The sequence below is a fragment of the Anopheles moucheti genome, chromosome 2, assembly GCF_943734755.1.
Source record: "Anopheles moucheti chromosome 2, idAnoMoucSN_F20_07, whole genome shotgun sequence".
In the NCBI taxonomy this organism is placed as follows: Eukaryota; Metazoa; Arthropoda; class Insecta; order Diptera; family Culicidae; genus Anopheles; species Anopheles moucheti.
The window spans coordinates 59330956-59475134 of record NC_069140.1 but is presented as its reverse complement, the minus strand read 5'-3'; the positions used below and the strand labels follow the sequence as shown (position 1 = coordinate 59475134).

Sequence of the window (144179 nt, the reverse complement as noted above, 5' to 3'; positions counted from 1 at the left end):
GTTGTGATAACCATGTGTTAACGGTTAACGATAATCAATTATCAATTTGATTTTGTACAAAAGTATTGTACATCAGCGAGTATTCAAACTACGATCATTGTTACGTGTCATCAGATTTTAGTGTTATTAGTGTGATAGTTTTTCTCATTGTGTACTAGTCGTGCATGAGCATCGTCAAGTGTGCTCTGACTACAATGTTCTGATAACAGAAAACGATTGTTTCTAGGAAAACCTTTGAAGCGGTAAAATGTTGGTTTCAGTACCATTATGTATCATTTCCTTCACCAGTGATCTGCAAACTTAGCTTCAACAAATAATGAGTTTGTATCTACGAATCTTCTCGAATCCAAGCTATGAAATTTAATGTTCAGTGTTTCGTCTATGCTGGTCAGAAAGCTACAAAGTGTTTACGTATCACAAACATCCAATATTTGATCACATGCTGGGAGTATAGTTTTCAGGTTGTGCCAATTTTTCCCAATCTCACTGCTGGAATCGAATGAGCGATGAAGATGCTAGATATAATTGATAACAAATCTATTTGACAAGGCCACAAATTCTGCGACATAGTGTCATATCGTGCTTGAAAGTGAGTTCGTTGGTGTGTGCATATGTGAATTACTTCCTCGTAAAAGCTTCAATCTATTGTGCTTAAAAATGAGTTCTTTCTTGATGGGCTATCCGCATCATCACATTCAATCCATGGGGATTAATATTGAACCTAAGTTTCCTCCCAGCGAGGATTATCCAAGCTTCCATAACGGATATGGTGCAGTCAATGGTATAACCCAATCTGGAAATCAGGATTACTTGCACCATGTTCAGTCCGATTCACTACATCTTTCTGGGGCGGTGGGTGCAGCCGAAAACGTATCTACCGGCGGAAATGCCCACGTTACCGGTAGCGGGAGTAATGGTGGAGGTGGAGCCTCTTCGGGATATAACGATTACTCATCTTCGATGGTGGGCCATTATTATCACCACCCGCATCATCATCACCATCATCACCACCATCATCCACATGCTCATCATACACATAATGGATATGTGTCGCCAGTGCAGATGCAGCCAACACCAACCACACCCATCGCCCCACCCATCCCTACGCTTGCACCTACTGTTCCGACTACGGCATCAAACAGCTCTGTTGCCAGTCACAATTCTTTCCCTACGAATGTGGCTCCCGGGTACTACAACGGATACTATGCAGCCACAAATCAAGGTCATCCGTCTATGATGGATACGCCACTGCAATGTGTTGGTACCGAAGTAAGCAACACCGCATTGGGACTTCAGGAACTTGGTAAGTACAAACTAGCTAAGCAACATTACTCAAAACAAATGTCACTTCATTCAACAATCTATCGTTAACACGTACTTTAATTTGCCGGATTGAATCATTAAATCCGTTAATATGGTAATAGCGTTCCTGCCACAAAAACAAAATAACAACGTTATCTTATAAAATATGATATATAATAAACAGGGCAAGATAACTCCAATCTTCCAATTAATGATTCATTTAGTTTTGTCAATGTTGGGTATTAATAAATGTACATAAAAAAAACTCTTGCACTGTGCTGCAATATAATCTATATATTGCTTCTCCTACACTTTCGATTATTTTTTATCAGATGAACCAAACGGTGGTCCGGTGGTGTATTAGTAGCGGTGCCATTATTCACACAACAAGAGCGGTTCAAAAGTCCATCCATACCAATCCCCCGTACGCAAGACTGATAAAACAATCCTGAAATGATAGTTTCTGGAAACAACCTCTTGTGGTTGTTGTGCCGATAAAGAAGAAGAACCATACTGTAATATTGGAGCAGATCGTACCTTAGTTAGAAAGCTGAAGCTTTCAATCGACATCTGTCCATAAATCGCGGTTACATCATTCCAAAGAAAATTCGTAAAGGACATAGATTTTGACATAAAATATCATTTTTAAAAACCACAATTTCAGAAATACTATTCAAATTTAAAATCATTACTTTCATTTTTATTTAAACATTATGCAAATGATTTATTCAACCCCAAATTAATAATGTAACAATTTAATTGTAAAAAACATGTTTTTAAACATCATGAGCATATGATTCTAGGGAGTGTATAAAAAAATCAACAGATTATTTGAAGCTTGTTGCATTTTTTTCTTCCTAATCCTAAAAATAGATTTGAAAATTAAGTGCTAGACAACCTCATCACGAAGCGATTGTAGCTAAAACTGATTACTTTATTAATGATGAATAATTTTCGAGTAAGTAACCAAGTAAATCATTGACAAACGCCTACCCAATAATTTGACTAGATGTTTTAAAAATGTTACATAAGACGTAAGCAATCAAAACAAATTTTGATAGACTGCGATCAAAGCAAAATGAAATAGATAATAATTTGTTGCATATTTAATTGCCATTGCAAAGTTTTTTTTAATAACAAAATATTATGCCTGTAATTGTTTAGTTTTCAATATTTATTTATACATATTTTCAACATACGAGTGATATGGCCTAACCTGGTTCAGACTTGTTAGAGAAATGCTTTATTTTAATATTTGTCAAGCATGTGACCGAAACCTTCTTTTCCTAGGCTAATTTTATTTGCCAATTTGCGTGTAGAGCTGAGCATGGATAAACGTCCTGGCATCATCGTTACGCATTCAAAACAACTAACTTAATGTTCAAGCCCATTGCATTGCATGATTATTATTAATTCTTAACACAACCAGGGATCCGGCGCTGCCTTTTTTACCCAGCTTATACGTCCCGGTGAGATCGCTCCTTGCTAGATCGTTACTTGACCCAGAGAAGCGTAATAATTGTTTTGGTTCCTTTGCTCCATTTTAAATAATCTGTTGCAATTTGTACACAATTTGTGGTCGTTATGAACCTGACATGTCAGGTTTTGTGTTCTTAAAGTGAATTCATGCTGTGCCCATTTTATAAAATCTTATTTATTTTCAATAATTCAATATAAAAAAATAACAAAAATGCTTTAATGCCACATGAGATTCGTTAAATACAACAACAAAATAACCAATATTCAACATCTATTGATGATGATTGAATTTTCGCAAAGTCAAAATTGGATCGATTGAATGACAATAAGAATTTTAATTTATAGTTGTTACTGCTGGTGAATGAAATAAGTTTTCTTATTACTATTCCATTCTTTTATGATAAAACTCATATGAGAATCTTTTTTATTTTTGTTTGTTCTTCTCATGTTTGCAATAAGGAAATAGCTCATTGAGCTTTTCGTAGCGTTTAAACCCAAGTAAACATTGTACACCATGATCGCTTCGGGTTGAAAGTGTACTTCAAACATGAAGTCAGTGGTACGCTGCATGTCGTTCGTTGTATTGGGTACGATCATTGCTAACTTTACAATAACCCATATTACCATTCCTCACATCCCGAGTCCCTAACGAGTGTCTAAGAAGATGATTGAACTCCTTAAAAAAACTCTCCTCATGCCTTTAAAGTTACCTACAGTCCATCGGCCTACTTTCGAAGCTACTGATTTCACGACAGTAGTTCCAATTCATGTTCTCTCGGATAGTGCAAATAAAATTGTATTTATATTTCGAAATTTTTATTCCGATATGAAACATAACCGTTCATATTATCCAATAATTTAATATATTTTGCTACATAAAATGTAAGACACAGCTTTAGTTTATTAATGAGACGATACGTTGCCCAAACAGAGGTTGTTATGGTCAAAATTCACCTTATGCAGTGTGTTTGGAGTGTATAAAATCGTGTTGGAACATGTAAACATTTGAAAAATTTCTAGTTCTACTTTTATAATAAACCAGAATTATGCAAATCTAACACAAACCTAGCTATTCCTTTACTTGATTGCATTTTCTTTAAATTCATCTAAAGTTGATGTTGTGAATTGTACAGTAAAATCATTTATATATTCTGTAGACCTATTTGTGTCTTTAACCGAAAATACGCTGATATGATAGGAGCTTAGTCAAATCTCAAACGGACGAGACGTACAAAGCATTGACTATTTTAAAGGAAAAAACTGGGTGAATACAACGTAGTTGTAATTGTACTTTCAAAATGGGAAACCGGTCCTTTAAAATTGCTTATACATTTTTCATGAAACAAAAGTTTCCGCCCTTTGTGAGGTGAGATCCACCTCTTAGTTGAACGACACTTTTATCTACATTATAATCGTTAGAGCATCGATCTATTGTTTCCATTAGCAGAATCGACTAATCATCCGAATATTATTTCTTTAAATGATATAATCACAAGTATTAGGTCAAGATAAAAAGGATAAGAGCCTAATAAGGAGATCAAACTTGAAAAAATAAGTAGTTATTCAAAATAAACAATAAATAAAGCGATTTTATTAAAGAAGAATAAAGTTATTTGCAAAATCTGCAATGTTTTCAATACTGACTATAAATTATAAATGGCACGTATGAACTGGCATAAATATTTCAATTTTCCCTATGAATGTTTTATATATTGTTTGGCATTATCACTATCCAAATGCAAAAAATATCGAAATTTGTTGAACTATACACTTTTTATAAATGATTCTTGCCAGTTCAACGTTCAAAAGGTTTGTTAATATTGTTATTTTCTTTCGTATAACTTTCGTGCGCTTTTCATTTTTTATCATGATTTATTTGATTGAAATTCAAGCGATTATCAAATTTATTCATTTTATGTACTATATAAATGTTTTATTTCAATTGCTTCTAATAAATCGATTAACACCACAACCGATTCGTCTGGTAATAACTCTTATCTCACCGTAAATGATGAATGTATAGTAGCGATGGGAATTTCGTTCCGAACCTACTAACTTTGTTCCGTGCCTTCTGTAAAACAATCAAATCTGGGTGCGTAAACTTTCATAATTCATCTAGGTTTTTTGCATCTACCTGTTTTGTTCGTCTTGCGAAGATTATAACGTTAATGTTTACTTATGTTACGAAACTTCGTTTGAGGCTGTAGTGAAATGTAAGCAACTCTCATAGCAACAGGAATCAATCAGTTCAATGATCGTTTGCAAAATTGATACCTTTTTGTTAATGAATCATTCCAATATCCAATAATGTTGTATTCCATTCTCATGGATGACAACTGTCCGTGTATGTTGTTATGCACGCTTCCTGTAATTAATTATGTTTTCAGAGCTTTGATAACAAATTATAGTCGATAGAAGCGAAGAATCCATAGTAACAAATTTACATTCAAAACTGATCAACTAAACAAAAAACTGTTTTACGACGTGTACTAAAATGTCTAATAATGGTAACGAATATGTAAAAATCATATCACACAGGATTAGTTTGATTGTATCGTGAAAGTAGGTTCAACGATAGGTTCGTTGACGATTCGTTGAACGATAGGTTCCTTAAGTTTCGTTCCTTTAAGAAACCTGGTTCCATTCGGTTCTGAAAAAAATGGAAATTCAAGATCCCTCATGTATACAAGCGTATCATAAGATTTGCTCCTATAATCAAATCGATAAACACAATGCTATATAAAGTTCATGTTTCATTCACTAATTCTATTTTTCTTTTATTTCTCTATTCGTTGAACTTCTTCTCTGTTCGTTCAATATTACATCCTTTTACTAAAGGAATGAAATTGGATAGGCGAATAGAAGAAGCGGCTCCTACAGGGCAGCAGCTGCAAGAGCTAGGTATGCGGTTACGTTGCGATGATGCCAGCTCCGATCAGGTAAGTTCCCATATTACTCTTTCATTTAAATCGGACACAAACGGTGTTATCAACTACATGCTACTTTTTTCTCGCCTTCGGAATCTGCAGGACGAGTTTCTAGATGAAGAACGCCTGATGCTCGATCGTTCTCCCGACGAGCTGGACTCCAACGATGGTGATATGGAAGACCTGGACTCCGATAATGATCTTGGCGACGATTTGATGCACGCAACTAGTGATGGCGAACGTATCATTTATCCTTGGATGAAGAAAATCCACGTCGCTGGCGTCGGTGAGTACAAAGTCCCTGTTGAGCAGATCCGTTCGAAATCTATTAGTTGCTAATAATGCGGACAAGATCACCATCAGGTACCGGGGTACAAAAAGTCTTTTCAAACGCTCTTTCTTCCAATGATGTTAAACTCTACTTGTTCTGTGAGGTTTGATAAATTGGTTACCTCCTTATCATATCGGTAGATCAATGGGCATTGCAACCGATCAAACTACCGCAGTGTTACTCTATACGCACCTTCAAATAATACCCAAAGCGTTTACAATTTCCCGATGCTTCAAAGACACTGCATTGAGCAATATAAATTGCTTCCAATTTATCATTATTTTACCAGCGTTGTTCCACCTTGAGCGTTGTTCCACCGAAGCCGAGCCAAGGTCAAATAAATTTAAACATTTCAACCCAAAAAGAGATGAGGGAACGAGTACATCATGAAAACCCTTCAAAACTTACAATGACAACATTTGACTGGCAGGTTTTCCAAACAGTAGTGACGAATGGCTTCAAGCAGTTAGCTCATTTTTTTGTAATTTATTTACTACTTTGAAGGATACTTCTCTACTTTTGCTCTGTTCTGCTGAATGGGCCGTTGAATGTCCTGCAGAGATGTTACGATAAACAGAATGGATCTGGTTCGATCATTTAAGGATCATTAGGCATGTGGTCTGAAGCTAAAAAGGTCCATAAAAGGGTCATTCAAACAGATATTTGTTATGGTCACTTACAATAACAATACCTGAGTTAACAACACTACATTAGATTGATGCATATAACACATCAACAATGTGTCAATAAATCATGTGTTTTGTCATACATTTCCGCACTTTTTAAATGTATAACTGTTTTCCATTTTTCAACAAATCTTTTGAAACAAGTATTGAGATTCAAATGTTACAAAAACGTTTAGGCATTCAGATGGCAATGTTCAGATGTAAAAAAAACTTCAACCCTTCACCGTGCACAACTCGTTAAAGTGCATATTACTTAGATATTAATTATCATCCGTGAAGTGCGACCAGTATGTCGCTTAGCCTAGAAAAGATGTATTTACTTGATGAAGCTGATGAGGCGATAATTCGATAAACCGTTCCTTCCAAACGGCCAACCTCTCTTTCACAAACACGTTCTCATGCCAAACAAGCTAAAGATTAAGTGAAAGTAAAACTTCTACGGCATTCGGCCCGTGCTAAATGTGCTTCGTAACCCCTACCTCTCATTGAGCGTCAACACCTCTGCCGGGTAGCAGAAGCATCCACAGTAAACGTCGCCCGACAGCTCCCGAATAATTGATAACAACTAATTTATCTTCTCTGTCGCTTTGCCATGTTGTGAGAGGAACGTAAGACTTCGATACGACATTCGACAATGTCACGATTGTTTCTATTCCTGTGGGTGTATGGAGTGATTTGGCTTTTCATTTAAGGTTGTTACCTTGTTTGGAAAATAGCATGTTAATAGCAATTCATTTCATTTACGGCATTGTAAACTTGTTCCCAAATAATGTTTTCAAATTGATTAGCAAAAAACACTGCGAATGGTAACAGTTTTACTAGCAAATAAAATATCGATCCATCATATTCTTGTAAAGTTGCACTTATTCTTATTCTTACGTTACACCCGTTCAAGATGTTTAAACATCAGAATTGAACCACCACATTTGTTTTCATAGTTGAAGTTTTTTATGCCATTACTTGACTGTGATATCAATGATGAAAAAAGTTCGTGATAACCCACGGGTAGGGGTGTATCGTTTTACTCAATGCTCGTCAAACTTTTCGAACTCCAACCACTCTTAATGAGCCCATCGTTTCCCAAGGTCCATTTAGCACTTCTTGATATGCGGATGTGGGGATGCGATACTTTAATCAAACTCTTCCGCAACTGCGAAGGGGAACATTACGAACGAAAAGTTAGAATAACAAGACGCCGGATCACTGCTGTCAGAAAGTTCTCTTCTTCGAGTGACTTCGACGAGTTGAAGAATATAAATTGAAGTTGTTACTTTGTTTTCGTGACAAGCTACGTATCGGTAAATCATTTCACCCAGATGAAAATTATAAACTCAATAAAGCTGGTGCAGCTGTAGGCCTGAAAACTTCAAGTCCATAGTTATGGCAAATTGTTCAATGGAATTCTTTTACATTCGTTAACCGTCGTTTGATAACCGTCGTATTTTTTTTTATTCAAAAAGGCCTGGCCGTATTGCTTACAGATATTAGTAACTTAATATATGCTACAATTCACATTCATTTAGAGATATTTTCTTATCCGAACACATGTGTATCTCGAGTACACTCGACCGATAGGAAAACCTTATTTTCTACCTGGCCAATGGAAGATTTGCATACAGCATGTTGTATTTGAAAATCTGTTTTATTGTTATGTCGTGGGCATTATTATTAGTATTATGTTGGAGTTCTGTTTCTTATTTTCTATTGAGTAATATTTAATAATTTACCTTAAACATTATTTTGTATTACAAAGTGTTTGTTCATATAAAACATAATTTCAACGAATACTGAATCATGGCAGTTCATGCTACCATGCTTTTCATTCTATAAAATAAGACTAATGTTCACCAGCAACTGTGTGTATTTTAATAAACTATGTAAGACAGAACAGCAAAACGAAATCAACGATTAAAACAACGTTTAAAAGAGACAGGACTTCTTTCATGGGGGCAGCGAATGACAAACAAAAATAGAATCCACCAAAACAAGTAGCTATCAGCTGTGTAGTTATCGATCGTTGGGGATCTATTACATGGTTGTGTTATTTCAACCATTCATTTTTTTTTCTTCTCTTCCTCCCTCTTGTGCGTCCAGGGCAGCAGAGAAGCTTTAACGAAAACCATCCATAAACGGATAAAAACATTCAAGTTGCTGTGGAACAAGATACCAATACGTCAAAACCGGACTGCTTGTCGGTCTGTCATCACCCACCCAAATGTTGAATGACGACAAGGTTGATTATAAGAGGCTTCGAACCTAACCCGGTTCTGGGGGTTGTTTGGTTGGACTCATCATTCCACCTGGTGACGATGCGTTGTTTGCTGCTCCGTCGGCACACTCATTCAAGCGATACCGGGGACTAGTCATGCTTTTCACATTACCCTTCTGCACCGTCCTCTCAATGTCACTGAATTGCGCCTACTACCATAACCGGTATCGTTGTTTGCATCTGCTAAACAAAAGTGTGATGTGGCGTATTTATGAATAGTAGGATCGTGGCATTCGAACATGGATTTTTCATCACGTACTAAAATGCTCACGATAGCCAGCTGGTAGAAAGGAATAAACGAATACCGAATTTTATCAAAGATAGTTGATAAACATTCTTCATAGTAAAATAAGTACATAAATTAAATCACAGCAATGTATAACACATTTATTTTAATGCTAGTGATTGCTGTTTTTTTATATTATATGAAGCTCTTGTGCGTTTCAAATATTTGAAATAAAGTAAAGAAGATCAAAAATTACTCTTGATATCATTTAAATTATCATACTATTTATGTATAATAACACTTTTGCATTAGCTGATACGAAAAGAAAGTAAACTTGTTCAATTATTCTATATTTTCAGCAAACGGATAGATAATTCGAGACCCGTATAAAAGTTCTAAAGTTTTAGGTCTTAAACGGATTTTGAGTAATTGGAATACTTTGATACTACTTTGTTGTTAAAACATATGAGACCTAACTTTTGTGATTATCAATTTTCTATCGTCAAAATTGAGATTTGAGATACTTACCTTATACCTCATATGACAGTTACATCATATGCATTCAAAGCACAAGCTTTCATGAAGGCCTAACAATTTCAAAAAGTGCCAAGAGTGCTTCTCGACCCGCGGATTCCATTTGTGAACAATTAACCTTGATACATGTATGACCACCACATTTACTTCCAGCCAGCCGTTCAGTTCCAGCCTTTTTATGCAAGCAAACCTACCTGCCAAAATGCATAGATTCAAATTGCACCCCTGCACACAAATAGGAAATGTTGCTTTATACAAAGGGTAAAGGTGTAGTGCGATCGCATTGGAATTGTACGTGACATTCTTAGAGACTTGGCAGACCAGTCACTTGCACACGAAGGTACGAAAGGGCTGCGTTTGAAAATATTTTGCAAATCATGCTGCTGTGTCCGGCGCAATTGGCTAAGCTCGTTTTTTTTTCTCTCGTGTCTATACTTGTTTTACCACTGTAAATGCATTACGCCCTGATATGGCCAACACAAGTGAACAAAAAGGAACGTTCTTTCCAACACCTTCTGGCTTTGTCGATGTTCTCATTATTCTTTGTTTTATTCAATGAAATTCTTCGCGGGTGGTACATGTAAAATTAACGAAGAAAAATCAATGAAAGTACAATAAAATTATTACCAGCCTTTTCCACACTGATTGCTGATTGATGATATAAAGGACCGTTGTTGCGATGTTTCGTTGCGTTGCTACGAACAGCTCTAAAGAACGCGTACACTCGGTACACCGGCTTGGCTGGTTGGATCGAGATTTTCTTGAAGATCGCGTTTTATAATGAACGTGTCCGTAACAGCTTTTCAATCACGATTCCGCTTCACAACCGCAGTCAGATTCTTGACATTACTGCACCGGCCCTGATGCAGAAAAGCGCAGCCACTGTAAAATAGCAAGTCATTTGCCTCAATATACGGCTGCAAACCTGCCTTCGTTGGCTCACCATGCTCAGCGTGTCTGTGCTATTCCTAAGCTTAATAGCATCAATAATAATTGCCTCAGTACTGAGTACCGCGGTTTTGCAAACATTTATAATCGTGCAGGTCGGTGTGACCTGAACCTTGATGTAATGTAGATAACTGTGCCAAGGTACTTTCGTTGGAATCAAACCTTCTGCCATGCAAGCGGCATTTTATCTCCGTTTACATCGTCATCACACGTGTTAGGCACTTCAAGCGTAAATAAGTTTTGATCACTTTCTCCGTCGATCAGCCTGTGAGTAGCATAGTACGTTTTCTGGTGGTCATCGCGCTCTTCGCAGGTTTCGATCGCGCTTCTGTTTTATTTCGGCAATTGTGTACTGCTAAAAATTCGAGCGATACATCATCCAGCTTGCTTCGTATCAAAAAGCGTCAAAGAATTATTCGTATTTCGTCTGCCAACGAACTTCTCTATGTCACTGTTTCTTGGGCACAGGGCGACCAGGGAGTTACTTTCAGGCGACTATAGCAATGCGAAAGATTAATGATCCATCTGACGCGGCCTTTGGACACTTCACCAGTCCAAAACGAAACGTTCATCAGCACCCGACACGGGCAGCGGTAGTATCGGTTCCTTCATCATCCAGCAATGACCACCCAAGAGAAACATCGGATCGGTGTGCAACGGGGGCGTAATCTACACACGCTGGGACTTACGGTACTACAACAACAAAAAAATCTCTATCGAAACATCGACCTGTCCAGCCAAAGCCCTTTACTTCTCAGCGGTGTGAGTTTACGGTGGTTATGTTAATGTTTCCGTTACCGATCGTGGGCTATTTCTTTGACGTTGAGGTGTCATGCAAACCTTATCCGTTTGTCCTTTGGCTCCCAAAATGGGTGTCCTGATACTTGTAGTAGCTCGAAATAATTGCTAGTAGCACAATTTCGTGATCTCAAGCACATTAATTACAACACCGGACGCTCGAAGTATGCCGAACAAAGCAAAACAGATCGCATTGATAAGGATCGACAGCACCAACGGAATAGATTCTATGAAGCAGCGTACAAATCCGTAATAAAGCTTGGGAATTGCTTTTCGTTGGAAGCAAAGAAAAATAAAATCGAAAACAAAAAAAAACCATTCATTTACACTTTTCTGTTCTTTTCAAAACAGTTAAACTTCGTTACACTCCAGCCAAAGTTTCAGCCGTTCAGAAACTCAAAACAAAATCGTCACAAAGCAGACACGGACGTCCTAGTGTGTTAATGATTAATTATTGTTTCTTCAAATGCGTAAAGTTCCGCTGTGGCGATGAAGCTCTCGCCAAGATATGCTTGATGGAAGGTAGACAGAAGAAACTGTAATTTATAATTTATCAGTCCAACCGAGTTCATGTTGTTAGGCAAGTGAAACTAATTTTTAACCATCCTATACCTGCGTATCTTTAAACTGTGCCGCGGCAACTGGAATTTTCGATTCTCAGCGATAACTAACACAGCTAATTTTGTATGTTAAAAAAGAATATTGACCGGTTTCATAAACATGTAAAATATCCAAGAAATATAAATCATGAAGTAAAGAAAAATACAGGCTTCGATCGAGAAACTCACTGCTAGAGCGCTTGCTATCGTGATCGTGATCATATGGTCAACCGATCCATTTGTGATGAATTTCTGGTCGACCTAAACCTCAAGTATAGGGCAATTCAAAAGGTTTTTGCTTTTACCTTATTTTTCTACCATACCTTACGATCTCACGGCGGCTTCTAGTATTTTCTCCCACCAACTAGTAAGTTACCCCCCCCCCCCCCCCCCCCCTTTTCCTCCTTCCCCACAATGAGGGATTCAAAGAAACACAGTGGTTCATTTGGTATTTGCAATGCCATGTGTTCGGTGATGTCAGTAAAACATTTTCTCAGAGAACAGCAGGACTGCAGACAGCATGAACAGCGACCGAACCAAGCCAGCACGACGATGGGGAATGTCAGATACTTTTCATGTCAATCAAGGGAAGCTTTGTATGTCTTTCAATGGCAACTTGAATAGACAGGCAGAGTGATGGGTTTCAGCGGCTTCGGAGGTTGATAATCCATTGTTCAAAGCGCTTTATCCCTGCATGTTTCATTACCATCACCCAGAAGTTAGCCACAAAATATTTCCTTCCTTCTGGTTGAGTTCTTTCTCAGTTTCCTCTCGATGTATTCCAATCAATACATGGAGAAGTACAGAACATCTACCAACCAATTCATCTGCGCTAGCGCAATCATACTTTCAAAAGAAATAAATATGATTATCGTATGAGTTCCTGAGTTTAGCTCGTGCCATTATGGTTGTATGATGGCGATCACTGGCTGGTATGATTTTGTATTAAACTGAAGATAATAGTTGGAACAGCTCTTCGAAATTCGTTCTACACCTGCACCGTGCTGCCATACATGGTATGGGCGTGGGTGACACACATTTTCATATTTCTTATTTTATCATTTTTTATTTGTTACAACATACTCAATATTTACCTATCTATTTGTGTTTATTTTATCGGTAGCTAATGGATCCTTTCAGCCAGGCATGGAGCCAAAGCGACAACGAACCGCTTATACCCGTCATCAGATACTAGAGCTGGAGAAAGAGTTTCACTACAATCGTTACCTTACACGACGTCGACGGATAGAAATAGCCCATACGTTGGTTCTTTCGGAGCGTCAGATCAAAATCTGGTTCCAAAACCGACGAATGAAATGGAAGAAAGACAATAAACTACCTAATACGAAAAATGTGCGGAAGAAAACTGGCGACCAAAGCAAATCGAACGCTAGTAACGCTTCTGGTCAGCCCGGAAGTGCAAACAACCAAAAAAAAGGTCGAAAATCCAATAGCTCCGTGTTAAGCACAAAATCAAAACTTCAACAACAAAATCACCAAAGCGAAGTAAGTACCTTAAATTGGTTAATGGGCGCAAAGAATTAAACTAATCGCTTTAGAATAACATAAACATCCTAATTATAGCTAGTTATTACAGTTATTTCTTCTATTCACTTTAAAGCCGTCTAAAAGGAGTTTTGTTTTTCTAATGATTACTTCTAATTTTACATTCATTTTCACAACAGTGCCTTCGGACAGACAGTCTTGAAAGCATGACTGATATCCACGGTACAATGGCGAATGGCAACACCGGATCCTCGCAGTATATCTCATCTTCTGATGTCAACGGTATACTACCATTGGCAAACGGAACTAGCGGGACCAACAGCTCTGGTAACGCCATTCACAATGACCATCTTTCACAGCATCAACAACTACAACAGCATCAGCAGCTTCAACATCAGCAACATCAATCTCAATTGAACACCCAATCATCAAACAATAATAACAACAACACCAGCGCCGCCAGCAACATGAACAGCGTCCAACAACATTCCGTCGCTATAAAAAATGACTACGATCTTACTGCGCTGTAGAACCGACATTTGCCACCAGGGTCATATGATCTTGCCAACATCCAGCGACCATTTCTTGTGGCTTGTCAGACTATTGTTTCAAATGATACCACATATAACAATAAGGTACATATTTTTCCTTTTGACTTCTACGGTTTCAAAGAGCTTACCGACATCAATTGCGCTACTAGTTTTAAAAAATGACTTAAACTGATACCGAAACCAAGCCAGCCAAGCAGTAACTCATTTTTTGCGTTCAAGCAGGATTTAAACATCAACTTCGTTCGTACAATCATCCCACACAAATGCAAAATATTGAAACTGGCAGCAGTACTGGAACCTACAATGTGACACCTGCACCGCAATTTGTACAGCCATGGTGTGTTTAGAAAGTAATTGTAGGTTGTAGACACGATATCGAATATTTGCTCACGAACAAAACCACATTTTATTCGACTGGTGTGACATTTGTATTTATGTTTCCCTTCTATAAGTATGTGCCGTGTGGCACATGCATCGTTTGCCAGCTGCACACACAATGGATGTATAGGAAAATGGGAGTAGGATTAACAATGCAAACAAACTCGGATGTAGATATAAGTAGTTAACATTAGGAGTTGATAACAGAACGGAGATTATCGAGCGATCCTATATGGAGCGAGATTCAATAAAGAGTTGATTTTTTTACACGTTTTGAGACTCACCGATGTTGGTTGGATTGGCATACACGAAGCTGTAGTTGCAAATAGTTCACTGCTTTGAACCATCATGCGCACCATCCAAGCGTCATGTGTGTCAATCATTTTTGTCAAATCCAACCGGCACCAACAAACATACAAATTCGGATCAAACAGTGATTTAGTTGTGTAAGTGAATTGCTAAGCTAAAACCTTTATGTACATAGCCGTTTGTAAAATTGGTGGAGAAAAATAGCATTCATGTCTGAAAACTGCAGTAAGCTCCTTAACTCATTAGGACATTTGCTTTTATTCTGCTAAATATGGCCCTCCCTCCCTACGACAACAAAATGTAACCTTAAAGCTCCAATCTATAACATTCTGTACGGGGAATTCTATCGACAAGCATTATGTTGATTTGCGTTGCCTGCGTCCAATTGAGTTTTTTATCAATTCAAATTTATGTTTCCATTGTCTATTCTTCTTCTGGGTGTAACGCTGCCTGCCATTTCTGGCTTACTGGACCACGAAGCCGGATAGTCAGTCCTTGCTACGGGAGATTGGTCCGGATGGGATTTTAGACCGGTCCTGTCGTGTGAAGACCGGAGTCGCTACCAATACACCACCTTTCGCCCTTAATCCATTAACGCTATTGTCTATTATATTAGACGAAAGTAAATATATCTAGAACTCGTTATTTGATTGTGAGCAGTGCCGTAAGAGAATGAATCAAGTTATAAGCCAAATAAGCAAACTTGGCTCAATGCTTGGTGTTAAGCAATCGCAGCGTTCAAAGCTTTAAATAATTGTTTATTTGTTCCATTTCAAGTTCTCGTGTTAGCAGATCCCGTCTGGGTGATAGCATCGTTCACTTCGGCTTCCGTTTGCTTTCCAAACTCATAATCTTTCTGTTGTCCATCAATGGCTTGGATAGGGTTAAATTTCCAACACTTTAAGTAGCTATTGTGCTGGTATTTACATTCCCTGCGTTAGTCAAACTATTCTTTTAAGTTACAACTCACCATACAACAAATGGCATTAAATTGGAGTAGGAATGTGTAGGCGCATAATTTGAAAGAAGACATTAAATACTGCAACCATTTTGTAAACTTGGACTGAAAGAATGACTTTAATGTAGAAATAAGGTTACACTGGGAGTCAAGCTGGGCTTTTCTTTATCAAATTTTCGTTCAAAGTATTTAAGCAGCTGCTCGCGATTATTTCATTGTGACAATGTGACAACAGCCATAGCTCTAAGATCAGCCATTGAGTACTTCCGTACGGGATGTACAAATATAGAATTAAGTAAGTGCAAAAACTAGCGAAAACGAATAAAGTAAACCATCATAATTTAATAACCATTTTCTTTCATTTTTGTTATCGCAGTTGTAAATGTAATGCTCTTCCTGTATTGGTCGTATTTTCTTTAAGCTTCTTCAAATGCAACTAAATACCGTGAATACGCGGTACCGAGTTGGATGTCTGAGAAAACGTTGTTCATTCACATCTAACAACTACAGCTGATGCTTTTTTCCTTCTACTCCTCTTTCAGGTCTGGGTCGGAATGAATAAATGGGACGGTAGCAATAAAAGCCCGTCCGGAAAACAAACAGTAGTTCTAATCCTTTACTGACCAGTGTCCTGTTGCTCTTTCAACCCTTTTTAAAAGGATTTGCACATTCTAAGAATTCCGTAAGCCTTTGACTTTTAGTGCCAATGGACAATCATAAATAAATAGGGGATAATACCGTTGGCGGAACTGATTCCTAACAGAATTCCTGTTGCGAGTTGTTAGAACCTAGCCAAGGAGTAGAAACTTGTCGCACGGCACACTTCAATGCGATTAAAATCCCTTTTTTCCGTTTCCAGGTCAGTATCGAATGTATTGTTTTACAGGTAGTACTGGCGAGAAGTTGCAAATTTTGTCCCTTCGCTTAATTACAAACGAACAATATCAGCGTTACCGGTCAGCCATATCGCATAGCGTTTATCTCCGTCCGCTCGGCAGGGGGACATTTGGTATTTTGTTTAGCAACCCTTTCCCATACGGGTTCTATTTTCCATGGAAAATGAAGCGCGAGCCAAAGAAGTGAGTTACAGTTTGCCTACCGTGCCACTTTGACGCCGCCGTCGATCGGTTTGTCTTTCTGTCTCAGCTCACCGAAATGGCATCTTAAAACCATATTGAAATGCTGTTAAAATCTGTCATCCTCAGGTATCGATGTAATGCTCAGAGACAAGAGACTTTACAGACACATGGACCGATAGAATAAAAAAAAACATAAACTTGTCAAATGTACGTCACATTTCATCCAGATGGAATTCATTCCAATCCCGCGCAATATTAACATTCTACCGTAAGAAGGGATCGCTTTGTGATGCGGTCGTGGTTCCATTACCTTTTTGGTGTAGGAAATATGAACATCCATCAAAACATCATGAAAAGACACGCATGGAAATACACACAAGCCGTCTAAGGTCGCATAACTTTCGACGTAATCCATACAGTATGGAAGCGGGAACCAAGCGAGCTGCATTCTGAGTAGTAGTCCTTTAGATTTGGATGGTTTCAACCCTCAACTCAACGTTCAACTGCCACGTTCCGAGGAAACCCCTCTAATCTTGCACACTTTACTGCGCACGGTTTCCATTTTATAGGGGTTGCTAAAGCAAACATTTGTCCATGTTTCACATTTCTCAAACTACATATTAAATTGGCTGAATGTGAAAAACGTTTCCCTTCCATCTTCCATTGCTTTAGTTCTCACTTTTGAAGGAGATTGGACGCCATTTTGTAGCGCTACGAGGAAAATCTTGGAAACCACACCCCTGGTGACAGATCGAAAGCTGTTATTTTTACGTTGTTTGAAATTCAAGCAATATATCATTTAAACAAAACTCCACAACCAGAATATTCCCTACCAGAATATTGAGAAGTAGTTACTAGAACACAACAAAAATCCTCGTAGTTGCCCTCTGGAAACCTTTTAATATTCGCCTCCTATAACTAAATTTCACATTTGTATCGCTTTCTGTGTTGTTGTCATTCGTGAAAAGCTAGGTCAGGTAAGAGAATTGAACTTCGGGAAATGTGTTCTTAAATAAATTGTTCGAATATATCCATCACCGACTAAATCCTTGCGTGTTCCGCTAAGCGCAACATCATTTAAACTGCCCCATAAACATAGTTAAGTTGTACTCCCAGCCTAACACAACAAATTATGTGTGCGTTTAATTCAGTCACATTGGCTTGCTGCCAATGCAAAACTCTACCCACGAGACTAGGCTATCACGAAGAGAAGATATTTTATGATGAAATTATACCTTCGAGTGCATTTGCCTTAATCATTCACTACCTGTATATCTGTCGGTGCGTGTTGGTCCGTCCGTCTGTCTGTCTGTCTGTCTGTCGGTCTGTTTGTATATTCTATTAATCGCAGTGAACGAAACTGCTCTCTAAACAAACAGTCTGACAAGCTACAAAAGCAGTGCATGCCAGTGGATCAAAGACGTGTCATTAACGAATTAAAACATTATAAATGTATTATCACTGTGTCATGCAATCGTCAGTTTTTCGGCTCAGCGGATCAGAGCACGCATCAGATGGATAATTTGCTTGGCGAATAGCACAAACCACTATAGCCTCTCATCGAAAAGAAACTTATCAACACCAGCATCAACCAAACGGTCATCTACCGTGCTACTGGGCAAGGTTGCGGAAGAGCTGGTGGATCCTCTTGGGAGAAGACATTGCTCTCCACGAGCAACGAACCGATGGTCAGGATGTGAAAGAAAAAGGCTCGCAGTTTTGACCGTGGGTGAGATAAGATTAATGTTTTTGCCTCAATTTCATATAACACGTATGCGAGGAACCGGTGTCAATGAAGATTTTCTCACCTTCATCGAAACAAATGGATTGCCCGAGTTCTGCAGTACACTTCGGTTGAAAGTAGTCATCACGGTTGTCCTACGTTTTAAATGCGTTAAGCTCACTCTATCAATCTATTCGCAAATGTCGCACTGCACTGATACTGTAAGGATTCGCCGTTCCGAAAAGCTAAAAATCAATACAACAATGCTTCTACTTTGTAGCCACACAGGGTCGCTTCATGGTAGGGCATCCAAAACCAATCAGCAGCAAACGAATACTTTGAACGGTCGAAATTATGCGGAACCGTTCGGACCAATCTGGCTAGTTCTCACCGTCGGTTGCTTCTTTCTAGTCTATTCGCTAAACCCAGCATCGTGTGCTCTTCCCCACGTCAGCCAAGGGAACACGGAGCACAATTTCGAATAGGACGCAAGAACAGAAATCTATTTGTGTTTACTTGCTTTCTTGCAATTTGATTAATGATCACACTTCACATCACATTCTTCAGCTTGCGCGCTCGTCGTCCTCGCTGCAGACATATGCCTCCCTCTCATGCAGCGCTTTCTTTTTTTTGCGTTTCAAGAAAGGTCCTCTCGGGAAAGGTGCCTTTTCCACGATCCAGAATGCTAGCTGAAGCGGAGAAAACTCGATATAATAACAACAAAATATAGACCCATGAAAAAAAACGTATCCTTTCAGCTCAGGCAACGGTGCCAACAACAAAATGGAGTAGACGACGGACGCAAGAAATACAACAGGAAGTGGACATAACTAAGAACATTACACAAAAAAACTACCCATGTCTGTCAAAGACAGCGTTTCTGTTAATATAAAATGCAGACTGGCAGATGAATGCACTGTAATAAGACCAAATACTTAGCTAGTGCAGGTTGTATATAGAATATATTGTATATTAGCTTTCAATTACATAAAATATTCAATCGTTTATCAAATTCCTACACTGCCGTCTTCAAGGATAACGCTGACAATGCATATTTTTATATTTTCAAATTGCCGAAACCATTGATATGCATCGCTGCAAGCAAACTATCTAACAAATCTTCAATCAAACCAAATTTTAAACAATGTTTTGAAGTACGTTTAAGCTAAACCATGTATCTTTTGTTTTCGAAAGATTTAATTTCTGTTTTAGGTTCATTCAAGCTGTCCGTGTTTTTGTTGTTGTTGTTGGTCTGATACCAAAAAACATATGCAGAAACATAGCTTTCCACGAATCATGATAACTTTATTTGAGGTTAATGCTAGAACATTCTTTCATCATTTCATTTTTTCCTGAAGGTTTCTACCGAATCCTTTGTTTACTAGCCAGTGAGTTTTGAGAATCGGTAAACCTCTGATCATGTAAAACAATAAGTTTTACCATAGCAGGAATAAATAAAGCATTAATTACTGTGTTTAAATGTTATAAAATATTTAAGCAGATGCATATGATCGTACGTATTCCGAAAACATTTGTTGCAAAATAGCATCATTCCAAATTGCTTGAAGCTACTAAACTAACTCCAAACTGCTAGTACTATCATGTGACACATATTTCATAACGGTTTAGTCATTTCATGTCTTGAACAATAATAGCGTTCTTTTCAAAACGTTGTATTTGTTTTACTTTCCAGTGTCAAATTCTTCAAAAGAACATCTTAACTTTTAACAAAAAAATAATAATAAAAATAAGTTTAAAGATATAATCTTTTCCCGAGTTACGCGAATAATGCATTCCAGAGATATTTAGTATTCAGTGATAGATTCCTTCTTTTCACGATACAGTGCGCAATATTAATTGATGCTGTTACGTTTATTTCGACAATAAGGTAAAATTTAAAAAATTTAATAACTTGATAAATTTGAAAAAAATATGTTCATAATATGGAAATGTTACATTTTTTTGGGAACAATTGAAATTTGACAAATTGAAAAATCAATTATTCATACAAAATTACACGAATTGTTAAAAAAATAGATTTGCGTATCTGTCGAATTCGAATTCGCGTGACTGTCGCGTAACTCGTGAAATGACTGTATTGTAATTTTTCCATAACCGTCATTTCAAATACTCCCTTCAGGAACGAAACGATTGACGAAACGATAACGAAAGCTCAACGAAATTTGCTGCTCCTATTTTAACGAAAACAGCAATTTCAACGAGATTTGAACGAATGTTGAGTTTAACGATTATTCAACGAACGTGCATAAAACAGTGCTTCCCAAATACCCAAACACACGAAAATCTAAATTTTAGACCTTGGTCTAGCCAATTTTTGGACATCTAACCCAAACGTACCAAAGTCTTAATTTTAGACCTTGCTTTAGACAATTTTAGACGTCTAGAAAACGTCTAAAAGATTTCCAATTTTCAGAGGCTTCGACCAAGCAGTTCTAAAAAATAACGCGTTTTTAGACGAATCCAGACGTAACGGTCCAAAAATAAAATCACCACGGTTTGTGCCCGCGGTTGTGGTTTGTGCCCGCGGGTTGTGTGTAGGTGGTGGTACCTTTCTCTTCCGTACTGTTTTGTCTTGTCTTGGAGAAGGTCGTGTGCATCAATTCTATTCTATATGAGTGTTAATACGGTGTTGGATTGTTCGTGTACGAATTGGATTGTTCGTGTACCGAAGTGGAGCAGAGTGAAGAGGAGTGTGCTAGACATTTTTCCATTCGTATGATTGCACGGATCAGCTGTAGAAAGAATGAGAACAGAACTTTGCATTATACCATATGATTACAATTTACCTTGACGGCGTATCGGGTTTTGTTTTATGATCAACGCGTCGATCGATACGTCGATATGGAACAATGAGTGGAATGCATTTCGGACTTTCGATAGGCAGTTGCACTAAAAGAACAAAGCTATCAGTATTTAGTTTAACAGGCCAACGGAAAAATACAAGTCCCATGCATATTGAAGATGTTCATTTTTGTAACATTTTTAAAGGGACGTTTTTGCATTAATCAAACCAAAAAGAGAAAATGGGTGTAGCTAAAAACGAGGGATCTAGATGGTTCTAGAACCATTATCTCTGATGTGGTCAAATGTTGGGAGTTCACGGGGTTGTGCTGTATTATGCATTCAAGTTGCAGTTGACATTAACGATCAGCGGAGTGAAGCTTGTTCTAGATCGCGGTTTGGGAAGACGTTATCAAAAGTAATGCCATGCACGATTTGGACATGGTGTTGAATGTGTTAATTTACATTTAAATAAGTACCTGAAATGTGAGCATTATTTTGTTTTGCAGCCTTCTCATTCCTTATTGTTTATAATATGTCGAACTAATAAACATTAGTGAAGGCAGAATTAGATGCAGATGAGTCATCACGCAGTAAAAACATCATTCGGGAAAAAGAGAATGCTGTAGTTTTAGCGGGCAATTTTGATCCAAACGATTCTCGACGACTGACCAGGTTGAGAATGTCATGTTTATTCAACGTAATGCCACAAAAATGAAAAAAGATACTCTTAGCCACTTTCGTACCGTACTAGTCAATCCAGTACCGTACACAATGTTAAAGATGTCGCATAGTGTTCAGTAATACGTTCAGTAATACGATCATCCAAGTATTTATCATGTGCTGTTCACAAGGCATTGTGAAGCATGGTGAGACACAATGCTGAGTTTTTTCTATCTTGATAACAAAACAGGACATGATTTCAGATTTGTCCAGGTACTTTTACACTATTTTTTCGGATTACTTCAACCACATAGAGGAACGAAAAGATCATTTTTATCTTGCTTTTCAACCTTAAATTTTACTGCACTTTTTTACACGGTATCTGGTATGACGGCCACAGTTCCAACATACTTAGAAAGCAGTTGCCGGACTGTTCACATGCACACACTCTGAGTGTTAACAATAAGATAACTACAAACGACCAAACAAAGCTAGAATCATAAGCAAGGAATGTAGCAAGGAATCCGTATGAAAAATAAAATTGACTAAAATTGGTCAACTATTTTAATGCTGCCTGTTAAGACCGATCCTGTTGCCTCTACGTTTAAACAAGTTCAACGTAGTATCACCCACATTTGGGCCCTTTAAAGTCCTGTGTAAGGATCATTCTCATCACATTGTGTCCCACCAGAGCAAACTGTCGGTTGAACACTGGCCAGATATTGCAGTGGTGATCTATTGCAACATCTATCCTCAACGGAGACTGAAAGCTGAATGCTTATGGCCTGTAGGGCTAGACTCGTAGGGATACATATCCATATGCTGTTCCATGCTTCATCTATTGACTTTTGAAAACGTGCGGGTCGCAAAGTGCTTTACGCAGTGTATCTAACTATACGTGCGTGCCTTAAGTGCAATCTCTTTCATATGGTTTTATAAGCGATGTATCAGTGCGAAGTGATTTCACGATCAAAAAGATAGGCAAATCGTGAAGAGCAAATGTATTATCACGTAGGATTACACACTAATTCTCAGTTACAAAACGATCAGCTGGACGATTCGCCCATGGGTGACGAATTAGAAAGACGTGTGCGAGGAGTAAGTCTAATGTAAGTGCAGGACAACGCTTTTCGATGATATGAACTTATCATCGCATTTCATCGAATAGCATTGCGAAATTTCGCACTGAGAAAAATCGCTGCATGTCTATTTGCACGGTAACGCATCAGAAACGATCCGTAGCTAGTACACTGTTATTAAGCATTCATACTGTATTCAATATTGAAAAATGTAAATCCTGTATGAGTTCCATCTAAAAGGTCTCCTGTTTCTTCTTCTTCGTCTTGGTGTAACGACCTTTTAGATCATATCCGTTTTTTATGATTTACTACATTTGTGTTACCACGTAGCCGGATCGTCAATTCATTCTACGAGAGAATGGTTTGGATGAGATTTTGTACCGGTCCCATCGAGCGGCACCGTCGCCCCTTCTAACACCTTCTTCGGGTTGTATAAAGAGGTATGATTAATAAAAATTTCCTTGCAATCTGTTTCACAACTGTCATCAACACGAGCCGAACCCCTTGTTGGTAGAATGACAGTTTGATACGACTATGCAACCTTTGAACAGTATCGTTTTTGTGCTGACGGCTGAAAAAACATCGCCTTCCACAAAGAAAGATAAAACCGTGCCGTACTGTTATGCGCATTGCATACCATGTAGGCTGTTAGATACATCGAACTGCATACCAGTTGACCAAACAAGCTTCACGTCCGTAATATCATAAATATAAAACATGAAAAATTCTAAACAACGATTAAGTAAAATGAATCAAATCAAAGTAGGTCCATCAAAGTAGGTCATCCAAATAAAACGATGTTTAGTTCCCAAATATGTCATCTACTTAGCAAAATTACACGGACCACTCACAAAGCTTTTCTATCACCTCCAATAAGCATCTCTAGATACGTATGTACGAAGAGTATGAGATTTGTTTGCATGTATGCATATTTTTTTAAAATCAACGGAAAATTCATAAAAGTTTAACATATAGAACATACACAATTAGACACTCTTTTTAATGTTAGCGGTCCGGTGGCGTGTTTGGTAGCGGTGTCGGTCTTCACACGACAGGACCCGAAAATCCCATCCGGATCAATTCCAAATAGGCAGGACTTGCAATCCAGCATCCAGCAGGGTAAAGCAAAGCGATAAGACATTCTGGAATGGCAGACCTCTGAACCCTTTGTGATTGTTGTGCCGGTTCAATCAATTATGTATACGTATGTAGTTTCTAGATTTTTTTAAATTTTCATGTCATCATGTCAAATCATGTGTTATCTTCCCATTAACTTACCTTGAAAAACTCTTGACATTGTTCATTCCATCTTACAAATCAGTAACTGTTTCATGGTTTATAATCCCAAGAAATGCCTTTAAACAGGCGAATAATCAAATTAACTAACATGACTAACTAACTAACTAACTAACTGACTAGTTACGAAGAATAACATAATTAAATATGCCTATGTAATTCTAATAAAAACATTGTCTAAGTCTTTGACACTGTTAAACTGAATGTTCTGTTCTATTTTAGTTTAGAGTAACATTTATGTTGGAACCGGACGCACGCAGCAAGTGTTGCTTGGCGCTAAGGATGACTGTTGGCAATTCAGCCAGCATCAGTGACGCAAAGAGATACAAAAGAGGATCACGCGATGTCTTTTCAATTAAATTGAGTCTCTTCTAAGAACTTTAAGATCGACTTATTCAACGGGGAACATTTTTTAACAAGTAATGGGTATGCGTATGTAAGCAAGTATAAGTAAGCAAACCGATATGCAATTATCGCTTGACGGAGTTAACCATTGCGCGCTCAATTCAATTAAGTCTGCGCGTAGCAGAATTTATACAACCTAAATGTTGTATTCGTTAATTTATTATTTAGGAATGTACATTCCTTGGCGTGGTGTATTGGTTCACACAACAGGACCGAGCCAAAATCGTATCCGGACCAAACCCCATTGGCAAGGACTGACTATCCGGTTACGAGGTAAATTAAGTCGATACGGCCAGGCCTGGTTCTAACTGCCAGAAATTCAAAATGAATGTAATTGAAATATCTCTTTACAATAATACTGCATATTAGTTATAATGAAGCAATATCATTTGAATTTTCTTTATTTATTTGACGCACCACTCGAATGTATTATTTCTTATTTACACTTTATTGAAAGAAGTTACCTGGGGAACGTTTCTACACGCAAACCACTTTCATTCATTCCTCAGTCCTTATCTCATATGGCAAAAGCTGTTTATGTGGAGCAAGGTAACAAGGGCTTCCAGTAAGTCCAGTATGGTTAGTTCGATCGTAGCGCAAACTAAACCATTGTTTCCTTCAAGACCTAAAAACAAATAATTTCATTTGTAGTCATTATTCTCATGGATAACAAAATGTTGGTTAAATTTGCAGGTATTTAAATTACACAGATCGCCTTTACGGCATACATAACTCACGATATTGTTTCTATGTTTGAAGATTGTTCACTCCGTGAGATACCTCTATAGAAACGAGCTTCTGATAATTGTATATGAATCTATAGTATAGTATAGTATTTCAACCCACAAAAGCCCGGAACTACAGGGTAGGTCACGGAGGAGCGCTTATTCAACAGTCATTGTCATTACGAATGATTTTAGGACGAAATATGCACAGTAATGCTGTTACATTTCAATCCCTGTTATGTATTCATAAATTTCACATTCCGCTGTACACATTATTGGCACTTTCATTGCAATGGTCAATTGAATAATATTAAATATTATTATCTATTCAATTATATTATTGAATATTAATAGACGTATCATCATAGTTGTGAGCCTATCACTTCTAATTTGAATCTAATCCTTACTTTCAACGCATCCCTGGTGCTTGAACAATTGGCCGCGTCAGCGCGTTACACTCCTTTTTTGTCTTTGCTTTTCATAAATCTCACATCAAAAATTTGCAACATTGCATTGTTTCGGAACGTCTTTTTCAATGCCACTGAGTCTAAGAACGGCAACAAATGCCATATGCATACTCTTCATTCATCTTTACGATTCGAATCACACTGTTGTACATTAATAAATAATGAAAGAATCTGTTTCCCAACGCCGAGATAAACACGGCGGGCATTTCGTAGACAATCCCCTCGTCTGAACTCATATAATCACTTTGGGAATACTGTCCTTTTTACATCTCACACATACAATACGTTTATTTTATGTTAACCACTAGCTAGTTATTCTGACCAAGCACTGGAAGAATGGCTCAACAAAACAGTTTGTAATTCTACTTTTGATGCACAGAATATTGGTACGCGTTTGCCCGAGGACGCCGCCATGATGTCGGATTTGATGCTGTGTAAAAAGAAGCTCTGCCACAAAAGCGACCAGCAGCAATCTCTTCTTAAAGAGAAGTACGCAATTCGTATCCTCGAACCCTCGCACACATTTACACAGATTTGCGAACGAACACATACAAAGATTATTTCACCCCGTCGTTTTCAGCGCTACCGTTCACTTCATGTTCTCTGCGCCCGACAGCACGAATGTGTATTTCCCTCCCAATAATTTGGGGTGCGGTTCGCTTTTCATTATAATTCTGCTCCGGTGTGTAAAATTTTCATCTCATCCACAACGACAACGACCGCACACACTGGCAAACCGTACCATAAGTGCGTACGAACACATCTGCACACACGCGCATACGAACTTTTAATATATAAACGATTCTATGTGGATGCATATCCTCTATTCAGAAGCGATAAAATTCTTCACGCAGCAGCTAGACGATATTTTCGCTGTTTTACCCTTCAGACAGGGAAAGACTTAACTGCCTTTCGTGCACCTTGGAATGAGAACGACGAATGGAAAAGTATTGCTATTTTTTGGGAACCTAACAAAGAAATTACTGATCCACCGAAGTTATCTTAGCCAAAGTGTTTTACGCAATTTTAAATGGTGATTCACTATGCATATGTCCTTGATTGACCATTACACCTTTATAAACCTTTTTAAAACTATCTTTTTAATAATTGTAACTTTGCTTGTATCAAGAAATCACCTCTAACTTTCGAACACAAAACTATCACAAACACAATGGTGAAATAGTATGGACCGCTCAACTGCCAAATGTGTGACAAAGTATGAATAGAGACATCTCACGTGTCTTTAGATATTCTATTGCACTAAAAAAATTGTTAATCGAATCATCAGCACGGCATCATCGGTCTTTACTGCGGGAAACCAACGACTGTGCGGAAAGCGTATCGGCGAAGGCGATGAAAGGACATCACACTCAAAATGAATGATACAATCGTCACTCTCATGTTGTAAAACGTTATTCCCCTAGTTATCTTTTCCAGCAAATACTTGCCTTCTCATTCTTATCTACAAACATCGTTCGTGCCATCCTGCTAACAACACAACCCTACTAACAAGACATCTTCCGTTCGTCCGTAAGGATTTTGTGATGCTGGGAGCCTGTGTCAACTGTGCGCACGCGCTCAACCTTTCACAGCCTCCGATTTTTACCCGAGCTCTAATGGCTTCTTACCTCCACCCTCTACGGTAAAAGCGACGGTTGTCACCCACAAAAAGCTACAGCAACAAAAAAATTAGCTGACATCCTTAAAACTCCCCAAACGATCTATATTCCCATGGTTTCCATGGTATCTACACAACTCTCTCGGTTACATTATTCTCTATCTGGGGCCGAATTGACTGCATATTTCAGAGCAGAAGGAAATCCGGTCACGAAAGCGCATGCTTCTTCACTTATTCGTTTCCTCCTTCCAATAGCTTGGTCAGACAAAGGATTCTCGAAATTGGTCCAATTCATTGACAACATTCACCAAGCTGTTCAATTTTTATGAAGAGTGGCCAAGTTTTCATTCAAAAGTTTTGATCCGTTCTGAACTAAACAAAGTTTCAACTGACCTCCGAAAAAAATACGCTTTGTTTCCAAATCATATGTCAAATATGAACAGAAAATTTATGTTACTTGTAGCACAATTTATAGCAGAAGTGTCTAGCATCATCGTCATCTGGCCAAAAACCCCTAATTTTAATCATGACTACAAAACTTTTCACAACATCCTCCAGCCAAGTATTGATTTACAACAAAACTTTACATTGCTCTTCACCAACATTTGCTTTCACTTCTTAATTGCTAACACTACAACACAAGTACAGCAAAATTCACAGGAACTATTACACACTATTACAACACACTATAGGACTGTTTTTACTTTTACTAACTCAAACATATATCTAGTTGATCTTTTATATCATCTTCTGAATCAGTAAGAAATATGTAACAAATGAGCAAATATGCCACCAAAATGTATGCTTCCATGTTCTCTACTACGCAAAATCACACGTGATGATGCATCTTCTTCCGCTCGGCAAACAGTACTAACTCTATCTGGCTTACCTTAGGGTCAACGTAGTGCAGGAAAAGCATGAAAAAGAAACCAAAATGATTGATTGCATACACCGTAACAAACACTCGCAAAAACTCCCTTGCGTCGTATCCTCTTTAACGACCTCGACCCATCAGAGCAACCTATACCATTCTAAGAATGCATCGTAAATGATGCATGATGCTGCTGCTTCTCTCATTGTGTATATATAGGTATGTGGCCTGCAACATATGATTTTGTCGATGTTTGTAGCACATCATGAATGAAGTGCAGAAATACCCATGGCATTTTATAACACCAGCGTTGAAGCGAAAGCGAAAGTTTAGTTTTATCCTGCCTGTGATAGTATTTAAACCATTTAAAATTAACAGGTACAGTATCGTTTGGATACATCACTGTATTGAGGTTATTGTTCTTAAACTGTCCACGTACTTTTTACATGCATGCTATTTTTGTTGATTCACATATTTCAAAGCATGTTTTCTATTTTTAAATCTTAAATCAGCAAGCTACTGTTAAGCAATACCTAAACTATGAAGCAATATCAATAATTTTATGGAAATCAATTATATTATGGATTCTAACAACTCTGCTGGGCCTCTGCCTACACAAGAATAATGTCGCAATTTTTTGTATCATGATTAAACCAGCCGCATGATACGAAATAGTCAAAGACACAAAAAGATGTCTGCAAAGGTACAGTCTCAAAACCACAAAACTACGATCTGCCAGTTTTTACAAAGTTTGCATAAAATTAAGCTATTATTCACTGTTGCTCTTCGTAACAAAAACTTCAAAAAAAAACAGCAAGATATTTATTATTTTATAACCACCAACCCAATCGTAAAATTACGTTGGAGAAATCGGCTCTGTTCTTTAACAAACTACAGTTGACCTTATACTCTTTCTATCCTAGAGTAGTAAAGAAGGTGAATTACTTTACCTACCATTCCTTATGGTTAATTACGTCTGTGAAGAATAGAATGTGCCGTCTTTTTCTAAACAATTGGGATTTCGGTCCCCTGTCCCTCAGTAACAAATCATATAAATTGAAAATGACTCGTAATCAAATTGTTCGCACTGTTTTTACGAGAGTTATTTTGTATGAATGAGCGTTTTTCAGATCAGAAAAGAACAATAGAAAAAATAGGTTGTTTCACTTCAGTACATTGACTTCCAATGCGTTTTGCTGGGAATATCGTTTGGTAATTCATTATCATAGAGGATGTTCATATTTTAATGTACAAATATGAAACGCAGAGCATTGCATTATTTATCAAATGAAATTCTGAATACCGTTTTACGATTTTTATACAAAAGGCTCTCAAAATCTCACTCACAAATTAGTTTGATTATCCCTGATTTTAAGCCTTGAGAAAGTTCTGTTTCAGAGCTTTCAAGCACAAAAGCGACATCTCGCGGATAATGTAAAAAGCTTGTGCATGATCCATACAAACATCAATTTCGTTTAACAACATGCAAATGCAATGTTTCGATCTTATTTTTTATTAATACTGTCCATATTCGAACATAAGTTCGTCGTCCGTTATCAACGTAATCAAACGTATTTTAACGATTTACCAAGAAAATCTCAGCTCAACATCATATACAATTATTATTGCATGTCAAAATTCGTTCAATTATAAGACGGTCCTGTGTCGACTAAAATGCTTGGTAGAGCCGTTCAAAGCCATTCTATTATTTAATGTTTGCCAACAGTTTTGCAACGATCTCGGCAAAATTCAACTTGTACCACAGCTTTATACATATTACAGCTATTTAAAAAACATTCATGCAGTATTGAATCTACCACAGTTTTCCTACGAATTTAATCATTTCCAAAAATATTTTAGAGAAGCGTTTATTAAAAAGTATTACAATTACTTGTACAATATTACAAACATCAAAAGCGTAGAAAACCTGCAGGGAAAATCAATCACTGTCGTGTCGTAACATTAACATTTTAAAAGTTCAATAACTTGTAAGAACGAACAATTGGCGCGATCTGGTTGTGTATTGGTAGCGGCGCCGGTATTCACACGACATTACCGAGACAAAATCTCATCCGGATCAAACCCTCGTAGAAAGGACTTACTATTCGGTCTGGACAAACTGGCCAGTTTGATTTAAACGATAAGAGCAAAAATTTTGGAGTATCATTAGTGCCAGTTATACTTCGCGAGTCACTTTTGGTCAATTATGTTGTGTTTTTCTATGTGCAAAGGTTAGGAAAAATTAGGCCGATAAAATTTTATTAAAAATCTTATTATAATTCTAAAGAATTCCATTTTGTTTTAATTTTCAAAAATATGATAATAGACAACCGTAAGAATACGTTATGGCACAAAATTCGTAAAAGTAACGAAACGCAAGCACCTTGTGTTGAAAAATATTTTTTAAATTATTCAGATATCTTTATTTCTGGAGTTTTTTTGTTTGGAGACTCTTTGATTATCTTCAATCCATCTAAATTAAGATATCATACTCCCGGATATATTGGGTTATAGAATAACACAATATTTTTATCCTGCCGGTACAGTAAGCGTCACTGATTACTGGCTGAAAAAATAATTAAAGATTGTAAGTGGTAATGTAACCAAAAAATGTTTTAGATAAAACGCTGAACAAAACAAGTAAATGCAGAATATTTATATTATTGTAGAAAGATAATGAATCTCTATTACAAATTTACACATGAAAAGAAACTAATAAGCAAGAAGTCGCATCGCGGCAAAGACTAATAAAACCGCATAGAGTGAAATTTGTTCTAAACATAGTAAAACGGAACAAAAGTCATATGCAATTGTTTTATCCTACACGCCCATCTGATATAGTTGAAAATCTAATTCAGTGAATACCTCAATCTGTATTTTTGTTACTTTATATTCTGTTTTATTCCAATTAAACAATTGCACAATTAAACACATCCACAAAATAGTACATTCAGAGCTATCATTCGCAACCTTATTTCGCATGTTTCGCATAAACATAAAATTGCACATACACGAGAACAAAACTTTATCCTCTTTTACAGTAAAACAAACGATGAAACAATGCAGAATGTAAATTTTTACAGTTCATGACAAAATTGTGTCTTCTACACGAGAACTGAAGCACTGTTTAGAATTATTTTGTTTGTCATTACCTAACATTCCTACACTCCAAAACCCCCAGCGTTGACTTTAAATCACTCAACTCTTCACATAATCTTATATGACACAACTTAGACTTGGTTTTGGATACCCTGAAAACCCTTTCAGTAACGGATATACACACATGCGATGAAAATCCTCGCATAAAAGTGTTAAAAAAGTATTCCACATCCACAGGCAAAGGTCCAGGAAATTCATAAATCATACACAACGGAATCCTTCAGTCATCCTCACTCAACTGCATGCGTACCCCTTCTGTTCTTGATGACACAAGATTAAGGTCTGCGGCATTCGTCAAACCACCGTAACAACCCATATGAGACACCAAAGATCGTCCTGTTGTCGGTTATGAGGCCGCAACAGCCTCATGGAGTTCTGTTAACATGTGTGGCTTGTGTGAATATATTTGATGTGTAACCAAAGCGTGTCGTCGGTGGCTAAGCTCATAATGGCTGTGTGATATATTGAAATCTGTTTGCCATCGGATTTACACACGAAAATTACCAACAACCTGAACCTTTCTTTCTACCAAAAGAACCATACTGCTGTTTCCGAAAACAGCCCACTCTCCCATTGCCCATGGGCTTCAGACGTAACGGAATCTCATTTCATTCCATTACCAGCATCGTGTGACTACTTACTGTTTAAAGAATCATTCTTTTACGGACTATTATGGAACGCTTTGTTACAGCTGTTGACATCTTACATTTAAACGACAGCCTTCAATCGTAGAACTTAGACAACTGCTTTTCATGGACAGCGAAGCGCTCCTTTAACCATCGGAGAAGCTACCATCGGCATCCTGTTTTAAATCCCAAGCCTATCAGTTCCCCTAAGGACATTTCAGTCGGCGCGTATCGTCGTAGGTGGTGAAAATATGGCACAACCGTACCACTGTCTTCGAACCATCCTAGACGCTGTTGACCATAAACGCAAGTAGGTAAGGAATTACGATAGCAGAAAAAATCTGCACAACATCATCGGCCAATGGTGCTCAGTTTGTCCCGTTAGCTCCGCAACAAAGCGACAATGAATATCCTAGCAGGGAAGGCGGGCTGGCTGACACGGGCTGCGCGAACTTTACTGGGGTTAGCGGCCTGGGGTTTCGGAGCATAAAAATATACTTGTAATTCAAATGCGTAAATTTGCATAAAGTTGTCATTAATCATCGGTATGATTTGAAATTAGAATATTTCCTTTCGGATTTTCCTCGGAGTGTCCTGGTTCGGGGCGATTGCTGGAGTAGCGGGATGAGGTTTTCTCCAATGTTATTTTAAGTCGCGATCGTGATTTCTCTTTTTTGCGCTCTTCACTACACGTTGCTAAATATTCAATTTCTCATATGCCACTAAGCGTGTGCAATCCATTTTCCCTATTTTTGCAGATTTTCAACGGGGAGGCTTTGTGTAGGGTATTTTCATACTTTTCTCTCACTGTCAATCGGAACCATCTGGTTCGTGAATCACGGGCACAGATTTTGGCAATGACCTGGCGTTTTTTTTACCACCACTTTTTCATGCTGTTCGTGTGCTTTGGCTGCATTCAAGTATTATGCGCGTGTAGGTGCTGACAAAGAAAAGCGCGAGTTATAAGTCCATAAAACGCATTACTTTTTTCGACAGACATACCTGCACAACTTTAGGAACTACCATAGACAACGCAAAGCTTTAGCTGGGTGGTGGCAAGGCTCGTCGGCGACGAATTTTCCCATAAATTTGTAACGATTTAATTATTTTATCACTACAGCCCCGTTGCGAATACCTTTAATCTCTTCTGAATTATTGCAGTTAAATAACTTCCGTGGGTGATTTGTTTTATTCCCCTTTGCGAAAATTGTGGGAAAGGACCCAGTAACCTCAATGATGATAATGTTGGAAGATTTTGGCTGTCTTTGCCGTTTTTTTACCAGCAGATGTTTGTTTGCATGAGACGATATCATAGATTCATTACTTTTTGTCCAGGAAACTTATCATAAACCCTGTTTTTTGCAAACGTCTGAAATTCTGAATTGTTTAAATTATTAAATAATGTATTACCCATTATTAAAATATTATTACTACTACTAATTTTACTAATTAAAATTATTTGGTTTGTGTTTTTTTACACAGCTGCATAAATAAGTGAAACATTTATAGATCCGAATTGTTGTTTTTAGTTCGACTTACTCCTGAACTAAGCCAAAGTTAAGTAGCCACGGTTCTAAACCACCCCGGGTGCACATCTTTTAACAGTCGTCTAATTAAGATAAACCAAAGGCACTCCTCTCAATCCTCTCAAGGTATATTTCTAAGCTTCATGGAAGTAGTCGTTAAGTTTACTGCCGAAAGAAAGTATTGTTCAAAATAAGGGACATCTACTGCAACTGTTACCACCTAGAAAACCCCCTCATACAACGCTAAGAGGAACAACAGTAGCATCCTGGAGGGTTAACAACCAACCTGAAACATTCCACCATTTTTGATAGACCATCTTTTGATATAAAGTGAATCCTTTTAACGACAGTTGAGGAATCTTAGTCTCAAAAATAATCTACATGTTCTACTTATCGCTAATTAATGTTCTTCTCTACCACAACATGGTAATTGATTGATTAGCGTAAAAGTATGAAAATCCATTATGAATTAGAGCGACCCTTTTAAAGACTGCTGTAGCGATTCAATCTCAGCTTTAAAGGCACAATATTTGTCAAACGCTAAGAGATATTCGTAATGAGCATTTCCGATAACGTTATCTTTTTGCAGGAATAATTCAACTTTTCCATCGCATAATGCCACAACCCATTTTAAATGTCAAGCACCGCTAGTGCGCCTGTTGTATTTTGCATCAACTACTGTTCAACCTGCTGAAGAAGTGGAATACATCAAAAAGTCACCCTTACACCTATGTCCAGTGACCATAAATACCTTTTCTTCCAAAGGGAACAATGAATGAAAATGAAAACCCATGGAACTCTCTTACAACTCGCCTAGAAACGACAAAAAATCTATTTGTCAACCCTTATTTTCTATTGTGGCTGATCATTTGTGAGTAACTACCACAACTCCCTTTCAACATACCATCTAGACCGACATATAAACTGTCTTTCTAAAGCCAAGCTTACGTGCCTGCATTTAAGACGCTTGTGATTTCCTGTGGAATTTGGGCAGTACCGAAAGGGCAAAAATGTGTCAAAAGAGAACCTACTCAGCTGTTAAATCGTACCTTTCGTTTAGCAGTAAATGTCAACCAGAAAAAGTGGTCGCTTTAAGTAGTGGGAACCTCCTCTAAACGGGAGATTTATTATTATTCTCTTTGCATAGCATCAATATCTCCTTGTTCTCTGGTGGGAACGGGAAACTGCTGCTCAGAACTATTCGGTGAACACTGTTATCATATCGGGTACAAGTGTGGTATTGGAAGGCTACTTCTTCTTCTTGGCGTAACGACCTAGTAGGTCATGCCTGCCCTTTCTAGCCTACTGGACCTATTCTATCACGTAGCTGAATAGTCAGCTCTTGCTAATATTGGTCTGGATGGGATTTAGGGACGGTTCTGTTGTGTGAAGACTGCCGCCGCACACCACCGGACTGGGCCACCGAATTTGAATATGTTCATATTTTAAACTAACCAACAGTTAAAAGCTAACCAATAGAGACATTCCTACATTTCTATTGAAGGAGTGATTTGAAAATCAACCACCAACAAAAAAAAACACCAAACCACAACGTCATAGCGGTGTGTTCGTTCCACGCTATCATCGCGCTCACATTTTCTTTGGATGAGGACTGTCTCACTGTCCCATGCTTACAGTATCTTTTTAGCCAAGATTATCTTGGACGTGTTAAAATAAACACAACGTAAACACCCAAACTTCCAATAGGTTTCTGATCCAATTTGTTATATTTTGTAGGAGCAAGGGAGTAGTGCCTTTACGAATCATTTGCCTTTTGTCTGTTCTTTACTTGCTAAGAAAACGGCAAACATATCTCATTTTGGTTCGCTGGTTACGCTCCCTATTGATGTTTCAGTTCACATTCTCAAGTAAGCGCTGACTGCTATTGCCTGTAGGCTTCTTTATCAGATGAATGGAAGACCGGAATGAAAATAAAATAAACGACTGTAAAATACCGGCCCTCCCACAACCGATCCAAACATTTTACTGCAATCTCATACACATTCGATTTTCTCGCGGGACTCGAGAAAAACCATTTCCATCGTGCCGGTTAGTTGTGTTTCAAGCCTCTTCAGATTCGTAGCATCGTTTAAGCGAGTTTCTTTAAACGTGCTCCAGCATTTCGCAATGAAACCTGATGCTAGGAGCTTTAATAGAAAAAAAAACCCTTAAAAATATTCCCTTACATAGAATGGAAAAAAACTAAAAAATGTAAAACAGCCTTCGTAATGAACCGCAAGATTCGCTTTTAAATTAAAGATATTTATCCGATCAGACATAATTCAGCACCTCCCCTTCGCGCTAGTCATCGTTTTCGGTTGATATTTCCGGTATTTTTATACCAGTGCACCGGGAATGGCCCGTAAAGCCGGCACTCCCAGTTACGCGGATATTTAAAACCGCCAGTCGCTAACAAGGCCACGCCAAGGAATTTTCGATAGTAGGGAGAGTTATCGATTATCGGAAGAATTATTCCACCGTCAAGGATGGATAATCTCTGTGGGTGATGAAAAATGCCTACTTTTTGCACGTATTTTCCACAACAATGTTTCCATGCCTGTAAATCTTGCAATGGTTTGTGGGTTTTTCGTCTTAAATCTATCTTCTTGGATCTTCAGGAAATATTTATTACCGTATTGCAAGTCCCGTACGCAGGACTGGCTATCTAGTTACGAGTAAATAAAGTCACAGAAAGCCAGAAATGGCTTGAGGATGTTGTGCCGATACAGAAGAAGAAGTATTGCAAATTATTTACACAAACTCAATGGAAAAAATATCCACCGAACTATAGAACTCCACAATATTAACAACACTCTCAGTACTATTTACGCCATTTCGTTTTGTGCAATGAAAAATATAAGATTGCACTTGTTAAATTTACTTTTTTTAAACGTTTAAAAGTTATCATTAAATTCTCATCACTTGCACGAAACTCGATCTCGCAATGCTGGCCACCCGAAACGTTCCAGCTGTGTTGAATTTTCCTACATTCGCCAATGCAGCGCTCGTCCCTAAATTTGATTGTTTTTGTGATGCTACTACCAACCGAAAATAATGTTCGCAGAACTACCAACAAAGGAACTACCTTTCCCTAGCGACCTTAACTGTTTGTCGGTTCGCTTAATCCATGTTTAGGGCTCTTTTTCTACTATTTTCTTGGTTCATTAGTCAAACTCATGGACGAACGCACGGACCACCTGGACACAAACTTCCGAGGCGCTACCGACATGATTCAGCACCATTCTGCTGCTAGCACGAGGACTTACTCCACCGCGGTCACCTAGCGTAATCATAACTGCTACTATGACTTCATTCACTTGCACGTAGGTCAGCTTCAGCTTGGACGTTTTGTTGGTTGTTTTTCCACCACAGCGACCCATCTTAACCCGACGGTCGTTTTTTGGATGCTGCCATGTCCAATCGGCTTCACACACACACATTCACACATCTATACACCCGGAGCCACATTTGTATGATCCTCATTCGTACCAGTGGCGGCGTCATGAAGATCATTAATTATCATCACACCGCGCGCATCAACCAAATCAAAGCGTCCCGTTTTGACGGGCAATTCGGATCAGTTCGATCCATTGACCGGTGGAGAAAAGAGGACAAAAAAACTACGACACATCACGGACGCTGGACGGACGCTGATACAGGACGGTGGGGAAAAAATAAATGCTTAGAGCCACACTGAAAAGAACATTCATACAAAATCCTTCACACGCACTCACCTCACCGAAAACAGGCGGCTAACGCAAAAGAACCTTTCGGTTCGTCTCTTCCTTACATGCATTACGGTTCATTTTATCCAAACGGCCAATACCAGTCGCGCGCATTGCCAGTCATCAACGAAAGAGTTCAACAAGGTCGTTCTTCATCGTAGGTTCTTTACCTACCGAACAGCCTAGATACCACCAACCACCAACATTTTTCTTCCTGTTATGTTTCCAACGTCAAACTTCAACGGTCCAGTCTTTAGCGGAGCTTATCTTCAACCCTTGCCGTGAAAAAGTACATTCGCCTTGCTATAATTGGTACTGAATCGCCGATACCGTGATTGCGTCGCTGCTTTAATTATGGTAATGAATATAAATTGTTTTTATTAATTTGTACTCTCCACCATCAACGATCTTCTGTCGTATCACAAGCTACCAGTTCTAGCTAAATAGATAATCGAAATAGAAGAACAGGCAGTCCCCGAGATGCGCTATTATAGCGGACCGCTATAGCCCGGCAACAATCTGCGTATCTCAAATTTCCGCATAAGTTGAATCCTGGCTCAATTTAGTTTGTACACTTTAGTGTACAGTTTGTCAATTTAGATGTGTATTTAGTTTGTTCAAAGCCTCAAAGTCGACTTCCTTCTCTGCACTTAATTTATTCAGCGAATCAGGCGACTTTTAAAAACAATACATTAAAATAAGTTAAAAACGAATGTTTAATATGACAAAGGAAGGTCGACCAATTTTTAACCTTTTTGCTATAAACAAACTCAGCTGTCGAATTTTCAAAAACCGCGTATCTCGGGAACTGCTTGTAGCCGTGTTTCCCTTGTTGTTCATAGTTTAATCTGCATACTATTGTTCATTTTAATATTTCACTTCTGTTTTGGTTTTTATAAATATAGCAAAGTGTTTAACTATCTTTTTCTATTTCAATAGAAATACGAAAACATTCATATTTTACTGCTTCGTCATCAGGTCATCGACATCTGTATATAAAATCTAACTAGTTTAAAGTTAAAATGAAAATGAATGAAGAGTCTGTTCTTTCCTTGCATGTCTGCGCGAGTCCTTTGCTAAATACACAATTGGTTAATTGAGTTCCGTTCAATAATTCCTACAATATTTACTCCATTACCTTAATTACCGTGATTATCATGTTAGTATTATTCCTACTAGACCAATGATGCCCGACGCTCCAAATCGGAAGCAAAGCATGCCGATCCTTTCCGTTTACGAAAGGCTAATTAAATCCCGCACCCGTGCCTAACAACAAGTGTGATGGCAAACCTTGCCCTTCTCACGAACCCGCCCAGCCGACTGATTGGCAAGCTGGTTCCGTTGCACCGTGGTCGAAACACGTCACGTGACCATTTAAAATGCAACGCACAAAACTTGCCCTCCAACTCACCAATAATTAAAAACAACTTACGCACATACCGTTGATTTGAATACATGCAGTACCTAATTCCAGCACGAACATCCAAGCCTTTTAGGATACACCGCGCATGGACGCCAGGCGACGTATTTCTTCGTCGCACACCTTTTGTCCGAACGGTAACATCGGCAAGTCTGGTTATGTCCATCTGGCCACGTTCTAATCATGTGGAACGGTGCAGGACGGTGTCCATAATGAGGATCACAATACGATCATCTTTACGGTTGCCCTGCAATATTTCTTTTCCCGCCAGTCCAAACGACAAACCGCCAGACAGCGTCATCTTACACTAGCCCCGATTGGGTAAACTAATTAAAGCAGGGCTGCGGTCCTTTCCGTACTGCTGATCGTAATGAAACAATGTCACGTCACTCCAAAGGTAGTAATGCTTTTACACAATATGAATTTGCTACTGTCTTATCTGAAGGAAAATCACATCAGGATTTCCGAAACTGGTTTACTTGCTGTTAACTCAAGTGTTGTCTACAAGTGCTTTGTTTCTTCTTGATCGCTTAATTATTTTTAAAACAGTGTACACCTATCACAAATTTTCCCTTGCTAGAAAAAAAACAACTTTTAATGAAATCTCATTTTGATTATCTTTCCTAGCATTTATACTACAGGCAAACTCTTCATACACTTCTCTCTTCATAAACTTCTCTCATAGCCGCTCTTTTTGTTAACTAGTTTAGAATTTTCAAAAATAATCAGCAGGACAGCTCTAGTTCATGAATTTATTTCTTCTTTTTTGCTTGATATCCCATTCTTTCCCGAAACGGCATACACGCCTTTGCCACTTAACACCACACATGCCTGCGAATTCGAAAACTTCAATATCCCTCATCCCCAAAGATACAAGGCGGAGACTTCGACCAACGTAGAAGTTGCGGGTAGTTTGATCGAAGTTTGTTTTTTTTTTGCAATTCCCTACCCAGTACGACATCTCATAAACCCGTGTCTGTCTACTGTAGTACCTGTTTCTTATTTTGGCCCATCAAAAAACAAATCTTAAACTCTTTAGTGAGAGAGAGAGTTAGGTGCAGGGTATGTTGTTATTTATAATGCTTTGTGATACGATTCTGGTACATCATGAATAGCAGATATCTGTATTCTATTAAAACAACTCTCTATATATTGTCGTTCCCCTTAAACCAAATATTTACTTTCCTAATCTTATTATCCAGCATACAGGCTTAAAAACACGCAGGCCCTGCAATCATCACCTGCAAACGTTTTATCCAGCTCAATGGCTAGACTTATGACCACTGGTCAAGCTGACGGGACGTGGGTCAGACAATAAAATGCCGACATAATTCGATTCGGATACGGCTGAATTTTGCATCCCTCATCCGCCAGTGCAGTTTCCTTACAGAGGTACTCGTTGCTTTCACCTTTTCTCCTGAATCTACACCAAAAGATGCGGACAACAGAGCTGACTGACTTTCTTTATTAAATGTAAATAAACCATTTGACGCCCGGCACCGTGGCTAGACTTCTGCTGGTGTCCTTCGGTTGCCCTTTCAGCTAAAGCTATGGGCGTTAAGAATATCATCTATTGGGTCATCGATCTGCATAACATCAACGACCACTCCAAGACAGATTGTAAAAGAGCAACGGTCATAACTCGTCGAGCCATGCCACAAATGCCGCCCGGCTGACTAGCTGCTGTTGCCACCGTGACCTGTGATGATGAACAAATCTCATTTTGTATGCCTGCTCTGCGTTCGGTGCTCCAGTGTATTGTGTTGCCTACCAATGTTTGGCGACAGGCACAGAAAAGAAATCGCCAATTTTCTGGTAGCTGACAAGCCGCCGGGCACACTTTCCAGACACAGGTACAACCCGGTTATCTACTGCCATACCTTTTACCCCTGGTGACACTTGACTTTATCCTTTTTTGAACTTCACTTTCCTTTCGACTCTTTTTCGCTCTCTTGTTTCTTTGCTTAGGTATCAAGCCTACATTCATATCCTCCCTCCCATTTCCACACACTAATGCCATTAAGGATTCACTCTCCATATTCTTACCCTTTTCTCTGAAACTTTGCATTGGAATACAACACATATTCAAAATAGACGCCAGCGAACAGGTGCTAAGGCAAAGAAACGAGATGGAAGGTCTTTATGCCTTTAACGTATAAAACAACCTCACCCACCCAGGCTTCTCGTCATTTCAGTGAAAAACTTTAGCTAAACAACACGTGCGCAATTTTTTTCTTTATTTCACACGGAAAATTTGCAACGAAGCGATTTTTAAACGTCGTACTATCAAGTTTTAAACGCGTTAGTGATACGAAGTGAATTCATACTCCGAGTTGGAACGCCACACGAACAATACTAGCCAACATGTTATCATCCATTGGTGAACTCTTCGGTGATCATGAAATGAACGATTTCATTGAATATAAAACACACGTTAGTGATAGCAAGTTTTGGTCCACGGAGCTGGACCACGTACCGTTCCTTGATCGTAGTACGGTAGGCTCGTTGCTTGATCTGGAAGATTCTCCACCAACGTATGATGAATTCTACACATCCAAGTTTACGATGCCATCCTCGATGCAGCCCACAGAATTGACCGGCTTCTCCAGCATTCCTTCGACAACTGTAACCCAAGGTGAGTTTCTAGTCTACGGTAGGCTAACCCTACCGTACGGTGTGATGTGTGTAAGATGAGAAAAAAAATAACGGTATTCCCTGTGGTCAATTATTCGAGTAATTGATATAAATATCTTCCGACTATTTATCACCGAAGCAGGAAGCGGGGTATCGGGCGCGAAGGCGAAACTAATGCTAGCGCCATAAGAACGCCACTTCCCCTCTCAATGAGCCTGTTGCACATTCAGGATATGAGACCATTTACGGCACCAATCTGCAGAAAAGGGATTCTTGGCCCTTCCGGTGAAGAATGGATTGGTATTAAGATTCTGTCCTTTTATTCTCCAAAAGGCATGAAAGGGAGTGATGAAAAAATCAAGTTCAACGTTGCCTAAAATTATCCGTCCGAACCGAACAGACCATTCTCGAAGGGATACACCAGACATACTTGTGCAAAGAGCCGCTTTCCGGTGATGGTCAAATTTATCATCATCACTTCTCATCACTCTTCCGTCAGATGCTTACACGTTGGAGTGCTCCCGTTCGTTGCTATTTTTAAGTACCGTTGTTATCTGCACATTTATACAACCTTCATTACGAAGTACTGTGAAATGTGGTTGATTACGAAGTATTTCGTAAACGAGTGAATATTTCCATACATTTTTATTATGCTCTTTAAAAAAAGCGCTCCTGCACTAGAACACGCTTCAATGCACGCTCCACAACAACAATATTGTGTTTAGTTATACTCATTTAATTATCTTTTGAATTGCTGCTTGTTGCTACGTTTGCCTTAAAATATTATCCATTTTTGCATTCATATGATATGATATGAGATATGATTAGCCAAAAAACATTTTGAAGATTTTACATTATTTGCATTAGTTTTTTCCTTGTTCATATTTTATAGCTCCTGGTTCGACTATTATTCATTTACTGAGCACCTCTTGCCATTTAACACACCCTTAAGCGCATCTTTTTTAGCGCAAACCCCTAGAAATCTACCGACATACTTATTTCATTCCCTGAAAACTCCTTTGGCAAAACATTTGGCTCCTCATAATGCCGAAATCCGCGAACTTCTTCGCAGCAGCACGTTCCGTTAGTTAGACTGTCGCTTATTCAACTTCTTGCCAACCAGATGTGGCAAATGGTGTGTTGGTGTATGAAATTTCCTATTCATACATATATAACATAAATTTTTCTTCGTCCCTCACATTTGACCTCGACTTCCGAACTGCTACCTTTCGTGTGTTTACTGATTTCCGGAGCGGAAAATCTGCCGTTACTGCACCTTATGGCACCGTATCGGGCGCCATAGTTTGATAGGTTCTTCTACCACGCGCGCACATACACACACACACACACAGACATCTGACATTCCGTGGGAGTCGGATTTGGTATTCGAGCGTGCATCCTGCACTGCTCCCACGTTGGTCATGTGCCGTGCCATGTGGTATAAATCATACGGAAAACGCTAAACAGAGAAAATCAAATGAATATAGGGTTACTTTACGAATGGAGCAAACTTTTGAACTCCCTCTTTATTTTCTCCCTTCCGAAAAGCGCCGTACAATCAAGTTAGCAAAGAAAAAGTACTGCAAGGGTTTTCTTATGGTTTTCTCCTTCATTAGTTTGTTAAACGTCTTCGATTCAAGCATTCTATGAAACATTCATGCTTAAAGGAAATGCTTAGGAAGGTCGTTTTCCGTCCAAACGATTTTATGATATTGATTTTTCCTTCGATTCAATTTCTTCACACGATCATTATTTCTCTCGTATCTCATCATTACTATTTTCTTCTTTCTTTTTTACAGATCTCCAACCAATTGAAACAGCATGGCCTACAGCCACGAGAATGGATATTTCACCGTCTCACTGCAAACAAGCATTGTCAAACGGTGGAGATGGAATGAACTCCGGTAGCGTGAATGTTATCACTGGCTATGGTACAACAGCCAAACGATCCCGAACAGCATTTACTAGCTCTCAGTTAGTGGAACTGGAAAAGGAATTTCACTCCAACCGTTATCTGTGCCGACCCCGGCGTATTGAACTAACACGAAAGCTGACTTTGACGGAGCGGCAAATTAAAATTTGGTTCCAAAACCGGCGTATGAAGCATAAGAAGGAAAGCTCCAACGTGAAGGACATAAACAAGCTGAAGAGCTCGTGTCATTGCATAGACGGGGAAAGCTCGCAGTCACCCAAAATGTCCTCGCCATCCTCGCCTCATAGCGTACATGTTATCATGGATGAGGAACGCAATGGACACCAAAGCATCGTCAACCGGTTAATGGCACATTCCACGTACGCACCTCGATCGACAAGCTACATGAACAACTCCGTTAATCTCTACAACAATGATCAGAGCGGAAATATTGCACAGCCACCTAACGCTTCCACCACAGCCAATCATCTCGAGTCATCGTACACTTCCTTTACAGCAAGTGCTAATGCGAATGAAACATTCGGCCAATCGATTTTGTGTGCCAACGAGCCCGGTCACTCCAATCTAATCCTATCGCCAAACAACGAGATTAACGCAGAACAGAAAGAGTTTGAACATTGCGCGATATTTCCCTCCATCATTCAGGCCTTTGATTCGCACTTTCTCCCTCATCCGCTGACACCGAAAGCGGCGACATCGATTGATGAATCACTCAAGGAACCTTCACAGATGCCTATGATCTTAATGCCATCGGTGTCCACTTCCTCTACCGATGATCTCAGCAATGCCAATCCTTTGGTTGACAGTTCGTACCGTTCTCTTGATAGTTTTAATCAGCCTACCGCGCCTGCTTCCGCCACATCTACGGATGGCGACATCATTGGTGTCAGTTCGCCATCTGTCACTATTCAGTGGGGCAATAAGAACCACCAAAAACAGCACCATAATCATCTTCTTCGGCCGGCTTCTGCAATCGAAGATACCAACAACAACAAAAGCAACAATTTTGGCTCTCCTTGCAACGGTTCGCCTTTGGGCCATCAACACCACACCGTACAGTTACAACACATTCCATCATCAATTAAACAACAACATGCCATTGGGGTGGGAGTCAACGTTTCCCTGCACGCACCCACCGTAACAACGACTGGCACGACAAATTCCATGCTTTCTTCATCTAGTGATGGCGGCAACGTATTTCTAGATCTTTAGAGATTATAAAACCACAGTTCCAATATCTCTCACGCTACGCTCATCAACTAACAATTGCTGTGAAATGGAAACTACAAAAACAAGGCGGCGCGGAAATGGAAACGAAAGTAATTAGAATTTAAGATACACCCAAATCACCACCACTCCAAACGATGCAGTCCCTTGGCAAGATGCTGCCAAGATGTATTTCTCTCTTGGCACACTAGATATCTGCAAACGCTAAGGGAGTTCTAGATTCTACCGCTACGGAATAAATATAAAAACTCGAACTGGACCGGTTTGATTAGGATTAGGGTAATAGAAAACATAGGCTTAAGCAAATTATCACGAAGACGACAACTTATTATCCCTTCCCGAGTTCTAGTAAGAGCCCATTTTTGTAACACTTTTAGAAATTGCTGGAATTTCCACCGCAGATAAGTTAATTTAATAAATCATAATCATTCGTTTTTCTGTATCAAAGTTCATTATTGTCAAATTCTTCTCGGTGTGGTTGCAATTTTCAACCAACTTCATTAACATTTTAAATTTCGTTTGTTTCCTCTAGCGATTGTTATAAGTTTTTTTTATTGCATATCTAATTATTTTTCCATAAGAGCTTCCACTTGGACACTTTGTTGCCTTACAGATTAATAAAAGAAATTTCAACAAAAAACTCTTTTTCAACTTCTTAAAATTTCTAAATTTTGTAATAATTTCAATATCATTGAAGTAGCGTCTTTTATAGAATACCTACCACAATGATTTACAAGACGATATGGCGAAAAACCGTCGTAAAAGAATATATAAATTATTTGAGCTGTTTTTGTGACGTTGGCCTTACGTTCCAGCCATACATCGTTCATATTTCACACCAGCTTCGTGATACAATCATGTGAAGTTGCTTACTCAACCCTACTTTTCCACACAGCTTATGTTATGCTCAGCGGTTTTTCTCGAATCTACGTTTATTTCCTACCACAAACATTTAAGCTATTATGATCCACATGCTTTGACCAGATTATCTTTAAAAAGTACTGTTTCCTGTTTTCCCAATTTTATAGCTGTTTCAGTTTTTTTCTCGTTTTTCTGTGTTTCATTCTTAAAAAGTCGAAACGTTCAATGTTGCTGACAAATAGCAATAGCTCGGCCGATTGGTGACCGCAAGAGGTTGACAGCAATTAGGCCATTTAACATTTTTGAACTTCACCTCAATGGAAATATTTTGTTCATCAATTTTAACCCGCTATGGAAGCCGATGGTTCTTCTTGAAGCATTTCATAAGTTTCAGTGTTTTTCTTTACATATGTATATTTTGTTCATTGTTATTAAAATATTGTGAAATTTAGTTTATACTTTGTTGTTTGTTAAAATTATATCATAATTATTATTTATATTGTGTTCTGTACTTCTCATTTGCTCATGTCCATTAAAAGAATGTGTTCTATGCGACCTATTTCTAACTAAAAGTCTGCACAAAACCTTTTATGTATTTGCATACCTTCTCTTACTTACCATTGTAAAATACTTTTCTGCAAGCTTAGGATATTTTCTTATATTTTATAGGTTTTAGGATATTTTCTCTCATATTATTCGATCTAGTTCATTCATATACATTCTAGCATTTTTCAATTTTCGTTCTTGCGATCAGGATATGGTGATTTTGAACAATTATATATAGCGTTATGAATCGTTAGACAGCAAGTCGGTTTCCGGCTGCTGTCCTTTAATTTGTTCATAGTGCTTTTCGTTTTGATTATGAACTCAACTTCATAAAGAAAAAGAAAGCTATATTCAAGATGGAAAAGCACAAAAACTACAATCCACGCCGTACACTTTCCCTCGACAGGGTATGATTTCCCTTCAAGTTTTCTGGAAACTTTCACAAACTTTGTTCACATTGCCCCATTTGTCGCTAGTCCGATCCGATTTGATCGCACTGTCCAGCATTTACAACAAAAAAAAGCCCCGGTAACGATGGAAACCAACAAAAACCCCACAATTTCCATCATAGCACGATTCATTGCGTGCACTTCAATGAAAGCCATCAAAATATCGAAATGGCAGTGGATTAACTCTACCTTCCTGTGCTACCTCAAACATGTACAAACCCACACACGTAAAACAACAACAGCATTACAGACAGGGCTCGATCGAGCAAAACGTGAACGAGTGGTTGAGGAAGAGCGCGCCAACGAGACAGAAAACAAAATATAAAATTGCATGTGCTCTGTCATTAAGCATCATTACATTTTATAGCCTATAATTGGCATTCGGTTTCCATATTTGCTAGCCGAGTCTTTCATGTTCCTATTACCTTATCCATTCCTCTAGATACCGCGCGCTTCCATTCTCCAATCACCCATAATCGGTCAAGACATAGGAAAACCACAATCCTTCTATAAGTTATCCTTCGTCTCTTTTCGTGCTCTTCGTTCCAGCCGAAGATGAAATAAACAGAATGCCTTCTAGGTGTGCCTGCTGTATGACTGACTAATCATATACTCAGGACTGGTGTTGGGTATGCTTGCTTTCAAGTTTGTGCGGCTATCATGGGCCTACTAGCTGTTTTCCGCCATGATCGTTGCTTGAAGGACGAATTAAATAACGAACTGAATTGAGGTGGATTGACACGTAATGGTGTTATTATTCCTGTGTAAAGTATAGATTCCAGTTTTGTATTTCGTGCTGTCGTTTTCGTTCTTCCCCACATTCGTTGCATACCTTCTAAGGCCAAACTCAACGAGTGACGGTCATACCGGTCACCCGTAAGCCAATGGGGAAGCTCGGAAAAATTGTACCCAAGCACGAAAACACCGCAAAGGAAGAATCGAAATAATAACAGCTTACACGAAAACCAAACATTTTTTAAAAACGAATGTTTGGTTGCAGCCGAATGCTACTCGATGCCGACAAAACCCCTTCCGTTGTTTCATTTCTCTGGCTACCAAACGAAATGGCCCTTGAGCTATTATTTTCATGCAAGCATAGCATAATATCGCTTTTCCCACTTTCGGGCAATAATGCTACCAAGCCCTGTACTAAATAATCCGCTATTCCCGAGTTCTTACGTACTGCTATGAACAATATATTCTCTAATTACCAAACCTCCGCAGTGCACTGGAGGTTTTGCGGTTTCAAGAAGTACTGCTATGGCGCTCAACTCGTTGGGCACCGTTTGTATCTGTAAAAGCTGTGCAGTATGTGATAGTATTCCGACCCAACAAAACCTTTTCACAATATATTTCTCCGCACTGGTCTATCCATAATGTTCATGCTTAATCTTATTGTTTTTGCGCTGCTTATCTCGTTAATTGTAACGAACAAATTAAACTTGAAAATAACCTGTTCAATTAGTTACTGTTTGATACAAATACCACAAAGCTAAGTAGTACTTGTATCGAATAATCGAAATGATGTCAACAATATATTGCATTCTGTAAAGTTACGCTGATAATGTGTGCCAGAAAAATTCGCGTAAAACTATTTTTCTTGTGACACATTGTTTATAAATCGTATTAAGGGATCGAATACTTACTTTAACGGCATAAATTAGTACTTCTCCGTTTATTCTTATAACTTTGTTTTGTATTACCGAATCAGAACGTGATTTTAGAAGCATTTGAAATTTGATAAATTAGATATTGATATTCACTTATAAAAAACTCCATGAGGTGACCAATTTGAAGAAAATCGCGTTTTTTGAAATCTCGTAACGGGAAAATAAAAGAAACGATCAGGGTATTAGGTGTTCTTATAGCATATACTAGTGAATTTATTTGGAATGTTTTTGTGTATTTAGTAGAGGTGTCGATCTTCACACGATAGAACCGGTTCAAAATCCCATCCGAACCAATCCCGTGCAAGCAGGACTACCTACCTACGGGGAAATAAAGCCAATGAAAGCGAAAAATGACAGGACTTGATCTCCTGAGGTTGTTGGGCCAAAAATAAAATAAAATATTTATAAACGGGAGTTCATACTGAAATTGATTGAAGACTTGAAGATTGAAGATTGAGACTGAATTTGAAAACGAGTTAGGCCATCATATGGTTTAGGTATTTCAAATGAAGTGGTACTGTTTATTGGGCATTTGTTTTCCATCGCCATATTCAATATTGACTATTGCTATCGACGCGTCCTATCAATTGCCAAAAATTGCTCAACGGTCTATAAGAAAATTAAATGCAAATTTATTCTTAACATGCCATGGGAGACATATTTAACGTTAACGGGCCAACGGGCCAGGTTGTCAAAGATGTTATATAAAATTTTGACACCAAAAAATGAATCTCCACGATGGTATAATCCAAAATTCAATATAATGGCAATGCTATATTAGGTATAATCTAACCACAATACTTCGTTCTAAATGCGCTTTGGGTCAGCATAATAGAGACTGGTTTTGAAAAAGTTTTCAATAAATTTCAACATAATGTAGAGGTTGTTGAAATTTTCAGGGTTTCGAATTCTAAGATGGTTCTAACCCTTACACATTTTGAACGCTAAGATATTTAAATAGTTGCTATATCCGTGCGTAGCCGATAAACATATCCTGATAGATGATAGATAGATAATTATTAAACCAACGTATGGCTTTCGTCATTCAGAAAATAAAAAATAAGTCAGTACCATAACGCCTGCGCAATACAAACATGACATGGTCAATTCACTCAAACCAATGCTTGCTTTTGCCTACGGGCGTGTGAAAAACATGCATTCGAATCAACCACTTGGAAACGTTTACACATAATTTGATTTGCACATCAACAAATCAAAACGTTCTCAAACTGAACGACGTGTGTTCACGCATCGTACATCACAACCGGCAATATGTAGCACCATCAGCACGTCCTTCAATGGTACTAGAATTTCAACTATTACATGCGAATACGCACCGCTAGGGAGCATGATTTAAATTTCTCTAATGCGGAAAACTGCTCCTTCTTGACTGTTCTTTTAAAATTTTACCCTAATCCCCCCCCCCCCCTCGAATACCCGCCCGGCACCAGATCCAGGTTCGATCCCTCCCGACCGAGGGGTTGCGGTGAATGATATCGTAACCCACCCTTCAATTATTTCGTGCGCTGCGGTACGCTCTGTGCTTTCGCCGTATTGACTACCTTTCTGTCTGCCAGGCTGGCATATGCTGGGCCATGTTTACGCTCACTCAATGTACGTCGAGTCTTCTCCGGGTTTGTCCCTTTGTTTTTGTGTGTATTTTTTTCACTCGGCTCAGTGATACACCGCCGTTCTCTTCTGTGTCTGCAGGCATCGGAAACCGGAAGGGAAATCGACCGCCCGAGCGACAGCCGTCGTCAGCGGCGAAGTACCAATTGCACCAACAAAAACAGCATCAACAAACTACGACTACGTCGACAACGGCGATTACGTAGGAATGGTAGGTTGAAAAAGCGGAAAAAAGGAAAAAGGGAATTCATGGCGGTCATCAATCTTCTTCTATCTTTGACTGACAGCTCTGGGTTGTAGCCACCCCGTGTACGGTTTGAAGCGCGGTTAGTGATTCTATTTTCATCTTTTGTACGAAAGTTCTTTATTTATTCGTACGGCTGGTTTTCAAAAGTGAACTCTCCAGATACAACCCTGTCCGACGAAATGCCGTGGACTATCCGGCTTCACTACACTCGTGTGTTCGAAAATTTTCCCATTTTCATTTTCTTCCTTCTCAACATGCACCCAACTGCACCAACAGGGCATACAAAAACTCGACCGAAACGCAGGTTCTACACCATGCGAACTGACATTGCTACACCAAGTGTTATAAAAACGCTGGGAAATGTCCGAATCACACGAAGAACTGCGATGCTCGGCGTTCGTCATTTCCATCGCTTTTTTTTTGTTCGTCTTCCCGCAACTGACCAATCTGACAACCAGATAGTAATTTCGCTAGCAAATCTGCTTCTCGGAGGGTTTGACCAAGGAGGTCATTTTCCTGCCAGCTATCAGTGACCTTTGTACGTACACCATTTGCCTGTTGGAATGTTGAACTGATGGGCTGATGGTTGGTAACACTCGCCCAAAGCTGTTTTCGATCCTTAAGAGCATGAAGTGGTTGTTTGATGCAAAATTTTTAACAACGGTAAACAAACTGTTAATAAAACTTGCTAGAATACCGATACAATTCATAATCAGATCTTTCTCTGAAGTACGGAACTAGTTTTGTCAACTATACGACAGTTGGCACATGTAAAACATCAAAAATTCTCATCCATATCAACAGTTTTCTTAGTACTTAACTTAGTACTTATACTTATACTTAGTAATACATTCAAAATATTTCATTAAATATATTGTGTATGTATAGACAAAGCCTAACAACTCCTCTATATCCAAATTGAAAAAGCCATAGCTATTTAAAATTTTCACCGTGTTTTTGATTCTCAACACATTTAATATAACTCTTTGTTAATAAATGACTTCTATCCATGCTACTCATGTACCTCAGCTGCATATTCGTCCTCAAAACTTCTTCTTTGGCTTTCAACGTTCAGTAGACGAATTCAGGCGCAATTCCATCATTTTTTTATCAAAGATATCATGGTGCTTTTTTCGGCTTCATTACGATGCGCTACCAGAAACGGAAACGATAGGATGTAGTACCAAAAATACTACAGCGCAGATGACACATACAAAAAAATCAAATCGAGAACCTAAGTGGAACATGCTCTGAACAGGCATGTTTACGTTGCGTGTTACAACAACTTTAAGATGCCTTTGGAAAGAACGACTAGCGCTTTGTATACTACCACACGCACAAATATCAGCATCCATTTTCTTTGGTGTACACTTTTTTCAACAGGATACCTTTTCCTATCTGCCCCCGGAAGCAGAGATTCTCATGTTCGCAATATCATCACTTTTACCCAACAAACTTATCTTTTTCACGTTTCGATTCACCATTCATCGTCAACACTGCTCCGTTAGGTGAATCGTTGTGTGAAGAAAAAAAAAACACACTCCGACCCGTAACGAATGAAACCGAGAAACTTTCTGGGGAATGAAATACTACTGTGACCACTAAACACCGATAAATTTCAAACTACATAATTTTCAGGAAATTTAATTCCAGTCACATTATCTACTACGTCCGGTAGAGACCACAAATATTCCACTGATCGGAGCGGTCAGTTTCTTCTAACTTTCGCTAACCCGCTTCTGCCTGTGTACGTTGTACACCATAAATTGTAAAAACCCGTACCCGTTCCCAGTATTCCCCCCGTCCACTCCAACCCAATTCTACAAGTATAACCATAATTCATGGCAGTAGTGGAAACACTTTCAAACATCTTTACGTCATAGGCAACATGTGTTCTTATGTCTTCCGTTCAAAAATTGGGATAAAAACCCTTCTCATTCCTACGAACTAACAGCTCAAAACTCACCGTTCCCACAATGATATGCTGGATGATACGTACAAACAGCCACTTTTCCGGGAACTCACACCTCTGCACCTTGGTTACTGCATACTTATCTTCCACGTGTTAGTCAAGGGTAATTTTTTGTACGGCCTGTAGACTGCCTTTATTTTTGGGATTAGTAAACGACCTCCACGGCTGAATGTATGAATTTGAACTTACCGTTCGATACGCTTTTTGGCAAAGGTGGCAATGAAAAGCTAGAATAGGGAGGTGTTGAAATTTTACTACGAATGAGAAAAACAGCAAAACATTTTTATGGACACAGTCCACCGTAATTCAAAACATGTGGTTACTCGAGCAATGTTGCCTGCTGCACGATACCCTCGCACACACACACGACGTGAAACCATAAAATCGCTCGTAATGTGAAAAATGAGGCATGGATTCATTTGCACTTTTTAGCAACTCGTTAGAGCTCTTTTCTAACAGATAATACTCGGTCCCGCAGCATCATTCCATGAACTACAGTAGCTTTATTTTCTCTAACCTGTTACGCTGCCTTTTATGCAAAAAGGCATATTATCAGTTATTATCCAGTAAGCGCTAGCATTCTTTTCCGTTTGATTTTATATGTACAATGCATATTGATCAGTTTTAAGTTGCCAATTATCGCAGCAATAAACGTATTTTAAGATCGTTAACTTCTTTAGTATACTTTTCTCAAAAGCATTTATTTACACATCGTTGAGAATTCTAGTTGTGGATTATATGCGATATGTTCCGATGAGTTGGAAGCAGATATTCTTGTACAAGTACCTTGTGCACCTGTTTTAAGTATGCTTATTTGGTAACTACTTTTTCCACAATTCTTGATTATGGTTAGTAGTGATCAGTATTATCAGCATTGTCATCTTCAATTTCGTCGAAATAGTCTTTGAAAAGTTTTAGTATGTAATTTGTTAATTTAGTCAAGTTACGTTGCAGTAATAAATTAAAGTGTATATATATACTTTTTCTTCTACACATTTTTACCCTGCCACTTCTGCTTTTTCGAACTTTCATCAATCAACTACTGAATAATATGTGTTGCGTACGGAAGAGAGATCTGAATCGTCCAAAGATATCAGTCCTGTCGTGTAATACACCGATGGTGCTAATCACGCATCCCTACACAATTGATAACTACTCGAACATATCAGCATAGAAACTCTTTTAGATTCATACAAGAAATACCTGCATAGTAATATATGCATGTGAAGCGCTACATGGAATTTGGTTAGTAAATTTGTCATAAAACTGGTCCAACTATGTTTGTATCGAACGACTGGGTTCAAATCTGGACTGTCGGCAGTAATAAAATCACTGTACCCGAAGCAAAGATTGACTATTGAGTTTTGTAATTCATTTATGGTAAAACAATAAGCAACTAAACCACGATAGCAAATCCTGTTCTTTGTTATCAGCACCACAACCTCAAAAGGTTGGCCATTTATGGCTTTCTTTGACTTCTGTTTACTCATAGCCGGATAGTCAGCCGGATAGATTTTAAATAATTCGGATAGATTTAAATTATTTTTTTGGTCTATACAATCAACCCAAACCAAAACGACGCTAAATCTTTAAAGCGCAATATTTAATATAATGACAGTGTAGTAGTTTGCAGCGTCACTTTAAAGTTCAATCGCAATTCATAACCATCAAACCCTCAATTTCCTACTGTACATCGTACAATAACGAAATCTGAGCAGTTTTCTTACCTATCTAATCGGACAACCGCAGACTTATCGACAGTCATCACCGAAAACGAGAAACCATTCGTCATGTTGTTGTCATCGAGCCCGCATGCTCTTACTCAAGCCGAAAATTAATAGGTAATTCATTGAGTAAACACTGACAACAATCACTGCTCAAACCTTACGGCCAGGACAACAAAAGCGTGCATTCTGTGTACTTGATCCCTCCCTTCTAAGACGCATTCACCGACTTTGGTGCCCAAGAGTCATAAGACTTCTAGCTACGACTGTGCTTTTTTCACATTGTTGATCTTATAATAATGATCCTATAGTCGGTCGACCTCCGGTATGAATGAAAGAGTTCAAATATCTATGCTTTGAGAATTTTGTGAATACTTTTCAAGGAAAAATAAAAATTCATCCCGTACGCAACTTCCGGTCGTCTTTCAATCATCTTGTGTGGTCAAATTCATTTGAACAGCTTAGTTGATTAGAAATGAACCTATGCAACATAACCCAATGTAACCATAGGGTTATCCCCCTTCAAAAAAGAGGGCACGATGAAATGTGGAAGCGAAATCTAATCTCCATTCCCAAACAATGGATCTTGCCTTCCCTCATAAATAAATAATCTATGCATGATAATCCTTTGCTTATGCCAAATTCGGTAAGTTAAATGAAATTCAACTGGCTCCAATTCCGCAGTAACAAATTTATGCACATTTACCGTACTCCACTCAGTGCGAAAAGAATTCCAAACAATCGAAAACATCGTTTTCAATTAAATATCAATTTGTGATTTCAGACTTATACCTTCGAGGATAAAATTTTAAAGTGTCGAAACAGTTTTTATTTTAAGCTAGGGGGTTTTCAATCGCACTTGATCCATTCCCTACCCACGTTTACATTCCATTTAATCCTAGCTCGCGTCCGATGGTAACGGTAAGCGCAGACCAGTAAAGACGTAAACGAAAAAAGGAGAGCATTGGCTTATCTCGCGGAAATTGATTCTGAGCAGCTAACGAGCGAGAAGCGTCACTCCACTTAATTTAAAAAGAATCCCAATTTGTCCCAAACTGATTTGCATTATGCGCTAGTACTCATTTTACCGGAAATTGGCAACCGATTAGGCCCATTGTTTTTCCCTAAAAAGCTTTCTGGGCTACCAGCAAAACAGTTTCGTCCTTACAGAATAAGGTGCTTCGATAGAATAAGTACCTTTGAATAAGCACCCTCCGCCTCCCTTTAATACTTTGTATATCAAAATTGAAGAACAACATTTATTGCTTGGTTTTGTTTAAATAAATATCCACAATACTTACAAATCAGTCCGTTAACTCCGTTAAGTTTAATTTCAAAACCCTTTTAGCACTTATAATTTACCGCTAAGGCACACACACAAAACAACAAAATTCATGACATCATCTTCTAATATTCTGAAGTCAAGCTTTTGAACGTTCTTTGACAAACGTGCCGACACCATAAGTAGAGATGTATCGCTAAACTATGCGGTTTATATAGTTTCAATTATTACTCTTATATTTAAAAAAAGGATTATGTTTAAAACATGAGTCATAGGTACCACAACAAATCTTTAACCCGTCCGTTTTCGTAGAAGAGCTGCAGAAAAGCAAAGAGATACGATAATCATAGTATCATGTTGCGTAATTAAATACTTTTTTTTCGCTTTTTTACCAAAGAATCAACCACGCATAAGGCTTTTATCATTCACTAGTTTTGTAGTAAAGTCAATATTTACAAAGATTCATCGCCATCATCCAATCTTTATGCAGTGTTCCAGCTCGAAACACATAGCCCAGCAAGCTAAACAAATATGCTCATGTCAAACAAGCAACTGTATTCGTGTAGCAAAACCCTGACCACTTGTCTGAATTTCCAAATTTTTCTACTATTCCATTTTTTTCGGTTTTTAGGATTAGATTTAATTTACTTTTTCACCTCTTACACTACAACGGTTTAGTATTCGAAATATTTAAATAAAAATAACATTGATACTGCAATGTATTTTAAATTGAACTGCAAAATACTGGTAATTTTAAAAAATATAAAAATAGAAATTGTATTTGTTCGACTCTTTTTCTTGGCTTAGTTTCCTCAAAAACTTATGTCGGTCTTGAATAAACTTAGTTTTACCACAGGGCCGAATAACCACGGAGATGGAATTTATTATCGGTCCCGCCATGTGAACATACGGCTACTGCACCGCTTTCGACTACTTCAACTTCATCTAACGGGCGCCTTAGGCTAAACTGTTTCCTAATGAAAATTTTACTCTGGCGAATGAAAAGATTATGCAGTACAGTAAAATAAACAAAATTATATTTGGAAACCATAAAAGGAACGGGACATACACTAACTTATATCACTATAAAACATTAAAATTTTTCCTCGTATAGTACAACAAATATTACTAAAACTGGGTATAAAATTTACGCAAGCAGTCATTTACATTTCATTGGAAAACGAGGCAACAAAACGATACACATCAGCCATTCACTATTGTACGTGGATAATTATACTGACACATTACTAATTCAATTTTCCAAAAGAAATGCTGCACTGGCCTATCCAATGTACCTGAGTTTCGGAGGTTCAAAATTACCGTTTGCAAACGAAAAGTCGTGGCTAAAGACTTCTATGCCAATCAACGACAAAATGTTCCCTAGATGGTGCAGCTTTTTCATCATTTGCTTCTGTTTACATTTTGTGTATTTTTCACTTATGCTATTCGTTACATGTCTTCCAAGTATTTTCACTGCAAAGGTGTAAACGATATAAAAAAAATCCGAGGAAATGCGGTTATGTGGCACACTTGTTACAAATGTTCTTCAAACCGCGCAATCGCAGTAAATACTTGGACAGCTCAGTACCTACCCACCTTTTCGTTTTACTAGGGATGCTACTATCAGCTTACTATCTCAATTTTCAAGAAAAAGGGTTGCATTGTTTTCTTAAACTGCAACTTTTTTTATTTGATGATAAGCCGTATTGTTAAAAACAAATTTTGCAAAATGTTTTTTTTTATGTTGTGGCAAGTGACCAATTTTACATGTATCGTATGTGTCCGCGGAAATGCTCATCCTGTTTCCATTGATGCTTACTTCCTAGATTTAATATAGGTTCTAAGTTGACGTATACTTAGACGTGTACACAGCGCAGTCTGTATTATTAAGGCTCTACATAAATATGATTTGAGCCCTTGAACGTCAACGTTAAATAATAACAAGTTTTAACATATCGAAAATCATATTGAAAAAATATTGAAAACATATCCATAAATTCATTTTAATTTAATTTAATGTTATGTATTATTTAATTTACATCAATAATGTTTTCTTGCGACAGGATTAAGCGACAAATCCATCCGGATAATAGGCATAATCTAGTAGTAGGTTGTTAAGCCCAGAAGAAATAAAAAGCCAACAGCATTCTGTTGATCGTTGAAACAGATCATCTGATATGAAGAGGCCAAATACACAGTAGTTTAACAGTATTCAATATAAGCCACATTCATTGTTTTTGTAACTAACCTTAACTACCTTAAGCTGTGCAACACGATATTGCAACAAATAACACTACATCTCACAACATCAAATGAACGATTGGCGCCCAGCAACTACTCGTTGCAAGAAATTTAATAATTCAAATTACAATACTGTTCCAAAAATCATAACGCAATAGAAATGCACGCGAATGCGCATAGCAGGGAATCTAAACCCTTGCGCATACTTTTATATTTCTATTTTCTGCTTTGAACAAATTAAGTTCACAGGTCCCAAAATTTTCAAGCGATATTTTCATTATCAAGAGTGTTTTTTGCATTGGTGTTGACATTTTTAGATACAATTATTTAATTATATAGATTTTAAAAACACATGTCTAGTCGGGTTTCACTCACTTGACCTCATTCGCAAAGCTGCGCTATGAAACAAACATCACATTGGTACGGAAAGCATAATATCGCATCTAGCTAACGTTTTACGATTGCCAACCTCTGGAAATATCCGACATAAATGCTCACACACACTAGCTCACTGAGATGCGTATTCAACGGAAAAGAAGGCGTGGTATTGTTTCGGCGCTTTCCACGAGAGAGCGAATGAGCAGCATGCTGATGCGAGCTCTTTCTATTTCCTGTTCCTGAATTCAACTAAACAACATGCAACTTTACCAACCAACCAGATTTTACCATCGCAAACGCCTTGGTTTCAAAATGGTCAGTTAGCTGTTGCAGCTCGTTCGTTTACGACTCACCAAATACGGTGATTCTGCGATTGAGGAGATTACGGCATTGTTGAGGTCCAGTTGTGAAGGTGTTGCAAACGCTAATTCTGATACTGCAATGCTCTCATTTCGCAAGCACAAACGTTAACGGAATCAAAAACAAACGAGAAATACAGTTGGTGCTGTTTGTGCAACGTGTTCTTTTTAAAATCAGTGCTTTATCTTGATGTAACATAATTGCAATTACTTAAATTATAGAAACGTGTCTATGTCGATCAGTGTCCAGTGTACAGTTTAATGCGTGTCACAGAGAGCGAAATTCAGAATTTATTTGTGGAAATAGTTTCTAGTGCCCGTGTGTGAATGTGCTTGTGCGTAAAGAAACCTCTCGTAATAAAGTAAAGCGGGATGTTACGTCCCATTCTGAAATGCTTACATCCGCAGTGTATGTGATGAAGTTTAAATTATTTGCATTTAAGAGCTAGTACTTGATTTATGCAAGTTTAAAGTGTCGTCAGTTCCGGAGACTTCCTAGATATCAGTGTTACCGCAATACTGTTCTAATATTTCGCTGCATCCTTTTCGTGCTTATCTAAACGGTGCCTCACTATCGCCGGTGACATCAATGAGCGGAACGTACAGGAAATTCTACAGCGCCCGGGTATTCATGTGAACGAAGCTACCCCAAATATTTTAAAACGACGAGTGCTCGTAATAGGATCTTTGACGCTGCCACGTGTATCGGTCGTTGGAAGACTGTTGCTTTCGCATCACACTTTGTTCTGCAACCCCACCTTAGGTACCATTCGAGCAATGATAAGGAAAACAGCACGTAACGATTCCAACTCATTCCTGCGGTTCCTCATCAAGAACATCGTCATACGGTGTTGAGCTATAAATTTTATGGTGACATCGCTGCAAACGCTGTAAACAACACTGATTTCGGCACGATCCCGACAACAAGAGCATTTTCGTTACAACAGTGATACACTTGTGTACTACAATAGGAAAATTGTGGCAATTTGTACCATTGATTTGTGCGTGGTGACAATGGCGTGATAATAGATTTAGAGTAGTTCCGTGGAGAAGAATAGTGTAATGATCTGGATATTATTGTTTTCGTTGCAACGTTTCAACATCAGTTAGTTGATCATTGTGTGAGGGTTTAACAACATCATGTCGTATCACTTAACAAGCGTAATTGATGAGCGCTCTACGGTTTGGTCGCTTTTTTGCTGAATATCGCTCACCATGGCCACAACCAGGTTGATAGGATTATAATTTGTTCAATTCGTACAAAAACGGCCACTTCGCTGTTGAATATAATCTTCCACGCCGGAGCAAGAATTATCATTGCGCTTTTGCACTCCGTTACTACTTGGATCAGTTTCACTCCGAACTGGCAATGCAAGAAGTTTGCAGTTCCATCGAACACATGGGAGCACAAATCAAATCAGAATCTCCGGCGATCGGTTCGCTACAGGCGGGTGCCGCGGTAGTGGTTGGAAGTGAAACCGATATTATAAATCCCCAGCAAGTTTCGCTCAACGCTACCCAACAGCAACAAACGATCATCGCTGGTGGTCCTCAGCTGGTAGGTCGAAAACAAGTGATCTGTGATAAACCGCCGCGAGCTGCAACCCAACTACCCGTTGCAACGACTGCTGAGGTACTCGGTTCGCAAGCTGCTATCCAGCAGCAGCAACCTCATCCGGATACATCTTATTGGATGCAGAACGAAAGTGGCTTTATCAACTCACAACCCTCAATGGCTGAATTTCTGACACATATCGATAGTGAGAGCCCGAAGCTCATTTCTCAGGGGTACCCAATGGGACCCAGTGATAGCATGGAGTCCGTACCGGAATATCCCTGGATGAAAGAGAAAAAAACGGCCCGCAAAGCTACAGCCCAAGGTACGTACATCTGCCATACATTGTCTACTTTCTTTTTTTCGGAACCCGATATATTTCATGGTAGTTATAAGCGCTCTAAACAGCGGGAATTTTTCATTTTTTCATTCGGTTCTTTCGTTGTGACCTGCACATTGCTATGACTACAAACTGTGGCAACACACCTCCATCCACAGTTGCTGTGCGCGGTACAATTCTATTGGATCCCCTTATGTACCGCACAAAAAGTCTCATCAAAGCGTCCATATGTGCATGTATCCGAGGATGTGTAACTATCCATGTATTTATTCACCCTATTTTATATGTATGTTGGGCAATCGAAACATCATACAGAAATATTGGCCTATAAAATACAGCGCTAATACGAGAATATTTCTTCACTGACTCTGAAAAGTCTGGTCCTGAATACTTTCTAAATAATACTTGCAATTTGTAATATTTTAAATAACATGTGTATTAAGTTGGATGATAAATTTTGAGGTGTGTCTTTTACACTGTGACAGTTTTGCGAAGAATATGTTCCAATACTTACAAGCGATTGTTAAAGCGCTTTTATACGATAGCGTTTAACCGCAACAGTCCGATGCTTGTTTCAGTTGTGTGCAACTAATCTTAGCAGGCCTAAACGCGATGTAAATATGAAATTTTTGTTAGCGCATTTAAAATTTCGCTTTACCAACTCAGGCCGTTATTTCTTTCACAATTGTGCGACTTTTTTTGACAGTTCTAGAAAGTTACCGACGATTGAAAGTTGCTGTCATGTATTTTCACCTTTATGTTCACTCCATTGTAATATCTAATATATTAACCATGCATCATTTGTCGTTGGGAGAGACAGCAATCCACATACAGTCAATATCCGAGTTACGCGATTCTTGACTTACGTGGATTCGGAGATACGGGGATTTACGGGGAAAACTTTGACATTTCGCGTAGTTTTGTATGCATTTTTCAATTTTCCATATGCAAATTTCAAAAATACATTACAGGATTATAATAATTCATTTTCATAACATTTTATTGTAATTCTTGAAATAAACGTATAAATATCATTTTTTTGTTCCTAACGTGGAAATAAGTATTCGATCCCTTAATACGACAAATGTTTTTAATACGACGATGTTTTCGATGAAACTCGAGTTACGCGGATATTCGAGATACGCGAATTTCTCTAGAACGCATTATCCGCGTATCTCGGCTTTCGATTGTACCTATCCACATACTCTTCAAATGTTCAAATGTACAGATTGCCTGCAGTTTAAGTATCTGATTTGATGAATATTATTAATATTTCGTTTGTTATAATTGTACAATTTCTTTTTTAGTCAATGCAATAATTCAAAGCGGGTTTATCCACAAAACATTGTGTTCATTAACTGACCCGGATTTAGCAAAAAGGCCTGACGGCGTTATGTATGAATATTTCTAAAAATTGCCCAGTCTATAACTATAAAAAAGCAATAGTAGTACAAAAAGTGTATAAATTAATAATTTAAATTTTTTTAATGTAAATGCACTAACTATTCAACCACAAATCGATGTTCAATTGTTATAAGATCATACCATATTATCACTGCGATTGAAGCGATCTCTACTCTTGTTGATAGATTACTTTACATTACTTTGACCGTCACCGTACTGCAACAAAAATAGCATTCTTTCCGCATGCATACAAATTTAGAATTGTATAACGGAGTAGTCATTTACGAAATATATCGAAAATTATACTCTATTTTAGATAGCCAAATGGCGATGCAATAAATTTTGCTCGTAGCTAACATGATAACATAATAGAAGGACATAGGTTACCTCACCTTTGGCAATAGCATTCAACAACTTTGACTATATTTTCCAACCTATTAGGAAATAGCACAGCTATACCGTAAAGTGGTCGGAATATTTGCGTATGATTTATACTGGTACCAGTATAAATCGACGATGGTATCTGTCAATTTACGTTACCCTTTTTCCGTTCATCCCGCCCTCTGGCGTAGTCATTCGCTCAACTTGTTTCATATTGCTTTGCGGTCACGCATATTTTCTTCACTCCATTAAAACAATCTCCACTACCCCACCCATGGCTCGACCGATGTTTCCGACAGTGCCTGCGAAGTTATTACTAGCACTGGCATTGGCTACAAATTGATTAAGATGCTACTGCAAGTTGCACTGATGGCGCCGCTGTTGCTATCATTCACTCTGCGGAAGGTACCGGTATTACACTAGCCGTGGCCAATAAGAAGATAATATTTTATTCGACATGCCGCAGTTTAAATGAGAGCTGTTTACATGACAGTACCCACCTTCACGCGTTACGCTTAAGCACACTGTGCGTTTTCGATCTGCCTATTCCTGCCTGTTCGACCGAAGGATAGTAGCATCGTACGGGAGAACCCATGTATGAAGTGGATACACTGTCAATGATTTACTACTGACCACCCTCTTAACTTATAATCCATATCATCGAAGACTTCCGAAACTGCTGGAGCTACTCTAGCTGTGAACAGCGCAGCACGCACGACAACCCCCCGTCGTTTGAGAGCACCCCAGGAGGCCCATTCCATTCCAGGGAGATTAAACGTGTAAACACCGTGTGTTGGAAACATAATCTAATAATTTTTCGACACGTTTGTTAACCCATCATAACCAAGCATAGTGCCAATTTGTACCTGGTGGGCAAAAGTGACATTTTAAATCAAATGTGTTATAATTCAATTCACATGTTTGTCATAACATAATTTACGTTACATGCTAATAACATATAGAACGATTGAATCTTCGATTTTTCATCATGTTTCAGTAAGCGAAAACTGCAACAAGTAATAGTTTTTTTTTATTTATCGGTACAACAGCCTTAAGAGGTATAGGCCTGCCATTTTTGGCATTTTTTTCTTTGATTTTATTTCGCCGTTACCGTATAGTCAGTCCTACGTAGCGAGGATTGGTCCGGATGGAATTTTGGACCAGTCCTGTCGTGTGAAAACCAACTACGTAAAAGTTCACTTTTTTATTGTGTATGATACAGCGTTTATCGTTTAATCATTCATTCATCATGTCAAACCAGTTCAGACTAGTGGGGTGAAAAGCCAACTAAGAGTTATGTCTTTTGAATTCTAAATATGTTAATAATATTTATTTAAGTTTTTATAATTTGCATAAAAACCAGTGAAAAACGCACAAAAAGTTTCCATTTATGCATGTCCATGCTAGCAACTGCTAAATTCTAGTCACGCTTTTGTGATAGATTTTTACATTCAGAGAAAAATAAATCCAATGGATTTTGCCATAACCTCTATCACTCACATAAAACACCAACCAACCCTAGAACACCGACCGGTGACCACGGTCGCGTACAGTACGTGACCTAGAAAAAAAGCGACAACTGCATTTTTCCCCCATGTCTGGTACTAAAACAGCTTCATTCAGCTTGTCATCGCATTGGGTATTCATTGTATCGGCTAACCAAAAATAAAAACAACACATCATATCCGTACGACCTTCCGACCACATCGGCGCAATGCAAAAGGTTTCTGCTTCTAATTGTTGCCTTCCTCACAATTGCCCCGGACGGTTCCGATCCCATCACTCATCGGGAAAATAACTATCTATCTAACAATTGTATCCGCCTGCAACCACGCGTCTCCATTCAGCACCGAACGAGGTAAGCGGACGGTTCCAACGCGACACGTTAAACAGAATCTTCAGCCGCCAAAGCCACCGGGCAGATAACGCGGAATTCATGTAACGCCAGTGACACATGTTACTCACAGCACGCCAAACCGCTTCGGTACGATCATTGCGTACCTCTTCCTGTTTGCATCAACGTCAACGTCTAACGTACGCATCACACCACGCGACGCATTCTACGAGTTCTTTCAATCACTTTATATGAACGCGAGAGAACATCTCGACAAAAGCAAACCAAAAAAATAGAATAGCTAGACTCGCGCTCGGTGCTTCGCATTTGGCATTAGTATGATTAATGATCGTGTTCTGTTAAAAATACAACGTCTTCCCAACCGATACCTTGCACGTTCGCATTGCCTTAACCTACCTGCGTTACCTACACCACGAAGCGTAGGGTTCTGACGATGTATTCCAACAATTCTTACGGCGTCAATGTAAGCGATCTACAACTTTTCTTGAACGAAACTTTTATGTGGGTGCTCTCTGTGGGTGCGAGGAAAAAACATCATTCAAATCAATTTATTCATTGTACAATGCAAAGTAATTATTTCATTACGTTTTGTATAGAGAAACCATGCCAAAACCATTCATTAAACTACGAGCGATGTACTTATACCTTCCTTTTGATAGTTTTGTGTTCGTTTTTGGTTGGTATTTTAAATCTTATTATTTTTCAGCTGCTATTTCTGACTTGTACTATTATTTGATTTAACGATCTTCTTAGCCATTCGTGTTCAATTTTGACTTACTTAATGAATGGTGTCAAGTAAGGTGACATATGACAATCTTTTACAACATTCGTCATTGTCTCTGTGCAAAAAGCATTGCATTTTTATTGAAACTTTTCGTACTATTTTTATTCTACAAAAACAAATATTTTTGTGAAGTTAGGCAGCTTTCACTGCTTGAGAACATCACTGTTACAAAATAAAAGAACCGAATGACACATGAAGGGTTTCTTCACGCTCACATACTAGGTTATTATACTTCAAAGCATAAGTTTTTTTTTCCTACCTGACAGCAGACTGATGGCTGGAGGGGTTCCTCGAAGCTTTCAATTATGTTTTCCAAACAGCCCCGTTAGCCCGACATTTTTAACTATTGCTTTCTTACATGCGAAGTTTTTCTTTCTCCGAGCGTGCAATGATAAAATGCGATTTAGTCAGAACCCGCCACCAAGCGGAGTTTCGTATACGCGTTCGTGGGTATGCAAGAGTCGTTCAGAGACGCTGGAAAAGAAACTATTAAATTCTTGCACACGATCACGAAGTAGTGTCCGGCCCAACCCTGCAAGACGGCGGCTGCCTTCTCAAAACACAAACATGTTCAGATATGGCAAAACGGACGGAAAGGCAACTTACAAAAACAAAGCACCAACTACCACGGACATGCCGGGTAGAAGAGTGAATGGTAAAGCTGTAGACAGCGAAGACAGAAATACGCTCGCATGACAAATGAAGTAAAATAACAGGTTACACAAAGAATGATGATTTCTAAGCCACATACGGGCTACACGAAACTTGCTCATAAGTCGACTTCAATTCATATGCCGTTGAATTATTTTTCCTTCAGGTTGCCCGCTCTCGCAAATGCTTTCCCTAGGGCTTGCCGGGCGTTTCATTGCCCTTTTGCCATTCGCTGTCCACTTCCACTGACAGATCAAAGTCAACCTCAACGATTCGTTCAATTGCATCTGCCATCGCTCAACGCTAACCGCAAAAAAACATCGCTTCCGACTGGTGATTTTTCATTGCTACGCTTTTTAATTCTCCCCATTTACCCAGCTCGAGACCAGTCTGTCGTTGCTATAATCGTTCCCCAGTCTGCTATAACTGTTAAACTTATACAATAAAAAACATAATATTATTAAGCATATGGCTAAGTGTCTGTTGTTTCTGTGCATGTAATTGCTACGCACGCAGTATAGCAGTGGAAAGTATTTAAGATTGATCGAAAGTTCGTTTTGCAATAAAAATTATAAACTTACAAATCCTTCATTTTAATGTTTCAATTTTTAAAATTTTCAACGTGGCTTCACTGCAGCAGTTCTACAATACACTGTATTACAACTGTAGCAGCAGTTCTGTTTTTATTTCCGTCGCTGTTTTATTATTTGTTTATTTGAATTTCAGTACTCACATACACTTTCTTCTATCCCGTCTACTTGCTTTCGTCTTTTATATACTTTCCTTCTAGTCCGTTTCTCTACTAAACTCTTCTTTGGTTCTAGAGATCGTTTATACTGAACCATTGGTAGGGCAGGTTCATATGTAACTCGTGGCCAATTCTTATAACAAATATTACCATTCCAGCTACTTAGAATATTTAAGAAGTCCAATTTAGAACAAACCTAGATGGCAATGCAATAAGGAATGCTTGCTAAGGAATGTATTGATGTAATAGAAAACAACATTGTATAATTTTTCAGTTTTCCTTCTTCAGTTACGCTATTTGCAATTCGGTTAGTTTAGTTAGTTATTCAACGTTTTACTCTTATGGGTTGCTTGTTTGCTTCAATCTACTTCATTTCTTGTGTATTGCTTAGTTATCGGAAAAGTACGGGTCGTCGCACTCCTTGGCACTTCATTGAGACTTTCGTCGAAAATATTCTATCCCAAGCTTGCTAAAATTTTACCATTAATTGTAACTATTCATTGCTGATGCATACAAATATTTGAATTCATTCTAGCCAATGTTGAAACGAGAACATGAGAACAGTGAGAACTTGGGGTCTTTCCTTTGCGTTCGGTCGACTCGGTTACTGGAGGCTTGTGCTAAACTACACTTCTGCATTTGTGCTATACTTTTTGATTGACTCAGTTTTTAATATTGAGGACCAATATAGAGTTTTGGATAATTTTTTAAACATTTCGGATAATTCTTTGTACTTTATTGCTGAATGCATGAAGCGTTCAGCAGCCTGGGTAAGAGTGGTTTTTCGGGTATTTTTACAACCATATACAGTAGTATTTAAATCGACATCTTAGGAACTAATTTGATGCATAACCGTATCTTTCTCAACCTGCGGCAGCTTTTCCCACCAAGATAACGCTTCCGTTTTTATTCATGTTTATGGCTCTTTGAAACTCATTGCTTGCGTATTTTTAGCGATTCTGCGGTATCGGCTAAGAACCCCCTAAACTGTCCATTTGAAGCTGACGTCTGGTCTTACAGTGCCGCTTTGTATATAGTAACACTTCATTGTCGTTCATCTTCCTCATATTCTACACTCATCATAAACAGTTCATTTTTCCCACACGAACCTCCCAACAGGAGATTCAATACGGGTACAATACGGAATACACAGTTTTTAATGATAGATGCTTCAAAACAATAACTCTTGCAATTGTGTAATACATGCAAAATGAAGACCATTAACAACATCTAAAATATCACGCGGAACTCGTGTTGTGTGATTGTTTGGAGAACATTAACGACGCATTTATGCGCTGAGTTCAAACCACCGCCCAAACTTTTCCTTTGCACACAGGCGGATTCTTTATCGTCACCGCAGATCAACAAAATCAACTGCTGCCCTAGGTGCGGTAAGGCACACACTCTAACCAATGCTTGTGAAGCTACAGAAGTGGCACTTCTTGCGGTTGACATTGTAATTTTATGACTACTATAAATTATATTGTCGTCATCATCGCTTTACTCGCTCGGTTTAGCATTTTAAAAAAGTCTCACTTTGGCCAGCGTTAGTCGGTGCGGTTTTACCGTTCCTGTTTAGTCTTGGCCAAACCACCCTTCGCTCGGCACGTTCGTTCTTTTTTTCCTCTAGATTTATTTCACCACACGATACAGTCACAAAGTACACAAAGTGCAAAGGGCAAGCACACACCCCTACAAAACATTGGTCTATGCGCGCTAGCAAAAACTGGCGCGACCTACCAATGCTAGGAAAAAATGTGAGTGTTTATCAAATAAATACACATGAATAACAAGAGTCTCAGTGCACAGTGCACACACACCTCGGAGCAGGAAATTCCTTCAAGAACTACCACTCCCTTTTCGGCAAGGCCCATTCATATCCTGGCAGCTGGATTACAGGATTGAATGAACGCGAAAAAACAGCAGGAAGTTGTATTTCGCTTCGGTTCGGAGGGAGTGGAGAAGAAAAATGGACCATGATGTGCTAATCTGCTTAAAAATATTATGTTATCATTCCGCACACAATCTTCCCTACCGCATCGCGACGATTGCTGAAGAAGCATCGTTTGGCCTTGTCGCATGAAATAGGGGATGGTTCAGAGGTCCACCGTGTGAAGTCGACAGGTCAAGCAATCATTTGTCTCCCTGAGAGTGGACCGTTTTCTCTGGGGATCAATAAAATCACCGCTGCTAAACGGTTTGAAATTTGATAAGGTACAGTTTTATTAAGGGATAATCGTCCCCCATCGCATCCACCACGACCACGACAAACGATCTTTATTTACACCGGGGAACGAGGATTGTAACAAAACACTTACAAACATGCCTTACCCACCCAGCATCACAAAAGGGCGCCAACGCCTCTTAGACACTCACAGGAGGCGCCGTCATCACCATAGAATCGTGGCCCTCGTCGGTATACCTTCCTAACCAGGACACCATGAACCATGAACCGGCCCTCTATCTATGGTCGAAGCCGAAACAAAACAGAAAACGAAATGTTTTGAATGAGTTTGATTAACGATCTAACATGATTCTTGCTCTGCTTGTGTTCTTGCACCCACAAGAGCTCGCAATAGTGCGTTAGACGAAGATGAGAAGGAAAGCAAAACTGTATCACCACTCTGCCCTTTCGACACCATGCATACGGCTCCCAGCCGTTGAGTTTGATGGTACTGATGAATTGCGGAACAATTTTTCTTCCAAAAGACTGTAGACACCTCAAAATTACTCGCAATCCATGGGCACTCTGGCACTTGTCCGAGAACTTCATCCCATTGCACTGCGGCTGCGGCAAGCGCTGGTAAGAAAAACGGCCTTGGTTAAAGGCATTCGTTGTGGGTTGCTTTGATTGCTATCCGCTCGGGATCGGTGCACGTTCAAAGAGGAAAAAAACCAACGCGTCTGTCCTGCAAACCAACGTTCCGCTAACCGCAGCCCAGCAACAGTCCGCTCACAAATGGACGACGAGGCTCACAAACACAACTCGAGTCCAAGTGCGGCAGCACAGCATAGGCGTGAAAATTAAAATTTACCTCGGTTGATTATAGCCTCTATTAGTGCTAGCTTAAGTCATAAAACCGCGCATGATTGGCATAACAAAAATTAGGCACCAAATAAAGGGAACAGAGCGTAATCAATTATACACGAGAACACTCGCATCCCGAACTCGCATCGGTAGCGCGGCAAAGTAGCAAACATCACTGATAAAAAAAAAGTTTATCCACTTGGGATTCACTTAAGAACCCAAAATTCCGTCGCCATATGTTGATGAGCAGATGGTTTCACTGTATTTCCAGCACCCGAAACACCCTCCGAAACGTTCACATTCCATTTGGCAGGGATTTATACACAGTGTGCATTCGATTTTTCAGTACCTTCCCAGTTCTCATAAATTCGTTTGTGTAATGATTCTAACTATATCACTAACGCTAGATCATGGTTGCATGGATTATCTGCATACTAATTTAAACATTGTTTTTATATAACATTTTAAGCTTATTTTACCAGTATTGAAATAAACGTAACCGATCTGAACCATCTTGAAAAATTGCACACCCACCTGCAACTGTCATAAGTAATCGCTTCTTCCAAGCCGGCGGGATGCGAATTTGATGAGGGTCCCCTTCTTTCCGACATTAATTGGTTGCAAAACGCCGTAAGGAACCCCAAAATATGCCACAAAACAAAAAAAAAAAACATATTGCCTGTGGTTTCACAAGACGACACCCACGGCAACCCCACCGCCAGCCAGACTTTTAAGACAAATAGACTGTTATCTTTAAGACTCCAGTTTAAGATTAGTGTGTGTTTTCTCTCTATTTCATGTTCTACCTTTACTATGCTTCATTCTCGCACAGTTGAACCATTCATTACCGTCAATAAAAAAGTTAAGTTTAATGAAACTAAATTTTATCTGCAATAATTGTTAATAAGTAATTTTCATTACTTTGCATTTTAATGGCAAAACTTAAGTTGCGAGCAGTTTCCCCATAATGAAACATTGATGTGAAAAATAAAATCTGGTCAATTATGCAAACTTGAGCACAAAAATTGATATTTTGAACATTTTAAAAAGAAATTTGAACTTCATTAAGAAGTTGTTACTGTACCAGCAGCACTAGTCTCTTCACTTCCTGCTGTTTGTTTCCTGATAATTGTAATCGGTTTTATAAATCCTAATTCTAAGCTAAAACGACCTCTTGCCTGACGAATTTACGAAAAAGGAGCGATTCAACGGACAAAACTTCAATTTTATACTCATCTACAATGGCCACCGTTTGACTCTATCCTCGGATCAGCTTCTTTCGGAGCGGATACCCCTGCATTTATGGTTGCATCTTAACATAATGCCCAATTTCCCTAAGAAGGGTGGAATGAATACTTTCCCAAAACACTAATAATACGGTTTACTACAGCAATAGATAGCTATTGCTATCTAAATCACGGTTAGTGATTTAGTATTGCTATTTACACTCGTTGTGCAGAATTTTACTCCGGAAAAGTAAAATAAATTATGTTATTTCTTAGTGAGACACTTACTACACTACACAATAATACACAAGCCACACTTATATCTAGTACAACCTTATTCATTTTAAATAGGTGAATGTTTTATAAGATATATGAATGCAAAATAAGTTAGTCGCGACTAGCAACAGCGGTTCAATAGACAATAAGTTTTCGACACCACAGTCCATTAAGTTTCTGTTAAAGTTTGCTAGTTCTTTTTTCCCAAAACTGGATGAGTTCCATCCAATTGCCGCAGTACATATTCTTGTGCTAGTATGTTTTCTTTTTAATTTTTTTATCTAACAATTTCTTCTATGCAAGCTAGCAGCACTTATTTTGCATATTAAAGATATTAAACGCAGTCCTGTAATTGTTTTCGCAATCGTTTAAATTTATTCTTCTCGCTCCTGGTGGTGCAACTACCAGAAAACCGCATATTTACGATAGCTCACAAACATTTCCCCCGGCATACCGGGGGAGAGCAAGAAATGACACTGCCGTCCCTCCTCGTGTTTCGCGAAAGGCAGTAGAATAAAAGTATAAGGTTGTGCAGACACACACACACACACGCACAGAAAAAAGTAGCTGCGCTTACAATGATACCCCCATACCCCACCGTACAATTGCCACCAGAAACAACAGCAACAGAAATTAAATGACTTTTAAAAATAGAGGAAAATCTTTTCCGAATCACTTTTTTTCGCTTCCTTCCATTTTTCTTCTTCGCCCTTAGGCCATGACCGGACAAAGGATGGGACCATCCTTCGAGGACGATATCCGAAGGAAAGCATACTTTTTTGGTTTAAATTTATACACATTTCCTGCCCTTTAAACATCAACTTTTTTTATTTCTGTGTAAGTGTGCGTAAGGTTTTTTTTTCATGTTTCTTTGGCTAACAGACATCTTGTACAGATCGCAAATTAAAAATTAAAACCCATTTGCGACTAACTTCAACGTAATGTCGGTGCATTGATTTCTTTTGTTTTGTTTTATGTTGTGGTTTTTGTTTCAAATTGTTCCTAAATAAAGTTGGTGTTGTTGCGCTGTGCCCTAAAATGTGTACCGTCATTTGCCGATGCAGGAAAGTTCTTTCCTGCTACGGTATTATGCATATTCATCCAATCGTTCCGCAGTTAGTCCCTCCTAGAGTACGCTAGTGACAACCAATCGTTTCTTTTTTCAACCTGTGCATCCAAGCACAGGGGATGTATTTGATAAATTGCTTGTCTGTGACCTCCAGAAATCAATGTCCCAATGTTACCAACATGAGGAGGTGGTAACGAAATTGCCGAACACGAAGGTTCAATGCTTTCACGATGTTTGATCGCTTGGTGACAAATCTCGGTAACCAAATGTTTTTTCATAGCACATACATGCTTCCCACTCGTCGAAACGACACAATCCAAAGCTAATGGTCAAGTCCCAACCTCTTGCTATTGGCTAAACTTTCTTCACAATATTTGGCATGCACAGGTGCAACGAGCGCCTGTTCTTCTGACTGAGGCGCCCTTATCCCATGCTATCTATAAACAAAAACAAACACACTCTACGTGTAGCACAAACGATGTAGCAGACCGTAAGCATTTTCGCACAACACACCGTCGGAAACGTGCGGATACAGAAAGAGGGATCAATTGTTTACAATTGACATGTGGTGATCAATCAATCATTTTCAAAAAACGATTTCCAACTACCGTTTCGTAACGTGCAGTACCGTTGCGCCATCTTAGGCTGTGTCATTGCCACCGTCACTTTATGTGTAACTAGCCGAACGCAGACTGACAGCAGCTCTCATACCGACAGTACAGCTGTTTGTGCAGAAGCACTCTCCTATTCCTCCGAAATCTTGGCAGATCATCTCGGCAGAACGAATGTCGTCAACTAAGCGAACACATACATCTGCATCGGTGCGAATAAGTATTGACAAAATGTTTTGTAGGGAAAGTAGCATGCTGAAGTACGTACAGTTGCACAGCAGTACCGCTACCGTATGCCAATACATCTTGATTCCCATTTTTAGGGAGGGTTACCGTTCTCAGACCTACTAAAATCTGGCACATAACTACGCTGTTCAAATCATGATTGATTTTGGATTCCGCTAAATCTTACACCATGAGAAGGTTGCTTACCCTCTGCATTGATTTTACCTTCCTGTAATAAACTCTTACCGCGTTAATTCTTAAGAACAAATGCCAGTTTGCAATCAAACATCCAAAAACAACACGCGGGAGATCTTAAAATATGTATTGCTTACGGGTATTATGTTTGAAAATTTCCATAATTCCTCTTTTTACTTTTTTACACTCAACAAAATTTAACAATGTCATAAAATTTCTCCTTTTTAAATACTCTATGCAGTCGACTTGATCCCTTACCAAATGCCAAGATTCAAATCCATCAAACGGTTCGCTGCTTTGGGAAAATTTATTTGTACATATATATGTATGTATATGAATCTTCCCTGACAGCGAAACTGCGGAAAAGACTCACTCATGCTGTGTCCTGAAATGGAATGCGCCGTACTGGCCCACCGAAATGCTCCGATGGCCATTTTCTGTACACTTTTTTTTACTTCTGGACCATGAATCATCGGCTACAATTTGTGGTCGCTTCCGTCTGGCCGTAATGCCGGAACGGAAGCTAGGCGCTATCGTTGAATCGTTTTTATTTTGGATGATGTTGATGACGATAGATACGATGATAAGGCAAAAGTGCTAGTTACCAAAAACTCTTCCTTATCATCCTAGAAATAAAGCCCCGCTGCGGCATTGGTGAACATGAACTACGCGAACACACTGGTACTTACCATCGTCTATAGTAGAGCGATAAATACTGGCTATTCTCGTGAGTATTGACGGACTAAGCGAAACATTCCACCTCATCATCGTTGTGCGACCTTTTCTACCAACCCAAACACATGATATGGTTGAACATTTCTTGCTAGGTGCTGCTTGATTAGTAACTCACACTTCTTAGTCCCAATGCTGACTCGCCTGATTGTCGCTTGCAACACGCAAGATTCATATGTTTTCTGTGAGTATTACTACTAACATTTCAAACCACTCGATTGATATGTTTGTTTTGATAACAATCGACCTAGTATAACGAATCATGAATTTTACTTCGACCTTTGTACAGCAAGTTAAATCGATTCACATACCACTGTTTCGACATCATCATTAAGAAAAAAAATGAAAAGTTTTCTTTCATCTGCTTCAAATGCTACATAGGACACCAACCTCATGAGAGTCCCGTAGCTGGAAATTCAGTCAAAAGGCCCGGATAGAAATTGGTACTAGACTACACTAGTGTGTAAACGATAGCCGCTACCATACCTACCACCGGGTGGCCACCCATTTTGTCATGCACATTCTATTTGATTATGCATTTAATTTGATGAATCGGAAGACTCGCAGGTATTAATCTAAAAAAGGGAAATTGTTTCGTTTTTTCGTGAATTTCTTCTCTTTTTAGCGTATTGCCTGCTTTTTCTGGATTGGTACACTCATTTTTGATGCACAGCCGGATTGAATTGCAAGATGAATCGTAATTATTATAGAGTGTTTCCTAAAACATCATCGGTCTTCTTTTATAAAATCTTTTCGATTGTTAGAAGTGGTGCAGGTGTGAAACGGACATTACTTAAGAAAAAAGTTTGATGTAGCTGCAATGTTATAATTTACAAAATAAAAAAAATTATTGCTTTGTATGTTCCGAATACATTTCCAGGCTGTTTGAATTTTACCGTAGACTGATGGTATAGCGATAGCAGTACCGAATTCATACACGGCAGGACTGGTAGCAAATCTATCTCACTAACCAGCTGCGAGTAACTTTGCTTTATTAATATAAAACTATTCTAACGCAAAAAACTTCATATAAGGGTCTATTAGTCTATTGCTCTATTGCTAAGGGTACTTCAAAAATACGTAAATAAATTCAAAATACAAAAGATCCAATAGATTTTCTGTGATATTGAGCCTTTGGTGAAACCTCCAAAATCTTAGTAGAGAGTAGCCATTTGAACGTTCTATTCGGATTATCCATCTCGATTCCGAAACTCTAGAAAATATCATTTGAATTTGATTATGCTGCAACTCGTACTAATCATATTTGCTTGAATACAGATTCCAGACATCATACTTCGAACAACGAATAAAATTCACTATTCCTACAAAAAAAACATAACAAAATAATTATTCGCATCGGAAAGAACAAAACACAATGTACGGCGAAACCGAAATCTCTGCTTTATCCAACAGTTTTCACAACATCAGCAAACATGAGCCACATGACTTTGCTGAAATGCGCACTGGCAAAAGCTTCCGTCATTCCATCATGCCACGTATAACACCCACTTTAATGTGAAATCGGATATTGACCATTCAATTTTACTGACCACCAATAAATATCGATAGCAGCAACCAAACATATTTTTCCTTTTCCCTTACTCGCACACAAACCCGTACAGTAATCAAATTACAATAAAATATCAATTACCATTGAACCATAAATTATCGCCCGCCACCGTTTGACAATAGCAGTTTATTTGACCCCAGCGAAGCCGCCGCCGAAATCCATGCTGCCGGGTATACCCTTTACGGCCTCTCGTCGTTGTGCCGTGTGCTGTGTTTGTGTATGGAAATGGCCAAAATCGATTAATGCACTTTCTCTTTAACAATCGCTTTAAAAGCCGTTTGCATGATTCTGTCAGTCTTGCGAACGTTCAATCAAAACCTACCGTTTATAGACGGATCTTTAAAAAAAATTCAATTGTCATACGTATAAAAACAATAGATTTGATTCAGCTTAATCTTTAGCTAGTGCTCTTCAATTACATTATACCCATTTTCTACCTTTGTTTCTTTTCATGTTCTCCCATGCGCGCCTCACTCCAGCTGAGTTTGTTGCTGAAAACGGTTTACCACGCCGATTGCGTACGGCCTACACCAACACGCAGCTCCTAGAGCTTGAAAAGGAGTTTCACTTCAACAAATACCTTTGCCGGCCCCGAAGAATCGAAATAGCAGCTAGTCTCGATCTTACAGAAAGACAGGTAACCGGTTCATTATAATTTCATTTTCATTCAACGATCAATTTCAACGTAAAATTAGTTACGATCACCAAGATCTGCAGTGGATTGAATGATTCATTCTGCTTTCTATGCATTCCATGTTTCCCTCATTGATGCGGAACAACGATGTCGCTCATTTTATGCTTTCAATAAACACCAATCTCAAAGGTGAAAGTGTGGTTTCAAAATCGGCGCATGAAGCATAAACGACAAACACTCTCTAAAACTGATGATGACGAATCGGGAAAGGACGATCTCAAGGGTGAGTGTAACACAACTACCTACACAGCTCGGATCGCAGCGCCATTAAAGGGTAATGTTGTGTATTTTCAGATTCCAACTCCAAAAAATCTTGCCAAGGATGTGAACTACCCTCGGATGACATACCGGACTCAACATCCAGCTCTCGGGGGATGAACAACAGTACGCCGAACGCTGGTAAGTCGCCCCTGCGCAAAGCGAACCACAAGTCAATGAAGTTGATGAGAATCTTCCCTGAAAATTCGTCTGACACTCTGCCACTAGCCATGACACCGAATTCCACCGTCGACATAAGCACTCCGACTGGTGGTAGCGGCGGCTCTGGTGGGGTAACCAACGCGGTCAGTGCTGACTCCAGTGTTGCCTCCACGGGAAGCCTCGACGAGGAGGATGAGATCCATGCCAAAGTGAAGAAGAAATCCGACGTAAGTACTATCACCACAAAGTGGACATTATCATCGCAAATGTTAGGCTCTGCACATTAATCTCTCGTCCATCCACGCTCTAGGGACAAACGATAAAGAAAGAGTCGGTCAGTTCTTCGAAAATTATCAACAGTAACTCATTCAAAAGCTACGACACTACTGGCCCTGCATTGGGTCCGTCATCGGTACCGATTACTATCCCCCACAGTCCAGTTTCTACTTCGGCCATCTCGCCGAGTAGCAACAGTAATAATAACAACAATAACAGTAACAGCAACAATAACAATCTTCAATCGTACTACAATCATCCCAGTCCTTACGGAATAGTGAAGCATAAGCTGCCACATGGACCAATCATAAGTCACGAGGGTGAAGGATCACCGACCACCACAGGATCCTCGGGTAGTGGAATGTACTTCAATAGTAAGCCCCAGGACTACTTTGGCAAGGCAGATGCTGCCGTACACTATCAACCACCGTATCAACATTATCAGAAAACAATCATACCGCCAGGAGCCGGATACGGTGGTCCACAACATACCCTAAATGAAGGCTATCCCAACGCACAGAAAACGGATTTTAATGCTCCGTTAGGCTTGAAAAGTTTTGGCAATAAAACTCTAGTACAAGATTCTACCCAGGTGAAGCTGCAGCAAGCACAGCAACAGCTCAACGATTCAACGTTCCACCCGCAGAGCCAACCCTATTACAACAGCTGCGACACAGGCCTTAACAACGTCGGACAGTATGGTCCGAGCGGACAACAATACTATCCAAATGATTACGATCCTCAGCACGAGTTTGGCGCAGGAACCGGCTACTACGAGTCTACGAAACCGGGTGCAGTAGGACAGGGCCACTACTACGATGGTATGAGCTCGTTTCACCACGGTACATTAGCTGCTAACAACAACATGGATTACCAAGGCAATGCCCCATACACTGGCCTCGGTACCGCAGTACCAGCGGCGATGGGAAATGATTCCTGTGAATCATTTGCCTTCCATCAAGCATCTCCCGTAGCTAGTGCATACTACGAACAACAGCATCTTCATCAACAGCAGCATCAGCAGCAACACCATCCACAGCAGCATCACCATCAGCATGCTTTCCAACAGCAAAACAGTCAGCAACTGCATTCGTACCATCATCAGCAACAAGCACTGCCGAACCCTGCTGGGGTAGGTGGTGTCGGCATAAACAACACTGCAGTCAGAACAGCAACCCAGATAGGAAACCACCACGACATCAACACAGCTGAACTTTGCTCGTTTAATGGTTGTCCGCCTGCTGGCAGCAGCAGCAGCGCAGGCCAAACAAAACCAGCCGCCATGGTTAGTCTGGACAATTCCAACTCGTCCGACTTCAATTTCCTTAGCAATTTGGCGAATGATTTCGCTCCTGAATATTATCAGCTTAGCTAATTCTACATTTACATTTGCTGCCGGCAAGTTCTTAATTTCCCTTAAAGCACAAACGAACTTCCCTGCATATGAGGCAGTTACGTAAGGAAGTAAAACGCTTCATGCTTCAACATTGCATCTCGTTAATGGAGAATGGATTTGAATATCGTATGACCACGTGCATATTTATGAACATAAGACGCACATTGACGTGCATTCCTTTCCATCAACTTTTTGTTTTCGCGCATTTTGTTTTACAAAAAGCAATCCTGTTGTTGTTGAATTGTTACCTATTGCCTCTCTGTACTTTACAGACGTTTTTGTTCGGTGTATATTTGTTTTCGTCCAGCTGTATTAGCCTCAGGATATTAATCCCTGTAAATAAGGTGGAACCAAACGTCTGGGAGTTCAATCCCAGCTCAAGCGGATTTTTATATCACATAACAATGGTAGATTACTCCTGGTACAGGATACACAATGCACGGCGACCCAGCGAACGAGCTGTACAATGATGATCGGTGTATGAAATAGGGTGGTCAATGCAAACAAAACATAATAATCGTTAGAGTACAGATGTTCACAAATCGTCGTCGGTATATTAATGATACTTCTTTATGTACAAATTATAACCAACAGTTATAGCAAAAAATCAATAATGATCATGCATTTCGAAATGTAAAATAAAGGATCAATGATAATATAACTTTTCATTCTTCTTTCTTTTGTTATCCACTCTATTTCTTACCGGATTGAAGAATCCTGTCATTCAGTCCATTTCCTTTTATTTGTATTTGATTCTACTTCTACTTTCCGAATAAGTAACGTGGAACGCATTAATGCAAAACTTTAATCATTGTTGTCGGTCCTTGTTTGCATACAACTTATAAGATCGCAAAGAAAACTTATCATTTGAACGAACCCAAGTCTCCTTGGAATTATTTATATATTTGCTCTTTTAAACCCATCACAGAATATCACCGAACATGATAGATCACACTATTCACACTAACTTCTATTGTATGGAAAAAGACCAGTTAACGATGCATGTTGCTGTTTAACAGAACGTCTGGCAGTATTGTTATTTCTAGTTGTTAATGTGGAAATATATTACTGTCTTGAAGGGAAAAGTTCTTTTTAACTTCGTTTGTTCACGCCACCGTCAATGTCGGTACAAATCGTTCCGATGTAGTGTCGGTACAAACAGTCGTCTTGTAGCCAAGACAACAACCTAAAGCAACATTTTCATAGAATTACCACAGGTGCTGACAGGTGTACCATTCATTCCATATTGTCCACCAGATAGCGCTACAGTTCCAAAACACCACAGTTCAACTTGAACCAACTGTACTGTACGAACTGTGAACCAATTTGACGAAGAAAATGCACACGTGTGTGCGCAATATCAAATAATGAACACGAGCGAGAGCGCATGACGCCGAAGAAGCGAACAGCATGAGAATATCCTTCAGGTTTGAAACAGTCATCGAGCGAGCTCGATTCGGCGGGAGCGCAAGCAGGAGAGCAACAGCGGTTAGAGCGAGCACTCTTTCATTTTGACCGTTGAAAGTCTAATTGCTCTCTTTGGGCAACTGTCATGTTTAGTCCGAACAATTCATGTTTTCGGAGCATTTTGTTGCATTTTCACTCCGCAAACAAATCAGCTAGCAAATGAGACGATACAAAAGAACAGCTGAGTATATATTCACAAATTTTCGTTGCGCAATCAATCTTAACTAAACAGCGCAAACCCAGAGGAATTAGTAAGGTGGATTCGAAAAAAAATCATTGGATCAAAGCCAAACGGCAAGTAATAAATGATAGAGGTAAGTAATCGACAAGCAGTCGAAAAGCGCGTTTAGAATCTAGTAATAGCAAGTTCTCAATTTGTACACTTCTGTCATTTGTTGCTGTTACGAGCGTAAAGCTTATTCTTGCATTCAAACATATTATGCAAGAGGATGGCTTTAAGCTTCTTCACCACATCGCCCATTGAAGGATGCTTTTGAAAATGCTTTTAATATCCTTTCGAAATCATTACAAATAGAAAAGCGCTGATATAGAAATAATGTTTTATTTAGAGCATCACTTTTGTTTACGATATTTTGGTGTACTCTATATACGAGACGATTCTACAACGTAAACGAAAGGTATTTGGTTTAACCTATGAGATACAATTGCCTGAACCAAACAAATTTCTTGCAACGTCTTAACTCTGGCGGTTCGTTTTTTGTGCGTTTCAGATTTCCGGTCGTTTTCAACGTTCGTTTATACAATATTCACTTCGAATGTAATTTTAAATGTGACACAGATTCAATGGCCATTTTAAGCACTATGCATGGCAGTTTTTTCGAATGCATCCACGACGTATGACATGAACGACGAAGATCACGACGACGTACATCATTGAAACTAAACATTGAACTCAGTTTATGTAGTTGCCACGCTTTCGCTCATTGCAATACAATAAACTCTCTACTTGAACTACGTAAATTTGGTTCGTACAAAGATATGAAAAATATCATACGATAATACTTCTTGATTCAGATTTAATAATTTAATTAATTGCTTATGGTTTTGTGCAAATTGTTAAGGTTTTCACACACTGAACAGTTTGTGGAAATTAATGTTCCGATACTTACTTGATTATTAATCTTCCGATAGTTCCCAGTTAATCGAGTGATCGTTCAAATTTCACTAATCCACCTTAATCCTAACGTTCCAAGTTATTACGGGTACTAATTGTTACAAAACATAAGTAACAGAAACTACTTAACTGATAACACACCAACGGTAAACAAACTTCTCGATTAATCCAAACCACAAAAAGGAACATCTTTTCAGGGTCATTGAAAAAAAAAAAACATCTTTATCCTAGTGAACACCGTATCGCTCAATTATTTTTATCTATATCTTTACTTAAGCGAGCCTAATCTATACAAACATGTCGTCTAGGAAGGCCAAAAAATCCGAGTGCACAGATTGTGAATATTGATTTCAACCCGTCCCTGCTAATGGTGCCTGCTTTGCAGCATTGCTTGTGATTTAGCTCTTATCATTGATAGGAGCTTAAGCACAACAAATTGAAATAGTATAACTTTTTTCAATAACAAAACGAATTATATTTACAAAGCAATACGATGGTACAGTGTCTAACACTAAGCCTCATACAGATAAAGGAAAATTCGAATGAAAATTGAATTGACTATGGCATAGAAAGCACTAACCGTTTAGAGTTCAATAGTAGACATACTAATGCAATGTGAGACCTCGTCGTTTGCATATTTTACTAAACTAATGCCTACTACAAGTGTAGTAAACACTATCACATAAATGACATAAAATAAAACACTGCACAACACCAAAGTTTCAAACAATTTCCACCTTTTCCTATTTCCAATTGTATAATTGTTTTATATCTGTTAAATCTCATTTACTTATATTGGAGCTGGAATATTTGTTTTTTTTTGTCGTCCGCTCTCCAATATACGGAGTTATTTATTATTTCAGTCAGTCATATAATAGACATAAAAGGAAAAAAAAGTGTTGCCTGGTATGATTAAAGCTTCTCTTCAACAGTATCGGAAGTATTATGACAACAATATAAAATTATATCAACAATGCGTTAACGGTTTAGGAACTGAAGGATATACATTTTAATCTTTGCTTGTGTTTGAAAGGCTTTTATGTACAATTCTTTGGCATATTTTACAGTATCCAACTACCTGAACTAAATTAAATTATCCAATACTTTCATACATATAAGATAACGTTTGCGCTCCATTCAAACAAACTCAGAACAATGAAACCATGTTTTAGTTAATTATAAAAAAGAATGTTACTATCTAAAAGCTTTCGGCAAAAAAATCTAACACAACAACAGCAAAACACAAAACGAAAAGCCACATGTGCTGCACTCGGGAGTTTACGAACATTACACATATAACCCAAAATTATTGATTTTGACAACAGCGATGAAAATCGAAGATTGATTATTCCTCACCACCATTGTGTGAGTCTGCTGCCATAAATGTAGACGTTAGGAAAAATGGCAAGTACGGCCTCAAATACCCCGCAAACAACAGAGTAGGAAGAGATTCATCAAGTAACTGAAACAGCAGCACGAAGCTCTCGCACTTTCCGCCTATGCAACACACAAACAGCCAATAGAGATAACACAGCTACAGAGGCATACAGCAGTAGCACAGCATCCCACATGGGATCGAGGATAGACCGTGGAAAAGGCGCACGAGACAGTAAGGCAACAGTAACGAAACGGTCGTACCCGGCCCATAACTTAACATAGCTTCCTTACCATCATTCATACAAGAACAATGGAGCTTAAGGATGGATCTCGCCCAAGATAGCAGGGCTAAAGTCAACCTGCGTGAACGCAAATAAACACGTGAGAGGATCGATAACGGTTAGTTTTCGTTCGATTGTGTCATGATAAAAACAATCTGTATTTTTGCTTTCCTTTTACCGTACTACCCTTGCCACCGTCAAACACATGAGCCGTTACGGCGCGACATCGTCATTCATTTTCATGTGAGATAAAGTAGGCAGCGAGATAGAAATCGTACCAAGACGACAAACAGATCTGGCAGACTCCATGTCGAACCTCACTGTCTAGGTTTGTTCGACATTTTAGTGCGCGGTCTAGCTTCTGCAGACTCGCGTTTTCGATCTCGAAACGATAGGTATACAAACACAGCTTGCGGCACGATGACGTGAGCAAAGTTTTTCTTACCAACGCCACAAAAACCAATCACGCTAAGAGCCTTTGTAAGCCCTATTCTATGCCTACATGCGGAGCTGTCGGATTTAGGTGAAAGATTCGATCGATTGACAAATCGAAGGATCGATTTTCCTTGTTATCTTCTTCCGTCCTGCATGCCCTCGTTTATGCCTGCATGCCTCTGCACTCTGCTAGTACTCACCTTGCTAGACTATGGAAGTAAACTGACTTGCTGTCTTTACATACAGCACGTTCGCTTATCAGCACAAACTACCAAGTAGATGATCAAGCATATTTGATCAATCTACTATCCTCTTTTACACACACACACACATGCACGTAGATTTCCACACTTGTTCCACGCCCTTCCATAGGCATGTGGCTTACGCGATTTAGCTTCGACTTTTTTTTACTCTCAACTCGGCCCGATCATTTTTGCTTTTCAACGCACCGAATGCTAGTGTGAGCCTAAAGTACGCTCCCTCGGTTTCTTATCATTATCCATACTTTGACCATCGTCGTCGGGTGTTTGTGTGCTACAGGTTCCGCAATGACTTATTCGTTTTTTATACTTTTTCACCTTGACAGGACGTGTCGATTTGCGTGGACTAATCAATCAGTTTGTCAAATGCATCTTCATTTGTTTCACTTACCTTCCTCCCTTTGTGTCTCCCCCGGCCTTCGCCAGGGACGGTGGACGTGTGTTTGCCATCACGTCGGGTTTACATTACATTTTTTCAACTTTTTCCACAAACCAGTGCAGTCAGTACAATCGATTAAAATTCAAAAAGAAGAAAACGAAACATAGAAACCCCTGTATAGAAATTTTACTCTTTTCCTCTGTCTAGCGTAACCAGCTATATCTTATCCCTGTTGAACTGCACGGAATGGTCTGATTTGTCATGGATAAGGACAATGTTTTCGGTGCGTTGGAAGATGTCTTGCCTTTGATTGTTGATCGAACTAATACCTTCCAGCTACCGAATATTGCTCACTAAACTAAGCGAACGCCAACTGCTGATTCAAATTGACTCATGTTATGTTATACCTTAATACTTAATACTGTTAACACTTGTCCGTAAACTGATATCTCTGAACTATTCATAAGCCATCCAGGCTTCTTTTTTTCTCAAATAGTTTCACGATCATATTTAAAGATCTATTGAACAAGCTGCATCATTTAACTATAAGAGATTATAGCGAGCGAATCGTTGTGAAACCGTTTTGAAACCACCGACGCATTATGACATACAGTGGGTAATATATTGTCACTAAAACTGCAATTAATCAGAAAGGCATATACATATAAATAACTACTACATCCTCATCCTATAATGGATGCTTTTTGAAAAACTTATCAAAAACATGGCACATGTGGCACTTGTGGGAAAAATGGAAATATTCAAGCAAGATAAATTCATCATATTGACCATCCGAACGTATTCTTATTGTCTTTCGAACATTCTACACCGATGACACCTGCCCTGGTTGCCATGGTCACGTCATTGCTCTTGTCATTGATTCTGAGAGACTTCTACGCGCTCTTAAATCAGGAAAAGATCGACAGTCGACGATAGTCTCGACATCGCTTTCAGCTTACTGGGTATCGAGTTAATTCTCGAATAAAGATAAATGAATATCATTTTTTAATCTTCTTTTCGCTTTTCCTCCTAAAGTGATCCGATACCATCTAACGCCACTACACAAATAAAACATTATGGGACAAGGAATGGACAAACACAAATTCTGATATTATTCCAACTTTCTTACTTCAATCATTTCTAGCAGGTATTTCAAATGTGTATTTGTACATTTGCCGTCATGGTCTTTTTATAAACCGAGAAAGCCACATTCGATGACGCAAGTGGTGTGTGAAGGTATGTGCAGCATAAAAATAAGACCAAATAATTCTATTTTTTAACCAGCTCACTGTCGTTCTCACATAGTGCGCAAGTCAACCTCAGAAACATAACACACATCAGAATCGAACAAACATGTCAGTGGAACCGAACAGCGTCCTATGGCTTATGGCTGAGGAAGGAAGTTACATTTTCCTTTTCCAAGTTATGTTCATAACATTCGTCGTCCCAAGAGTGGAGGCCAACGCATCCAAATTAAATGTGTCGAATGTGTAAGCGGAGGATGGATGCGCGCATATATTCCAACTTGTCACTTTTGATTTCTTGTCCGCTGGCGGGACTTGCGAGAATGACGTGATGTACCCATTGCTATTGCATCGACCTGTTACGGTATACAACGGGTGAGAATCGGCTAATCACACGCAATCAAAACTCAGCGGGTAACCAGTTTGTTCCTCTTTTTCACTACTGCTTCCAATATCGTGTCCAAGAATCAAGGAAACTCTGTTCCTCAATGGTGTTACGTGGAGACCGGTTTCTCCACGAGTTGACGCCTGGTTTCTTCCCCGCAACAAATGGATATGGGCCCTGTAGTTTCGCTAATTGACCGTTTCCAGCGACAACCAAAAATCCAGTTATCCTGAGAGCAAGATGAGTATGATGAGCTAGCTGTGGCTGAGAAGAAATGAATTTTGCCCCGCTTTTTTTAGAGAGCGCTTGTTTGTTTTGGATTTATTCTATCCTCTGCTTGTAACCGACGCGTAAGAATACAGCTTCCTTGTTTCCTGAATACCTACTCCAACAGACGGACCAGTCCCAGTCGCTGCTTGCTTCAGGTCTTCTCAATGCTTCTCAAGTCTTTTGCTGTCGTCAAATGACCGATGAACAGTTTATCATTTCTATCCTTCATATCTTCTTAATTGAATTTTGTCCGGTTTCATCTCACACCGAACAGATGACGTACCACTTACACTGTTAATTAGATCTACAGTTTAGTGATGTTCACCACCGACGAAGAGTTCTCAGTTTCATGGACAAGAAAACATTTGGCTGGAGCTCCTCGTGACACACTCTCCCCCGAACACATTAGTACATGGGAACAGAAAAAAAACCTGCCGCAGTTGTAAATTACTGAGCTCATTACATATAATCCGATTAGGTTAAAACGATTTCAACGGCAACATTGTGATCAAAAACTTTTGCTACTGTACAACCTTATCCACAAACGTGTAAACAGGCCAAATAAACTAAAACTGATACGTACGAAAGGGTTTCATGTCATTTTAATTAAATTATATCCTATTCATTTTGGAAGTATTGGTTTGCTGCATCACTATGCTAACAGAAACTTTTTCCACTACTTCAACATGACTTTCCAAAAGAGACCTTTTTGGGGACATCAATTGTAACCATCGTTCGCTCTCATGCTAACTGGTCGTTTTCACCTTCTTCATTCATCCTTTCAGTTTCAGAATATCACCGGCAGTGAGTTATCTGGCATGCTGTCATACGTTGAATGCACCGAACCATCTTTCTGGTTCCTTGCCTTTTGCCTTTCCTGCTCGCTCGCTGTTAATGTTAAGCCAATCGTCTCGACAGTTGTACGACAGCTTGACGTGTTTATATGTTTAAGAGATTATCTTCGTCAATCTTTTACTACTTTTTACTCTGCTCCCTTCTATTGCCCTCCCACATCTCGTTGGTTTTGTTCCCCTGTGTTCACATTTCTTGAGAATTGACTTCTACACTGCTACATGATCGGCATTATTGCGTTTCGTTCTAGCATTCGCCCATCAGTGTACCAGCTGAACACGATTCTAATTGCTGCCGATTCGCAAAACGCACGCGTTGCTTGCCCATTAAAGAGCAAAAGAAGAAAAATTAAAGGATTGACACAACTTCCACAACTATAGACACCTGACCATTTTTTCTTTGCTGTATCGGTTGCAATGTCCAAGCTGTGGGTGTTTGTTTTGCCCTCCCGTGGATACCCTAAACACGGATTAGCCGTTGAGATGGTCTTGAATAGTAAACATGAACAAAGCTTCGTTGTAAGCTTGGCTAAGGAACAGCTCATCCTATTATGGTTGCATTTTCTGTTGCAGGATAAGTAACATGTATAAAATCGTCATTTCCTACACATTGTTTGCTGTGGTCGTTCATGGAAAAGTCAATCATCTCAGGTAGGTAGAAACACGACTATCTCCTTCAAAGAAAAACGAAGATGTGTCTTCCTTTGGGAATTTGGGATCATGGCTTCAAGCCAACATGTCACCCACAATCAATTCCGATAGAGGTACAGCAGACAGACACAGAACTGTCAATCACGGATCTGCGTAACTGTCATCAAATATCGATACCAATATCCGGTCTCTTGAATATCTCTATACAAAAGTTGAAGCACCTGGATTCTTTAAATTTACGTGATATGAGTTATCAAGAGTTCGTTGCGGGCTATCGTTAACAGACATATTACAAAGAAGGCTACTTAAACGATTGGCGTCGGTTCAGTCCTTACAACCTGTAATAATGCAAAACGTCCGGTTTGTATTCGAAATAGCTGCTATCGGAAATCATATTGATTAGACGATGGAGACGTTGGAGACGATGAATGATCCCAACACCCAAATCCATATGGTAAAGAAAATCTTAGTTGTTCTACGCTAAGCATCGAGCTAATAAAGCACAAATTGTAGGTGCGAATCTAAATAGGAATGACTATGTAAAATACATGACTGACGAGTCCAAATCATCAAAAAGTTAAGATATGAATAATAAGAAACTTGAAAAAGCAAAAAGTAAAAGAAGAACATAGGGAGGTTAGAATTGGCTATCGAAGAATGAAGGTTGTATCACCACAGGGAAGAAGAAATAGATGAAGATTACGTAGCTAATTTCACGAACACTAAACATTTAGTTTACCAAAGATTCATTCAATTTACAATTCATTTAAAACTTATTTTCGAATGAAACCACATCTTAAGAATACATGATAAAATTAAATCTATTAGATATTAACAATTCCAGGCACCGCCAAGCAGAAACGATCAATTTGTGAGACATTGAGACACGATTGACACATTTTTACATATTTTCAAATAAACTTATTTATGTACGGTCTCATTCGACATTGATTGTGAAATTATTTAAAATATTTTAAATTTTTCAATGGACTAGCTACTAATAATGACAATATTAGTATAATGATAATAATAATACCTCTGATTAATATGAAAAATAAATGCAAACTTTAATTCAATTCAGAATGGATTCAGTAAGCATTCGATTTCGAAATAACATTCCAATCAAGCCGACATCTTTCCACACAACGCATAAAAGTAATGCTGTTGAATAGTAAACACAGTCTTGTAGCTTTATCACACCTTAACTTTATCTGTTAAAGAAAAATATATAAATGAAGAAAACATTAAAACAAATTTAGACATACCAATATGATTGAGGAAACCTTGTACAAGATTTGATAATGCCGCTATTTGTTTTTTGTATTTTGCAATTTCATTGTAAAATCTTTTGATTATATTGTGAGTTTCAAAAGCGTGTTTTGTTTACATTATAGTAATATGGCTATGTATATTAACATTTATAAAGAAACAGTTAACATATTTCAAATCTTTTCCCTCTATTGTCATTCGATTAGATTGCCGTTAATCAATTATGAAATCATAAAATAATTCAATCATGCTCACGGTACAGAAATGTCACAACTAACAACATTGCACTGGAATTTAAAAGGTAGCTTGTTACATATACTCAAAGTAGCATCCTGACACATTCTTGACAGTAATACGCATCTCGAGAATAATCTCCTGCGCTAACTGTATGTTCCTCAAGTTTAATTTGATGAGCTGATCAGTAAGACGTTTTAATCATACTTCCGCATTCGATTATAGCTTAAATCAGACTAGATATGATTTTCTTTAATATTTCCTTACAGTATATTTATAGATTGGGGCGGCTCAGTGGTGTATTGGTAGCGGCGCCGTTCTTCACACGACAGGGCCCAAAATCCCATCCGGACGAATCCTTCGTACGCCAGACTTGGCCATCCATCTACAGGTTAATAAAGTTAAAGAAAGCCAGAAATGGCAGGCATAGACCTCCTGAGGTTGTTGTGCCGACTAGGAAGGAAGATTTATAGATTTCTTCTGATAATTCCGAACCGTACATAATTTGTTTTAATTTTTACTATATAAAGTTGCATCAACTCAATCAAAACATCCAATAATTATATTGTTCGTAAAAATGTAATGCATATCTATCCATCCTTTTAATTCCTCATCTCACTTTTCCAACTTTCACCTATCCCGGGGTTCTTTTCATTCTACTGTGTTTTCCTTTTTCTTAATATTTTTAATTTATTCGCTCAGGTTGGAAAAGAGTTATATTAAGGTAAGACTTAATAAATGAGCCATACTTGTTTAGTTGGCAGATAAATACATGGTTTAAGTGAAAAAGTATAAACACAACATCTGTATTGCTACAATGTACCTTATTTGTAACATACGCAGCGAACTACATATTGCATCATTTTTTTTTTCGTGAATCGTACCCCATTATTTAAGTAAACAGACTACAATTGAAATCTAATTTTCTTTTCTTTCATTACACCTTACCTAGAAGCCATCTCTACTACCACTCATCTGCTACACAAAACCGTAGTAAGCACATCGATGCGCAAATTTATTCGACCGAATGTCAGAGCTGTCAGCGAAAGGAACACCATCAGGAAACGTGCTGCTGCGTAACCATTGACAGAATCAACAATAATAATAATAGTAGCAAAACATGCTGTCGTCTAAGTAACAACTATATTCTTTTTCTTAATACCCGGTTCGCCATGAGCCATGAGCAATGTTTCCAGTCTCTGGATTCGCTGGAAAGAACGAGTTCTTATGTGTTTTTTCTCTTCCCTCTACATGTTCCGGCTAGTGCCATAATGCTGCTGCTGCTGCTGCTGCTGCTGACAATCATAAGCGGTACAGAGATGGAAAGAGCAACAGTACAAGCCACATACATTGCTATTTTCCCACTTTTGCCAGTGTCGGCTACTAGAATCCTTATGTTGATTGTCACAGTGAGATTCGTAGAGAGGCCAGATTATAAGATTGGATACGGCACATTCGTCCACCGTAAATACCATATTCTATTTGCTCCTCGGGGTCCCATTCCTTTGCTTTTAACCACCGCGCACCACTCTCATGCCAGCCGTCTGTATTAACTTCACTCACATACTGGTTGGTGTTTCTGTTAGTGCTTCTGCTTCTGATGCTGCTGTGCACAACGACTGTTTTTCAACCGGCAACTAGCAGGACTGAAACGGACATTTTCAGCGAACATTGGGCGAAACCAAAAAAAAAACGATGGAGGAAAACACCAATCCATCTTTCGCTGTCATGTCACCTTCATATTCAAAATGCGTACATATTCATGTTGCTGTTAAGGTTGGTTCCTATTTTTGCTGTTCGTCCCTTCTTCGCTGGGCCCTTTCTACGGATCCAACGGCAGCAGATCGGCTTTGGCTCTATCCCAATCTGTCACTCGTTCCCGTATCCACTCGATCTGCCTAACCATGCACAGTGCGTGTGTGAGTGTTTGGCTAGTTGCAATATTTCGCACGTTCACATGTTCTGCTCACGAACACTTCCAATTCAACTCATCGCCTTATGCTGCCAACTTTATCCCAGCACTATTCCAACATGGGACTGTTTTCTTGCAGCAGATAACAGCAACAAGGGACTGGTTGTTGGTTTCAGCTCCCTGCTGATCCTCCAAACGAAATGCGACGAATAATGATGTTATTTTCGTTATTACATAAATACAAGTCCGTTCGTCGCGTGATTCTTACTCAGTCTGCTTACTATTCGTTTTATCAAGACCAGGTTACAGTTAACATACAATACCACTGTTCTACTGCATTAAACGTATCCAACTAACGAAAACATAAAATCATGTGCATATGACTAAAACTCAATTACGAGCGACTATTCTAATTGAATTGGTACGGACCACAAATCGTTTCCATTCTTTCGCTTTTCCCGATCATTACTCCCGGTTGGATTGTAGTGGTATAGCCACGTGAGCTACTCGCAAAACAACACCTCATGCCCTTCTTCATTTTAATTGCTACTTATGATCGCAATCGGCGATCCAGTTACCTGGAAAAATAACGGAAAATGTTCGTATTTTCACGTTTGCATCCGTCTTATCGGCCCTATCCGTCAACGTACGTTCGCAAAATATTTTCACACAAGGCCCATTTCCATGTGCAATCGAAACGTTAGTAGCTCAATCTATCATAAAGCGTATCATGACATGATGCAACTCAGATAGCTAACTGTATACAACAAACACCGATCTTTAGAAGGCTGAAAAATGCAACTGTCGTTTAACGGTATTTGTTTACATTTAACTTTCTGAATGAACATCATTGTACATAATTTGCTAGTTACTAAGGGTGCCTTGAGTCATGCAACCTGAATGCATACGTAATCCTTTTCTTTGCTCAATATGGTAGAAACGGCTAGGATAAAGTGAAAGCTACACAGTTTCCAAGACAAGCGATATTAATTGATTTTTTGTGATAAAATGTTCAAGTCATCCGGCAGATGAATGTTAACACACACACACATCTTCATAAATATTTGCATGGTTAAATAATTTTACAAAACAATTCTACTATAGCTACTAGTTTTTCGAAGCGAGCTGTTCCAACAGTTGAATTTGTAGCGAATTTCTCACCTACACGCCCAATTTGGGAACAAATCTTGTCTGAAACGTATATTCCAACATAGGCAGGAGTAACTATTCAAGTGTGGGTAATTTAAAACATAGTAAGACTCGTATCAAACCAACATTAAGGAGCAAAATAAAAAGCACAAAATGGGAATGATTTGTATATAAATGCATGAACAAGACATTTTCGCGTATTTAACCCAACACATCAACAATATTTCACTTGCATAAAAACTGACACGTTTGCTAAGTATTTTATTACTTTAACACTTCATTTCGTTTGCAATCGTTACATATTTCATGGTAAATAATCACAAAATAATAACAATTGAAAGAAAACACGTGGTAGGTGTCGTATGTTTCAAGTAAATGCAGCACTCATGATGTGGTTCGTAAGAGTTAATTCTACTGTTTACCGCAATGAAAACGAGTTGTATGTCTTAAATATATTTGATATAAGTTCTTGCTTTACTGCTTTACTTTACGCATTACTTCATACAATATTGACACACATTAAGGGTACTATAACATGATTTTAGAGGAGCATCTTTGGCACACGTAATGCTCAAGGTCATTGGAGTCCTTTCCTCCATAATTATAACACGGTTAAAGGGATCGTTTTTGCAACCAGAAAATATCAAAATAGCAAAGAAAAAAGCAAACGGCCTGAGCGATAGTTTGCCAATTGCATCTAAAGAAACCACCACAATGCTGGCGAACTTGCACAAAGCGCGTGCGCATTTCGTTCGTGCTGATTCTAAAACGGCTCTATACGCGCTCTGTCCTCACTGCACGCATAGTGCATTCATCTGGTGTGGTGAAAAAAAGTAGGAGGAGCCAAGCGTGGTGTAAATTATGGATAAAAAAGGGGCCGAGCGGAAGAAGAAAGGGACCATCCGATGACCCTCGTTCATTCGTGAACACAATTCACTTCACGCCACACAAAATTGGCAGTGCAGCTGGAATTTCGTGGTCAATTTGAAATTAGAACTTGATGGCAATAGATTACCTTTCCGCGGGGCATACGTTACGGCGAAGAATTAAGCGATAAGCCTGATTATCTGATTTTCCAACAAAATATGGATTAAAACGACTGGTCTTTTGCCACCAACAACGATTTATGGTAACTTTTAAACGGATTAAATCGGGTTTTTTTTTGGTACGCAGTGTTTGTGCGTTCGTAGTGCTTCTTCCCGCGGTGCTGTGAGCATAGTGATGAGTTAAAACAAGCTTCCTTGCGAGGCAATCTGTGCTTTGTGTAGTGCTAAGCAAGCGCTAGTGTTGTGTGGTGAAATATGGTTTGAATTGTATGGCGTGTGCTAGAATAAATTAGCAGTTTAAAGTTTGAAAAGTTAACCGCCAATATGATAGACATAAGTATGTACGGAAATCATTCATCGCACACCAGTGGTTTTCAGAACAGTGATCTTGGGGCCGGAGGTTACCCCTACTTTACAGCCGGTCACCATCATCATCACCATTATCACCAACACCAAAGGCAACCCAATGTCCAACCGCTCCAGCACTCCAACGCTGCTAGTGTAGGCAATACGACACCTGTGAATAATGCCACCAGTAACACCGCAGTGACCTCTAACAGCACCACCAGTAACAGTTCTAATCCGCCCACGGCCAATGTCCATCAGACCTCCTCCTATGCTCACACATCTCACCTATACAGTCCGTCCGCGATCGAATACGGCATCACTACCTCTAGCTCTCCGACGACCGATTTATACTTTGAAGGCGATAGCCAAGGCGCTATCTACTACGGCCCAGGGCAGCCGAACCCGACGGCTCCGTTTCCGGAAAACCGTATCATTAGTGCGGATAATGGTCTGAGTTACACTAACCTGGATTATGCGATGTATCACCAAACACAGGATTGCGCAGATCCTAATTATCTGGCGCATCATCACGATTCCAAATTGCATCTACATCGCTACGGAGCCTTTGCTGGAGCTATAACGGACGATGCTACCGGTGCCGGTGATCACAATCACCATACCCATCTTCACCAACATCCGCATATGTCACATCCGCACAACCCCACAACCTCCCCTAGTGGTGTGAACGGCGGTGCTGCTGGGTGGGGACAGGTATACTCCGATACCATTTCTCAGCCGCATCAACATCAGCACCTCCAGCAGTCCCATAATCAGCACTCGGTAGCCCAGTGCAGCCCTAACGTTTCTACATCCGCAGCAATGATTGACTCTCCGCAAGTGTTGCTCAACGCGAGTACATCCGACGATGGGGACAGTAACGGTGCTGTAGGTAACAATTTTTCCCACCACCACCAGCAGCACCACCATCATCACCCTCACCCTCATCATCATCACCATCATGCTGCAGTATTGCAGCAAAACATGCATACTCAGCAGCAGCAGCAGCAGCAGCAGCAGCAGCAACAGCATTCGGCGAACCAGCAATCGCAACAGCACCAGCAGCTGCAACAGCAACAACATGCTCATCAGCAACAAAACCAACAGAATGCACCCACCTACAAGTGGATGCAAGTTAAACGAAACGTGCCAAAGCCTCCAAGTAAGTACCCATCCAGCCAAAACCCTCGTTGTTAGCGTTAGATAGAGGCCGCAGCATCACCGGATTACCGTAACAACCCGTGGTGGTTTGCGTCCCACAGAGGCACTGTAAAGCGATACAACTCCCACCGGGATTTCGAGTCCCAATGGATTAACCTCCTTCTTTTCAAAGGGTGTGCTTTTTTGCTGGTTTTTGTTTTGGTTTTTGTATTTCCAATCGAACAATCACGTACATCGAGAAGAACTGTTCGGTGCCTACCGGTACCCATACCAAAACACACCTTTATTTTTTCTCCGCTCTCCTGCTCTGTCTGCCGGGTTCACTGTCTTTATCAGCGTCCAGAAATCCTTCACATCCCATGTCTGGACCCCGTGATGCACTATAAAAATATAACAAACCGGACCGGAGCAAGGCCATAAATTATACACACCGTAAAACATCAATGCCGCGCTAACGGCAGCCATGATAAAAAAAGGAGTCATAATTCAAAACTTTCCGTACACATCTTACCTTCGCGCGGCGATCGTTATCGTTTGCATGTTTGATAATGCACAGAACCCGTCGTAAAGTGAGACGCACAACAAACATTAAATGTGATTTGCAGCTGACGTCACACGTTACCAGTGATCTGCACTATAGTGTCATTTTCCTTTCGGTTCGTTGACGTTTTCCTGATAACGTATAGTAGGCTACGCTGCGGAAGATTAAACTCTCCAGGTGTCTACGAGATTATATACGTCTGTTTGGACTATCAACCAGATCGAAAACAGTGTGTTGTATTGTTTCGGCATTCGAATCGAAGCATACCTTTAACAAAACAAAATCGTTCAACATTTTTTCATAATTCACACACGCGAACATTAAAACCAACACCTAGACCGCATGCCTGTCTTCAAGAAAGTCGCATAATGAGTCCGGCTGTGTGTGTGTTAATTAAAAACTCCCGTACCAGAAAGGTGAACAAACTCCACTTCTGGCCAGCGCTAGTAAAAAACACTCCTAAGCACTTGGTTTCTTCTGTTAGCAAAACCTGGCTCCTGGATTTAACTACCTTTTTCGTACACGCGCGGTGCGTGACTTGGGTCGTTCCCATTTGAATGAAATTGCCATTATCGTCCAGCGCAGTAAGTGGACCCCAGGTGGAAACGTGTCGAGGACACGAAGTCTTGTGCTTCGATGCCGTCAAGGTCATTGACGAAAAGTGTTTTGGGGTCCTGGTTGGCTGGTGACTAAAAACGAAAGTGGATTTTACTGCTACACAAACAAAACAAAAACGCACAGGCACCATCAGCCCGTTTTGGTTTTCGGTCCCCCCCCCCCCACATTCTTGGGGGCAGAAGTGAAATAAATCCTTCCAGAACAGCATGTACAAAAACGCCCACGATCGATATTGGGACGCTCAAAGCTGGTGGCCGCATAAGCACAGGCTCGCGTTTCCAGCGCTGGTCTCAATTTACTTTCAATTGGGCACACACTGTCCACTGTCAAAAATGTCACCAACCGCGGCATGCTAGCACCAAGCACACTCAATTGGTAGCGACAGCAAAAACGTGAGGCAGCAATTTGAATGTCATTGAAAATAAAAACAAATATTAATTTCATATTTTGTACCTCCTGCTACTACTCAGTCGTTGTCCTCGTCCGTGTTAGTATTAGTGTTTGCAAAGGTTTTCGTTTTACGATACTCCAAAAATACATGTCTGGAAGCGCGAGACGCGCTGTTTCACTAGGGTTCCTTCGTAACTCATCCAATCAATGTTCACACCAACACACCAACCTGCGTTGGTCGAGCGATCACATTTGATCCAACCATTTAGCTTGATTTCATTCGATCTTCCATCGGCACACACTCATTCCATTCCGTTAGTTCTACTGTTAAGTAATATGATATCGTTTCCGAAATGGTTTTAGGTGCCGAGTGGAAGCTGTCCATTCAAAACCAGGAACTGGTTTCGCTGTAGTGCCTTGTTTGAGTTTCTCAATTGAGCTTCAGAAATGCATTGACCTAACTACGGCAAGGGATGTAAACACATCGGCAAGCATTGCTTTGCAACCAATCTGGGTCTGACCGCCGGTAGCTGGTCCTTCGTTCGTCTAGTCACCTCACTTACAAAACAGCGGGGACCAAACGTATAAATAGAAGATTTTATCACGGCAACATAATTATAATATTTTCACATCAAGTGACACGCAACGAATCGGTGACACCTCTCCCTTCGACTGAACCAACAAACGTGGAGCACGTTTTTTATTCTACAGTTTCTCAATTGTTCCACCCTCCTATAAAAGACTCTACGTGCGGTAGAACAGTTGACCACTGGCCATGGTAGTGGTAGCGATTGCGGGTTCCTCACTGTTCGGCCAGCCAAGTTGATCCATAAAATAATTAAGAGCTATGTGGTGAATTTTTGGCTTTTGTTTCATTCCATACCACCCGCACGCACTCCTGGCAAAGCAGCTCTATCACCAAATCTGAATTACATTCGGTTCTCGTTTCTGTGTACCGGTTCGTCACTATCGATGAACGGTGTATGAAGCTAACACGGCCAGAAGAAGAAATAAAAATAAACCATTGGCGTTGGTGTTCCCATCACAAAACGTCGCGTCAGAGCAGTTTGAGGTTGGCGTTTCATATAGTTTCATGCTTTCTCCAAATTTTGCCCTTCAAATGCGACGAAACGCGCAACCCTATCTGGCATTGGTTAGCATACCAAGACAGGATTGCCAGTAATGTGTGTTATCCTCTTTTTCATCTTTGTAATGCCATTCACGTTCTTGACCCTTTACCGGCATGCCAAAAAAGTTGTTACTTTAAACAGTGAATCAACTGCGAATGACTTCAAATATTATTATTAAGTTACTTATGTATCAAAGTTACCTCCGTGTCGTAAATGGTTTGCTTGCGTGCTACAATAGTCGATCGTGTGACAATCATTGTATACCGATCACATTCTGACCATTCAAATGCACGCCTGACAGTTTTACACCAATACACACAAAACAACGGTTAGCACGGTGTGATAATTTTAGGATATTGAAAGTTTCACTTTCATTACCTATAATTAATGATCTATCACTAACTACAACGCGTCACTGACACAGGAAATCTATTTATCTAATCGGTTGACCAAACAAGTTTGCCTCGTTTGATTTGTTTCTCTTTACGTTGAGTCATTTGCGGCTGCAGGTATTCCATCGAAGGCAAAGCTTTGCTTTTTTCAATTCTCGTTATCAGTAATCAATCACCGTTAGGGGAAAATACCAAAATGTGTTACAAAGAATTAATAAAAGATTTTCTTTAGTTTTAGATTAAGTGTTCACTAGCGAAAGATAACAAAACTCATCACAAGATAGCAATGGTCCAGGATGATTTTAGCAATACAAGTTTGGGTTGATATCTGTTGAAAATTAAAAACGTTAAACTGAATTAACAAAAATGAACATATTTTTAGATGTTTAATTAGTTATTGCTTGACGCGGTCCGTTGGTGCATTGGTAGCGGCGACGGGTTTTACACGACTGGACCGAAACAATATCTCAGCCGGATCGTTCCCCTTAATTAGGACTGACTATTCGGCTACGTGGTACGATAAATGGATTTGGCCTGAAAACAAATGTATTATTGCTTGAACGTGAACACCGTTAAGGCCAAACTTTGAATTACACATATACAAATTTAAATAATAAAGTACAATGGCACTATGGGAAGGATTTTGACAAACGCTGGTGGCGTTGAGTTTATGTAAAAGGTAAAAGGCATTCATATGCTTTTAGTATTAAGTTATTGTTTATTAACAATATGAAACATTTTCCAGGGAGGTATAACTTGATAACCTCTTTACATAAAATTCTCATGTTAGTCTTGGGTTAAACGGTTGAAAATTCAAAACTATTGTACTAATGAGCAGTAGTCAGTGAGTCATTTTTTAACTCACGGATAATGCGCCCGCCGGTTAATCAGGTCCGCCATAATCGACGTTCTACTATATTTAATTAGTGAACATTCAACAGTCCTTAGTTTCAACGATTAATAGTAAGCGAGATGTATTTTTATAGAAATTAAACGAAATGGATTTATACGAATACGAATATATTATTCATGAATAAAAGACCATCCGGAATGAACGAAGGAACATCAATACTCGTTGATCAACCGCTATTATTGAAACATAGCAAAGCGTACCAAAATTCATTTGGGGTTCTCTGTGGAATTTGAAACACCGAGCGTACCCAGAACATGCCTAACTTTTTTGCTACAACCACAACGAGCAACGAGCAACAACGAAAGCGAACATATAAAACATTCTCCAACCGTCGAACAGCACACTGTTCTGCTGAATGGCGACTAGCCGTATCATCATAAATTGGTGTTACTCAAGATCTGTATGGAAAGTGCTGGTCCATGTTGCCTGTCATATGGCGAATTAATGTATTTGATCAAACGCATCATGGACATTGACACTACAGTGTTCCTCCATACCACAGGAGCAACTTTCTGTTGTTATACGGTTACAAAATTGCAACCAGTGTCTACATTTTCAATAGAGAGCAGACTGGTAAATGTAGCATTTTAAAGTTGAGGTATATTTTGCATATTTGTTTTCGTATTAACGTAGTTTCGTACGTAGTTAGCAGTTTTTTAACTCACACGCCATTCCAGACAGAACATTTACTATCTTAATCTCTTTTCAAATTATAATTAAATGTTCCAATAAGACAAGAGTTGTCCAAATGAAGAATACGGTAGAACTAATTCCTCTATTCCAAGGATTTCAATTGTTTTAGTTTTTATACAGAAGCTAAATATCACTCTCATAATGCAGAATGGGTTCAATATTTACATGATAAACTTTTGTTTATTTCACAACCTATTTCCGCCCGATTCCCCCCCAACCCACCCAGACGTATCACTTGCACGGGTAAATGTTTCACCGGCAAGAAGACGATAAATTTCACTGCGGCCAGAGACTCGGTAACTCAACACCGCGCACGGTTTTATATTTTTCCCGATAGCTTGATGGTCATGTGACATAGTTTTATTTGCTCCGCACTAGTACACGACCACGGCGTTAAAATGCCGTCACCAACGTCTCTCGATGATGTCGAAGAAAATCTTACGATCACATCACGTAACCAGAGTCGCTATAGAATGCTTGAGCAAAGTTCATTCCCCTCACCACTGTCGAACGCCGAGTACAGGCGACACGCGACACGAACGAGTTTATTGTTTATCATAGATCGTCATCCAATATCACGGCCCCTGACATCAAGCAAGTCAAGTGACGCGGCTACGCGAATCCCTCTGCCCTGCGCTTGGCATTACTGCGAGTGCTTCGATGGACCACAGACGACCTCAGGACATATATCCTGAAATCGATTGGCCGCAATCCTTTTCGATGGTTTCAACGCTAGATGGATGCTTGCATCTAGCATGCTTCCATCAACCAGCCACCGATTTTGTGCTCCCGTGTTGATATAGTCGGTTGCATGGTCGAGAAGGCTATCGATTACAGTTCAAATAAAAAACGCTTTTACAGTCCGTTACTCAACGAACCGACGCGTATTGTTTGCGCATGCTGTATACTGTAGCTAAATTTCTCCTTTTTCTCCCTTCATACAAGGCGAACCATTTGCCCACCAGTCCCCTGTTCTTACTTTTGCGCAATCGAAAACGCCTAGAGGATACTCTGACGCTGAAAAGTAGGTCCCAACGTTTGGCTAAACGTTGGCTCGTTGCTTTCAGCCTAGCCATTCCCCGTTCATTGAGGCCTGCTCAAATGATGGATATCGAAATGGGCAAAAGTTAAACCTCTATGTTGAACTGACTAAGCTGTAAAATTCTACTCCTCTCCCTCCTCAGCCGCGCTCCTACTCTTCTTCTCCTACTCCTCCTATTTCTCCTTCTCCTTCTCATCATCCTACTCCTACGCCTCCTTTCCCACTTCCTCTTTCTCTGCATTCCTCCAACCCATAACGTCCCTCCGTGGGAGTAATCCACCGTCAACAGTTAGCACTTCGACATAATCCCGACTTTCGCCAGACATCCTTATTGTGTAGTATAATCTATTAATTAAGCCTGTCAGTTACCGCACTTGGGCCGCCGCGGGTTGGTTGAATCGCGGCACTGTCTGACTGCCGGCTGATAAATTAGCGCTTGTTTTCGAACTTCAACAAGTTCACACCTCCAACCACTGACCCTTTTCAGCCGTGTTTAGCTTTTGTTTACCTACTGGATTGGCCAAAAGTTGTCCCAAAACGACGCGTCCGACTATTTTCCACAGACGTGGCAGTGTTTGCATACGGGCGCGATGCCGGTCAAAGTTACAAGCAGGGAAGCCATTTCCCAACCTGATTGCGTTACCATACCATCAGATTGTATTTGCTCACACTTACTCCAACCCAGTTGTTTGCTCACTTGTACGTGTGTAGTAAAACATCATCAGGGGTTTCGATTTCGACTCCAAGATCATGCAGATTAGATTTTGACAGGATGTGTTACACGCACCCGTAATGCGGAAATTCGCAACTCCAGAGCGATTCTACACATGCTCGACCACTTCAGTCACTTCAGTTTCCATGATTACCGAGCCTACCGCTACCGTTATCGTTACCTATTATGAAATGGCTTAGCATCTTCGAAAAATCAATGATAAGCTACAATGGACTCGAAACGATTAACTCGACACCTTTACCATTGCTCGCGGGTAAAGGGGTTCTGCATTGCAGCTATTTCTAAAGCTCATTCGATGCCTTACTACCAACCCCAACCCCATCCTCTCCCCCCTCCCTACCTCCACCACCCTCCTTCACAGCACGTTCAACGTTTTGGGGATTGTTGCTTCTTTCTAATTCCGTACGTATCTAATACAGTTTGTACGATCACTTTTCGATGCCCGATATGGGGCTATCGTGCTATGCAGACGGAAAAAAATGACAAACTGACACGAGCGTTGAGAAACGACCCATCCTGAAGGAAACAGTAGCTGCGTAGCTTATCAATGAGTAAATGTTTATCGCAACAACTGCAACACCGCACATGGTCGCAGCAGTGTGTAGGTTTGGGAAAGGGTTAAGGCTTGCTGTTCGGAAAAAAGAATCGAAATACACACATTAGCTGCTCGTAATCGCAAACCTGGTGCTGCGGCCTGCGGGTACAGCACGGGAGTTACAACCGCGTCACATTGCAGTAGGACATAATAAAGTGTACCAAATATTTGATTTGCTTCCGATAGATAAACACAATGCGCTAGCGAGCTAGAGCTAGCACTGACAACAAAAATCCTACAAATGTAAAGGTCTGCGTTCTTCCAGACCTGCTATTTGTTCTGATAGTGGACTCCAAAAGCGACTGAAAGTAGTATCGATGTTGCATGTATCGGATTGACATCGTGTCAAGATAACGCACGCGAAGCTTCCTGTCCGCGTTGTTGGGTATAATCGATCGCATGGTGCCTAGCATTTAAAACTGCTCCTCAATCTCAAGCTCACTGGGCAAACACGATAAAATTGTATCGCAAAGCCATGCTTAGTCCACAGCTACTTTCGAGTACTCGCTCGCAAATGCATTCGATAAACTGGGGAATAATTACCTACGGGATATCGTTTTAAGATTGTAGTTAATGTTTCAACACTAATTGGATAAACTGATTCATTATAAATTAAGCGAAGAGTAGCTGTGTGCAAAACTTTATGCGTAAGTTTCACAATGCAATTGTATTTTTAGATTCACGGTTGTCAATTTTTGCTCATAGCTTAAATGATAAAGTTAATGATATATGGAAAACTATACTTAAAAGCTAACGTAGCATTACTCTTCCCTTTCTTCAACAGTGACCAAGCCTGTACAATTAGCAACATCGCCGGAATATCATATTCCCGCCCATGTGCTCGATCCGCTACGAGTCCCAAACCACACGACTGTTGGTATGTAATCAACGGATGCTTAAACGTTAATATAAATTAAGACAAACAGTGCTCTTTCTTTCTATCCTTTTCCATTTCTACAATACTATCATTTCTGAGCAACGTTTCCATTAAACGATCTGATTATTTTGCACGTAAACTATTAACCTTCCAGCAGCGCCCAGTACTGTTTCACCACACCAGACCAGTTTTCTGATGAACAATAACAGTACAGGTCGAACGAATTTCACCAACAAACAGTTAACGGAGCTGGAAAAGGAATTTCACTTCAACAAATACCTGACACGGGCCAGACGAATAGAAATAGCAAATGCTTTACATCTGAACGAAACACAAGTAAGATTATCGTTTCATGGTGACAAATTTGTTAATTTCTACAGTAACAACCATTCCAATACCAACACCTTACCGCTATCATTCTGATGTCGTTTAGGTGAAAATTTGGTTCCAAAATCGACGGATGAAACAAAAGAAGCGCGTAAAGGAAGGCCTGGTACCGCCGGAAGTGCAAGGCCAATCTCCCAAACACTCCTCTTCCATGATAAACACCAACGATTCCTCATCGGCCAGCTCAACGACAGCATCGAACACAGCGGTGGCGACTGCTTCCGGTACCTCCAACACTTCAACCTTAAACGAAAGCAATGAAAACAGCCGTGAATCCACTACCATTTAGAACACACCCAATTCCAAACCATGAACAGCCTCTCTTTTCCCTTTCCATATAGATAATCTTAATGCTAACGGCAATGGAAAATCCATTTCATCGGATGTAATACTTTCCGTTGATTATTACGTACAACACACACAAGATAAGAAAACTCTGTCAATTTGAAATTATCCATAACGAGTTTCAAAATTTCCTTTGTCAATGTTAATCCGTTTACACTATCCGGTATCACTTCCGAAACGCGCATTGTGATCGCATAGCTCGAAGAGGAGCATTTTGTATGTTTCTTTTCAGGATCACCTATTTTATCAATGTTCGATTCACATTCTGGCAAGTATATCAACTACGAGGTATTGTGAACATTATTGGAGTACAATATAATTGCATTGTTTTGTTCCATATACCGTATGCTAGTCTTTTGAAACGTAAGATTCTTAAGTAACTGAAACCGTTTATTCGATATATCTATTGCTTTTTCCTCCAAATGCAGGGAAAGTGGAAGATATAATAGCAAGCCAGCAAAACAAACGAAAAAGGATAGCTCAAACGATTCCAATGTTCCTCTTTGCTAGATATTAAAACGAACCAAATGTTTCCTATTTGATAATAGACTTATTAAAGCGAACCCATGCACATGCATCTGTAACCATCGAAAGGTAGTAAGCTAGTGTAATTTAACAATACGGTTTTGTCCTATGAATGCTATTTCCAAAGTTGGCGCAGATGCATTTCGATAAGAGCGGAAACACTTTCACAATGTTTCATTTTTAGCAGCAGTGTAGCAATGCATTTGTTAATGTACAAACTGAAAATTTTAAATTTATTAAAATGTTCATATTCAGTTTTTGCACTGGTTACATGGATAATGTTAAACATACAAAAACACACTTATGTGAAACCACTAGACGACGCCTAGTTTAAGAAAATTCCTATCGAATACAAAGATACATTTTAAGATAATCAAACCCCTTTGAAAATAAAATATATTTTAGTAAAATTCAAACCATAAGCAAGTTTTATTTCATTATATCGCATATCCTTTATCTCTCGCGAGTTCTAGCTGAATAAAAACTGTCGGAGATTAATTATTGTTGTAATTAGATTTGATTTTCAATCATGGTTTATGTTACTGTTATATATATATGTGTATTGTAATATATGTTGTGAAGCCGTTGTAAAAACTGCAACTTTTGTCCGATTAATATACAGATCTTTGATGCCTTCCTGCAGCGACTGCAGCATGAATTGTGAGTGCCAGCTTAGTTTAGCATCTAGCAGCAGCTAGATGTTAGTCAAGTCGTAGGATAAGAAAGATAAGCCAGAGTAAGCATTGACCTTGCGAAGGCAATATGATTTATAGAGATCATGGAGCATGACATAGTTTTGCTAAATTTCTCAACTCCAGTACCACAGTCGTTGGATTCTACTGAGATCTGGGCGGGCTATAATTGACAAGAATTTGCTTCAATGCAATTTACTGCTTAGTTTGCGTAGTGCTTGCTCTATTTTATCTTCTTGTTTTAATATTTTTACATGACAAACTCAAGAGGTAGGTTTTAAAAAGAGCAGTTTTAAAAGTAATGAGCCTCATTTCTTTTGCACATGTGTTAACTTTCCGACGAGCTCCACCACCAGCAGTTGGTGGCGGGAATACGCTCTAATACGCGCCAGACATCAGTCGACACTATGATCTCAAACCAAGGATAGGGGACATAGCGGCAAGTCTCTGGTTTTGGTTATCTACAAAACGCAATGGAGCCCAGCAAATAAAAAAACATTGCAATGCAAAATCAAATTCTGCTTTCATCTCTTATCCTCTTTATCGGCACAACAACCTCAAGAGATCGAGGTCTGCCATTTCTGGCTTTCTTTCACTATATTCACCCTTAGCTGGATAGTCAGTGCTGCGTTCAGGGGATTAGCCCGGATAGGATTTGGGCCGGTCCTGTCGTGTAAAGACTGGCACCAAAATGCGTTTAAGGCTGTTAGCTCTTAGGATCTTTTTATTTTAAAAATTTTATTTATCTTGCCCCCGAGTCAAAATTGTTACAATACGTTCAAAGAAAGCCAGGATGAGGTGAATCCCCCTCCCCTCCAGGTGAAACTCCCTGAGGTTGCAACAATCGCGAATGCTCCGAAAAGGGAAAAAGTTCCTGAGATCCGATTCGGCGACGCCGAGTACAACACAGTACTCGCAGCAATGCGGAAAAGACTTTCAACGCTACCCGTGTTTAATGAGCATTCGATCGCTGCAGAACAGCCGCAACACCTCGTAAGTGGAATAAGTAGCCGCCGGGAGGATGCCCGAGGTCACAAATATATAAGCTAATTTTGCAATAAAATCAATACTTAGGGTCCCCGATAGATTTCTCGCCTATTTCTCTCGATAGATCCGCTACTATATAAGGAGCATCAAAATCACCAGTTCGATCAGCCGCACCAGTAAATCCAGCAAGGTAACGCAACGTGGTGGCGTACCAAGATAAGTGTCGATAAGGGGGAAGGTCTAACCCGCCGAACGTTACTAACTGCTTCGCAAGAGGCCGCGATCACAGAGCAGAATAATGAATATCGCAAGAGTGGACAGTCCTAGAAGTGAGGGAGACTGCAATAGGAGTAACACATGCAAAAGAACAGCCAATGCCAAACAAATGTATTCTGTAACACAAACGGAGACCGGCATTTGTCAAAAAGTCGGCTGGTTCTAACGGAATGCCGCCAAACTCACTCGTTGTTTATTAGTTGTGTAGTTTCGTCCAAAATGTAAGCAATGTACTTCAGAAATAATCGGAAGGAAATTTTAAGTGTTTCTGTATACACATAAATGTATTGATATACATATTGTAATTGGAAGTATGTAATAATAGTTTAGCAGCTGCCTTATAGCATTACTGCTAGTATAACAATACAAAATCAGGAGCATTATAGATGGAGCTAACCAGTGAGCCAAATTTCGTTAAAAACCGTTAAATTACCCTTAATTTACGGGGTAATCCGACTCCACAACCACACACTTTTGTCTCTGCCAGATTGATACGCTGTATATGTATGTGCTTCCAATGCGAAATTATTCGACATGAGTCGGGACATCATCCGAATGAATGCACGATCTACAGGGAGCCCACCAAGGCCTCCAAGGCCGCAGGGACACTTGCAGAGAGATCGAACAAAGAAACCGCCCGAGTTCATCTGCCACCCACATGCTCTACCATCGAGACAGGAAAAGTTGCTCTGGAGTGCGTAGGAACTCTTGGTAAGAGATGGGTCGGTCGTAAAAAACGCCTTCTCAGACGCCTGTTTTGGCCAGTAATTCTGTCTACTCGTTACCGGGAATTCCACAATCCAAAGGAACCCATATTAGCGATATACTAAACGACTATCCGTTAATATGAAGTACTGACTAGAGGGACTTGCTGTTGTTAACGATAATGCGTAAAATGTTGCGACATATTCAGCACTGAAAATGAACACTAGTTCATTTTGTCAATATGATCGTACTTGTTCAGAAAAATGCCCGGTACAACCCTCCAATAATCGAATAATCGGTACGAATGATCTTGATCTCCTCACGCAACGAGGACTCTGTACTAGCAATGGAACATCGTATCCTTCCGATTTTGACTACCGTCAGGATATCAGCTGCACCAAACAGCACAGCGAGCACGTGGTTCAGTCTTCTTCTACGCACGCCCTACTCGCACACACCGCCAAAGATAGTCCTTAGCACCCGCCGTTCGAAAATAGCGATTGTATTGGCGTCCTACGCCAGCATAGTCCATGTCTCGTATCCGTAAATAATAATCTGACATATCAATGTGCGATATTACGATCGTACCAAGGTAGCAGAACTCCTCTACCACCTCTAGATTGTCGTCGTTAACTGATACTCTGCCTCCGAGCCCGGTCACGATCACGAGAGCCTCCGGCAAACAACTACTTTGACCACGTCGCAGTGATCCTCAATCTAATCCTATCGACCTCGAGTTACAGTCGGCATACCGCCTCGAGAACGCCTCGCATACCACCGCAGATGTCCAATGATGTTACCGCAGATGTCCGCAAAGCTTAGGAATTGAAGAGATCGGGTGAAAATCGGGTGAAACAGTTAGTCCAACCTGTCGCCCTTTTTCTATACTAGTTGTAGTAGTAGTACCGGTAGTTCTTCTTGTTCCCGAATCCTAGTTCCCGTCGGCAAGCCTCTCCAGTCCCATCCTGAACAGTTCGACCACCATCTCATCGCTGCCAGCTGACTGGTTACATTTCAACTGTTTGACGGCACTGTTGATTTCGTTCAAGGATGGTGAGGGCACTTCGCCATCGTCATGCTGATGTCTTGATGCTGCTCTTCTTCTTGATTTGTACAACAGCATTTCATGACAAACGTTGTTCAAAACCGCCTTCAGGTATGTCAACTTGTTGTCCTCTGTCACTGCTGTTCAAACAAGAAGTTACCAACTCTACCAAATTGGTAGTTGAAGCCGGGTTGAGTACCACACTTTCATCTTACCCTATAGGCCGACATATTGAGCACTGGTTATATAGTAGCATTGACGAAATAGTAGCCGAAGTAATCGAAAATGGAGGTGCATCAATAGATAACGGAATTTATCGAGTTTTTACTGAGGTATGGGATAGTGAATACAACGATGCCTTGTGATCGGCATTTTGGTATCATCTACCCCATATACAAAAAGGGAAATATGCGGGATTGCAGTAATTACAGGGGTATTATGGCGATGAATACCTCTCTACAAAATATTCTCTCTTATACCATACGTTGAAAAGGTAGTTGGAAACTATCAGAGGGGATTCCATAACCGAAAATCAACCACTGACCAGATCTTCACCATGCGTCAGATCTTGGAGACGATGGTGGAGCAACTACTACACTCTGTAATGAGCTCTTTTCAAATCCCGGTCAAACTTACCAGACAAGTACGACATTGTCATTGTCATACGAACGTCACATCCCAGTTGATGGTAAATGGAAAACTTCTATAAGCAGTGACGTATTTAGGAGTGCGGAGGTCCTGAGCAACAATAGTTTTAGGGCCCCTAATAAAAATGCTTTTCTTATTAAATAAATTTTACGTTTTATTTGAAAAAGATGGAAAATATCTGTAGTTTATTTTTTTCTTTAATTTAATTCAAATATTACATTTTGGTTAAACTTATTGATTTTGTTTTTTAAAAGTTTAAATTTGCGTTTAAAGGTAAATAATAAAATTTGATTCTATCCTTTTTGGAGTTCATTTGCAACTGTATTTAATTATGTTTCAAATATTATACTTTTCTATAACTATGAGCTAAATTTTTTGCGCCTGACTTTGCTAATGGCGAATTCCTGAATAATTTTCTCTGTATCTAGTTGATTTAATAAATCTACATACAAAAGTGCTAAATTGTTTAGCTTTTCTGCTCCTAGTGTATTCCTCAAATATGATTTAACACGTTTTAAAGTGGAGAACGATCATTCCGCTAAGGCATTTGCCATTGGGATGGTTAAGAAAATGTTCAATAATATCGCAATGTTTAGGAAAGTGCGTGACATTTGTCTTGTTATTTTATGCATTTCCTGAATGTTCAGTTCTGAACTTTGAATTGCGTCCTTATCTTTCATGAAATGTAAGTAATGTTCTAATTCATCAGCTGCACTGCATCACCTGCAATGCGCTCGAACAATTGTGCACACATTTGCTGTTTTCGCCTCCTGTCGAAGAATGGTCTAGCCCAAGATCGGGGCATTCTTAGAACAGTAGATCAGTAGACTTAGTCTTATAAAATTATCTTGGATTTTACCTGCATACCCGTAGCTTGTTTACTCCAATTTTTGCTTAACCCACTCCCTGAAAAAGGTAAATCCTCAACTCTCGGCCTGTCTCAGCTCGGGGCCTCCGTCAGCTCGGGGCCCTCGTCAGCTCGAGGCCCCCCGCAATTGCTTAGTTTGCTTACCGTTAAACCCGCCACTGTCTATAAGTAATAGCTTCTATCCAGCTTCTACAGCTACAATCCAGATCCTGGCATACGCTGATGACATAGCCATCATTGGTTTACGCCTCTTCTAACGTAGCGGATGCTGAATAAAAGAAATAAGCTGTCGGCGGTTAGATTAACGAGGCTAAAACCAAGTTGATGGTGACACCACCTGATTAAAAATCCTAACTTACGCAGGAGTGACTTACAAACAGGAGGGCGCATTTTCGAAGTCGTCTAAAATTTCACCTACCTTGGTTCAAAAAAGTCAACACCGACAACATCATGGATGTTGAGAGACACACTAGGGTGCTGTCTGTCATTCGACATTCCGGTCATTTAAAATTCTGAAGAAACTGATCTACACAAAACTAACGAAATCCTGTTGACCGCGTTTAAAAGGAAACAGCTCAGAAGGAGGTTTGCCCCTCGTGTTAGGAGCCTCTGTATTACCGACTAATGTGTCACACACACAAGTGACATTCGATGGTCATCTTGTTGATTTATGCACCCGGGAACAGCAAAGCTCCCATGAGTGATGCACTCCATCCTTCACAGTAAGCAAAGTTGGAACTTGTGTGAATTCTATCGTGTAAAGACCTGCGACCCCAAATACATTTATACATTGATTAGCACCAAAAATAGGGCAACATATGACATAATGTAACCCAAGATACTAAAAAATAAATAAAAGGTATCTGTCTGTGTGTTTTTTTTTGTTAATCAGTGCAGATAGGTTCTGCGGCGTGCCACAATGCAGCAATCTCGTGCTTTTGCTGTTCATCAACATACTAAATCAACGATACTACAAACTAACAGTTTTGTAGATTGCAATGCGAAATTACCAGGAGTCACTATTCTGCAGATCACGTCACTCTTAGTCCAAATTCCCTTGATCTGTTTAACTCTTAGTGCAAATGCTTTGGCACACTCTCCCGCGAGCTGAAGCGATGTAAATTTGAGCAGCCTGCATTGCCCATCAATATTCACGTACACATTTTGCAACCATTCTCTTTTGCTCCGAAGATTCCAGCCGCGTTTCAATTCAGCCAGTCGGTCTGACCCTATGCTTCGCTCTAAGGTCTAGGGTCTGCTAACTCAAATTTTTCGAGGTGAGGATCATAAATGACCATGTGAGTCTCCGTGATTAAATTGACTCTGACCCGTTTCTACTCATATGCTGGAAGTTCAATGTAGTTTGCGATGCATTCGAGACTACCATTAAGGGCAAACTCTATCGAATGGGCTATGCAGTCCTTTGATCATTAAACTAATTACAAATTACAAATGTTGCTGAGTGAAGCTTAACAGTCACTTTCGCATGAAAAGGAACGGTTGGGGTGGAAAGTAATGGTACTGACTTTTGTCGTGCACTGCACTGCATCTACACTGTTACTGATCCACTGATCCACCATCCAACATCCAACTATGTTTATTTTTCTTTATTTCTTTTTTTCCCGGCGACTCTCCCGGAACAACTGGATGGTGGCGGGGAGGGTGGCTTGCTCAGCCGACTCTCCTCCCGGTGTTAAACGTTTGCCCATCGTCGGGCAGCATTCCGTAGCTGGTACCGTGCAGCAAAATCTTGCTAATGCTCCGTCAATGCGGCGGGCTTCCCGAAGTTCAACACGCTCCACGCCTCCTACAGCTCCCACGAGACAGTGTGCGCCATCTCGGTGACTCTGACCCACTCTGTCGGTCCCTTCAACAGGTACAACAACAGGTTGTCTGGAATGACAGGATCGCAGACATCCTCATCGAAAACCCGCAAGCGTGCTTCCGCTAAACTGTGGTATTCCTACAAGGCGAGCTCAACCGATTCCGGGATACCAGGGCAAGGAGGATAGTCCGGGGTCGCCGAGAACCTCAGAACGTGCAGATACTCGCGGAAAAATTCGTGTCCGGCTCGTACCTGCGTCAAATGGAAGTCCACGACTGCCACGCTGCGTTAACCGGGATGAACTGATGTGTCCATCGGCGGCGGAAGGTAGCGGATAGTGTGTCGAAGTAGCCCTGCTTCAGACTAGAGATCAACGTGATCTCAGTCTTAGTGGTCTTGGCCTGCTGCAGCAAGAATCCTACAAACCGCTCATGGTCTAGCGCCGTCGTCAGGGAATTGGATCACCCAAGCATAGGGGAAATACTAGCAGATTACTCGTCCTTGCTACGGACGGTTCGGATGAGATTTAATTTCGATCCTGTCGTGTAAAGATCGGCGCCGCTACTTATACACCATCGGACTAGGAGCCAGTGTGTCTCTTATACGCGGATTAAAACTTTCGGTAACCAAATAGGTATGCATCAATGTACGGTATCGGTCCGCACCCTCCCTTGAGTAATTAACTGGATAACATCTCAATGTAATTTTTTTTTGTCATTTGTCTCATCTCCAGCAATAAGTCATTCAAACATCTGTTATAAAAGAAGTGGACGAAGTGCATCACTATTCTGACGTCAACTAGCAAGCTGAGACAGGCAACTCTCGGAGAGGTCTGCAGCGGAATGATCAAGTAATGGAATGTTGTGAAGGCAGAAGTTGTTATTTTTTTTCAAATTCTTCCAGAAGTGAGAAATACAATCAGCAGTTTGCGTGTACGCCGTGGTTCTGTTGCATGACGCTCTAACTGGGTAGATTAATAAGCATTGTGACCCCAGTAATCAAACAAACACCTTATCCATATACTTTCAGGTGTTACAGTAATCTTATAATGTTTAGTTGGCAAACATCTGACTAGTGTATACACCAATAACAAGGACAAGTGGACGCAGTTAGCAGATTTTCGAAACAATAGAAATAATAAACTCCCTACTAGTTGCAAGATATGTCCACGAGATCTTATCCAAACGAGATTGGCTCCAGAAATTTACAACTCGCAGTTCGTTCAGCATCTCAACTTCTAGTTCTAATCAATATCTTATCAGCTTGCCCGTGCACAAAAATCGGTAAAAGTGCACTTTTCCGCGAATTCTACATACGCACATTCACAACGCGTTTTCTCAATTTCTTCGATATTGTATACAATCCGAGGTGGAGTTCACAGTGGGATTACATTGCATACATCAACACCAAAACACGACCTTTTCACACTGTCAAAATGCTCACCATGCTTTCATGTACCTTGGCCATATTGACAGCCGAAATAAACAAAAAAATATACAGAAAGATAAAACAAAAATTGTGCGTGTGTTTCCTGTGTGCTTGTAATTTCTCTTAAATTACACCTGTCGTGTTTGTCGAGTAACAAAATGCAATAATTCGTGCTACAAATGGGGTAACCAGTGTGTATTTGTTAGACACAGATATCGAGGTGGTTTATCGATTTTTGAACTGTGTAAATTGTGCCCCGATAATTGGTGGTCTTCTGCGAGACCTAGGCGTACTACGGCTCAAAAATGGTGCATTTCTGCAAACTGTGCCAGCTGCTGCACAAAAATATGGACTTCATCCAGTGCGATGATTCCAATGTTTGGCTGCTAGAAACAGTGTTTTCGGTTAAGGTAAGGGTAAACATTGCGCCAAACGCGTGAAAATGGTGAGTGGTTCATAGGACGTTCTTATGTATTTCAGATAACACCGCTCGATGGACGAGTCGAACCTATTTGTAGGAAATGCATTCGCAAGTACAATAAAGTTATGAAGGATCTCAAGAAATCCAACGGAGGTTTTCCGGTGTCGCGCCAAACCTTCATCGAACACAACAAACTTCACAACGGAGAAGCGGAGTCTTTGTTTCAATTCCCGAATACCGACCAGCCGGCATCGCTCTCAAACTCTCAAAGCCGGTCGTTAGAACAACATCCATATCTGATGGACGATGAAAGTAAAGAATTAATGTTTACGGGACAGGTGTCGGACAAGACGAACGGCAGCCAAAATGGCATGACACTGAACCTTAGCGGCGAAGCAGCAACGGTGTATCGTATAACAATGGGCGATACACAGGAATCTTCTGACGAGGACAGTTCCGATGGAAAAAGTAGCATCGCCGATGAGGATGAGAGCTCCGAGGATTCTAGTGAAGACGACGAGGACGATGACGATGACGATGACTGTTGCAGCGACGATACGGACGACTCTAGCTCTAGCTGTAGCAGTACTAGCAGTACCGGCGGAAGCTCATCCGAAACGGGCGCCAGTTTGCGACTGGAAGACCACATCGACCGAACGACAGAAGAGACTGCAGTTTTGTACAGTGCATACATGGACGCACCGATAATGCAAAATCTACCCGAAGGAAGTCTACTGCAGGGGATGGGCGATGATGATGTTGCCGAAGGAGACCGAATCTTTCCAGACAAAACACTGATGACCGACGTGTTAGAACCGCTACAACTAGACGAACCGTTGGCAAAAATAGAAGACAATGCAGAATTAACAAAACAATTACAGTGTGAGGATCATCACACGGTACCACCGCAAGAGCAAAATCCACAAGCACAAGATCAACAGCAGGACCAGCAACAAAACCAACCATTACTACAAGATGAACAGCAACAGCAACAACAACAACAACAAGCACACGATGTATCCGGCGAAAATGAAGAAGCGCCTAAAAAGTCTAGAAAGCGCAAGAAAAGAAACAATGGTACAGCGGTGCAAACGAAGAACTATGTATGTCTCGTATGCCAAAAACGATTCTCTAAAGCGATCTATCTGAAGGTGCACACTCGCACACATACGGGAGAAAAACCGTATGCGTGCGACATTTGTTTCAAAAGCTTCACGCAGGCGTCCAGCTTAAACACGCACAAACGATTGCATTTCAACGTAAAACCGTTTGTGTGCGAAATTTGCAACCAACAATATACAAGTGCCGGAAACTATAAAGTACATTTACGTACGCACACGCAGGAGAAACCGTACGCTTGCAGTTACTGCGACAAACGGTTTAGCCAACATTCTAGCAAAAAAATGCACGAACGAGTGCACAGTCAGGAAAAGCCGTACCCCTGCCAGGTATGTCTGAAAGCATTCAGTAACGTGAGCAACCTCACGGTGCATATGCGTATCCACCAGGGATTGAAGCCGTACAAGTGCGACAAATGTGACAAAAGCTTTGCTCAGTCACAGACACTCAAGACGCACTACATCTCAGCCCACACGGACGTACGGCCTTTTCAGTGTGATCGTTGCCCGAAGTCGTACGCAACGCTGTCGAATTTAAACAACCACAAACATACGCACCTGGAGGAGAAACCGTTTGGGTGCGAGGAATGTGGGAAACGATTTACGCAAAAGTCTTCACTGAAAACTCACGCTCTTTCGCACAACACCGAACGTCCGTTCCCTTGCGAGGAGTGTACCAAGTCGTTCAACACGCAGGCCATGTTGAATACGCATCGTCGGAATATACACTGTACCGACCGACCGTACGCATGTACCAAGTGCAATAAATCGTACGCACAGGAAACGAGACTGCGACAGCACATGTTGAGCCACGCGGATGTTAAACCTCATCCGTGTCAGGAATGTAGCAAAACGTTCACAACCGCTACCAATCTGCGCATTCACCAGCGGGTGCATTCTGGCGAAAAGCCCTACCCCTGCCCGACATGTGGTAAATGTTTTTCGCAAAGATCATCGTTACGAACACATGAAATACTGCATCTGCCACCGGAATTGCGCCCTGATCCACCTGTAGCTGTCGATGTGGGACGTGGGCGCAAACGGCGCAAGAAAAAGTTCGAATGTGGCCAATGTGGAAAAGGGTTCGCGATACGCGGTCGCTATCACAATCACATGAAACAGGTACACCAAAGAGATGTGCAAGACGAAGAGGACATCGATGGTAAGTATATGAGTGTGGACGCGTCCGACGACAGTGACCGAGACGGAGAATGCGATGTGGTTGAGCAGCATAATATAGCAGCAGATGGACGTAAGCACCATAATCTGACGCCGGTCAACAGTATTTGCAATAATCGTAATGGCAGAGATCTAAGCCAGCGACGATCCGGTGACGAGGATGAGGAAGAGGAGGAAGAGGATGAGGATGGAACGCTTGAAGATGATGAAGATTACGATGATGACGAAGAGGGGGATGATGAACATAATGATAACGATGATGAAGACGAAGAGAATGAAAATGAGGACGACGAGGAGGATGAGGAAGAGGAGGAGCATTTGAACAATTCCAGCGTTCCGTTGCAGGAACAGCAGTTCCATTATGGGCAAATTCTTTCCGAGCAAAACTAAAATGGCCAATTGCCAGTCCCCAATATCGCTAGTGTGCCGATCAGTTCGTCTAGCCATGATATAACACTAATCGGCTTCTTGCATAGTTATTGTGTGCATTGTGTTAGCAGAACACGGACCCTGATCTCCTTAGTAATCCAAAAAGCTGTTCAATCATTGTAACACAAGATCAAATACTCTTAACGTGTAACCCTGTAGCTTAACTTCCGTGGCTGGCAGTAACTTTTAACCGATGCAATAAGGTCTGATCTTCATTATTAGGTCGTAATGTGCAATGTCTTTTATCTTCCGTTCCCTGATTTCCTTGGCCAAGTTTCGAAAAAGTGGCAAAGATGTGTTGAGACGCGTTACGTTTCGAAGCCGCACAATCCCGGGAACGGCGCTCGTGCGTTTGTATTTATTATGAACAGTTTTATTTTATATGAGATGATATTCTAGAAACATATACCCTAACTTAACATTCCCGCTGTGTGGACGTGATTGGCTACTGAAAGAAATGTCGGACATAACAACGTGAAGCATTCTACATGCACATATGGTTTTATGGGCAACAATGGACTAACGTTGCAGTAATATGAGCTTTATTCTTGATCTTATCGACAAGCTAACAATCTCCTATCTTCTCTTCTACCCCGGTGTGATTTCAATGTGCGAATTACCCTTTTGCATGTGAAGACCCTTATTTGATGTGACCGCCGTCACGTAGTTTGCCCAGCAGGGTATCCACATCGGGCAATACGGATCCCGCCTGTCGGACGGGTGGATCTTCAACGGATACAATTTCGATACGAGGCGTTGTGTCTACACCCAAATCTTTGGGTGCCACTTTTTTGATCGGCTTTTTCTTCGCTTTCATAATATTGGGCAGGGTCGCATAGCGGGGTGTGTTAAGGCGCAGATCAGCACTAACCACTGCCGGCATTTTGGCTTTAATGGTCTCCAATCCTCCATCAACCTCGCGCACAACCGTCAACGTATCACCGTCCTTGTCGACCTTCGAGGCGAAGGTGGCTTGCGGCCAGTCCAAAACGGCCGCAGTCATCTGCGCGGTTTGATTGCAATCATCATCGATGGCCTGCTTGCCAAGTACCACCAAATCCGCTTTCTCGTCCTGTGCCAGCTTAGCCAATATTTTTGACACATGAATCGGTTGCAATAGATCAAACTCCTTGCCTGCCACTTCGACGTGAATGCCACGATCAGCACCCATAGCGAGCGCTGTGCGGAGTACTTCCTGCGATTGAGCAGGACCCACGGAGACAGCTACTACCTCGGACGCAATCTTTTTCTCCTTCAATTTTACCGCTTCTTCTACCGCAATTTCATCGAAAGGATTCATCGAGTGTTTCACACCCTCAGTCACCACTCCGGACTTGTCCGGTTTGACGCGAATCTGTGAAACAAACAATTAACGTGCATTAAAATAGGGCCACAAACCGAACCTTACATTTCGGATTGTTGCCATTCAACGGTATTTGCTTCGGGAGACCATGTTGTGTAACTGGCAATGCAATGCAGCCCTGAGGGAGGTGAATCGGCCTTATCAGTGATCATCTCCCGGAGCCGCTGGTTGTCTTGGTTGAGGATTCATGTTATCTCCCCATGGCGTGTGCCAAAGGAACATAAAGTTTCAGAACTTTGCCTACCTTTACAGCATAGTCGATTACACGCTTAACTCCAACCAAAACTCGCGACATGGTGGAATTCTGTTCCGCTTACTGTGATAATCTCCGCACGGACTAATTGGCGTCAATTTTAAATGCGATCCACAATATGTTCAATGTTGGCAAATTGAAGGATCAAAGTCTATTTAACCGAGATTGAGAAAAGCCATGATGTGCTGCCTAAGCGATGACTACACGTCAGTTTTAAACGTAAATCAAGGAACGTCTTCACTTCTCGACGTCAATGAACAGATGACTACAATTGCGACGACCCAGCGGTTAAAGTCTTCACTAAGATGTCAGCATTTAGGCAGCAAAAGCGAGATTTGCAGCCTGAATCCTGCCCTACACCGTGGGAGCTTTTTTGTGCATGGGTTGGTGTGAAGCGCGGTAAACGCATATTTATGGGTGCGTTATTTGCTTGCGTATTGGGATTATGCCATCATAACATGCGCCATTCCTTTTTCTCGTGTGCTCTAGGCCCGTTGACCTGCCGAGCTGATCCTTCACTTACACATCGCCACGTTGACAGTGTGACTGTCTGATCTGGAGCAACTGGTCTAATCAGCTCGGCCAGATTGGATCACAACATTTTCCACTTGCACTGATCAAAGTGGAACTTATTACAAAGTTTAAATCAATGAATAAATTACAAAACTATATATTGCTCAATTATTTGTCCTCTCCGCTTCATTCTTCGTGAGCAGCATAATGTAGCATAATCTGAAATCTGGTGCAAAATGTAGTCTGGTCAAGGTCCGATAGTAGTCCGATGATAGTCCTATAATTATCCGATCATGGTCCAATAGTAGTTCGATATGAGTCCGATAGTAGACTGATCATAGTCCTATAATGGTCCTATAATAATCCGATAGTAGTCCATTAATAGTCTGATGATCGTCCAATGATAGTCCGTTCCTTCATATTGATAGAAAAAAAAAACATTGTTAACCTGCGGTCTTATTTACATTTATATTGCACAAATTAAACAAACGCGGTAATAGTGCCGGCCCCGCACTACAGAATCGGACAGAAAACCAACATGCGGACAGTTTCCCTATAGCAAGGACTGACTATCGAACCATATGGTAGATAAAAGTCAATACGACCGGGCCTTTCTAGCGAATAAAAACAAATGCCACAGGAGAATCGGCTCGCTACCGATTTACCACCTACCCAGGAACGTATAACCTCTACTGTACATTCAACTGCTGTCATCTGCCATGACAGTTCCGGATGCGGCAGTGGGCTATCTATACACCTTCGCCAATGACACAATAATATCCAGCAATAAATCGTCGCAAAATACAGCAAACAAAGCTCTGTGTTTATTAAACTACATCATGTGCAATACTTGCTGCTATTAGTGTTTTATACAAAAAGCAATCGTCAGCAATCCAGCAATCGGACTCTGGACCAAATCCTATCGGCTGTAAGTCGCGTAAAAGCGAAAGTGTTGCGATGACCAACACGGCACCATTGGTAATGCGCTTAGTCGGGAGCTCGATCAAGATTGCACATCGGGCCGGTAATATTATCCGAGATGTGATGTGTCGTGGTGATCTTGGCATAGTCGAAAAAGGAAAAGATGATCTTCAAACGGAAGCTGACCGATCGGCACAGCGCTGTATTGTAGCGTCGCTGTCTAAGCTGTTTCCAAACGTTACCATCATAGGTGAAGAAGGAGCGAGTGACCTAAATGTAAATGGGCATGTAATGTAAAAGGACATGCTTATACGATACCGTGCGTCACGATACCCATTCCGATTACTCTTTTACTTATTCATTTCTTTCAGGTGCCCGATGATTGGCTTATAACAGAAAGCAATACTGAATTTTTGGAAAAACACAAATGTCCAGATACTTTGACTGACCTGAAGGAGTCGGATGTGGTGATTTGGGTGGACCCGCTGGATGGCACAAGCGAGTATACCCAAGGATTTCTAGAACGTGTTACCGTACTGATTGGTATCGCGATCAACGACAGAGCGGTCGGCGGTGTAATACACCAACCTTATTATACAGCCGAAACAGGAGATGTCGGTCGCACAATTTGGGGTTTGAAAGGATGCGGCACGGGCGGCATCCTACCGGTGAAGCCTCCATCGGATCGTTTTTTGGTGACAACTACTCGTTCACATTCCAATGGTATCGTCCAGTCCGCCTTGGATGCACTAGCACCTGATGAAATTTTGCGCGTTGGCGGTGCCGGTTACAAGGTACTGCAACTGCTCGAAGGCAAGGCCCATGCGTACGTATTCGCAAGTGCGGGCTGTAAGAAATGGGACACTTGTGCACCAGAAGCTGTGCTGGAAGCGAACGGCGGAACACTTACCGATATGCTGGGGCGACATTACCGATACGGCAAGGATGTAAATTTCCCTAACAGTAGTGGGGTTTTGGGAACCGTTGGCGAAGTGTCACATGAAGACATTCTTTCTAAAATTCCGGATAGCGTAAAACAGGCTATGAACCAGATTTAAACTTGTTCCCTGGTTGAAGATGATGTGCATAGAGATTTATTTGTAAACAAAGCATACAAAACTTCAAACCATACCGATTAAATCAAATTTTATGCACTTTTTAGTATCAATGATTAGCGTTTTACTGTACTGTAGCATTAAGTTGTAGTTAAACCTAACCAAGTTATAGATCCTTTACCACATTGAGACACACACACATCGAACATCTTAACGGAACAAATTCGTTCGGTTTGTTTTACAAAACATAATATGCACGTAGTGTTGAACTTAACGATTGGCAAAATAGGTGCTCGCCTAGACCCTAGTCGTGTAGGGGAGGGCCCAAATAAGGAAATTATGTAGGAAAGATTGTGTAAATCGTGATAGTGTAGAGCCCACTAAAATTAATGGCCTCAGCTACCATTGCGCCCAGGACCTTCAAAGAACTTGGTCCACCATTCTCTGCGTGTCAGTTAAAATCTTAGTAAATCTTCATCCAATTGGTGATATTTACAGCTTTGCAAGGGGTCGCTGTAACATGGCCCGAAGTTCACGTCTTAAAATTTTTCCACTCACATTCTTTGGTATTTCCGACACAAAACGTACTCCACCATGCAAACGTTTTGCCGGTGATGCACGAGCAGCCACGTATTGTTGCACTTCATCTTCCGTAAGATCTACTCCGGGTTGTTTTACAACAAAGGCCAGCGGTAACTCCCCGGTTTGTTCATCCGGAAGCCCAACGACACCTGCATCTTTAATTTTTGAATTTGTCAGCAAAATAGCTTCGATTTCGGCAGGTGGCACTTGAAATCCTTTGTATTTGATAAGTTCCTTTAAACGATCGATGATGAAAAATTCTCCTCCTTCATCGTAGTAACCAATATCCCCGGTACGAAGCCAACCGTTCTGATCGATTGTTTGCCTAGTTTCCTTTTCATTTCCGATGTAACCTTTCATAATCTGTGAACCCTTGAAGTACAGTTCGCCCGGTGCATTGGGGCCTAGCAATTTTCCGGATGTTATGTCTACTACTTTAGCCATTGTACCGACCTGCAGTTTCCCGACGCTACCCGATTTTTTCGAATCGTTCGACTGTACCAACATGGCCAACGTAGTTTCACTCATTCCGTAACCCTGTAGAACATGCTTTACCCCAATACGTTTCTTCACCAAAACTTCCGTTTCCTTGCTCAGCGGAGCAGCTCCGCAGAGTAATGTATCAATGCTACTGAGATCATAATTATCCACCAGTGGGTGTTTGGCCAAAAACACCATCAACGGGGGCACAACGAACACAAAGGAACAGCGATAATTTTCAATACAGCTTAAGAACAATCCTTCCTCAAACTTGGGTAAAAATACCAACTTCAGCTTGTTGCTAATAACATTGATTAACGTAAGACAACCAAACGCATGGAACCACGGTATGACACTCAGGACAACGACGGGTCCTTCGATCGAAGCCTCCATCATGGTAAGCAACGAAATGCTGGCCATAATGTTTCGCTGCGTTAGCTGCACACCTTTCGGTAAACCGGTCGTACCGGAAGAACACATGATCAGAGCTACATGTTCTTCGATATTCGTCGGTTCGGTCTGGAAAGAGTACGGATTGATGGCATTTGTCCGCGAAAGAAATTCATCGTAAAGAGTTACGTCCGGTCCAAACGGATTCTCATCGCCGAACAGGAAAATATGCTCGATGAAATGCCGATTTTTACGTGCTACTGTTATCACCCGTTCCGCAGAATAAGGCGACACAAACAATATTCTCGGTTTTGACAAATTAAGTGCATGGTCGAATTCACCTGAAATGGAGATAACACCAATGAAGCGAATCAAAATTAGGTACAGACATGGGTTTAAATACAACTCCGCAAACCAGATAACAGTGGTTGCAACAAGTACAATCCTGCTCTTCTGATATCTTAATGGTCTTGTAAGCGTTTATCTATTATACGACGACCGCACAACAAATTCGTTCTGATAGCAACCATTCCAACAGGATTGTCGCTATCTGAACAGACACTGAATTACTGAACGGCCAATTACACTGAGTTAGTACGATAAGGCGCTTATCGGTGCTTTCTACCCATCTTCGCAAGACAACTTACGCTCGGTGTACGTCAAATTAATGGGCGCCACAGCGGCATTTGCGAAAAACGACGCGTACAGTGCGGCAGGAAATTCAAGCCGATTTTCACTGATGATTCCCACTACATCGCCTTTTCGTAAATTGGCCTGGTTTCGAAGGGCATCGGCTAACCGTAATCCGGTTTCCAGCAATTCCATATACCGGAGTTCGCTCGAGTACACACCATCGATCTAGAAAGGTCAAAAGCGATGTTAATCATGCAAAAGTACAGCACGTTGAAAAGGTTGAAGGTTACTATCTTACCACTGCTACATTATCACCGTGGCGTAACAAACGTTTCATCAAGAACATTCCTAGTGAACCACATCCTTCGGCAATATTAACCGGATCAGGATCTCCCGAAAGAATCAAGTTATCATCGCACTCCGCTTGATTCATATTTCAATTAATGATGCAAAGTTTTTTACGCTATTTGTTGCGTTGAACGATTCTTGGACACACGACGCACTGATTATCGGGAAGAGCTGTATTCGTACAGAAGCGTAGCGTAGCAGTGAGACAATATGTTTCGCCGCGGTCATATGCTTCAAATTTCCCTGAAGGGTTTAAAAGTCGCTATTGTTTTGTCAAAACACCTGTCAAAAATACCCCAGAGTGGATGTTGCGGCCGATCTGTTGTAGCCCCAGCTTTTGTAATCTGGGTTAGTAATTCGTTGCTATGGAAACAAAAGCCGGTAAATGTTGCCTATAATGTTGCCTTTTCAATAAAGCGCGTTTAACGCGTACGTTTCGGCCGTAAGATCTTTCGTTGCCTTTTAAAACAACTGCACGTGCGTGTGGGAACACTATTTCTCTATCATATCGTGGAACAATTTCGAACATGGTCGTGGCAGCATTAGTTTTATTCACTATATCGTAGTTCGAATATTGAGCAAATGATGTAAAACATTTGAATTAAAAAAAGGTGTTTCGCTTTTTCTCTTCTTCTCTCATTTCGCGTGAAAATAGTTCTTTCTAGCCTTATTATGGTATCATCAGCCCTCGTTAAATTCGAATCTGCTATTAGACGGTACGGTATTCTTTATAGAATAACTGCCATATTCGCATTGAAACGATCTACCGTTTTGAACCATATTAATGGAACTGGACATAAACAGCAACTGGCTAACAGTTGAGCACCATTCAATGTCTCATCTATAAAAAAAGTTGGTACACACTGATACCTAACCAAAATCAGTTTCATGAAGATGATTATAGCCCACAACCATTTTCATTATTCTGTAGAATGCCCAAGCAGCATAAAGGTTTGTTTTGTTATATGATTCTGCATTCCTACCCCAACATGGTTCGTCTAGATAAATTGCTACTGAATGCGTGTGTGTATGTGTGTATTTGAGCCATTCTAAAGTAATTTCATGCGTGCAATACGTACTAGAGCTTTAGGTGTTTATTACAGTAAAAGAATATTTAACTAGAATGTTATTTTAGTCTTTATTTAACAGTCAAACCATGTGATGACCCGAGAGTGGGAACAAATATAAATATAAATAATTTTAACACTTGCAAACAGTTAAAGGGTAGAAAATACCTACATCATTCGTCTACGACTGCAATCACTGTCGATTGATCATTTATCGTTAACTCTATCTAGGATTGTTGTGCTGATATTTTGCTATTAGTACGACAGTTTTCAAACAGTCCTGTCTATTAGCAGTACTTATAACTTTATGATTATATTTTTATTAGCATCCAAAAAAGATCAATTTGAAAAAAAATCATTTACACTGGCAGCTTTCAATACAAATGTATAAAAAAACTCGGACTATGTTTCGGCCTATAAAAGCAGTATTCGCCCTTTTCTCTGTGGTGGATCAGTCACAACATAAAATGTAGAACATTTAGATAGCAATCAAAAAATGTCAACCACTTTTTCCGATTTAATAACGACTGCAGCAACGGGTAGTGCAGGGCTAGAGGCACTAACATCAACTAGATCAACTATTGTGGATGCTGGCGCAGGTATTAGCACAACGTCGTTATCGTTAACTGAGGACTGCATATTCACAACCGTTAAATCTTCTTTAACGCTCGTTTTAGAAACTAGTGCCTTTTTTGTTTTGCGAACCTTGGCCATTTTCTTACTGACTTTACCACGTTCTCCATTTTTTCCCCTGAATGCAACTTCGCCCTTCTGTGATGGGCGATATTTTTCTCCAATATAACCGGAACATTTCTCAGCACCGCACAAGCATACACGTTTGCTGTTTCCTAAGCTCTCCAAATTGTAGTTAAAAGTCAGTTCTTCACCCTGAAAAATTGAAAACATAAACGTTACACTATTTACTGTGGCAAGGCAACCGTGCTGCTTGAGAAAAAATAACTCACCGCTTTAATATTTTTAATAGCGAATAACCCTATGACACGTGTTTCACCGATCGTCCACTTTTGCGTTTCGCAATTCGGTTCGCAAGAGTGATTTATGAAACGCGATGCATTTCCTTTCGCCCCGGCATCAATTGTCAGGTCAGGTTCGACGGTAAGGAAATAATAATTCTCTTCCTTCGCCGTCTGCATCGTTTTAACTCGTCGGTCGAACTCCTCAGTATTAATTACTTCGCCAACATACTCGATGACGAATTGTCCATTTTGCAGATCTTCCAGGGTAACAAGACCGAATCCTTTGTTTTCAAAATTGCGCACCTCCAGTCCGGGATAGATCCGCTTGGTGAATCGTTGATTTGAACAGCGCTCTTTGCCCGGACATGTTTTAGAACTACACTCCATAAATATTGCACGGTTTAAACACGCTGAAGTAGGTCCGCAAGGATCATCGTCGTCAGGTTGGCACCGGCACACCGAATCTTCGACACCATCCAGCTGACGATTAACAGATGGTGGTTTCAAAGGTGCAATATATCTGTTCATTTTTATCTTCGTGTACATTGGAGTGACTTTGGAGTTGCTTAAGTCAGCAGAGGGTCCAGGCAGTTTGATTGATTGTAATACTTTAAAAATGACACTGGCTTCGATCATTGCTGAACGATATTTTTTATCCAACGATGATCCAGTTCTTTCTACGCCTAAATTTTCCGAGTCCTCATCCTGGTACAGGTACATTCGTTTTCGATTAAGCCAAGCCATATCGTGACTGTTGAAAAATTTCACACAAATATCCGACGGCTTTTGTCGCAGTTGTCGCACTTTTTGGGGTACTTCCGACGGCGGTACCGTCAATGCCGGCCACCAACGAAAATTGGCCAGCTTAGCTATAACTATCTCGTTGTACAGCGGCAGTCTGCCTGACTCACACTCCTCACAGAAATACTTTCCGTCCGGCGGCGTGAACGGAAGGCACTTCGGATGACATGCAAACGGACAAGTTTCACAACAAATTAAGTCGCCTCCTTTGCAGCACATGAAGCACCAGTTCACGTTCAGGGGTATCTGCTCCAGACTGTGTTTAGGACAGACCAGCTGTTTGGTGGTAAGTATTTCAGATCCGGCCGGTACACATCTACCATCCGGATGATATGCAGCCGGACACTTGATACAGCTTGCCAGTGCTGTTTTCACCAATGATGCTTTACCACGTGGATTACTCGATACGCATGTGTGACAAACATGATAAGGGCAAATGATTGTTTTCGCACTGAGTGTACGATATTGCGGAAACAACCGCAAGCAGGAAAGATGATACTCGCGCCCACATTTGCTATCCGTGCAACGGAATTTTTGTTCCTTGTTCGTTTCTTCATTCCCATCGTTGCATATGAAACATTTTGTCTGTTCAATTTTAAGCGTAGAGCATATGGCACACTTGAACCGTTTCTCATCTATTTGCTCTTGCAGCTCTGCCACTTGCATTGGATCATCGGTCAGGCAGAGTAGATGAACATGCTGGAGACACTTGCTACATTTGGTAACGTTGTTAGGGCGGTTGCAAATATAGCACACAAATCCTTTTGGAATGCCTTTCATGAGGTAATTTTTATCGAGTCGGAAAATAAACTTTTCCTCCAAAGTTGGCGGATCCTTTTTACTGCTTTGTGACTCAAGTCTTGTTTTTTTAATTCCGACAATTTCACCATTGTTGCTGCTAGCTGGTACCATCGATTCAAGGCCCAACTTTTCAAAAGTTTTACGTAGCGCTTGTATCCGTTGCCGGCTTGCAGTGCGCTCTGTGCCACGATGGGACTCCTTTTTTAATCGAGCAATTTGTCTCACATGAAACTGGAGATTTTCTTCTATCTCGAGATTCGTGCGACCATCAAACATATAGTGCCGGATGAATTTCAGGACATCTTCATATTCGATGTTCGATTCACTCAATGAAGGTGTCACTTCCATCAGCCTTTTGTCTGAGATATCGCCTTCGACGGTATTTAATTCTTCATTGTCTATTGATTGCAAGAATCGATCGATCCTGCTGCTATAGTGGTTGGATGCCTTTGAAGGTGTAGAGCATTTCATTTTCTTCACAGGATTGTAATTATCTGGCGAGGAAAGGCCCGGTAAAGCTTCGTATGCTGGACTCTCAGGTGAGGTAGAACGTTCTCTCTTGATAGATGCGATCTGATTGTTCAACGCTGTCTGATTATCTGAACGCACTGTTTCTGTCGTCTGCGAAATAGCCTGCTGAGTGATTCTGCTCCTACGCCCTAGTATACGATATCGTGATATTTTTAAGCTTATCAATTCCAGCTTCACTTCATCGTCATATTTCTTGATGCGTTCTTCAACAGGTAATGCAAAGTATTGTTCCGCTAAATCACAGGCAATTTTCCATCTCTTCGGCATGTTTGTCCTTAAGGCTTGTTTCACGTGCTTTCCGTAATGTAGATTTGTTGCCTCGGTGCAATAGCTGTTCACGCCTTCAAATGGCACCAAACAATTTTCCTTAATCCAGCCACGGCGACCTTTATCTCCAAAGTAAGACACGTGTACTTCCATCATTTTTTCACCATGCATTCGGGTTATTCGCTCGGATTCTGGATCTGCCCGTACAATACAAGGCCAGTGGATAGTTTTCTTAGACTGAGCGCCCCAGTAAATAGTTCCCGTGCAATAACCATTACCTAGATCGATTGACGACCCTTTAGCACTATCGGCATCCGACGACTGTTTACGAACAATCAAATTATGCGTAAAAGTGTCACTGCCAGTGCTTATGTCTGCACTGCTCTCATCCGTGCTAACAATCTTAATTTCTTCCATAGTTAGTAACTTTGGATCTCTATTTTGCACCTCGGGCACCATCAACACTGGGGTATCATCAGTCGTCCGCGTTTGTTCCGTTTTTATCAAAAAAGAAGCATCTGGTTCAGTATTCTCCATTTTTTGTTTAACCTTAAGTGGCGAATTGCCAACATATCTCATTAGATCTACCGGTACGTAATCTGAATTGTCTTTCTGCTTCTGATGTCGTCCATAGCGACTAACACGACGGTCAGCATCCGTGTTGATTTCAGTCATTTTTGGGCTCAAAGAACTAGATAATTGTTTCAGTAAATATCGACCTCGCGATCGTGTTACATTATTGCTATTTTCGTCGGTCAATTCTTGTCGCATCAGAACATTTTCCTTTTCTGAAATATTTTCTGGAAAAATGGCAGCGTAAAAAACACAAATGAAATAACGCGTAGCCGAATACAATGCTAAACAATTCTTATCGCACAACTAACCTTTAAATTGTGTTGTTTCCAGCCCGCTCGGCAGTGGTGGCTCGGCACTGTTCTGTTTTATACTTGTCATCGTTCGATTTGCACCGATTCTTTTTGCTTTAGCGTCCTTCACCTGGGAGGATCTACTGAAGTGTACAAAAATATCAGTGAGATACATGTTTGATTTGGAATGCTTTCGATTATTGTCGTAAATAGATTGCGTCTACTTCATAGTAAGACAGCTAACAGAGAATGCCCTAGCAGGGTGTAAAAGACGCGCCAAAATTCACTTTCCGGCAACTGATGTCCATTGTTTGACAGATTTACATTCCATAAAACAAGAAAATGCTGCGCATCTACTTGTTGCTCTGTTCAAGCTAGCTCTGCAGCATTCATAATGTACATCTAATTTTACTTACTAACCTTTCGCGAGGACGCGTCCTACTCGGCATCTTCTGGCGTTTTTGTCTATCGTACAGAAGTATCGGAATTTACACAAACGAGGTACAGAATCTTGCGCCGATTGAATTTAAATTATTTATACATTGAAGTTTCTTACGCGCAAATACATGGGAAAAACATAAATTGCACTCTTGGTTGGAAAAACGAAAACAACAAAAACGAAACGCAAATTACGTACAGTAATATGGAATAGGATGTTTTTGCGCGCGTGACGCTCCGTGTTATCTTCTATTTTGCTTCCCTTTTGGACGCTTCGTGACAGCCACGGCATCAATCGTAAGTCCGTGTCATTTTGACTCCTTCGACATGTACAGAAACAATGTTGACAGTTGGGTTACAATCGGCGTTCCGTAATTATGGCAAATAACAAATGAATAAAAATAAATTCGTACACTGCGAGAATGCTTTGCATTTCCAAAATTTGGTTCTGAAAGAAATCACAACTATGATATAAAAAAGATTTAGTCATTTTATTATCGCGTGAAATAAGTTAGTTTGGTTTGGAAACTCCGAGAGTTGGGCTTGCTGTAATCTGGGTTTAAGATTGTTTTGTTATTCGTTCCCAAATGGAGTACGGTAAAAATCGTATGCAGGTTCTGCAGCTTCTGTCAGCCTCTCTTTTCAGAGGTGTAATTGTAATTTATTCAAAACATAATAATGGTTAAATCCGATCGATCAACATCTATCGTTGTAGGAGGAGGCTCCTTATTGATGATGTACCTTCGCCATAACAGAAGACCTACGTTGACCCCGTGCAGCACAATGGGTAAAAATAACACCCAATAGGAAACTCCTAGTGCAGCTAACCCGGAAGAAGTATAGGGAATCTGTATCGTCAGCGTATCTGTAATTGCGATATTGTCAACAAGCGTCCCAGCAAACAGTGCACCCCACATTATCATGCAAAGAGCTGTCGCTCCGATGGCCACTCCATTCCAAATGAACAATCCAAAAACGTTGAATACTGGTTCGACTGGATTGAACAGCACGTTAATTATAGAGAAACTAGCGGAAACTGCTGCAAAACTTGTAGCTATACCGATAAACACTACCGTCGAAACCCAAAGTCCCGTGTTGATAAAGTTACTACGATCGAATACAGCTGATGTCTGTCGATCCTGAGGAAATATTTGTTGATCCGGTTGGCTGACGATTGTTAGCATCTTTGATGAAGGGAGGGGACAATCGTCTGGACGTAAACCTTTCAAAAGTTTTAATACTTCATCGCTTCGGCTTTCCTCGTCTTTTTGGCAACTGAACGCGCACACGTATTCCTGATAAAGGCAGGTAACTGAAGATAAAAAAGTCGAACATCAGAACAACTTAATAGTATTACTTTGAACCGGAAGTACTTACGCGTAAGATTGTAATATCGCGGATTAGGAAGATAGTTTTGCGTCAAAGAACCAGAAAATAGACCATAGTTTATTTCACTGTTCTTAAATGCACTTAATTCGAACGCTTCCGAGGTAACCTGAAATGAAAAGAATGGCAAGTGATTTAGAATAACGCAGTAACATTGGCTGAAATAGTTTAGCAGAGATAAATTACCCAATACGGCGTACATAAGGAGACTATCAGAACGGCTAATGAAACACAAGATAGAATGAACGTGGCGAACAGCAGATTCCATTTCGTTTTGGCCATTTCTTGGGGTCAAAGTTGTTTGGTTGTCCGGTTGAAAATCACCCGTTGTATCCAGTTTGCATTTTAATACAATAACATCAATGTGCGTTTTTCAAAGATGTTGTCTCATCCGTGGTATCGTTAAAACTGAGTCATTTGTTCCAGTCAAATATTGATGCCACTCGTGGGATGTGCGCACACGAGTGGAAATCAGATAACGCTCTAATTGGCTATTGAGGACTGATAACGGCCAATGGTGTGGTGACGAAACAGCTGGTTGCTTGCCCATCGCCACATTAGGCAGCAATAGTTCTGAACAAGCGCTCATATCTTTTGTTCAATACATTACTGTTTATATTGGGTAAAAGTGTATTGTGCGCTCACATTGATGATTTTTTGAATGAGTTAGTACATGCGCCATTCGCGACCGAACGCGAGTTTATTTTGAGCTATGTTTTGTATTATATCTCTTGCGCTTATTTCAATCTTAGCATTTGAAAATAGTCTTAGATGGAAGTAACAGATATGTTGATGCTGTTCACAGTTTACGAGGTGGCATATTGATTTGAATTGGTTTTGAAAAATAAACGCTGGGCGAACGTACGCTCGCACGTGCGTTATTCAAAACTACAGTAATGAACCCGTGCCTATAGGTTTGGTGAGCCAATTGTCGTTTGGAATGTTACTTGACAGATGTCATTAAACGAACGAACGACCAGAACGAACAAAAAAGGTAGAGGAAAATCACATACATTTTGCAATAAAACGTGAGTTATTTGGAGAAATAATTTACCTACTCTTCAAAGAGCGGTTAGGTAAAGAATTAAAGCTACAAACAGCTTACCATACAATTGAGAGAACTTTAGTTGTATTTGAATCCGATCTACATTTCCTAGCAAGATGCACCCCATGAGGTGCCAATTTGCGTAATAGGTGTTCAAAGAACAACAAAGTGTAAAATTTATTTACGTTCAATCAATAAATAGCCTTAAAAAATGGCGTGGAGTGCTAATTGTTGTATTGTTTTCATGTGTTAGATCCTTAAACGACACCTAAACCATCAATGGAGGAGTATGCTCGTGAACCGTGTCCGTATCGTATCGTGGATGATTGCGGTGGAGCATTTGCTATGGGTTGCATCGGCGGTGGTGTATTTCAAGCAATAAAAGGATTCCGTAATGCTCCATCAGGATTCAATCGACGTTTGGTGAGAAGCGTTCATTAAAACCATATGTGAACCCGAATCTATTTAATAATATTTGGGGTACATTTTCAGCTGGGAAGCTTAACAGCGATTAAAAGCCGGTCGCCTATTATTGCTGGAAATTTTGCCGTATGGGGTGGAATGTTTAGCACGATTGATTGCACATTGGTGCATTTTCGGAAGAAAGAAGACCCTTGGAACTCTATAATCAGCGGTGCGGCCACGGGTGGCATTTTGGCAGCTCGGAACGGTGTACCTGCCATGATCGGCAGTGCGGTAATAGGTGGCGTGCTGCTAGCTTTGATTGAAGGTGTGGGCATCATGTTTACGCGTATATCTGCTGAACAGTTCCGTAACCCCACTCCACCGAGCGATGATCCTTCGGTGCTTGGTGATCCAAATCAACAGCAAATGTCTGCAAGTCCTCCGTCATCATTTGCGTTTGGCCAGTCTGGACAGAATTATCAATAATGAATGTGCTTAGAAGTGTTACGGATATCGAATGACGTATGCTGCCCATTCACTTGAGCAGGATAAAAGCTATTCGTCAAGCTGACGTGTTTTAATTTGGGTCTTCTGGCTAAGTGTATATTTAAAAACATTAATGTATATTTTTGAGTGAAAGTGTGAGTGAGATTCCAGATGTTTGTCGATCAGATTGCCACGTTTGATATTAAGTTGTTGGTTGGATCGATTGATACTTTTGAGGGGTATGAAAGATGTATGAAAGGGTAGTGCTTGTGATAAAATCCAAATTGGATCTGTATGAATGTGTAATGCGCCATAGATCTGGTAGTAATTCTTGCTCGTTGCATGATTTGCTTTCTGGTGATTGATTATTGTGAAAGTACGAAACGACATGAAATATTACTCGAACTCCATAGATAACACGTCGGCACCGAATTTGTTATGGATAGGACTTGTGCCAGCACAAGACGCATGTGGTAACAACAAAAATTGCTACCGCAAACAATAATAGACAAGTTGTAACAGAAATGAAGTGATTAATTGATGTAAATAGAAGCGATCAAGTGAGTTTAACACTCAACAAACCAATCTTAATGGATTATTGAGTTACAATAAGGAATCTTTTTTTTTGTATGACAACAGAACAAAAATATTATGGTATAACTTGCTACACCAAAGTAATGTCCCTGCCGACAGAAAAAATAGCATCGAAATAAAAATGCCTCCTTCGATACTATTAGTTTGCATTCCGGAACATGTAGCTACCCCATTCATCGCGATTTTACGTAGGTTTGGTAGGAAGCTGAGAATGACCTGTTTTACTACTACATCCAAAAAAAGATTGGCCATTACCATTGGCCAGCGCTGAACTCTAAATCATTCCAATGGTTTGAAATAGTTCGATTCCCTTACGACCGTTCCCACGTAGCAAGAACTATCCGGCCTGTTCGACTTCAATGCTAAAATCGGTAGGGAACCAATATACCGCCAATACATTGGTAGTCACAGTCCACATGAGCACAGCAACGACAATGATAGTAGATTGGTTCTGTTTGCTGTTATATTGAAATTGAATCAGCAGTAAACATTCTGGTTGTTGGAAGTACAAAATTCGGATATCCACAAAGCCACATGGGTATCCCGAGGTTTGATCAGCAATCACATCGGCCACGTGTTGATAAATCGCCGAAAACAATCGAGCCTGTTAAACGACAGAACATATCGCAGTGCCTATATTGATTCCGATCACTATTTGGTTGGCCTAATGATACGTTGCAGAATCTTCCGCTCCCGCACCAATGGGGATTCGACTTAACATGGTTTCCCCAAAGGAAATAATGTCCAACAGGAATTCGCAACCGCCAGGTGAGGCTCTACTATCAGAAAATGAACAGAATATTTCGACGAAGAATGTAGACAAGTGACCGAACGGAAGAACTGCGTATACCGAGCAATGCAGCAGCGACATTGAACGCGGGCAGACGAATACACACGGCTCAGGCGGGAGGAAAAAAAAGTTCAAGCCACCAATAAATAATTCGGGGAAGAACAGTAAGTTCGAAAAGTTCAAAAAATCAAAATGCATTATGGTCCTAAACAAAAGTTTCACCAAGGCATAGTATTCCACCAAAATAACTTCTGACCTAAGGTGACCTGTTGTCGAATTAATGATGGAGATTTGGTCAGTTACCAGCCAGAGGTCTTCTCGCGACGAGCTCAGTATTATGATGAATTACTGAACCATCAGTTCAATAAGCAGCTAGAAGCTCCACTAGCAGACGATACAGTACCGCCACCTAGTATTGACGAAACCTAAATGGCCATCCGTCGGCTCAACAATAATGAGGCACCAGGCCACGACGGAATAGTAGCCGAACTGATAAAAATGGCGGTGCAGCACTAGGTAACGAAGTTCATCGAGTTATTACTGAGGTATGGAATAGTGAATCGATGCGTTGTGATTAGCATCTTGGTATTATCTACCCCATATACAAGAAGGAAGATAAGCTAGAGTGCAGCGGTAAGCCAATATAGGGGTATTACGGTTTAGGGGGCTTTCATGGGAACAATTCGGAGAAACAATTCATTCGCAGGAACAATAAGGTGGATTTCAGATTGCTGTGGAAATAACATGTTCGTCTTACTCGCTTGGTAGCTCAGATGGTAGAGCGCGTTTATTAAGGAACAATTTTCCGATGTCTGTTAGGACGAAACAAAGTACGTCTTCGCTTGACATACGCTTGGATCTTGTAACGCTCATTTCATGTAACACTACACAATGTTGAATACCGCCTAGAAAATAACCTCCCTTATACACAAGATCGTCTTGTCCCATTCGTTGAAAAGGTACTTAGAAACTATCAGAGAATTCTGATAACGAAACGGATTCAACCACTGAGCAGATCTTCACCATACGACCTATCTTGGGGAAGATGGCGGAGCAGCAGCGACACTTCTTCCCTCTCTTCATCGATTTCTAGACCACACATGACACCAACGTAACATGCCAGGTGATGGTGGATGGAAAATTCGAAGGGCCCTTTGCTACCATCAATTATTTGCGCCAAAGAGATAGGTTAGCATGTCTACTCTTCAACCTAGCGTTAGAGAGAGTCTTCCGGAATTAAGAGGTGAAAATTTCGGAGACCATCTTCTATAAATCAATCCAGATCCTGACATAAGTTGACGACATATATATCATTGGTTTACGGCTCACCTACATAGCGGATGCTTACCAAAGTATTGAGCAGGCGTCTGAAAACCTTGGATTGGAGATCAACGAGGCAAAAACCAGTTTGGTGGTGGCACCACCAGCGACCCTGCTAACAAATACTAACTTACGCAGGTATGACCTACAAATAGGTGAGCGCAATTTCGAAGTCGTCTAAAGTTTCACATATTTCTTAACCGCGTTGGAAAGAAAGAAGCTCAGAATGAGTGTGGGCTCCGTATGTGTGGAAGGACAATGGATGAGACGCTATAATGACGAACATTACGAGCTGTTCGGCAAACTTACAGCTAGGCTCTGGTGGGTTTGTCACGTCATAAAAATGATACCCGACGACCCAGCCCGTAAAGTCGTTTTAGGTCGTCCACATGGACAGAGGAGGCGTGACAGGTCCGAAAAAGACTAAATTAAAAATTAGGTAGCTTTGCTGCATTGCGCATAATAATAGATGCAATGACCGATTGCCGATTGTGCAACCTGCATCCGAGATTTGTTTTACTGCGTACAGTTTTGAATTCAATCCGAGGTTTTTTGACGGTAAATCTACCATACAGAGACACCACCACGAACACTACCAACACGGTCACGGAATCGATCTGTAAGACTTATACTTAGGCCTATACTATTTTTTTTAACGGGGAGGGAATCTTCAAAAAACGAACACATAAGAGGACGGTGGGTACGGCTGCCTTCAGCATTTGTAACCCACCGTCCGTCCGGTGAACTGTGCGGGATTCATCAGGTCCGTTAATTTCGAGGGAAGGAATTTGCGTCCTGGCGCGAGCTCGCTAAACCACTCCTGGACCTGATCCAACCCTGCCGATGCGCTGAGAAGCGTATTACTCCTTCCAGAGATGCGATTACTAATTGTGTGTGTTATGCGTCCTTGTCGTCGATCCTCTACTGCTGCCACCGCTGCTTCGATGTCCCCTTTCGCTGCTTCTGTTGCTGCTTCGACGTCTTTATTCTGAGGTTATCACCGTCGTTGTCGTCGTCTCCGCCGTGCCGTCGGTGGGCTCACTTCATTGCAGTGTATTGAAGATAGCCCTGGCGCCCGTGCGTATTGCGTCCCATGTGTCTTTGTCGGCGCACATCTCTGCCATAAGGTTCTCCATGGTGAGCCGGGTTCGCCTGCGCTGTTGCATTTCCTGCTGTATTCGAGCGAATCGGGGACATAAGAACAGTACATGGCTCACGTCCTCTACGGCGTTGGTGCAGACTGGGCAGATCGGAGACCCGTCCAGGATTACTTTCTCGACGAAGTAGCTACGGAGAAATCCATGCCCCGTAAGAAGGTTGGGTTAGGAAGAAGTCTACTTCTCCGTACTTACGGTTTAGCCAGACGGAAATGTCCGGTATCAACAGTCTCGTTTTCATTCCTGGTGCCGTCGGTTTCGTCCCTGCCTCTGTCCATTGTTGCTGCCAACGCCTTAGCGTTTTCTCGTGTTGCCATCGTGCGAGACCGTCTGGAGGGGCCACACTGGCCACATTACTCAGGCCTACTTTATGTATAGTTGCTATACTTATAGCTATTATTCCTTGAAACCTTGATCCACCTTCCAGATCATGGTCTCGGAAATGTTCCAAGGTAACTCGTAGAACATTATTCCTACTTATATCTTCTTAGTTTTAAGATCCTTTTTATTTAATTTAGAATTGAAGATTACTTTACAACAATTTTAAAATAATATTTAAACTTGGTCATAGCACCCTCATTACTCATGTAATGGCCATTACTGGCCAGAAGCACTGCATGGGCTGATATTGTTTCAGTGAGAAGTTCGCTCAAGTAAAGTAGCATTGAAAATGTGTCCGTATGGAATCCGTCAAAAAACCTCGGGACGGATTCAAAATAGCTAGAAGGCTGTCAACAAATTGTGGGATACTCTGTATAACCAACGATATAAATTAAATCAAGGCTCTCTTGCGTTTTGTTTTCAAATTCTAATTAAACACGCGCGCCCATTGATCTGTTACTGACACTAATTCCTTTTCCAATCCTTAATCTCCTTAAAAGTAATTTCTTTAACTAATACCCATTGGTCAAATAAAGCTTTTTCCTCAAACTTTCTGTTTATGGGTACCTTATCGCAAATAACGATCTGTATCTGAAACCAATCTGGTACAGATCTTAGTTATGCCCACCTGAACCTTTTTCTAAACTTGCTTTCCATTTCTCAATATACTCTAATAACGTGTTGAAGAATATACGACATTTTTTAGAAAGCTGCATACTTCACTTGTTAAAAACATTTCATGTCTTTGGTTTTCGAGAATTTACACAAAATCTTCTAATTGAGGAGCTGCTTCAATAGCTGGACTATCGTCACGCACAACAATAGTATACAACAATAAAATAGTTACAGTTTAATGGTAGAGGTTTCAAACATATCTGCATAACAGGGCAAAGAAAATACGAACGGTTCCGTCAAACATACTCAAAATCCTTTGAATCGCCGGACCAAGAGAAAGAAACCATGCCAAGCTCGAGTAGTTTGGGATAATGTTCAACGACAATTTCACTAAACCGTTTTAACTTTTTAAGATGGACTGTGTAGTGTGAGTCATATTCACAATCTTTATATGCACATCTTGATTACAGCTGGTTGAACTTTTACGACTTAAAAACCCGAATGGATAGAAATTAACACATAGGAAAGTAGTAAATATAATTAATTGTAACGATCAAAGCCTAATCAAAGCAAAGAAAGTAAACTCAGCTACGTGACTCGCTAACATGCTTAGTACAATAGATTTCTTCTTAATCCAAGGACACAACCCAGAAAATGGATGGTTTTTCTTTCCCAAATGAAAAACTACGGCAGTTTTAAACTTGAAGTATAGTTTTTACATTTATATTTGATTCTATAATCCCTGCTTACTGACTAAGAAATGTATGTACAAATTGAGTGTTTGTGAGGATTTATGTTGGATTAACAGCTCCCGTATTATGCGCGGGAAAATATGGTTCTTTCGAAAACCATCCACATAAGCGACACAAACATAGGTTGTAGGTAGGTTCGTTCAGGAGGTTCAGTTATCGGGTTCAGTTGTCTCACATTTTTCTTTCGGTATGTTTCATCACCGTCTCGGTAATGCATTATGCAAGTAAAATGAATATCTATCACCAACCCAGCCTTTGATGAACATTGCCAATTTCCCTGCCCTAGCGCAAACAGAAGTAAAGTTTGGCAATATCTATCCACTGGTGATAAGATCGTCATTTCAACTGTAATACTGGCGTTTTTCCCCAGTAACTCTTGTGTGGAAGGTATGAGCAACGTGAAGCGATGTGTGGAATGGAAAAACATGCGATAAAGTTCAACGATAGCACCCGATTATGGGCTTACACCTAATCCCACGGCATAAAAGTATACGCTTTGAATTGCATTTGACATAGTACGCCCGTACTACACTATTTCGCAGTTTGAGAGTTTGCTTTACACAAACACCCTAGTACGACGATTTACCGCGAAGTAGTGCAAAACATCTTTTTAATTCATCATTATGCATAATAACTTAACTATTCATAATTAGCAGATTTCACTGTTTGAACATTTTAACCAAAACTACTCCTCCCAGACATTGATACTGCGTCTGTTGGTGGTGATTTGTTCGGTTTGGTGCGGAATGTTACAAATTAGTTAACATTTCAACAAATTATGCGTTTAGCAGGATCGAGTTTTTAGTGTTATCGTTGAACAACTTCCTATTGAACCGCTCATTTGCAACGGAAACGTCATTGTCGGCTTGAATTGTTGCTGCAGCAGCCATAGCAGCGTTGAGCAGCAACATTTGACTCACATCGTCATCGTTTGGCGCTACGAATCGGGCAATATGCATGCTATCGTCAAATCTATCATCGTGTCCACCATATCGACGGTGTGTAGTCATTGGTTGCGGTTTTTTCTTGCGCCGATGATCTCTGCGATGCGTGTTCGGGGTGGTAACTGCCGTTATTAGTCGATCATCGCCAAGTGCTAGCTCCTGTTCTGTTGATGACAGTGATTTAGAGCTAGAGTAAAAGAATCATTACTACTAGGATTACGCTGGGCATTGCAAAATCTACACATACAAAAGGACGCATTCACATAGACTCGTCTAACCAAGGTAACAATCAGTGATGAACAATTGTGAAAAAATAAAACCTTGTTTATCAATAGTTTCCAGTACAACCGTAAATTATGTTGCTATAGAGAGCTATTACTTGTAATACTATAATATTTGTAATTTGTAATATGTTGCTATTATAAACTCATTAGGGCCTGCCATTTCTGGCTTTTTCTATGGCTTTATTTATACCCATAGCCGGATAAGTCGGTCCTGCGGTCGTGTCGTGTAAAGACCGGCGGAGCTACCAATACATCACCGAGTCGCCTAATTTTTTTTTGCCAAACTACTGTAAATTGTTTTTTTTTGTAGGAATCAAGTGGCAATGTTGAACCCATTTCTGAATTCTGTTCAAGTTGATCAAGATTAGTTTCAATTAGTTTGGGAATCATTCATGCTTTCTGGAAGCTAAGATTGAAATCGAAGTGTACACACATTTGCAAAGCTTTCAGTATGTCAGTCAAGAATGCTTTGAGCAAAATCATTTTCAAAAGCTTGCAAAAACTGCACACAGTGAGATGTATTTCTTTTATATATATATGACAAAATCTAAATCAAGGATTTCCAAACTACGGGCTGCCGGCCGCATGAGGACCTTAAAGATCCTACAATTCAGCCCGTGACGTTTTGGTAATGTTACCATGTTAAAAGATTGTCTTAAGGAGCGGCCCGGTGGCATGATGGTAGCGGAGCCGGTCTTCACACGAACGGACCGGACCAAATCCCATCCGAACCAATCCCCCGTTGCAAGGACTGACTATCTGGCTGCCTACCTGGTAAAATTAGTCGATACGGCCAGGCCGTTCTAACGAAACAAAAAAAAAGATTGTCTTATTTAAAAAATTGTTATAAAATATTCTTGAACTATTGAAATATTAATTACTGTTATAGGTAATAACATTAAACTAGAAACTGCGGTAAAAAATCATCTTGAGCTAAATATCTTTGTAAACGACTCGCAAGTTAATGTGTAAGTGGCCCCCACGTTACGGAAGTTTCAACTAATGCGGCCCGCGGAATGAAAAGTTTATAGACCTTGGTCTAAATCAACATAAACAAAATCCAGAAATGAATCTAATTTTAAATAACATGTAGTATGTATTTAGTAATATGTAAAAGTATATGATAGTATACATACTCATTGCTAGTTTCAGCTAGTCTTCCTTCCGCACTGTTGGTTGAATCAATTCCAATTCTCGAAGATTCTGACCCAGATGAGCCTAAATCGTCGGTGGGTAAAAACGAACCAGTTGCAACAACCGGTGGTGAATATATCACTTTGCTAAATGGATAGTACGGGTTCTGTGCGAGAGAAATATAACGATACAACGTCACATTATGAAATGGATTTCTGAGCATGGCATGTCTGTGTGTGGTTGGCCACGCGCGTACCTTTTCTGGGAGAACTTTGACCAAAGCCCACCGTTCCGCGGCGGTTAAAGCAGCAGGGAGTGGGTTGGCCTGGTCCAACAGTGGCTGTGGTTGAAACTGTACAACATCACCAGAAGCTGTACGTCCCGGCGGACCCGCCCGTTTTCCGTGGGCTGTAAGAAACGTTCATATGAGCGTGTTCGTCAGCACTTGCCAGTACCTTCGCATTGCGTCAAACACTTACCACCCCAACAAGAATGACCGTAGCTTAGACAGGATCCTTCAGGATACGATGAATCACGGAAAAGAGGTAGAAAAAAAGCAACACTGGTTAATTGGTTTCGTTTTTGACCGTTAGATTGTGCAAACATATCGATGACTGTGTGGGTAAATAGCAGTATTTCCCACGTGGATACGGTATCCAACTGTGCCTATGGTCACGCATACGAGAAACATTTAATCGAATTGTTTCACATTGTTTTACCGCTTGGGAACGACTTTCGATTGTTTTCTTGAATAGTAAGACGATGAAATTTACTATTCAATTTTATCTGCATCTTGTCAACTGAATGATTATTGTTTGCTTACAATAGCAATAAAAAAGGTTTGAAAGAGAGAACAATTTCTGTAATAATTACATTGCAACAATTCGAATTAAAATAAAATGGAATTAGTGATGATGCCAAAAGGTTCAAGAGAATTGCAGGTTAATGCAACTGCATATAGACTGTTGCTTTCAATGTGCGTGTTACCTGATGAATGCAAGCAGTCTGATAGCTCCATTTCGACCTATTGAATTAAGAGTCTAGTTTTTACATATCAAATATTCGAAGGTAAAGCAACACCACATCATCGTATGAAGAAGCTAACGCATACTTTATTAACGTATGCTTCGAAAATTTCGTTTGATCACACGTGCTAGCAAATATTTCTTTTGATCGCACCCCCCTAATTATGTCTCATATACTTCTTAATCACGATTGCAATAGATTGACCGTACCTTCCGATGTGGAAGACTGGCACAGTTATTTACAGTTATTGGGACTGCAGTTCCTTTGTAAAGATGACGCACATGTTGTCCATGTTGTCAATGGTATAATGGACTGTCGGATGGTAAACTCATCACCAATTGGCAAACAAGACTTTGCAATCTTTCCATTATTGCGTGACGGAGTATTGGGCTGTTTAAACAGGTATCAATTTTCACACGAAAAGGGTAGCTGATGTCTTTATTTCCGTGTGAAATACGACACAAAAAGTAGGAAATCGCTTAAAAAATAAGAATTGAATCTGTTTAAAGTTCAAAACATTCCCGTTAACATAAAAACATGCTCGTTTTTATATTATTGTTCTTAGTTGTTTGTTTTTTTTTATATGTATTGTTACTCATTCCGCTAGTAATTATGATTGATTAGTTAAATATTAACTGCTCCATGACGCTATGATTGCTCTATGGAGGAACCAAGTGAAACTAAGCAAGTTTTGATGAAGTAGACATACTTTCTTCAGTATAACCTGTTGTTAGTAGGTTGATACTTGATTCAAAAGCAATCTATTGAATAGTAAAAACACATTATCTCCTGTTTACTAACTAATGTTTTACAGCACTCTGTTTCCTGCACTTTCCGCAAATTATAAAAAACATAACACGTGTGGCGAGTGTACAAATGCTACGTACTTTCACCATTCGCCTCATGGATTGTGGGTTTTTTGGGTGCATGTTTGAAAATAAACAATCCTTAAGGCGATAGATGGTACCCGGTTTATCTTCTGCCTTCGGCTATCACAATAGCTTTTGATGGCCGGATAGAGATAGGAAACGGTTTGCTTACAGTTTTACTGAAACAAACACCGGATACTGTATAGAAAGGCTGCTGTGTGAAGGCCTGGTGCGTGGGAAGCGAGGTAAAATTCAAATACTTTTGTCATTTTGTCGCTTATTTTGCCATTTCAAATGAAGTAGCCGATACATGCGTTTTGACGGACCTGACGCGCGGTACATGTTTGGCTTTCCCTTCGCTAAATTGTTTGCATTGATTGTGTCCCTTCTATATCCCTTAAGCTTCATATTATGTAATTGTTGAGACAGTTTCGCTTGGGCAGTCGACGAATGGTTCTGAAATGGTTCTGTACGTAAAATGACGTCATCAGTCGATTTCACCAACCGTAGAATAGAAGCCCAATTGCAGCACGACACATCGTATATGACGCAACTGTGTGCCAACAAGTATGGTTTTGTGGGTTGCGTTTTTGACTGTAGGGGTAAACGGAAAAGAACATGCCTTTGAGCGATTGTTTTACGGAGGCTTTGGCACTTTGTCTGCTTGATGCAATGTCAACGATGCGCGACTTATCATCACAACCCTGCAGGTTGCCCTACATCAACCTACCAAAGTATGGGGCTGTTCAAAAAACAAAAGGTTTACAGAAAATGGAATTCTTTCACTTTAGAAAGACTGGTTGGTTAATCAAAGGATTTGTTTTTTGTTTGCAAATGACAAAAAAGAGCTGTTTGAATTGAAAAATAAGAATAGGCATGCACTAACCATAGGTGATACGAGGAGGTACACAACATTGCAGAAATTTGGAGGTGTGGTGCGTCCTAACGATATACACTTGCAGAAAAGCAGATGCAAATGATACAATCATGCAATGTTGATACAACGAAATCGCATAATTCTGACAAAAATGCATTCCACGGTTGTGGAATCGAAATTCTTTAAACAAATGAAACTACAATTGTGCACAACACAGGAAACGCATACAAATTGTCTACATGAAATGGAATATGTATATAACGATTTGAACCTACATTTGTTGTGTTGTAATCTTACTTTCCCAGTTTTTTTTCAATAACTATTATGTTTTATTATCAATATTGTTTGGACTATTTGTTCAAGCGAATTTAAACCAACTCCGAAAAGGATCTCAGTACAAGTAATCAATTTTTTAAACGTTTATTTTATTTTATACTCTGGCATTAACAATATTTCTTTATAATACTGAGAAATAAAACACTATTTAATGACGGTATCATTTATTCCAACATGTACTACTTTTACCAACACGATGCTGATGTATAATGTGACACTTTTAGATTATTGAACTTTAGCGAGTCACGATCAGATAAACTGCGCATTTCTTACATATGTTTAGTCCTTACAAGCATTTTGTTAAACGAAAGTTATAATTAAGGATGTTTGTGCACCTAAGTTGTTCGAATGTAAATTGACGACGTGCGAGAAAAAAGGAAATCTGCTTGTGGATTTTAGGAAATTGAACTATGCAAATAAGTTAAATCCCTTAAGAATAGCTATTACCTTTCACTTGCTTTAAACACACACATATGAGTACAATTATCGCTACAGAAGCTCGTAGTCTTGATCTAACGCGACAATTGTGAGCCATGTTATATTTTTGACCGTTTAAGTGAAAATGAATAATTCTACAACAATCTCTCGTTCAGTTAATTAAACCCCGATCGTGGAACAATTTTTGGGAAACGATTGATAACTCTCAAATGAATAAACTAGACAAGATAACCATTGCCACTTTCTTTTGAATCTGCATTAAGTAATACACTTCACAGGTAATAATGGACAATAAATCACTTTTTACTTGAACTGCACTGGAATGTTTTAGCACTTGAAAAAAGAATGAACAAATTGTGACCGTTTGAAGCACTGTACATATCACCAGGCCAAGGGTGGAGTATCCCTGGCAAAACGAGTTATCGTGGTAATGTACCGGGAGCTACTGCGAGCTTCTCGCTACGTTTGCCGTGGTATATATAGCAACAGCCGAAAATTTACAACCCTATCGACCCGTAGTATGATCCATCTCGTTCTCCTCATTGATAACAAGGTGCACGCGGTTTGAAAATCTACAACATGCGCAGATGTTGCATCAAAGAGCAAAGATGTGGAACGGTTTTTTACTAACTGGTGGATTCAACTTTTCAGCAGAAAAAGCAACATTTGATTAAAACAAAACATATTTGTTCTTCAAATGATCGTTAAGCAGTTTTAGATGCAAACATTGTTTCACATATTTTTCCTTAATTTACTCAACATAATTTAAGCATTTTTGTTAAACAACAGAATCAATAGAGTTCTTGAAGAATTGGAGCAACTTAAGTCGCTTTTGAATAACATATGTTGTAGACTGCAAATTTTGAATCAGCTATTCGGCTATGTTAAGAGTAACACTAAGCCATGTGGAAATCCGTAGTAAACGTATTGTACAACGAATGAAGTAATTCGTTTACGTGTAGCTTTTTTCTATTTTTATTACGTATTGGGATTTTCATTAGGTTATCAATAGTGTTCGGCAGTATGCATGTTGCATACTATTATGTCATCCTGCACATGCAGGATGATATTTTTGCCGTTTTTAGTCAGGACGATTAACTTTTGAAGTATATAAAAATTTGGGGCAGTGTGCATCAAAATGCATCGAATTCGACAAAAGAGACATTTTACATCGACTCCGTTACAATACAAATATTTTTGCATATATATATACAGTTACTAGTTGCGATAAAATTTGAACTAACAAGCTTTTTGGGCACTTGCTCAAGTGCGTAAAGGGTAGTTATGATGAATAATGCAGATTGTGAGTATTCGGATACGTGGTAAAATAAGACCAGTAAGCCAGTAATGACAGGTATGACCTAGTAGTAGATCGACAAACCAAGAAGGAGATAATCTTCATGAATTAAATATACTTATAGAAGCATGCTCTGCTTCTGCTTAAATATAAGGAAGCTGATAATTGAAATAATCATTAACAATTAAGCTACAACTGTGAATTCAGATTATTAAAAGTTGTTGTTTATTTTTTTAGCTTAAATAACAATAATGAAAACATTTTTTTGCATTCTCGTAGATTAGGCTGCTTTATTTTTATTAGAATAGAACAGGTCTAGTGTTATTAGTTTCAGATAAGCTCTTGTTCTTTGTGCAATCTTTTGCGACAAAAAAACTTATTTGAAATAATAGTTCTTTGCCGTGGCTGCGATTACATTGTATCATTTCTGTAAATGCTTTGCTCAGTGCGTTTGTTGTTTCATAGATCTACCGGTTAACACCTGCTATGTTAGAGCGTATGAAATATGACGTGATCAGTTTAGATCATAAATTTTCCTATAATATGCAGCTGTTAGGGGAATAATACCATACCGGGAGCGTTGGAGGTGCAATAACTAACGTTGAAGACCCGATAAGGGGTTCATTGTGATATGTGTTGAAGCGTTAAGGCGATTGCAGGCCGTGGTGTGAGAAGAAATGTGGTTAGAATTCTAAGCCGTGGAGTTTGAGTTGACTATGATTGTGATAAACTGTATGCAACCCAGTGACAGTGTTGAAAGGATGGTAAGAGTTTTGCATCCAGTTTTAAACGAAAAGCGTAACGAAATAACCTTTATTGTGTGGATAGATATATTACTGCCTGACTGTCTTTTGATCTAATGTTTGGGGCATTGCTTGTCACGTGTGTAGTGTGATATATGCTAAACGTTGATTTGAGGTTGAATTCGAATCGATCAACAACAATGAAATACATCTTTTTTTCAACAAAGCTACGATATAAAGCACGTGATTGTTGCTAACAAAAGGTAATTGCTCCATCCTGCTAGACATCCTGCTAGGCAACATAAAAGATAACTGCTAGTGCTAGAAAGGGATATGGTTCAAATATTTTCATCCAGCGATTAACTCTGATATAAAATGCCAATGCAAAGCAAACACCTGGGACTTGAAGACTGCTTTTGAATTTCTTCGTCCTTACCAGGTATGGAAGGTATCAAACCTATACCAACTTGAATTCGTCCTACATGAAGCTTGAAAATTTCCCCAAGTATGCCTTTTTGCTATGAACAATGAATTTGATGCGAAGGTTTGCTTTAAAATGTTGACATGAGATCATTGATACGTAATTAACCTGATGATATTGGATAATTTATACGGAGGTTAATGCACAAAGAGGAAAAAATTCGCTTGCTAAGCTGCTTCCTAAACTGCTCATGGAAAGATCAGGAGTGATAGTAAATGTCCATTTTCGTGCTCATTTAGGTTCGTTAATGCAATTTTAAGAAGGGTCAGTTTGTAGGAAGGAAGGAAGTAAATGGAAATGCCGAATC

At 39.9% G+C, this 144179-nt stretch overlaps 12 protein-coding genes and 1 pseudogene across 15 annotated transcripts; 7 read left to right on the top strand and 6 right to left on the bottom strand.

Annotated features, from left to right (window-relative positions):
- Positions 1-657: 657 nt before the first annotated feature.
- LOC128299175 (homeotic protein deformed) lies at positions 658-14135 on the top strand. Its single transcript, XM_053035048.1, has 5 exons — positions 658-1303; positions 5620-5720; positions 5811-5994; positions 13223-13605; positions 13785-14135. The coding sequence occupies exons 1-5, from the start codon at positions 658-660 to the stop codon at positions 14133-14135; spliced, it is 1665 nt and encodes a 554-aa protein (XP_052891008.1).
- Positions 14136-41349: 27214 nt separating this feature from the next.
- LOC128309526 (segmentation protein paired-like) lies at positions 41350-44764 on the top strand. Its single transcript, XM_053045937.1, has 2 exons — positions 41350-41620; positions 43419-44764. The coding sequence occupies exons 1-2, from the start codon at positions 41350-41352 to the stop codon at positions 44762-44764; spliced, it is 1617 nt and encodes a 538-aa protein (XP_052901897.1).
- A 14742-nt stretch (positions 44765-59506) lies between these two features.
- Positions 59507-77552, top strand: LOC128310537 (homeotic protein proboscipedia). The gene is made up of 5 exons (XM_053047196.1): positions 59507-60017; positions 75267-75424; positions 75611-75704; positions 75776-76128; positions 76212-77552. Exons 1-5 carry the CDS (start codon positions 59507-59509, stop codon positions 77550-77552), a joined length of 2457 nt encoding a protein of 818 aa, XP_052903156.1.
- A 14684-nt stretch (positions 77553-92236) lies between these two features.
- Positions 92237-102024, top strand: LOC128310603 (homeobox protein Hox-A1-like). The gene is made up of 4 exons (XM_053047286.1): positions 92237-93425; positions 101256-101348; positions 101506-101684; positions 101782-102024. Exons 1-4 carry the CDS (start codon positions 92243-92245, stop codon positions 102022-102024), a joined length of 1698 nt encoding a protein of 565 aa, XP_052903246.1. The 5' UTR covers positions 92237-92242.
- Positions 102025-111195: 9171 nt separating this feature from the next.
- Positions 111196-114641, top strand: LOC128309887 (zinc finger and SCAN domain-containing protein 2-like). 2 transcript variants are annotated; one of them, XM_053046382.1, is made up of 3 exons: positions 111196-111489; positions 111560-112759; positions 112844-114641. In XM_053046382.1, exons 1-3 carry the CDS (start codon positions 111385-111387, stop codon positions 114185-114187), a joined length of 2649 nt encoding a protein of 882 aa, XP_052902342.1. In that variant the 5' UTR covers positions 111196-111384; the 3' UTR covers positions 114188-114641. The 2 variants fall into 2 exon arrangements, with proteins under 2 accessions (XP_052902342.1, XP_052902341.1); XM_053046381.1 differs by having other exon boundaries at positions 111560-114641.
- LOC128309888 (electron transfer flavoprotein subunit beta) lies at positions 114558-116045 on the bottom strand. The gene is made up of 2 exons (XM_053046383.1): positions 115834-116045; positions 114558-115580 (listed from the first exon to the last, which is right to left on the bottom strand). The coding sequence occupies exons 1-2, from the start codon at positions 115882-115884 to the stop codon at positions 114867-114869; spliced, it is 765 nt and encodes a 254-aa protein (XP_052902343.1). The 5' UTR covers positions 115885-116045; the 3' UTR covers positions 114558-114866.
- Positions 116046-117125: 1080 nt separating this feature from the next.
- LOC128303664 (3'(2'),5'-bisphosphate nucleotidase 1) lies at positions 117126-118451 on the top strand. Its single transcript, XM_053040708.1, has 2 exons — positions 117126-117552; positions 117648-118451. Exons 1-2 carry the CDS (start codon positions 117313-117315, stop codon positions 118332-118334), a joined length of 927 nt encoding a protein of 308 aa, XP_052896668.1. The 5' UTR covers positions 117126-117312; the 3' UTR covers positions 118335-118451.
- Positions 118452-118689: 238 nt separating this feature from the next.
- LOC128303655 (uncharacterized) lies at positions 118690-120948 on the bottom strand. The gene is made up of 3 exons (XM_053040696.1): positions 120715-120948; positions 120431-120641; positions 118690-120124 (listed from the first exon to the last, which is right to left on the bottom strand). The coding sequence occupies exons 1-3, from the start codon at positions 120847-120849 to the stop codon at positions 118824-118826; spliced, it is 1647 nt and encodes a 548-aa protein (XP_052896656.1). The 5' UTR covers positions 120850-120948; the 3' UTR covers positions 118690-118823.
- Positions 120949-122714: 1766 nt separating this feature from the next.
- On the bottom strand, positions 122715-126654 carry LOC128310870 (uncharacterized). The gene is made up of 4 exons (XM_053047614.1): positions 126495-126654; positions 126093-126217; positions 125487-126008; positions 122715-122719 (listed from the first exon to the last, which is right to left on the bottom strand). Exons 1-4 carry the CDS (start codon positions 126521-126523, stop codon positions 122715-122717), a joined length of 681 nt encoding a protein of 226 aa, XP_052903574.1. The 5' UTR covers positions 126524-126654.
- Positions 126655-127142: 488 nt separating this feature from the next.
- LOC128297690 (uncharacterized) lies at positions 127143-128288 on the bottom strand. Its single transcript, XM_053033377.1, has 3 exons — positions 128085-128288; positions 127890-128007; positions 127143-127824 (listed from the first exon to the last, which is right to left on the bottom strand). Exons 1-3 carry the CDS (start codon positions 128178-128180, stop codon positions 127178-127180), a joined length of 861 nt encoding a protein of 286 aa, XP_052889337.1. The 5' UTR covers positions 128181-128288; the 3' UTR covers positions 127143-127177.
- A 579-nt stretch (positions 128289-128867) lies between these two features.
- Positions 128868-130556, top strand: LOC128310330 (mitochondrial import inner membrane translocase subunit Tim17-A-like). Of its 3 annotated transcripts, none has more exons than XM_053046949.1 (3): positions 128868-128892; positions 129197-129366; positions 129436-130556. In XM_053046949.1, the coding sequence occupies exons 2-3, from the start codon at positions 129223-129225 to the stop codon at positions 129832-129834; spliced, it is 543 nt and encodes a 180-aa protein (XP_052902909.1). In that variant the 5' UTR covers positions 128868-128892; positions 129197-129222; the 3' UTR covers positions 129835-130556. The 3 variants fall into 3 exon arrangements, with proteins under 3 accessions (XP_052902909.1, XP_052902907.1, XP_052902908.1); XM_053046947.1 differs by having other exon boundaries at positions 128869-128926; XM_053046948.1 differs by having other exon boundaries at positions 128879-128974.
- A 2979-nt stretch (positions 130557-133535) lies between these two features.
- LOC128310861 (uncharacterized) lies at positions 133536-134163 on the bottom strand (annotated as a pseudogene).
- Positions 134164-135418: 1255 nt separating this feature from the next.
- LOC128297666 (uncharacterized) lies at positions 135419-141448 on the bottom strand. Its single transcript, XM_053033347.1, has 5 exons — positions 141361-141448; positions 138285-138320; positions 138062-138213; positions 137808-137971; positions 135419-136574 (listed from the first exon to the last, which is right to left on the bottom strand). The coding sequence occupies exons 1-5, from the start codon at positions 141446-141448 to the stop codon at positions 136220-136222; spliced, it is 795 nt and encodes a 264-aa protein (XP_052889307.1). The 3' UTR covers positions 135419-136219.
- Positions 141449-144179: the final 2731 nt, after the last annotated feature.

Bases quoted from the DNA above. Each gene is read 5' to 3' on its own strand.
- LOC128310603 (XM_053047286.1), top strand. From the start codon at position 92,243: ATGATAGACATAAGTATGTACGGAAATCATTCATCGCACACCAGTGGT. The intron at 93,426-101,255 runs GTAAGTACCCAT...TTTCTTCAACAG, and splicing joins AAACGTGCCAAAGCCTCCAA to TGACCAAGCCTGTACAATTA. The intron at 101,685-101,781 runs GTAAGATTATCG...GATGTCGTTTAG, and splicing joins TACATCTGAACGAAACACAA to GTGAAAATTTGGTTCCAAAA.
- LOC128299175 (XM_053035048.1), top strand. From the start codon at position 658: ATGAGTTCTTTCTTGATGGGCTATCCGCATCATCACATTCAATCCATG. The intron at 1,304-5,619 runs GTAAGTACAAAC...CTTTTACTAAAG, and splicing joins ATTGGGACTTCAGGAACTTG to GAATGAAATTGGATAGGCGA. The intron at 13,606-13,784 runs GTAAGTACCTTA...TTTTCACAACAG, and splicing joins AACAAAATCACCAAAGCGAA to TGCCTTCGGACAGACAGTCT.
- LOC128309888 (XM_053046383.1), bottom strand. From the start codon at position 115,884: ATGTCGCGAGTTTTGGTTGGAGTTAAGCGTGTAATCGACTATGCTGTA. The intron at 115,581-115,833 runs GTAGGCAAAGTT...TTTGTTTCACAG, and splicing joins TAATCGACTATGCTGTAAAG to ATTCGCGTCAAACCGGACAA.
- LOC128297666 (XM_053033347.1), bottom strand. From the start codon at position 141,448: ATGGCTCACAATTGTCGCGTTAGATCAAGACTACGAGCTTCTGTAGCG. The intron at 138,214-138,284 runs GTAAGTGTTTGA...CGTTTCTTACAG, and splicing joins CGGTCATTCTTGTTGGGGTG to CCCACGGAAAACGGGCGGGT. The intron at 136,575-137,807 runs GTATGTATACTA...CTTTTACTCTAG, and splicing joins CTAGCTGAAACTAGCAATGA to CTCTAAATCACTGTCATCAA.
- LOC128309526 (XM_053045937.1), top strand. From the start codon at position 41,350: ATGTTATCATCCATTGGTGAACTCTTCGGTGATCATGAAATGAACGAT. The intron at 41,621-43,418 runs GTGAGTTTCTAG...TCTTTTTTACAG, and splicing joins TTCGACAACTGTAACCCAAG to ATCTCCAACCAATTGAAACA.
- LOC128310330 (XM_053046949.1), top strand. From the start codon at position 129,223: ATGGAGGAGTATGCTCGTGAACCGTGTCCGTATCGTATCGTGGATGAT. The intron at 129,367-129,435 runs GTGAGAAGCGTT...GTACATTTTCAG, and splicing joins CAGGATTCAATCGACGTTTG to CTGGGAAGCTTAACAGCGAT.
- LOC128310537 (XM_053047196.1), top strand. From the start codon at position 59,507: ATGCAAGAAGTTTGCAGTTCCATCGAACACATGGGAGCACAAATCAAA. The intron at 60,018-75,266 runs GTACGTACATCT...GCCTCACTCCAG, and splicing joins CCGCAAAGCTACAGCCCAAG to CTGAGTTTGTTGCTGAAAAC. The intron at 75,425-75,610 runs GTAACCGGTTCA...CCAATCTCAAAG, and splicing joins TCGATCTTACAGAAAGACAG to GTGAAAGTGTGGTTTCAAAA.
- LOC128297690 (XM_053033377.1), bottom strand. From the start codon at position 128,180: ATGGCCAAAACGAAATGGAATCTGCTGTTCGCCACGTTCATTCTATCT. The intron at 128,008-128,084 runs GTAATTTATCTC...TTTTCATTTCAG, and splicing joins CCTTATGTACGCCGTATTGG to GTTACCTCGGAAGCGTTCGA. The intron at 127,825-127,889 runs GTAAGTACTTCC...TTTTATCTTCAG, and splicing joins GCGATATTACAATCTTACGC to TTACCTGCCTTTATCAGGAA.
- LOC128303664 (XM_053040708.1), top strand. From the start codon at position 117,313: ATGACCAACACGGCACCATTGGTAATGCGCTTAGTCGGGAGCTCGATC. The intron at 117,553-117,647 runs GTAAATGGGCAT...CATTTCTTTCAG, and splicing joins AAGGAGCGAGTGACCTAAAT to GTGCCCGATGATTGGCTTAT.
- LOC128309887 (XM_053046381.1), top strand. From the start codon at position 111,385: ATGGTGCATTTCTGCAAACTGTGCCAGCTGCTGCACAAAAATATGGAC. The intron at 111,490-111,559 runs GTAAGGGTAAAC...TATGTATTTCAG, and splicing joins AAACAGTGTTTTCGGTTAAG to ATAACACCGCTCGATGGACG.
- LOC128303655 (XM_053040696.1), bottom strand. From the start codon at position 120,849: ATGAATCAAGCGGAGTGCGATGATAACTTGATTCTTTCGGGAGATCCT. The intron at 120,642-120,714 runs GTAAGATAGTAA...TGACCTTTCTAG, and splicing joins ACGGTGATAATGTAGCAGTG to ATCGATGGTGTGTACTCGAG. The intron at 120,125-120,430 runs GTAAGTTGTCTT...TCTCCATTTCAG, and splicing joins TAATTTGACGTACACCGAGC to GTGAATTCGACCATGCACTT.
- LOC128310870 (XM_053047614.1), bottom strand. From the start codon at position 126,523: ATGCCGAGTAGGACGCGTCCTCGCGAAAG. The intron at 126,218-126,494 runs GTTAGTAAGTAA...TGTACACTTCAG, and splicing joins AGGACGCGTCCTCGCGAAAG to TAGATCCTCCCAGGTGAAGG. The intron at 126,009-126,092 runs GTTAGTTGTGCG...CCATTTTTCCAG, and splicing joins GGAAACAACACAATTTAAAG to AAAATATTTCAGAAAAGGAA.